General features: G+C 36.6%; 1 protein-coding gene across 1 annotated transcript; it reads left to right on the top strand.

Moving 5' to 3' along the window:
- Window positions 1-33,912: 33,912 nt before the first annotated feature.
- On the top strand, window positions 33,913-142,101 carry NDUFS4 (NADH:ubiquinone oxidoreductase subunit S4). The gene is made up of 5 exons (XM_082750587.1): window positions 33,913-34,103; window positions 73,891-73,969; window positions 105,786-105,958; window positions 120,969-121,042; window positions 141,882-142,101. The coding sequence occupies exons 1-5, from the start codon at window positions 34,006-34,008 to the stop codon at window positions 141,983-141,985; spliced, it is 528 nt and encodes a 175-aa protein (XP_082606713.1). The 5' UTR covers window positions 33,913-34,005; the 3' UTR covers window positions 141,986-142,101.
- Window positions 142,102-144,179: the final 2,078 nt, after the last annotated feature.

Here is a 144,179-nt window from a genome sequence, read left to right as displayed (position 1 = left end):
ATAAATAAAATCTTAAAGAAAAAAAAAATAACCGTAGCTGTGTCTATATAGATACACATGGTAAAATTATACCTATCCATTTTAAAAATCCAGAGGACAGAAAAAAACAAGTAAGAAAACTACCCAAGATACCAATGCTTAATGATAACTGCTACTAACAATTTTGTGACTATCTTTCCAGACATTATGAGTCCAGATTAGTATGTTTAGTAATCAATTCTAAATAAATGGAATTATTCTATATGTGTGTCTTTTTCATAGAATCTTGTGGGTATATTTTCACATAATTGATATAGAAACATATTAATTTTAATGGTCACAGAATATTCCACTATAGAATTGTACCCTAATTTTCTTGTCCAATTCCATATTAATGGATCGGGAAGAGGCTAAACACACACACACACACACACAATCAGAAATGGGCATTCTAATAGTTACATCACTTTGCACTTGTACAATTACCCCCTGGACTAGACTCTAGAAGCAAGATTGGTGGGTCAAAGGTGATGTACATTTTTTATGTTTTGATAAATTGCGTCAATTTGCCTTAAAGGAGAAATGTATTGATGTATATATTCACAGGGAATTAGAGGGTATGTTGTCCTTCCCTTCCTACAATAATAACAGGTCAGTCATTTCAATGTTTTAAAATTTTATAGATGTGGGAATTATATTTACAATTGTTTTTAATTACATTGTTTTTGTTAAGAAAGTTCAGTGTGTTTTCTCTCTTTTTCAAAGATTTTATTTATTGCGGCACCTGGGTGGCTCAGTGGGTTAAGCCTCTGCCTTCGGCTCAGGTCATGGTCTCAGGGTCCTGGGATAGAGCCCCGCATCGGGCTCTCTGCCCAGCAGGGAGCCTGCTTCCTCCTCTCTCTCTGCCTGCCTCTCTGCCTACTTGTGATCTCTGTCAAATAAAAATAAATAAATCTTTAAAAAAAAAGATTTTATTTATTTATTTGATAGAGAGATCACAAGTAGGCAGAGAGGCAGGCAGAGAGAAACAGAAAGCAGGCTCCCCGCTGAGCAGAGAGCCCAATGCAGGGCTCAATCCCAGGACCCTGAGTTCATGACCTGAGCCGAAGGCAGAAGGCCAACCCACTGAGCCACCCAGGCGCCCCTGTATTTTCATTTTTATTTACCAATTGTGTTTTTACTTTTTCTTTTTTTAAAAGATTTATTTATTTATGTGTGAGAGAGAGTGTGTGTGTACACAGAGGGTGGGGTTGGGAGGGCCAGAGTAAGAGGGAGAAAGAGACTTAAGCAGACTTCCTGCTAAGCACAGAGCCTGATTTGGGCTAGATATCATGACCCTGAGATTATGACCTGAGCTGAAATCAAGAGTTGGGTGCTCAACCGACTGAGCCACCCATGTGCCCCACCAGTTGTGTTTTTTCTTGTACCACTGGCTTGTTAAAACCTATCACTGATTTTTTAAATTGTTATTTTTTAATAGAGTTATTCATTTGTACATTATGACTATTAATCTTTTGATGAGTTGTGAATTTTTCCTATTTTTAAATTCATCTTTCAGCTTTTTTATAGTATTCTTTACCATTATGTTGTTTTAAAATTTAATACGTTTCTAGTTTCTTTGATAATATCTGAATAATGTAATATAAATATGGACAACTGGGGCACCCGGGTGGCTCAGTGGGTAAAGTCTCTGCCTTCAGCTCAGGTCATGATCTCAGGGTCCTGGGATCGAGCCCCGTATCAGGCTCTCTGCTCGATGGGGAGCCTGCTTCTCCCTCTCTTCTCTCTGCCTGCCTCTCTGCCTACTTGTGATCCTTCTCTCTCTCTCTGTGTCAAATAAATAAATAAAATCTTTAAAAAAAAATGGACGCTTATATTTTCTTCTTTTTCTTTTTTTTTTTTTTTCCTTTCACCTCTCATCTTCTTCTTCAATTTCTTTTCCATTTAAATCATTGATCTATCTTTAGGTTTATAGGGAAGTAAAAGTAAGAATTTAACTGATCATTTTTTTTTTTTAAATAGACTCCACACCCAATGTGGAGCCCAACGTGGGGTCAGAACTCACGACCCTGAGATCAAGACCCAAGCTGAGATCAAGGGTCAGATGCTTAACCAACTGAGCCACCCAGGTGGCCCTGAGTTATCTTTTCCAAATCACTAGCCAATTGGTAAAGTATCATTTGGTAAATAATCCATCTTTTGTTTTACTGATTTGAATACATTTTTACTGTATAATAAATACATGTATATATACTTTGTCCTATTTCTAGACTCACCAGCTTCTTCTATAAACGTGTTTGTAAGCCAATAACACACTTTTTTTATTGGTAGCTTTATGTTACATTTTAATATAGGGCACATTATAATCCTCCAGATTCACCCTTCCCCGCCCTGATCTGTTCCAAGGAAACTGATCTGTTGGGAACCACAACACAGATTCCTTTGCTCTCTGGCTTCTGGTTGGGAGTGGCCCAGAAACAGATGGAAAGGATTAAGGAGCAGTAGGTCTAAGTATTTATTCTCCTGGCTCCCTACTTGTGGGTCTTATGATCTACATTGCCTATCCTATCAAAAGTTTCTGTCCCAAAACCCAGCCTCTCCACACAGCTTTCTCAGTCTCTGAGTTCTAGTAATTTTTTCTTCTTTTCCCCACCTTAGTTGTGGGATGGCTAGTAATTACCAGTCTTGGGGCGCTGCACTTCATCTTCCTGTTTCCCTTATACGTTGCCCAAATCTTTATAAATAGTCCCTTCATTACCTTGTCCTCTCAATGTTCCAACTCCAGTGGGTTATCTTTCCACCATTGATAGAAGTGATGGTTGTGAATACTCCCATCTATCTAGTCCTTGTGGAAATTGGAACGCATCTAGTGCTTCACAGTTAACCATCATATAACACAGCTACAATGTACCCTCTAAGTTTTTCTTGAACTTGCAGTCTATCACCTCTGCCTTCCTTCTCAGCAGATGGTCTCACCCACTCCAGCATCTGCAAACATTCCTGCACATCCTTCCTTTCTTCCCTTCTCTCATGATGGAAGAGTGGTTTCTCCTTCTGCCTCAGCTGAATCCATCCCACTATGCTCAGGATTCCAACCTTTCACTTTTCTCAGGAATCTTGGCCAATCTCCCTTTTCTTTCCACTCACTCCAAGTTATCAGATTGAAATGGGTCATGCCTGTCCCATCTTAATAAGAAGTCCTTATTGGTTTGAGTCCCCTTCCAGTTTCTATACCCCCCCTTCACTATTAAAGGTCTTGAACTCTACTGCGCATTTACTCTTCAGCTACCTCTATTTCCTTTAATTTCATGGAAATTTTTGTGAGATCACATGTCAAAGGTGGACAGAGGAAAGGGTGCAAGAGGTTTATTTAGGAACCAGTGCCTATGTACTGTGAAAGGGGGAGGAAGCCAGTTATGAGTATGGAAAGCATTCAGACTATGATGCGGATCTAAAAGGTTCTCAGTCAATTCAACAGGAAGCTTTAGGGCAAAAATTGCTCCTTAAAAAAGCCCTGTGCTCGGGGCACCTGGGTGGCTCAGTAGGTTAAAGCCTCTACCTTCGGCTCAGGTCATGATCTTAGGGATCCTGGGATCAAGCCCCGCATTGGGCTCTCTGCTCAGCAGGGAGTCTGCTTCTCCCTCTCTCTCTGCCTGCCTCTCTGCCTACTTGTGATCTCTGTTAAATAAATAAATAAAATCTTAAAAAAAAAAAACAAAACCCCTGTGCTAGCAAAGGAAATAATCAACAAAACCAAGAGACAACCGACAGAATGGGAGAAGATATTTGCAAATGACATATAAGATAAAGGACTAGTATCCAAAATCTATAAAGAACTTATCAAACTCAACATCCAAAGAACAAAGAATCCAATCAAGAAATGGGCAGAAGAAATGAACAAACATTTCTTCAAAGAAGACATCTAAATGGCCAACGGTCACATGATAAAGTGTTCAAAATCACTCACCATCAGGGAAATATAAATCAAAACCACAGGGAAATACCACTTCACACCAGTCAGAAAGGCTAAAATTAACCAGTCAGGAAATGACAGGTGTTTGCAATGATGCCAAGAAAGTAGAACCCTCCTACACCCATTAGTGAGAAGGCAAGCTGGTACAGCCACTCTGGAAAACAGCATGGAGGTTCCTCAAAAAGTTGAAAATAGAGCTACCCTATGACTCAGCAATTGCACTACGGGGTATTTACCCTAAAGATACAAACGTAGTGATCCAAAAGGGCCTATGCACCCAAATGTTTATAGCAGCAATGACCACAATAGCCAAACTATGGAAAGAGCCTATATGTCCATCAACAAATGAATGGTTAAAGAAGAGGTGTTATATATACACAATGGTATACTATGCAGTCATCAGAAAATAAAATTTTGCCATTTGCAAAAACATTGATGGAACTAGAGGGTATTATGTTAAGTGAAATAAGTCAGTCAGAGAAAGACAATTAATCATATGATCTCACTGAGGAAACAAAACAGGATCATAGGGGAAGGGAGGCAGAAATGAAACAAGACTAAACCAGAGAGAGAGATAAACCATATGAGACTCTTAATTTCTGGAAACAGAGGGTTGCTGGAGGGGATGGGGATGGGATGGTTGGGGTGGCTGGTGATGGACATTGGGAAGGGTATGTGTTATGGTGAGTGCTGTGAATTGTGTAAGACTGATGAATCACAGACCTGTACCCCTGAAACAAATAATACATTATATATTAATTAAAAAAAAAAAAAAAGCCCTGTGCTAGGCAGAAAGGCCCTGACTTACTTGATGGTCTTGTCACGCTCCATCATTGCCTATAGGCTGTCCAGGAAGGGCTTGGTCTCAGCCTAAAAGCTGGGGCAGATTCTGAAGGTGCTCTAAGCTGGCCTCTTGCCAGCTTAATGCTGTTGATCACTCTGGCCTCAAAAACCACTCTTCCGGGCGCCTTCGTAGCTCAGTGTGTTAAGCCTCTGTCTTGGACTCAGGTCATGATCTCAGGGTCCTGTAATAGAGCCCCATATCGGGCTCTCTGCTCAGCAGGGAGCCTGCTTCCCTCCCCCGTCCCCCGCCTACCTGTGATCTCTCTCTCTCTGTCAAATAAATAAATAAAATCTTAAAAAAACAAGCAAACAAACAAACAAAAACCACCCTTCTCCGATATGTTTCTGTTACTCTTTCAGCTTCTTAAGATTCTCTTTCTCTGAATATCCCTTTTATGTTGTTCCTCAGGGCTCTGTCCCAGGCTTAGTTTGTTGCATACCCTGAACACTCTAAAAAAGTCTCATACCTGTGGATAGCTTCAAAATGTTGATGATCTACAGATGTATGGCTTTAGCCAAGATCTCTGTCCTGAGCCCTAGCCCCAGAGCCAGCAGCCTCCTAGACATGTTTACATGTATGTCTCACATGCACCTTAAGCCATTCTAACTGAACTCATTACTTTCCCTCCAAACCTGCTTCTCCCCATCCACATTTTCTATCACAGTAAATGGCACAGTCATTCACCCAGTTGTTCATTATCCTCATCTCCTCCCGCTTCACAGTCTTATATAATCAATCACTAGGGCTTGCCTTTTTAAACATCAGCCGTTTCCCCAGTCTGTTCTCTTTATCCTCACTCTCCTGTCTTTTTAAAACCATGGTGTTTTTCTCTCCTAAATTACTGGAGCAGCCTCCAAACTGGTTCCTCTCTTTTCTGTTTTATGTTCAGCTTCATCCAGCCTTATTATTCATCAAATAAATAGAATTTAAAATAGCCATGTGTGGGGTACCTGAATAGTTCAGTTGGGTAGAGCATGAGACTATTGGTCTTCCGGTCATGAGTTTGAGCCCCATGCTGTGTGTAGAGATTACTTAAACATTTTTTTAATAAAAAAAATTTTAAATAATTGTAATAATAAAACAAAAAATTTAAAAATAAAATAACCATGTCTTTGGTGAGGGAAATGAAGATGAAAGCAACACTGAAATATGTCGTTTCAAATTTGTTTTATTTAAAAAAATTTTTTAAAGATTTTATTTATTTATTTGACAGAAAGAAACACAGTGAAAGAGGGAATACAAGCAGGGGAAGTGGGAGAGGGAGAAGTATGCTTCCCGCCCAGCAGAGAACCCAATGCGGGGCTCGATCCTAGAATCCTGGGATCATGACCTGAGCTGAAGGCAGATGCTTAATGACTGAGCCCCCCAGGCACCCCAATATGATTTTTTAAAAAGACTTTATTTATTTATTTGAGAGAGAAAGAGAGAACACAATTGGGGGCTTGTGGGGGAGAGAACACAATCGGAGGGCAAACGGAGAGGGAGAAGAAGGCAGGGAGCCCAACCCAAGGCTCAATCCCAGGACTCTGGGATCATGACCTGAGCCCAAGGCAGACACTTAACAGACTAAGCCACCCAGGTGACCCCAAAATATGATTTTTATTTGTTGTATTCATTTCCTGTGACTACTATAAAGAATAGAAACTACTATAAAGAATAGAAAACAATAGAAATATATTCTCTTACAATTCTGTAGTCCAGAAGTTCAAAATCAAGGTGTTGGCAAAGCCACATTCCCTGAGAGCTTCAGGGAAAATCTGTTCCTTCTATCTTCCATCCTTGGAGACTGCTGGTGCAGCGTCCATGGTTTTGTGTCCCCATCATTCCAATCTCTGTTTCCTTCTTTGCATTGTCTTCTCCTCTTTGTGTCTGCCTCAAAACGTCCTCTGCCTGTCCCTTATAAAAATACACATGGGGCGCCTAGGTGACTCAGTTGTTAAGCATCTGCCTTTGGCTGAGGTCATGTTCTCAGGATCCTGGGATGGGTTAGGCTCCCTGCTCAGTGGGGAGTCTGCTTGTCCCTCTCCCTCTGTCCCTCCTCCGAACACCATATATACACTCACTCTCAAATTCTCTATCTCTCAAATAAATAAATAAAATCTTTAAAACACAAACAAACAAACAAACAAACAAAATACACATGCTTGCACCTAAGGCCTACCTGGAGAATCCAGGATAAATCCTCTTCTCAAAATCTTTAATTTAATCCTGTCTTTTGCCACATAAGTCAATATTCACAGAGTCCAGGTATTAGAATATAGATTTATGTTTTGGGGGGACCACCATTCAACCCACTATACTTACAAAATTAGCTTTAGTGAGAATGAATATTTAATGTAGAAGTGACCCAAGAGAACAGGAGGCACACTCATACACATCTGGTGAAACTATCAATTGTTACAAATCTGTTCAGAACAATGTGATAGGACTTAAGACCACTAAAAATATTCATTCTGTGGGTGCCTGGCTGACTCAGGCAGTGAAGCATGTGGCTTTTGATCTTGGGGTTGTTAGTTTGATCCCCACATTGAGTGAAAAGGTTATTAAAAAATAAAATCTTTAGGGCGCCTGGGTGGCTCAGTGGGTTAAGCCGCTGCCTTCGGCTCAGGTCATGATCTCAGGGTCCTGGGATCGAGTCCCACATCGGGCTCTCTGCTCAGCAGGGAGCCAACTTCCTCATCTCTCTCTGCCTGCCTCTCTGCCTACTTGTGATCTCTCTCTGTCAGATAAATAAATAAAATCTTTTTAAAAAAAATAAAATCTTTAAAAAAATTCTTCTCTTATCTAGTAATCTCTCATCTAGGAATCCGTCTTAGAAAAAATATTTAAATATGGATAAACAGAAGAGTCACATATATGCATAAAAATGTATATGCATATGGAGAAAAGGAAAAAATGCATCAAAATGCCTATCATGATTATCTCTGGATGATAGTATTATGGACATAGTTATTCCTACTTATCTATGTCCTTAAAATATTTTATGTAAGCATGCATTAGTTTAATAGTCATTTAAGTTTATTTTCGAGTTTAATCCTAGGAAATGTAGATTGGAGTTTGAGTCACAATGAAGAAATACATGACCAGCCATAGAAGATTTGTGAATTACTTTCTAAAATATTTCAAATCCTATTTGTCTATATTTCCACAACTAAAGCAAGACAGAATAAAAACATAGACTCTGGAAATCAAACTTGGGATTTTTGAGTAATCCCCTGTTTAATGTGCTGAGGTTAATCTATCTCTGGAGAAAATTAAAAATAGGAGAGAAATAAGTAAAGCTGGTATGCTCTGCTAGGACACCCTGTTATGAGTCTAAAGCAGACTCCAGGAGTCACCTTGTTCATTTTATTACCTAAAGGCAAGCAGTTGCACTCTAGAGAAATATAAAAGTCTCTTAAAAAAAGAGAAAGGTATTCTAGAAAGAGAAATCCAATATCTCCATTGGGCTTCCAAGTTCTTAAATATATCAATTATATTTGACAATGTTCTGCAGGTTAAGTAACTGGAGGAGAGATGTGAGTCTATGAATTTTCTTTTGGGAACAATTAAAGAAACAAAGGAGAGACTGTTCCTTTGACTCTATGTTAAATCTAGCTACATACAGCATGAAATTACTTTATGATTCCATTTATAACAGACTCCTGTATGAACTCTGATGTAAGATCAAGATATCAGGAACAAAATAATTATTAAGCAAAAGGCTATCTCTATGTAAAATAGGGTGAAAAAAATAAAATTTCCTCTACAATAAATTTTTTTAATGTGCCAAATCCAGCCACGAGTAATGTGTTCAACCCGTATCATCAACTAAAGAAATTGCTTCGTTCAATAAGACAAATGTCTTTTTCATTATGAAATGTTGTCACATATAATTAGATATAACCTGAGGGCACCAATTAACCTTAAAATACAGTTACAGAGAGCTTGTTTAGCATGTGCTTATTTAGTAATTATTAACTTCATCCTTTCAATGCATTACTCAATAAAATCACCAAGAAGCAAATATCTTGCAGATTCTGTCTCAGGAAGCCTTAGAAGAAATGATGGCTTCCCCATTCACTACACACAAAACATCTTAAGGATTAAGACAATTGTAGTCAAAGGACTCCCTCTTCCATTATGTACAAAGATCCTCAAAGCCTTTAACCTCAAGAGATTATGCAGAAAATGTGCATACAGTTTCCCCAGAGGAAATTCAGTTTGGGTGACTAACTCCATGAGAAGATGAAGCACAAAGAAAGGGACAAGAATAACCAAGGAAGACAATGCTGAAGTTGTGCATTTTTTTCTGAGAATTAAGATCCAGTTAGGTGGACTCACCCTCAAGACAGTGGTTACAGTTCAGAAACTCATCCATCAAAGGAAATAACTGTGTTGTAAGTAGAGAGCTTACGTAGGCTTGATTTGCAAATAACCTATTATTTGATGGATTGGTAAAGATATTTGTTTTCTTTTCATAACCCGTAGAGAGGGTAATTTTAAATACTTAAAAATAAATATGGCAAAAATAAGTACATACATATGTCAAGCCTACATACATATTGCAAACATACATTCATATACGAATATATAAACTCATAAATATGTACAAGGACTGTCTCTTGCATTCTTCAGTCAAAAAATCATGAAATGAAAAAAAAATCATAAAATGACAGAACTATTTATTTTTGGAATAAACTCGAGAAAGCTTCAGTCTCAAAAGATTGGTGTAGGGATTAGAAATTAAGAAAGGCCATAACAACAAGAGTTAAGTAAATAGTCTAGCACTGCATAAAGAAATAGTAGACAACTATTAAAAATGATTAAAATCATCTGATGATTAAAAATGATTAGATGAGGATATGGACATAGTTGTTGTCTGTGACATACTTTTTATAACAAAAAAATCAAGTACTAGAACAGCATGTATGGTACATCTCTATTTATGTAAACTTGTGTGTGTGTGTGTGTGTGTGTGTGTGTGTGTGTGTGTGTGTGTGTGTAGAAAGATATCTCTGTCATACAATGAGTGAGCTTTGAATAAACATTTTGTTCAATGGACAACATTAATCTCAGGTTGATAAAACCTGGGGTGAATTTTAGTTCCTTCTTTTTCTTTCTGGATGTTGTTGGGTTTTTTTCCTAAATTAACAAGTACACTTAGAAGTATGAAAACTTTTTTATTTTTTAAAAGGAAAAACAATAAAAACAATATTACTTCCCTCTGTGTCACTCAGTAATGCAATACCCTTGAAACACCATTCATCCCTCAGTTTGGATTTCAATAGAATTCATTCTGCTATTCCAGGTCTTCTCTTGTTCAAAAGTCCCGGCTTCAGAGCCCTGGGTTTTTTTCAGACATAGAAGAATTTGGATAAGGGAAACTCATTGAAGATAATGGTATATACAGAAAACTACTATTTAGCCAGGGATGGGGAAAAAAAAAAAAAAAAAGGATGGCACCTTTCTGAGTGTTAATTCAGTGTTTCTCACACTTTTCTGCTTAAGCACCCTAACTGCAGAAGGAAGAACCTGGCGGTTCTCTCACAGTCTTAAAGTTTCTTTGACGTCTTATGTTTGAAATAAAACATTATGAGTTTTGAATTGTAATCCATCATTTATCTATAATTTTAATGTCAAATGAGGTTTCAGTGTATTTATCCTAGAGTAAAATTGGTACTCCAAGAAGAGACTGGCCACATTTTCCTTTTGGGTCAAGTGCCGCGTGGGTTGAGGGGTGAGGTAAATCATCCCAGCAGAAAAGAAAGTTAGTACTGAAAGCACAGTACTCAGAATGGGTGTCACTGAGAACAGTTTCTCTTGTGAAATGAAGCTCTTAACTTTGCCCAGGGTGCCTGGGCACCTGACGGAAATCACAGAACAAGAAAGGGAAACACAGGATAAAATGTCACAGAATGCATTCGATCAGAATTTTTAAAATGTTCATTTTACCAGTTCTCTTGTACATCCAAGTTCTAAAAAGAAAGTATTTTAAAAGGTCAATTATAGACTGGTAAGGTCAGCAAAACATAGTTACTAAGAACTCATTTCAGCATATCAAAAAAATCAAGGATAAAGCTGAAATAAATTTTTTATCCCCAAAGACTGTGTATCTCGTAATCTAATGGATATTTTGACAATATTTTTCCTTTATTACAAATATTTTGTAAAATTTTAAATGTTTACAGATGCTTACTAGAAAATGTGTAAGCCCCAGTTTTCATAAATATCACAATATCAACTTTAATTTTAAAATAAGGTGTTTTTTTCCTTCTCTTACAGGACAACAAAATAAAATTTACGACATGTATCTATCTTCCTGGATAATGTTATCCCTTAAAATATACATTTTTTCCCCTCCCTTAAGAACACTGCTCTTACAGTCTTTGAAATTAAGAAAAGAAAAACTTTAAATAAAACATTTTGATAATTTCAGATCTATTCATGACTTTTATCACTCTTTTTGTTTAGAAAAGAAAACTATAATGACCCAGTATACCTCAACATGAGGGGAGCATGGAGTAATAAAGATACCAATTGGGGAACATTAAATTAAAACCATGTGGAACTTGGCAAGAGGATCAGAACAACCAAATTGCAATTTTAAAATTAATCTTTTAAAAACTTGTGGGAACTGAGCAATGTAGAAAAATAAATTCTATATTGCCATAAACCAGTTACTGTTAAAAAACTCTAAAATATCTTTTTGTGAGAGGATGTAGCTGGAGCTGAGGATCTTGGGGAAGGTTTTCCGTGCTAAACGACACTTTAAAAGGCTTCTTTTTCTTTTTCAACTATTCATTTCTTGGGTTCAATGAAATGTGTTGGATCACAAAGAATGATCTTGTTTTATTTTTCTTTTCCCCAAAAAACATAGTTATAAAATCAAAATTATAGAAAAAAATTAATCTACTTCCAGCAAAAAGGGACTTTTTTTTTTAAAAAAAGGGACGTTTTAAAAAGAACTACAAGTAGTGTTTCACACTGAAAAGCAACTCAATGTAGTAAATTACTGTATCTGAATATCCTATTTTTGCATCACATTTAAATTGTTGGAGCCTGCAAAAGTAAATGCCAGTGTTTGATTCAAAGAGATATTTATCACATTCTCTAAACCGATGGGAAGAATACACAGACACAATAGGGATTACAACTCTCTTTGATGAAGTCTCCCTGATTTGAACCTGTTTTTTCCTCTTTCAAGGAACAAGAGATAATCTCCCTGAAATAAATATTTCCCCCTTTGAAAAATGATTCAGACACAAGATAATTGGACAAAATAAGGTACTAAATACAGAAAGTGGAAAATGATAAATAAATATAAACAGATGAAACACTAGATTATATCTCTGCGCTCTATTTTTAAAAGAAAAAAGGTAATGAGCAGACACCACTTGTAATTTAGGAGCTGAAGTCTTCTTTTGACAACCCACGGATCAATTAAATCCTCTTCAAATTAGTTTTGATGTGTTAATGTGTGAGTTCCCCACCTCCCCAAGTTTCCATGGACCAATACTGAGTTTTTATGCTGGCTTTCCACTGAATTGTTTCTAGTGTTTTGTTGCATGTTAACAGAAGGTCATTTAAAGTTGCATAAATACAGAGAAAAATAACTCTAAAGCAGATTATTTCCCACTTTGCTTTATTTTTTCACACCAATTTTCTGTTTTCTCTTAGCTATGGAAAGGTAGAAAACACTTGAATCTTGATCACTTTTCCTTAGACAGTTGTAATCTTTAGCAATATTTAAATTATCAAACTGTAGCAGGTAGACATACCCCAATTTTCATAACCTGCTCAAAAACACCTAGATTCTCAAAATTGTTAACCTTAACCCATTACAGATACTTAACTCTAACAAGGAGTGGCTAGCAGGTAAAGAAAGAATATTTTAAATTTATGACTGGGTAATTCTTTTCACATATGATGGAATCCAAAACAATACCTCAGTTTCATCTGACAGGGAATTACTGTCACGTTTGCCTCTCCAATGCTTCCTGTTGGGGGTGAGTGGTCTATTCTTCAGCATGACAAAGTCTGATTTCTGAATGGCTGGTAGTGTCAAAGGGCCATTAGTATGCTAAGCCTTTTAGTGGCAAGGGATAGCTCCATCCTGCTTTCCTCAATTGTTGCAATTGAGCCACGTGACTAACTGATGATTTCAAGGCAAGCTTTGGAATCTTGATGTCTTCCAGAAATTAATATTCCTTCTGGTAATATAATCTATTGACTCTTGCTCAATTCTTTAATGCTGAAAAGAGGTACAGTCTTAGTGAAACTCCCGAGCAATGAGAAAAAAGAAGGCTCAGCAAACAAAGTTGCTAGCTTCTCTCATGATTAGGTTTTAAGAATTTAAAAGGACAAGCCTAATCTGTTAGGAAAAAACTCTGGACAGCTTTTATCATGTTACTCAAATTCTACATAGAACAGTGACAATCACACTTTGAAAACAAGTTTTCAAAACTGAATTAGCTATAAAAATGTTTATAGTAATTTTTTTTTGGTATGGTGAACTCTTCATTATCCAGAACTGATTTCTTTTGCATATCTTGAATATATTCTTTTTGTGCATATTAACTGCCAGCACCCACAGTATGGTAGAATAAGCATAAAACGATCCTTTGAAAGTTAAAGGAAGTGGGCTAGATGATTTCTGATCCTACAATGATTAGTTGTTTTTTTTTATTGCATCTTATTTTTATTTTTCATTTAGCCTGCAAACCAATAGGGAAGTCTATTGGAATAGAATATTTAGATTCAAAGAAGACTCGAAAGGTGATGTACTTTAGATTAGTCTGCCAATGTTACCAAAGGAAGAACTGCTGAGGGGTGACAAAATTATGAAACAGATCAGTTGCTCAGCCTTACAGGGATTTGGGGAGAGGGCTCCTCTAAGACTACCAGTCACATACATATTCAAATATAGAGAGAAAATACCTATTAAAGTTCATGCATAATGCTTTTTAGATCACTGACATTTATATTATCCACAAATTTGCCTTTATTCTTAGTGAGGGAATAACTGAAAACTGAGTATAACTTGTTACTTCTGTGACCTTAGTGTAGCACAGATTGGCTGGCTTCTCAGAAAATTTGTTTTTTCTTCATTTTTCCCCCCCTGGGCACAAAACTAGATCATACAACCTTTCCTGCCTTCCTTGCAGTTAGGTATAATTATGTGACTGAGTTTCAGCTAATAGAATGTATTCAGCTAATAAGATGTGCTTAATTGCCAGGGCTGGCCCCTAAAAGTCTCCTGCATATGATCTTTTATGCTATTTCACCTGACTCAGAACATGGTGACTTTGAAAACTTACCATAAAAAGAGTAGAGGCACAAGACAGAATTAGCTTAGAGGAGAACTGCCCACCCCCATCCTCAATCAAGAACACTTATTTTAGGCTTTTTGTGAGTGAGAGATAAATTTTGCTTATTTTTGAGCTATTGAATATTTCTTATTGGAAGTGGAGTACTGTCAAAAATAACAATTGAGAATATGTGACATTGGCTTAGCAGTTGAGCATCAAGCAATGAGGAAACTGGTATCAGAGGCTAGAAACAGAGAATCATGTTATTTACAAGTAAAACACAGGGCAAAACTGGCTCCACCAATAGCTTGAAAGAAGACCATTTAAACTGAAATTGTAGCACTGGTAGAAGTGACTGGTAAAGTAATAGTGACTACCTTCAGTACGCTATCCCAAGAAACCAATGTGTTCAAGAAAGAATCACCATCTGCAAAAAGTCAGAAATCACCATCTGTAAAAGTCAGCTGCTTCTAAACTCTATGGAAAAGGAAAAAAAAACTGAAGGAAAAAAAGAAAAGGTTCTGAGCAACAAAACAACTGTTATGTTCTAAGTTTGTTCAGGATAGTCATGGTTTATACATGTTGTTTCTGCCTAAATATTAGCAGGGTTACTATAGTGTTACTTCTGAGGCAAAAATCAGATTATAGGTATGGCCTTCCGACTCAAAGTCCAGGTGCCCTGAAGGTAATTGGCTAGTTAAAAGAAAATATAATGACATAACATAATATATTATCTATTGCTGTGTCACAAACAACCTCCAATGTAATAGATAAAACACAACCATTTATCTGCTAACAATTTGTGTGACTGGGAAATAGCTCAGGGGGGACAGCTCATCCCTGCTCCACAAGAAATTAGTGAGGGTCACTCAGTAGCTGCATTTAATTGGAAGACCATTTACTAGAAGAGGCAAGGAAGCAAAAAATAAATGAGGCTTGAGAGTTATGCCTACGAAGGACCTTTAGGTGTGGTGATCCACACATGAAACATACTGAAAAGCACATGAAACAGAAAGGTACCATGATTTTGAAGGAACACAATTATATTAACACAATTATAAGCCCAAACTTGCACATCAGGAGAAAGCAGTTAAAAACCGAGCAGCTCCCAAGAAGGGAGCAGCTCCCAAGAAGGGCACAGGGCAGTTACATGTATGGAACATACTGGACAATGAAGTACCACCCAGCGGGCAGGGTCTAGAAACCAGAGAACAATGGACAAGGGACTTTCTACTAGAGAGAAGAATCAAGGTCTAATCAAGGTAAAGACCTTCATGATATCTGCTCAACAAAACTTCAAAATTGCCAAGAGTATTGATAGCTGTGCATCTCGAATCCTTTCCCTGCCCCTATTCGACGATTATGGTTTGCATGTATACATTGATGGCAGTGGGGGACATAAAGCTTGTCTTTTTGGATCATGTTGGTAGGCTACAAGTTAGTATGTCAATATCAACTTCCTCTGGATTCAGTCTCTGCATGAAATTTTGTTTTGTTTCATTTTGTTTCCTTGGAAGGGGAATGGGTGTCTTCTTCTTCTTCTTTTTTTTTTTTTAATTTTTTTTTTAATGATTTATTTATTGGACAGAGAGAGATCACAAGTAGGGAGAGAGGCAGGTGGGGGGCGGGGAGGAAGCAGGCTCCCTGCTGAGCAGAGAGCCTGATGCTGGGCTTGATCTCAGGACCCTGACCTGAGATCATGACCTGAGTTGAAGGCAGAGGCTTAACCCACTGAGCCAACCAGGCGCCCTGAATGGGTGTCCTCTATATGCAAGATGAAAAGAGAAAAGAGATACCTAGTAATCTTCTGAATAGACCACATTGGAGACTATTATGTGTTAACCAAAATGTATTTCCTTTTCCTTCAGAGCACATAGATACACTATTTTTCCAAGAATTCCTCTTGCAGTTAAGTATCATGATATGACTAAATTATGGCCAGTGGCATGTGGATAGAAGCAATGTATGCCACTTCCAAGTCTGATCAATTAAGAACTTTCCACATCATCTGCCTGTTATCTTTTCTCATCTGTTTACTGAGCACAAAGTTCTCCAAGTAGGGTATAGCCTGGGTCCCTTACTGGGCCTGACTGGGAATACCTTATTTTAGTGACATGTGAGAAATATATTCTTATTTTGCTAAGCCACTGAGAATTTAGAGTTTATTTGTTAAAGCCATTTGCATCATTTCAATTAATACAAGGAAATTAAATGTACCAGGGAAATGTTATCAGATGACAAGTAACTATAACAAGTAATAGGGGCAGTCTTGTTTGTGATCAACAAACCCAATTGTGTTCATCACCAAGAAACATTTATGAGTTTAGGAGAAAAATAAAACCCGTATCTCTTGGGCAAAAGTTGGGATATCTACCTGGGTCATGATTTCCTTTAGAATTTGGTTTTCTGGGGCTGCCTGGGTGGCTCAGTGGGTTAAAGCCTCTGCCTTCTGCTCAGGTCATGATCCCGGTGTCCTGGGATCGAGGACAGCATCAGACTCTCTGCTCCACAGGGAGCTTGCTTCCCCCCTCCCTCTCTGCCCACCTCTCTGCCTACTTGTGATCTCTGTCTGTCAAAAAAATAAATAAAATCTTAAAAAAAAAATTAGTTTTCTGAAGATGGGTATAGGCAGTCACATGTACTCCTGCCACCTAGTACAGTTGTTTGACTAGTGGAGCTCTAACTGAAGATGGGTCAATCTGATTTCTCTTCTACAGTAAGTTAGTACTGGAAAACTAAGTAGAAACTGAGCATAACTGAGTTATTTTAATAGTGAGATCCTAGAATGAATTCTATAAATTTCTGCTCATTAATGAGTAAAATACATGATATCCAAGATTTATTTAAAAATATTCCAGAAAAAAAAAAGTTCAGAAGGACATATGCACATATGGGTTTTAATTTTTTTTATGAGAATAAGGGGCACCTGGGTGGTTCAGTCAGTTAAGTTAGACACTTAAGGTCCTGATCTCAGTGTAGTGCGATTGAGCCCTGTGTGGTCTCCACACTCAGCAGAGAGTTTGTCTGAGATTCTTTCTCTTCTTGTTTCTCCTGGGGCTCTCCCACCCCAGCTGCTTGTGTGCTTTCTCTCTCTAAAACAAATAAAGGGGCCCTTAGGTGGCTCAGTTGGTTAAGTGTCTGCCTTTGGCTCTGGTCATGATCTCAGGGTCCTGGGATCAAGTCCTGCATCGGGTTGGGATCGAGTCCCACACTGGGCTCCCTATTCAGCAAGGAGCCTGCCTCTCCCTCTCCCACTTCTGCTTGTGTTCCCTCTCTCGCTGTGTCTCTCTCTGTCAAATAAATAAATACACTCTTTTAAAAAATAAAAATAAATAAATAAATAAATAAATAAATCTTTAAAAACATAGAATTATAGGGGCGCCTGGGTGGCTCAGTCCACTAAGCATTTGCCTTTGGTTCATGTCATGATCTCAGGGTCCTGAGATCAAGCCCTGTGTTGGGCCCCATGCTCAGTGAGGAGCCTGTTTCTCCCTCGCCCTCTGCCCCTACACGTGTTGTGCTCTCTCTCAAATAAATAAATGAAATTTTTATAAAAAATAAATTATGAGAATGGCATAACAAATCCTTGAATACCTTTAACCAGTTTCAGTAATTACCAATATTTTTCTACTCTATGTTCTATGTGTGTGTACACACACACACACATGCACACACAGAAACTTTTTAAAAAGCTATAGCTCTCTTATACAGTTAAAAATTTAGATTGTGGGGTATGATGGACTGGGCTTCATATTTTATTCTTGTCAATTTCTAGTGGTCTACATCATGAAAAAGTTATAGTATCCTCTGTAAAGTACAATATTCTCATATGCAACACAAAGAAAATGTTAGTACTTACACTGTAGGGGTGATTAAAGATTCAGTGAAAACGGTAAAGCACTTAGCACATTATCCACCACATAGTAGGTATATATGATTTACTTCTTTATTTTTAATAGTGGTGTAGTAGAAACTTGTGTAAGCAAGTGCTGCAAAGGAAAATCTGATGGAGGAATACCCCTGGTGGGGTGGGGGCAGGGAGGACATTAAAAGAAAGAAGCAACTGTCAAGCTGAGTCTTGAAGTTTCAGTTGGACTTTTCTAAAAGGATAAGATAGTGTAAAAGGTAGCCAAGAGAAAAAAGTCCTAGAATTTTGGATATATGCAAATATATCATGAACATTTGTAATTTTTTGGCAGCCTGGCATGTGAATCTCCTTTGTATGTTTGGAAATTACCACTTAATGAATATTGATGAGAGGTGTAGATCCCCTCTTATCAGGCAACCTGAAAATAACATGTACCTTTTCCTAGTCCACATGTGCATACCCGGACTCAGGTGTTTGGATGCATTTGCCTTGGATTTTGGGTAGGGAGCCACTGATCTTGAGGGCCATGGCAGCAGAGAACCTATTTTTAGACACAGGTGGCAGTAGTGACAGCAGTGATACCCAGTTTTCATGGACAGAGTGGTCATGGTTCCAGCAGTGGAGTCTTGTGTCCATGACACACAAAGCAGCTATGGATCTGTATTTAACACAGCAAGTTTCTGCGGCATGCTTTAGCTTTGGTCCTGCTTTCTTTCTAGCTTCCCACTTTTTTTTTTTTTTTTTAAGATTTTATTTATTTATTTGACAGAGAGAAATCACAAATAGGCAGAGAGGCAGGCAGAGAGAGAGAGGAAGAAGCAAGCTTCCCGCTCAGCAGAGAGCCCTGTGCAGGAATCCATCCCAGGACCTTGGGATCATGACCTGAGCCGAAGGCAGAGGCTTTAACCCACTGAGCCACCCAGGTGCCCCTCTAGCTTTCCACTTATTGCCACTTTTTAACTGAGCTCAGTTCTTAAGACTTCCTACGATTCTATTTGCTACTCAATATGTTTTCATTTCAAACTTCGCTTCTACACTCACAATAGATTTTTGTTGCTTACAACTAGGAATTCTGACAGATAAGAAAATGGATCAGGGTAAGGGGTACTGATAGTATGTGATAGATATGGGGCTTGGGATCTTAAAATTTTAGATAGGGTGGTAGGCTGAACTTTTGCCAGCTTCTCTTAGATCCCTTCCCTGGCTTCCCTGCCCTGCCATTTCATAAAAAACAACATCTTCTAGATTCTCTTGACTTCCGGTCTTTAGATAGTTTCAGTTAATGGAAGACAGTGGCGGACTGGAGGGCAAGTTGTGGTATTTATCTGCCCCCTCTCCAGCTTGGGGCGATCTCTGGCACTTCTATTTGATTCTACTTCCATTCTGATCTGACTGCTTTTCCTTTCCTGGTCCCAGCTCCTGCTCCATGTCCCTTGCTCAACTCAGTGGTTTCAGATCCCACTGGATTGCCCCAGTTTTGGAGCTCTGGTAACGCCACTTACTTCCTGCATGGCTTAGCCCCAGGGGTGATGGCAACTCCTGCTGACTCAGATGTCTGAGTCGCCTCATGTTCTCTCCCTTGTTTGGCTCTTCGTTAGTTCCATCACCTGTGTAAACAATTCCCTGAATTACATTTCTTCTGTTTGGAATAGTTGTTTCTGTTTTCCTGGCAGGACATTGACGGATATGTATGTCAGGAGAAACCTTCATTGAAAAGGGGACATTTGATGGGCGCCTGGGTGGCTCAGTGGGTTAGGCCGCTGCCTTCGGCTCGGGTCGTGATCTCAGGGTCCTGGGATCGAGTCCCACATCGGGCTCTCTGCTCGGCGGGGAGCCTGCTTCCTCCTCTCTCTCTCTGCCTGCCTCTCTGCCTACTTGTGATCTCTCTCTGTCAAATGAATAAATAAAATCTTTAAAAAAAGGGGGGGGGACATTTGATCAAAACCTATGAGAGGACAGAGTTAGCCATGGTGAAATCTGGGGAGAAGTGTATTCCAGGCAGAGGGAACAATCAATGCAAAGGCCCTAAGGTGAGAAAATGCCTGGCATGCTGAAGAAAACAGAGTGAGGAAGGAAAGAAGAGCAGATAAGGTAAAGAGGTAATAGAGCCAGATCATCTCTAATGTGAGGACTCAATGGAGGGCTCTGAGCAAAGGGGTGACGTAATTGCTTTACATTTTAAAAGGGTCATTGTGGCAGCTGTGTGTTGAATATAGCATGGGGGACAAAGATAAAAGAAGGGAGACACATTAAACAATGCTAGCAGCATTCTAGGCAAGAGGTGATGGTAGCTTGGACCTGTGAGCTAACAATAGAGGTTATGAGAAATGGTCATACTATAGTTACACTTTGAACATAGAGCCAAAGGAATTTATTGGAGTGAGAGAAAAAGAGAGGAGTTAAGGAAGACTCCAGTGATATTGAGAATATCTAACTAGGGAAATACAAAAGGGCCAAAAGTCTTTAAGCATGGTACCAAGGAGTTACTTGCGTGAATTCCTCTAATATTTGCACAATTTTTCTCCTTTATGTTCATCTGGATATCTTTCAGTGCTAATGGCTGAAAGTCATTAAAGCAGTTTCTGGTAGTTGTTTTTAAATCTTTAATTGACTGTTTTAAGCCTTACGTTCAGGGACTTTGTGACCACTGTGTAGTATGGAATCATTTTTTCAAAAACATCCCAACATGTTTCAGAACTAGCATTCCTAAGAAAGAGGAGGGAGTCTAAAGTTTTTAGCTTGAACAGCTGAAATGAAAAAATTAAGACAGAGAAGGCTATGGGCTGAACCGATTTTTAAGAGACCAAGAATTTGGTTTTGGAATGTTAAGTTTGTGATATCTGTTAAATATCCAAGTGAGGAAATTAAGTAAATATGTGGAAATACAAACCTTTAATTCATGAGAAAACACTGAACTAGAGATAAAGGTCTAGGAGCTGATTGTAAATAGATGACATTTTAAAGCCATGAAACTGAATGAGGTTGTTACTGTTGATGAAAAGAAGACCAAAGGTTGAGTCCTGGGATACTCCACCGTTAATAAGCTTAGGAAAGGAGGAACCAGCACTGGAATTTGAGAAGGAGGAGGACAGCATGGTGACCTGAAAACCAAAAGAAACAAGTGTATTAAGGACTGAGTAATCAATTGCGTCAAATGATAAGTCAAATAACATAAAGTCTGAGATTTGACCATTGGCTTTAGCAACACGGAGAACATTAATGACCTTGGAAGAGTAGTTTTGGTGGAGCCGTGGAGAGAAAGCATGCCCGTGTGGGTTGAAGAGAGAATGGGAAAATTAGAGACAGTATATCCTAGACTTCTCTTTAGAATATGATTGATGCAAAGAAATAGGGCAGTAGTTGGTGAGATAAGTTGAATTAAGATACATTTTATTTTTTGAAATGGGAGAAATGAAGGCACTGGGGTGGCTCGATTGTGAAATGTCTGCCTTTAGCTCAGGCCATGATCCCAGGGTCCTCAGATTGAGCCCAGTATTGGGCTCCCTGTGTTTCTTTCTGTCAAACAAATAAATAAAATCTTAAAAAAAAAAAAGGAGAAACGGACGTGCCTGGCTGGCACAGTCAGAAGAGGCCCACGTTGGGTGTAAGGATTACCAAATAAATAAATAAACTTTTAAAAAGAATAAAATAAAATAAAATAAAATGGGAGAAGCGACAGCATGCTTATAAACTGAGGAGAATGTTTCAAGAAGTGACGAAATGTTTATGGTATAAAAAAGAAGGGGCAGAATTACTGGTGAGAGGGTAGATGGTTCTGGATGGGATGGAACGTGGTGCATACAAGGAAGGATTTGCTTTAAATAAGGGCATGAATAGTTCACGTGTGGTAGCTGGGAAAAGACAGAGTATGTAAGTGCAGCTGCTGGTAAGTGATATGGTGGTGGGTGTCCAAAGAAGTGTTCTTCTAATTAACTCAATTTTCTCAGTGAAGTAAGAAGGTCATCAGAAAGAAATGAGGCTAGAGACACCTAGCTAGCTCAGTTGGCAGAGCATGCGACTCTTGATCTTGGGGTCATGAGTTCAAAAATCATGTTGGGCATAGTGATTATGAAAAAAAAAAAATTGCCGCACCTGGTAGTTCAGTCTGTCGAACAACCAACTCTTTTTATTTTTTTATTTTTTATTTTTTATAAACATATATTTTTATCCCCAGGGGTACAGGTCTGTGAATCACCAGGTTTACACACTTCACAGCACTCACCAAAGCACATACCCTCCCCAATGTCCATAACCCCACCCCCCTTCTCCCAACCCCCCTGCCCCCAGCAACCCTCAGTTTGTTTTGTGAGATTAAGAGTCACTTATGGTTTGTCTCCCTCCCAATCCCATCTTCTTTCATTGATTCTTCTCCTACCCACTTAAGCCCCCATGTTGCATCACCACTTCCTCATATCAGGGAGATCATATGATAGTTGTCTTTCTCCACTTGACTTATTTCGCTAAGCATGATACGCTCTAGTTCCATCCATGTTGTCGCAAATGGCAAGATTTCATTTCTTTGGATGGCTGCATAGTATTCCATTATGTATATATACCACATCTTCTTTATCCATTCATCTGTTGATGGACATCTAGGTTCTTTCCATAGTTTGGCTATTGTGGACATTGCTGCTATAAACATTCGGGTGCACATGCCCCTTCGGATCACTACGTTTGTATCTTTAGGGTAAATACCCGGTAGTGCAATTGCTGGGTCATAGGGCATTTCTATTTTCAACATTTTGAGGAACCTCCATGCTGTTTTCCAGAGTGGTTGCACCAGCTTGCATTCCTACCAACAGTTTAGGAGGGTTCCCCTTTCTCCGCATCCTCGCCAGCATCTGTCATTTCCTGACCTGTTGATTTTAGCCATTCTGACTGGTGTGAGGTGGTATCTCATTGTGGTTTTGATTTGTATTTCCCTGATGCCGAGTGATATGGAGCACTTTTTCATGTGTCTGTGGGCCATCTGGATGTCTTCTTTGCAGAAATGTCTTGAACAACCAACTCTTGATTTCGGCTCAGGTCATGAGCTCAGGGTCATGAGATTGAGCCCCACATGGGGTTCTGTGCTCAGGGCAGAGTCTGCTTGGAATTCTCCCTCTCCTTCTCCCTCTCCCTCTGCTTTTCCCCTCCCCAATGAATAAATAAGTTAAAAAAAAAAAAAAGAAATAGGGGCATGTGGGTTGCTCAGTCAGTTAAGCATCTGCCTTTGGCTCGGGTTATGATCCCAGGGTCCTGGGATCAAACCCCACATCAAGTTCCCTGCTCATTCGGAAGTCTGCTTCTCCCTCTGACTCTCTCCATTTGTGCTCTCTCTCTCTGTCAAATAAATAAAATTTTTTTAATCAAAAAAGAAAAAGCAAATTTAAAAAGTGAGGATAGAAGAAGAGGTAATAGACATTTGAGGAGAGAGAAGGTGTGAAAGAATAATTTAATAAAATGAGAAAATGAATGAGGTTGGGGTGCCTGGGTGGCTCAGTGGGTTAAAGCCTCTGCTTTCGGCTCAGGTCATGATCCCAGGGTTCTGGGATGGAGCCTCGCATCGGGGTCTCTGCTCCGGGGGAGCCTGTTTCCTTCTGTCTCTCCCTGCCTGCCTCTCTTGCCTACTTGTAATCTCTGTTTGTCAAATAAATAAATAAAATCGTTAAAAAAAAAAAAAAGAAAATGAATGAGGTTAAGAATGTATGAATGTAGAATATAGGAAAGTTAATATGATTGTCAAATAGTCTTACAGGCCAATCTGAGGTTTGTGGTCGAGTGAGTATTAGTAAGGTTTGGATCTTTTCCCCAGTCATGGTCAGCTGCATGATGCAGATCCAGAACAGACAGAGAGTTGGACTTAACTTAGGTGTCAGTTTTGCTGAGTCCAAAAAACCAAGAGAGGGGCAAGGAAGTTGTGAGTGTAACTAAGAAAATGATCATGATAATTGGCCAGGGAATTTAATCTGGAAAAGAGGGGGAGAGTCCTCATTAAGGGAGTAAAGAGTCTTCAATAAATGGTGGTAGAATCAATGGACTGGCAGTTCTTATGGAATTAAAGGATGATTGGAGTATCCAGGCTCTTTCTACTTCATTCTTTGCTCATCATAGAGATCTTGACTTTAGGATCTGAATCTTCATATTTATAGCTAGGTAGCAGGATGATAGAAAAAGAGAAATGGAAAGGAAAGAAATTGCAACTGCTGTCTATGTTTAAAGGAGGTTTCCTAAAAGTTGTCACATGATACTTTTCTCTTACATTTCATTGGCCAAAACTTGTTACATGGCTATTCCAAGTAATACAGAGGATGAAAATTAAAGTCTTTATTCTAGTATGAAGAACAAAGGAGAGAAAATATATTGGATTAGGCAAATACTATATTTCTTTGCTTCTAAAATGTGCATTCCCCACCCTTTGCCTCTCTGAAATCAGTATATATAATATAGTTAGTGGTGTGTCATGGCTTACTTGCTGCATTTTTCCGTAGTTAATAGTACAGAAAATAATGATGCACTTTACAGTTTATAACATCATATATTGGAAGAAAGATGGTGGTATTTGGTTCAGCTAGACAACACTGGATGGGAGGAACAGATATGCTTTGGGTAAGAGAAAGGGAAAGAGTATAAATAGTTTGGTTTTCTACATGTTAAGTTTCAGAATGACCTATAAGCAGTTGAAAATTAAGGTTTGGAACTCTAGATTGTGATGAGGCATGTGATTGAGTGGGAAAATTCCTTGAGTTCTTAAGAATTTTGATTGTCTGTACCCTTTGTTTTTTTCCAAAAGTAATTTCAAGTGGCAGTTCTTCACTCTAGGTAGAAATTATTTTATTTGTTGCCAAAGCCTCAGCAGCCCTGCCAGAGATCATGATAATTTTCTAAGATGAAAAGGTATTAATTCAAGGCTTTCAATTAAATTAGCACTGAAAAATTAGATATGATTTAAAATATTAGTTTGTAGCCAATAAGTGATGGTGGAATTTTTTCATCTCTGTAGTGATTGCATGTGAAACTTCTGATAGAAATGTCTGGTTTTAATTTATTTTCTTCTGGATGCTTTATTGAAGACCCATGTGCAAGGGGAAAAAATTAAAACCAGACAACTTCAGATCCACTGTAAATTTCGCATGCCATCAGAAAGTCAAAACTAAATGTTTCTTTTGGCCACCGTGCTTGAAATGCAAGCAAAAAGTAAAATTGATTCACATTTTAATACTCCTATTTGAAATAATAAAATGGTATTTAGACCTAGGCATCTATCCTATCCTAGTGGTTGAATCTATAGTTTCCATGACATTGTAAAATAAATAAATAAATGCACAGAGAAAATTATTTCTGTTTCATTTCAGGCCTATATCCTGTATTTGAAATGTGAGAAATAAGGAAATGAAAGTGGTTATTAAACTTTTTTTTTTTTAAATGCAACTCTAGTGAAAGGTAGATTTATGGTTTTAGGTCTCCTGCCAGCAACACTGGGCCTCTACCCCCCCAACATCCCAACCTGGTCTTCAGGAATGACATTTGGTCAAAGATGAAATATTAGACGCCAATAAGATTTGTGAGAGAGCAACCACAATAAAAATAATTTGTATAAGCTTTATCTAAGCCAAAATAACGAAAAGAAAAGGCATTGGCCCATTTTCCACATTTTTACAGTTCCAATTAGTTTCATTTATTCACTCATTCATGTACTCACTAATTCATTCATTCTGTACCTTTGTCGTGGCCTATTATGTGTCAGGGCCTCAGCTAGGTACAGAGGAAATGATCAGCAGAAATGGATATGATCCCTGTGCACAGAGAAATCACATTCTGGAGAAAGTGACGATTACATTGCATTAAAGCTGTAGCATGGGAGGTGCTCCAAAGGAAAAAGATGTCGTGCTCAGTGGACCTCCAAAAAGAGGAGTTGATGTGGTCAGGAAATTCAGAGAAATAGTCCTTTTGTAAGAGGATCAATAAAGAAATTTTTGGCTGCAGGATATCTAACAGATGGAGGCTTAAACAGTTCAAGGCACTAATTTCTTATAACAAGAAGGAGGAGTTATTTTTTAAAAATTAATTTATTTATTTTCAGCATAACAGTATTCATTATTTTTTTCACCACACCCAGTGCTCCATGCAATCCGTGCCCTCTATAAAACCCGCCACCTAGTAGCCCAACCTCCCACCCCCCCCACCACCACTTCAAACCCCTCAGATTGTTTTTCAGAGTCTACAGTCTCTCATGATTCACCTCCCCTTCCAATTTACCCCAACTCCCTTAGGAGAAGGTATTTTGATCAGGGTTGATTCAGAAGCTCAATAATGCCATTAAAACCCTAGGCTCTTTCTGTCTCTCTGCTATTCCGTCCTTTCTCAAGTAGGTTCTGATGATTGTTCCCTCATGCTGAGAGGATGCCACAGTTCTATGCTTTATATCCTTATACAGTTGCATCCAAAGGCAGGAAAGAAGGCATTTCTCTTTGTGTATCTCCTTTTTTCAGAAGCTTTTTTTTCCCCAGAAGATATTTCAGATCCCCTTGGCCTTGGTGTGGAAAGAGTTCACGGGAAATCAACTACATTCTTTAGTCTCCGTAGTAGAAGTCAGGCTCTGTCAGAAAGAATGAGGAAGGTGGGGGATGCCTGGGTGGCTCTGTCGGTTAAGGGGCTGCCTTCCGCTCAGGTCATGATCTCAGGGTCGTGGGATCGAGTCCCACATCGGGCTCCTTGCTCCGCAGGGAGCCTGCTTTTCCCACTGCCTGCCTGTACTCTCTCTATCTCTCTGACAAATAAATAAATAAAATCTTAAAAAAAAAAAAAAAAAGAATGAGGAAGGTGGGACGGCTACAGGATACTTACAGATTCTGCCACAGAGAGTGACTTGCTAGCTATGATCTGAACAAGGAGGATGTCTAGAGAAGAGGTGAGGAAGAGCATTTCAACAGGCAACTGTTTACAAAAGGCTCTGAAGAGGGACAGAAAGACAGTCAGTGGTCTAGAGAGGAAGGTGGGGGACAAACCATGTGGAGCCTGTCAGGTCGGGAGAAGAAATTTTATTCTGAGGGCAATGGTAAGCCATTGGAGGGATTCACACAGGTGACATGATCATGTGTTCATTTCCAGGGGGCAGTGTGAATTGGAGACCAGAATAAATGTGGTAACCTGGTAGGAACCCAGTGCAAATCTCCAGGTAGAAATAAGATTAAAAAAAAAATTGTACAGTTTACGAATTTTTGTAAGTTAAATAAAAATTACTTCATTTGGTCAATATTGATTGTAGAACTAGAACAATTGTTCCTGGAAGCATTTCTGTGAAAACAAAAGTTTATATCAATAGTTGAAGGGAGATTTGGCCTTATTTACTGGAGGATTTTTTTCCCCTTATAATTTATATTTATCGAAGAAAGGTCATAAAGTACTAAAACTTACAAAAGTGCTAAGGATGAAAAATAAAGCAAGGAAGATGTGTAGGGGCTAGGGTCAAATTTTTAGGTAAAGTTGTCAGGAAGGACTTGACTGAGAAGGTAACATGTGAGCAAAGACCTAATGGAGGTAAGAGAGACACAGACAGACAGAGGGAGAAACAGAGACAGAGATAGAGGAATATTCCAGCAACAGGGAAAAGCAAGAACAAACTTTGAGATATGAGTGGGCCTGGCGTGTTCTGGGAATATCAAAGTGTCCAGTGAGTCTAGAATGCAGTGAGTAAAGCCACAGTCGTAGGAAGTGAGATCACAGACTCTTGATCTCGGGATTGTGAATCCAAGCCCTGAGTTGGCATAGAGCTTACATTTGTTTGTTTCTTTGTTTATATCTTATTTACTTATTTGACAGAGACAGACAGACAGAGAGCAAAACAAGCAGGGGGAGCAGCAGAGGGAGAAGCAGGATCCTCGCTGAGCAGAGAGTCTGATGCTGAACTCCATTCCAAAACACTGGATTATGACCTGCTTAACCGACTCAGCCACCCAGGCTTCCCTAGACCTTACACCTTTTTTTTTTTTAAGGATTTCATTTATTCATTTGAGAGACAGAGCGATCGTTTCTCGGCCTTTTGGCTAAGATCAAGTAAGAGACAGAGAGAGAGAGAAAGAACATGAGCAGGGGAGAGAGACGGAGATAGAGAGAGAAGCAGACTCCCCACTGTGCTGGGAACCTAATACGGGGCTCCATCCCAGGACCCCAGGATCACAACCTGAGCTGAAGGCAGATGCCTAACCATCTGAGCCACCCAGGTGCCCCTAGAGATTACTTTTTCTTTTTAAAAAACTTTTGTTTATTTATTTATTTATTTTTCAAGCCATAGAAGTTCATGAAGATACAGAAAAAGCTCTCCAGAGTGAGAGTGGTTCAGACAGGGTTGCCAGTGGGGGCCTTCAGGGTTAGTCTTCTGTAGAAAGCTATCCAGGGAACTTCAATCCTTTTAACGTTTATATTGATACCACCATTGAGCAAGGACTGGTGAAAACACCTTCAGTATCTTATTTCTTTTTTAGAGTCTGGTTATTCTTCTTCGTTGGTCACAGGTGATGATCATAAAAGACACCAACCCCCATGCCTAGGACAGGGTGGTCCAGATTATTCCCTTATCTCTAGTTTCCCCACACCTCCACATTTTTGGGATTTCTGTGAGCCTGATCCCATACCCCTCTATCTATCTCCCCCCACCTGTCCCTTCCTCATTCCTCCTCCTGGAATAGTAAACCCTAACTGATGTTAGGGAATGGGACGATGAGCCCTCTGCCTGCTTCCTGTGAAATGGGGCGGAGGGCTGTGCGGTAGAATCTATCCAGGAGTTGGTCCAGAGGCTTGTGGTATGGCTCCAGGGGGGTCATGGTGGGCAGCAAATGGCACATCCATCGGCATATGCGAAAGAATGAACATAAAACAAGTGTTAGGTCCAAAAGTATGATCACATCCCTTAGATAGGATTCCCAATTACCAATTTTGTTAAATGGATCAGTGGATATCTAGAGCTTATTTAAAAATGAATAAACAAACAAACAAATAAATAAGGGGAATCATGACTTAAAAAATAAAGGGTCTCCTCCAAGGTTACCATATAATTCAGCAATTCCACCTCTGCGTATGTATCTGAAGTAAATGAAATCATTATCTTTGAAAGATATCTGTACTCTCACATTCATTGCAGGATAATTTCCTCATAGCCAAGACAGGAGAACAACCTAAGTGTTCATTGACAGATGAATAGATCAAGAAAATGTGATATATATGTATATACATATACATATACATATACATATACATATACATATACATATATATATATGAATATTATTCAGACACTAAAAAGTTGGAAATTGTGCCACTTGTTACAAAACAGATAAAAATGGAGGGCATTTTGCTAAATGAAATGAGTCAGAGAAGGACAAATGCCTTCTTAATTTATATGTGGAATCTAAAAAACTGAATTCATAGAAACAGAACAGATAAATGGTTTCCAGGGGCGAGGTGGGGTATTGGAGGTGGGTAGATGTTGGGGGAGGGATGGGTAAAGGTAGTCAAAGGATACAAACTTCCAATTATAGTATAAGTAAGTTCTGGGGAACTAATTGCTAAGCATGGTAACTCCCATTAACAATACTGCTTCATCCTATACTTGAAAGTTACTGAGAGTACATCTTAAAAATTCTCGCTCATTTCCCAGTCAGGGAATGTAAGAAAAAAATGCTCACCGCACATACATACTCAGAAAGGTAACCATGTGAGGTGATAGACGTGTTAACTAACCTTATTGTGCTACTCATTTTGCAATATATGCATCTATCAAATCATCATGTTTTACACCTTGAAATTACAAAATGTTATATGTCAGTTATATCTCAAGAGAGCTGGAGAAAAAAGAAAGTACTCCAAGAATATTAAGAATATCCAAGTCTAGGGGCACCTGGGTGGCTCAGTGGATTAAGCTGCTGCCTTCGGCTCAGGTCATGATCTCAGGGTCCTGGGATCGAGCCCCGCATCGGGCTCTCTGCTCAGCAGGGAGCCTGCTTCCCCCTCTGTCTCTGCCTGCCTCTCTGCCTACTTGTGATCTCTCTCTCTGTCAAATAAAATAAATAAAATCTTTAAAAAAAAAAAAAAAGAATATCCAAGTCTAGAATATTAGTAGTATGGAAGCAATTTTTAGGAGCACCTGTAATGACTCTCACAAGCAGTGTTCCCCAGAATATCATTTAGGAAATGAAATTATAGATAGTGAATTAAACAAAAAATACTCAATGAATTAAAATCATGAGGAGTCAGATAAATTTAGATAGTGAATATTAATTAGTAGTAAAACAAGGGCCTAAATTGCCATTTGTTGGGGCAGCTGGGTGACTCAGTTGGTTAAGCATCTGCCTTTCAGCCAGGGATCCTAGGATCAAGCCCCAGGTTGGGCTCCCTACTCAGTGGGGGGTCTGCTTCTCCCTTGCCCTCTGTTCCTCTCCCTGCTTGTGCGAGTGCTCTCTCTTTCTCAAATAAACAGTAAAATATTTCTTTAAAAATGCTGTTTTGTTTAGGGGTGATGAGCTGCTGAGTAAGATTTTGGTCACCATACATAATATGCAAGCAAAAAGTAAAGTCAGTTTTAATACTCCTACTGAAATATTGAACTGGTATTTAGACCTAGACATTTTATTAAATTTAGTGGTGGAGTCTACAGTTAGGTGACATTGTAAAAAATTAAGTAAATAAATGCACATGACAAGTTATTTCTATTCCACTCTTAGGCCTATATCCTCTATCTGAGGTCAGCAAGGACTTCGGCTATGGACAGCTGAGGGAACCCAGCAGAAGGTCAAGAGACCCAGAGATTCTACAGGTGTTTATTATTAGCAATCTGATTTGGGATCAAAGGCTGTGTAGAAAGGCAAACAGACCAGTGAAGTCTTTCCTCTGGATTCCAAATTCACAAAAGGAAGGGACTGGAAAAGGTGGTAGGTAGAGGGGTTGGGTTTTGGTCAATGGGACCAGGAAAAAGGCTCCAGTAAGCTGACCTGATGAACACTGGGACAGACCATAAGTTAGTCCTTAAAAAAGAAAACACCAAGGGCCCCAGGGTGGCTCAGTTGGTTAAGCATCTGCTTTTGGCTCAGGTCATAATCTTGGGGTCCTGCATCGGGTTCTCCACTGGTGGGGAGCCTGCCTCTCTCTGTGCATCCTGCTTGTGCTCTCTCTCACTCTCTCTCTCTCTCTCTCTGAAATAAATAAAATCTTAAAAAAAAAAAAAAGAAAGAAAACACCTTTATTAAAATTTAACCCAACAGAAATACCACCCTAGGGCTTAAATTCTCTCTGAAATAGAGAACCCAGAAATAGTATGGCCAAATTGATTTTTTGATAAAGGTACAAAAGCAATTCTATGGAAGAAAGTCTTTTTAAATAGAGTGCTAGAGCAACTGGACATCCACAGGTAAAAAATTGAATCTTGACCTAAACCTCTCACCTTATTAACCAAATAAGTGACTCAAAAAAGATCCTAGATTTAACTGTGAAAGGGAAAACTAAAAAACCTTTAGAAGAAAACATAGAGGGGCGCCTGGGTGGCTCAGTTGTTGTGTATCTGTATTCAGCTGGGGTCATGATCCTCTGGGTCCTGGGATTGAGCCCCACCCACATTGGGCTCCCTGCTTGGCTGAGAAGCCTACTTCTCCTTCAACCACTCCCCCTGCTTGTATTTCCTCTCTTGTTATGTCTCTCTGTCAAATAAATAAATAAAATCTTTTAAAACAATTTTAAAAAAAGAAGAAAAATTGGTGAAAATGTTTAAGACATAGGATTGGTGAATATATATAATATATTGGTGAAAACATTGGTGAAAAGTATAATCGATGAGCTTAAAAATGACCAATCTAGAATTCATCAAAATTTAATACATTTTCTAAGCAACAGACCCTATTAAGAGGATAAAACGACAAGCTACAGACAGGAGAAAATATTTGCAAACCGCGTATCTGATAAAGGACTCATATCTGGAATATATAAAGACCCAAAATGTAACACTAAAAACTAATGCAATTTGAAAATAAGCAAAAGACATGAGATATTTACTGCAAAGACTATACAGAGGGCAAATAAACACACGAAAAGATATTTAATATTATTAGCCATTAGGGGAATTAAATTAAGGCCATGATGAGATATTACAACACACCTATTATTAATGTTGATTGAGCTAAAATAAAAAATAGTGAAATAGCCACTGCTGGTGAGGATAAGGAGAAACTGTATCTCATATATTGCTGGTAGGAATGTAAAAAGGTACAGCTACTTTGAAAAATAGTAAGCATTTTCTTTAAAAAAAACAAACATACATGTATCACATGACCTAGCATTGGGTTTTCGAACACAATCCCAGAGAAATGAAATTTTATGTTTACACACACACACACACACAAAAACACCAGCATTCATAGCAGTTTTGTTTGTAATAGCCCCAAATGGGAAACCACCAAAATGTTTTGCAATGGGTGAATGGTTAAACAAATAGGTATGTCCGTACGTGTATCTTACTGGCTTTGCTCTTCTGGAGGATCCTAATACACCAGGAATGCTATTCAGCAATAAAAAGGAATGCACTGTTGATACACGCATTAACTCGAGTGGTTCTCAAGGGCATTATACTGAGTTTAAGAAGCCAACCTCAAGAAGTCATACACTGCATGAGTCTTTTATGTAACATTCTTGAAATGTCAAAATTACAAGAATGGAAACAGTACTGTTAAACCTTGAACAAAATGGGTTTGAACTATGTGAGTCCACATGTACTGGCATACTTTATTCATTTTTCAATAAATATAGTACATGTATTTTTTTTTAAGATTGTATTTATTTAAGTGACAGACAGCCAGAGAGAGAACACAAGCAGGGGAAGTGTGAGAGGGAGAAGCAGGCTTCCCGCTGAGAAGGGAGCCCCAAGTCTGGACGGTGGGAGAGGGGGACTCCATCCTAGGACCCCAAGATCAAGTTCTAAGCCAAGCCAAAGGCAGACGTCCAATGATGGAGCCACTTTTTTTTCTTTAACAAACCTTTTTTTTTTTTTTAAGGAAATTCTACACCAGAGGTAGGCCTAGAACTCACAAGTTTTTTGTTCTGTTTTGTATTAAAATTTTATTTATTTGAAAGAGAGAGCACACAGGTGTGAGTGCCAGTGGGTGGGGCCAGAGGCAGAGGCAGAGGCAGAGGGAGTAGACTCCCCTCTGAGCTGGAAGTCCAAAGTGGGGCTTAACCCCGGGACTCTAAGATCCAGACCTGAGTTTAAGGCAGGTGCTTAACAGGCTGAACCACCCAGGCACCTCAACTACCTTTTTATTTTAGATAAATCACAGCTTATCATTGTTTTTAAGGTCAGTAGCCCACAATACAAAGATGTTTCCAACACTGGTCTCAGAAGATAATTTTTGTTTTATATTTATGAAGCAATAATAATATTTTTGGTGTTTAGAACACAATTGCAGGTTCAGGATTGACTGGGAAGATAAGGATATCAAATATTGTGTTCCATTAGTTTTTTCTTTGAAATCCACATGTCAAAAAAAAATAACCTTTTCCAGGCCATGTGTCCGAACTGGAAAATATGATCCTTACAACTAGAGAACATCAAACTGAATACAGTCCTTCCTGAGGGCTTACATACTGAATCTGGCAACACTTTGGAAAAGTACTACTTTAGGTTCTCAAGAATCCAGAGAGCCCTCTGGCTCTTTCAGTGGGGTCAGCCCTAAAAATGCTCAGTCCTTTGAAAAAATTATGAGTTGCAGGTGTTTAAATTTTCCAGGTTGTTTGGGGCGGGGGAGGGGGGGGGACGTGTCTTCATTAAATAACTAGTCCTAACAACAAACAAGGATTACAATTTGTGGAGGTGATGTTTACACTTAATGCACTGCTGCATTGCTGCATTCATTTTCCTTCTTATCTGTCAGTGAAACCTTTCACCTCTTTTCTAAATTCCAGTATTTAACAAAACGACAAACACAAGTGAAGTAAACAAAAACCCACTCTATTACATTGTGGTTACAGAACCTTGAGAACGAAGGAAGTTTGTCCCTTCCGGAGATCCGTCCAGGCGTTTGCCTGCAGCAAGATGGCGGCGGTCTCAATGTCAGAGGCGCTGAGGCAAATGTTGTGGGGGAAAAGGGCAGTGGCTGTAGCTGCCATTTCCGTTTCCAGGGTTCCTAGCAGGTAACAGGATTGTCAGGCTTCTTTTTCAAGCTTCTGGGGTCTCTCCACTTTTGCGGGGGGTCTCTGCTGGCTGGGTCCCGGAGAAGGCCTCGGGGAAAGCGTTCTCTGCTGACCCCTTCCTCTGGAAAGGGCAGGCGGATTTGGGACTAGCTGCGATTCAGGGGCGCTGGCCAGGCGAGTGGGGGCGTGAATGCGGGGATGGGGGAGGAGGACGCATGATTTCTTGGAAGGTTTTGGACTGTTGCTGTGAGAGAGGGTCCGTGGGGGTAGGGTTGTCTCGGGGTCTGCGAGCCGAGCTTTAGCCGCCAGAGAAGGGGAGGAGTCTGATTTTCCTCTCCACTTTCCGCACTTATCCATTTTTTCACCTGTTTGCCCATCACGCCTCCCTGTTGGAAGGTTAGATCCCTCTCTCCCTTAACACGGTTTTAAGTGGTGTTAGTGGGTTTCTGTACAGAAAGATTGTTCATCAGACTGCTTGGTTGAAATTCATTGTTACTGAGCATATCACTGTTAGTAATACTGGAAGGTAATTTTTTAAAGGCTGGTGGTAATGTCGGCAAGTTTCCTGTCCAGAATTTTATTAAAGCTTCATAATATTTCAGAGGTTTTTTGCTATTATTGTTCTGCTTTGAAGCGTTTTTGTGATAGTGATATTTTTTTTCCGGCTGCATTAATTGTCGATTTCCCTGTTTTTTCGAATTTTCCTGACTTTATGTTGCTAACACAACAACACACACACTAGTATTTTTATTTGCGAAGAATTAGGTTTTATCGCTATTTTCGCTGCTTATTAGAAATCAGGGCATATATTGAATATTTTTATGCATGCTCTGGAGATTACTCTAAGAGCTTAGAATAACATGGAAAGACTGTATGGACAGATGGGGATGGTTAAAAAATTGGCTTAGTCAAATGCTACTTAATTTAGTGTTATATTAAAATATAAAGGGAATGCAGAGAGTTAGATCTAGAGTTAATTGGAAAGGATTTTTAGAGGTAGATTTTATTAAGTTTTAAATAGTGGGTGTTGGGGGCGTGGGGAGAAGAAGAGGATGTTGTGGGTAGGTTCAATGGCTTATGAAAAGCTTTGAAGGCGGTAGTGGATATATACATGATATTTGGTCCTTGGAAAATAAGGATGCTAAGATTAGGGAATGGTAAACAAGTTTGTGGTTAACTTTTATGTATGGGGAACTTGAAGAATGGAAAGTGCTTCTCTAAAATGCCTCACCGATTGACTTCCACTGTAAGAGAGGTGATCTAGTTTAGTTCTTGTTCTCTTAGACATTATGGAGATTAATTTTGCATTCCCAAGTAATGTATTCATAGTAGCCTTAGAACTCAAATTTGAAGGATCCACTGGTGCATGACTAATTAAGACATGACTGTATATTTAAGCTTAAGTCACAGCCATTTTGTCAGCTATTGTTGTAGTTGAAGTAAGATACTGGATTTTGGAAACTGATGATAATTAGTACTACTTATAAAGATTTAAAGAGTTTCGGCTTGCAAATGTGTTAGAAGAGATTTGAAAATAAAATATTACATCATATATGGTAACCTCTGTTTCACACTTTAAAAAACTTTGCTAAGGAAAACAAATTTTTAACACAAGCCAAATAACACATTTGTCTTTTTAAAAAAGATTTTATTTTTTAATTTTTAAAAACATTAATTTATTTCAGAGAGGGGAGGGGCAGAATGAGAAGGAGGAAGAGTCTCAGCTTGGAGCCTATTTCAGGGCTCAGTTCCACGACCCTGCGATCATGACTGGGATCATGACCTGAGCTGAAACCGAGAGTCAGATTTTTAACCAAGTGTGCCACCTGGGCACTCCTAAAGATTTTATTTTTAAGTAACCTCTACTCCCAGTAAGGTGCTTGAACTCAAAATCCTGAGATCAAGAGTCGCATGCCCTACTGACTAAGCCAGCCACGTGTCCTTGTTTATTTGCTTTCTGTAACACTTTTTTTTTTTAAGATTTTATTTATTTATTTGACAGAGATCACAAGTAGGCAGAGAGGCAGGCAGACAGAGATGGGGAAGCAGGCTCCCTGCTGAGCAGAGAGCCCGATGTGGGGCTCGATCCCAGGACCCCCCGAGATCATGACTGAGCCGAAGGCAGAGAGGCCTTAACCCACTGAGCCACTCAGGCGCCCCTGTAACACTTTTTTTTTTTTAACCCAGAGAGTTTATGGTCATTTCTCCCTTGAGGCAAATTTATAACCCTTCATTTTTACATATTATTGGCTTTTCATTGTTAAGTTTTCTCTTTCCAATATGATTCGGAGATAATGAGGGTCTGAAAAGTTTGTGGGTGGAAAGACAACTAATAAACTGGATAATTTAAATCTAAAATTCTTTTTATTGTAATGCTTCTAAAACATTTACAAATAATGTAACATTTCAGATCACTTGAATAAAATGAGGGAGAGTAGAATCAGGCAGTTGGTAAGAAGGGGAGTAATGAACAAATACTGAAGAAAGATGAGTAGAAGGAAAGACGAAGTTACGTTAGCCTGTATCAAATTAACTATAGTACATCTGTAAGAAACAAAAGCAAACCAAAAAACCCAATAACATACATAAGGGTGAAAAATGATTTAAAACAGTATAGATGATTCAGTTGATCTAGTTAATGAGCTCATGCTCTAGAATGTCATAGTTTCCACATACTTCTCATTTCCCTGGATTGAGTGAGGAGGGGAAACCTGAGTCAGTGGCATACATTTATTCTTACTTTCCTGGACTTACCTATGGAATTGTCCAGGGTAAATTTAACTACTTAGGATTTTAATTTAAAAGCCAGGTAAAGGGGTACCTAGATGGCTCAGTGGGTTAAAAGCTAGGTAACATGGTACACTGTTTCAAAATAGCAATACTTTGGACTCTGTGCTTGATACAGTGGTTTTTGTTTTCTTTAACCTGTTCATGTATACTTACCTAGCCTTGTTTCATTATTTCTCATTAAAAAAAAATTATTTTATTTATTTATTTGTCAGAGTGGGAGCTGCAGGCAGAGGGGGAGGGAGCAATAGGCTCCTCACTGAGCAGAGAGCCTGCCCTGGGGCTCCACCCCAGGACCCTGGGATCATGACATGAGCCGAAGGCAGAGGCCTTAACCCACCGAGCCACCCAGGCGCCCCTTTGGGAGGCTTCTTTTGTGCTCCTATCTCTGGCTTTTGTGCTGCCCTATTTTCTTTTTCAGCATTGGAGAAGCCAGTATGAAATTATGAGGTTCTCCAGGACCCTCTTTTGAGTAAGATGTGCTAAAGATGACAGTCCCAAGGTTGACAAGAGTTCTGTGTATGTTACACCTTGCTGTGAAATTGTCTTAGCCCATTTTGAGAAACGTCTAGGACATATAAACCAGTTGATGGCTTCATTTCAGATAAGCTGGATAAATTTCTCTCTGAAGTGCAGCTACTTTCGCTTTCTTTGAAACATGTCAAAGCCAAGTTCAGTGAACTTGAAGTATCTCTAAAGTGTCTTTTTTTTTCTTTTCTTTTCTTTTTTTTTAAGTAGGCTCCATGCCCAGTGCTGAGTCCAAGGTGGGGCTTGAACTCAGGACCGTGAGATTAAGACCTGAGCTGAGATTGAGTCGGAAGCTTAACTGACTGAGCCACAAAGGCTCCACTAAAATGTCTTCTAATAGATTTCATTGTTTTGCTTATTTTCCTCATTAAGAAATACCTTTAATTGGTCTATTTTCTTCAGTAGTGGACATCTTTGTTGAATTCTTAGAATTAAATATTTTAATACATTCATCACAGTGTCTGGTACATAGTAAATCTTACCTAAATAAACTCTACTTTTATTTTTGGTTTGAATATCTGACCATGTTTCTTTTCTTTAATCTTGTGATATTGTGGTAATTGCTGTTATTGTTTAAAATACTTGCCTCTGTTCCATGTGCAGGATTATACATCACTGCCTCCTTAGCCAAGTGATTTGTTTGGGCCAATGTAATGTTACTGGCAATAATACACCATGTCAGGCAAAAGCTATAGGACCTGTCCTATGTTTTACCATGTCTCTTTTCCCTCTGCCTATGAGGTAGACATTTTAGGTGGGATATTTTTCTTTTAGCTTAGGTTCTGGAATGAAGAGCACATGGAGCAAAGATAGAAGCTGGTTCTTAACAGATTGTGTAAAATATAAAGTCACTAAGAAATAAATCTTTGTTGTATGTTACAAAGATATTTAGATTGGTAGTTGCCTCAGCATAACAACCTATACTGATCCTTTCGTTACACATGTACATGTACACACACTTGTAAATGAGTAATTTTTAGTACATGGACTGATAATCAGTAGTGAGGCCACTGGCTTTTGTAGTGCTGGAAAATTTTTTTGACTGCAAAAAGTTTTTTGTATTTTTGTATACTTCATGACACCCATGTAATAGCACACACATAATAGGTAAATGTTTATCACATAGATGAGTAAATACATATTTAGAGATGTGTGATTGTGAGGAAAAACAGGAAGCCATGGGTACTATTTCTATTAGTAGCCTTGTCAATGAAAGCCAAGGAAGCTACATAAATGTGAATATAACTACCTAATATATAACTAACCTACATAACCTATAACTAACCTATAACCTATAACTAACCTACATAAATGTGAATATAAAATATCTACAGGACATACTTTTTTTTAATTACTTGAGGTGGTCTTAGGTTAGGATATTAACCTAAAACTGTGTTATGCTTCTGGATTGAAGTTGTCTTACAGATTTTTTTTGAACTCATAAATTTCCTTGACAAATGTCCTGATTCTTATATTCAAATTTTTAAAAAGAGGTGGAAATGAATTTACTTGGGAAAGGGTATTCATGGAATATGATAATTTTTTTGGAATAATAGTAACTAAATGTGATTGTTAGATTTGTGTTCTGCAAACCACTTTACATGAAGTTTTTAAAAAGTTCATTAATTTTATGTTTGGCTTAATGGAGAAAGAAGGAGCAATTTGATTCCTTTCTAATTAATACATGTTTTCTTGGTATGGGATGAATAAAGAATAAAGCAATTTCAAATGGAGATGCTTCTAAAGTAAATCCCTTGGTGAAAGTTGAGAATCATTTTTATGGTATTTGTTCTGAGCACAAATTACTAATAGCTGACATTTATTCCTCACTCTGTATTAGTCACTGTGCCACTACTTCACCTGCATTATATTCTGTATTTTTCACAGTAATCCTGTGAACTTAGGTGTTCTTGTTTTTCTCATTTTTCAGACATACAGATGAGAAAACAGATTTTAAAATTTACATTGCTAGGAAATAATCCGGTTTAGCAGTCTAAAGGAATGTCTTGACTTTAGTAGTGAGAAATACAGGTGTGATAATAGAAAATTAAAACCTTGGTGTCTTCTGTTTTTATTTTAGCAAAATATCTTTGAGAAACTATCTGATGCTCTTTACTTTCACTCTACTGTTCCTTTTGTACAGTGAGAGTCTCCAGTTGAGAAATTAGGTTTTTTTGTTTTATTTTTTTGTAGTAAGGATTTTGTTCTCTTAAGTTTGGTAATGATTTTTGGTGAGAAACTTTTTATATGTGACTTGATTATTATACTTTCTTACCCTCTTATAAAAAACTCATGAGATACATGTATTAAACAAGGTAAACTGAACCTGTTTCTCTTTTTTTCTTATTACAGTGATCATGAGAAAAAAGATATTGTATTCTTATTCCTTTAAAAACTATCAAGTGTTTGCTATACTTTCTGAATTCTTTTGTCTGCTTTCTAATAGTGTTTTTGTGTCCTCCTTTGACTGATTCACTTCTCTTTAGCAGTTTCACTATCCTTTTTCATTTATCATAAGTTTGAATACCAAGCAAGTAAAACTGTTAGGATTTTGTGTAAAACAAAGTAGGCTTAATGAAGCTCTAATGATGGCTGAAATTTATTTTGTTGTGATTAAAACCTTGAGCTCTGGGGCGCCTGGGTGGCTCAGTGGTTTAAAGCCTCTGCCTTCCGCTCAGGTCATGATCCCAGGGTTCGACCTGATCCCAGGGTTCTGGGATCGAGCCCCCACATCGGGCTCTCTGCTCAGCGGGGAGCCTGCTTTGTCCTCTCTCCCTCTCTCTGCCTGCCTCTCTGCCTGCTTATGATCTCTATCTGTCAAATAAATAAATAAATAAATAAATAAATAAATAAATAATTTTGAAAAAAATCTTAAAAAAACAAACAAACTTTGAGCTTTCTTAAGATTGACAGATCATTACATATAATACATGCGCTCTTATTATAACTTTTTTTTTTAGTTTACAGTATCCAAAGACCCTCATGGAACCTTACTGTACCTGAATTATGATGGAGTGACTAGATCCTTCATAATGACTTTCATCTAAATATTTGGATACTTAGCAAACTATTTAAGTCTTGTCTTTTAAATAGTGGCAGGAGAGCAATTTAGAATTCCTGTTTTAGATTTCCTTTCTGTTGTCTTATTTTGATAAGGTGAATACAACCTTAGGTTCTTTAGAACTAGCTAGTTGTCAAATGTGACTTTTTTTTTTTTTGCCTTTACTCATTAGACTTAATTTTTTCTTTTATGGGATCTTGCTCTAGTTTAGTGCTTTTTAAACCCTTGCTGTGCCTCAGAATCACCTGTTGTGTGCATAAAAAATTGAGATGCCTTGGCTCCAGTATATAGTAGTTCAATAAATTTAGGTTGAGGTTTAGCTCCGTGGTGATTCTGATGGGAAGCTAGGGCTGAAAATTATTGTTTGTGTTTTAAAATAGTTTCTATGCTATATATCTTGAAAGACTTTCGAAATGCATTTTTCCTTGAGGGAAAGGTTGGAGATTTCCAGAAACAAACAAAAATTCTCCCATTTTTGCATATTCCCTAATCTAAAGTTTTATGCTTTTTACCCATGCACTGTATGGAGGCTTTTTCTTGGGAGAAATATTTCTTTGAGGCAGAGCAGGCATTTTGATAATTTTGGAGAAAGCAGGCCATGTTACTGGCTCTCTAGAGACTCTTGTTCTTCCTTTTGGAAGGTCTCAGGTTTAATACAGCACAGCTGTTGAACTCTGCCCTTCTAAGTTTTAAGAAGAAAGTGTTTTATCCTTTAAAATGGAAATGCCTTTTTTAGGGAGGTGGTCTTTGGCTAGATACAGTTCTATAAGAAAGTTGCATGCTTTTCTGGAGTTCTTTTGTTTCAGTGTTTTCTTAGAATTGTTTCAGATATTGAGAGCACAGTCTCTGAGAGTAAAGATCTGGCTGCTTTTGTAATATGTTTTGCTATATCCTTAACAAAGCTAGATGAAGAGTTTATTTCTTTGTGTTTTCTAGGACTTGAAAATATGTTCTTTCCTTTATTCAGCCACTCCATACATAAGGAAATGGTCCTTGAATAGGGTTTACTAGACAAAAGATCCTGTTCTAGATGACTGTTCAGCAAGCCATATGCTTCTCCTAAAAATGTCAGTCTGTCTTGATGAGCTTTAAAGTGAATGCAGATGTTTTGGCTCTTTTGAGGACTACCACTTTTTGTGTGGAAAGAACACTTCTTTTTCAGGAGATTTCTTCACTATACTTATAGAAATTTGCATGAAATTGATATTTATAACTTCTGTCTTTTAAGCCTAATGAAATTATATTTCATTAGGCATTAGTAATTTGAGTTTAATTTTAATATCCTTAGAATAAATCAGATTTGGGGAAATAAAATAGGCCTCAATATGGCTTTTGTTAAGATTTTGTATTTATTTAGTCTTTTTCAAAATTTGTAACTCAAAGTGCTATATAGTGTTTACCTTTATGCAGTGAAAGGTGATATTTTGACAGGATAAGTTGCCTTTTTAGATGTTCAGTGCCTTCTGCTTTAATAGGTTAACTGTAGAAGTTACAGTCCATAGATTCATACAGTGTTTGAGTTGGGAGAAAACTGTAGGATCATCCTGCCTGACCTTTTGTTTAATGCAAGAATTTCTAGAATTTCCTGCTTCTTGATTGTCTAAGAATTGAAGAATAAATGCCGAATTTTGGGAAGCCCTAAAAAACCCTTTGTACTTTTGGATTCGTTGGTAAATGATAATTCCCTCTAATACTACACAGAAAAATTCTAACCCCATGCATATGTCAGCCTTTTGGATAATTGAAAACCTTTGTCATTACTCATTCTTGCCTGTAAGTCTATGCTCCAGGCTCTTTCTGACAAATAAATAAAATCTTTTAAAAAAGAAATAAAATTTTATCTTTAAAATTTTAAAGAAAAGGGGCACCTATGAGGCTCAGTCAGTTGAATGTCTGCTTTTAGTATGAATTATGGGTTCAGGGTCCTGGAACCAAGCCCCATATTGGGCTCCCTGCTTAGCGGGGGACCTGCTTCTCCTTCTCTTTCTGCTGCTGTCGCTGCTTGTGCTCTCTAGCTCTATCAAATAAATTAATAAAATCTTAAAATAAAATAAAATTATAAAGAAAAATTCACTTTTTCCTTTTGAAATTTTTTAGTTTTTAGAATTTAGTACATGTATAGATTTGTGTGAAGTTACCACAATAATCAGGGTACAGAATACCAAAAGACTTCATCACCCCAAAAAACTCCCTCCTGTTATGCCTCTCAGCTCTTATAATCTCTGGCAGTAAGTTATCTCTTCTTTTTTTAAAAGATTATTTATTTATTTACTTATTTGAAAGTAGAAAGAGCAGGAGCGGAGGGGGGGGGGGGAGAGAAGCAGACTCACAGCTGATCAAGGAGCTTGATGCAGGACTCCGTCCCAGGACCTTGGGATCATGACCTGAGCTGAAGGCAGATGCTTAACAGACTGAGCCACCCAGGCGCCCCATAGTTATCTCCATAGTTTTGTAATTTTGAGACTGTAATATAAATGGAACCATAATACAGTCTTGAGAAGATTGGTTTCATTCACTCAGCATAATGAGATTCATGGAAGTTGTTGTGTTTATCAGTAGTCTATTATTTTTATTGCTAAGTAGTACATATTTTATTGTGTGGATGTACCCCACAGTTTATCCATTGACCCCTTGAAGGGCATTTGGATCATTTCTGGGTTTTGACAGTTACAGATAGAGCCACTATAAACATTTGTGTACTGAAGTTTATGTGAACATGATTTCATTTCTCTAGAGTTAGCTACTCAGGAGGGAGATTCCTGGGTCATTGGTAACATGTTTAACTTTATAATGTACTGCTAAAACATTTTTTAGAGTCGTTGTACCATTTTGCTTTTCCACCAGGGATGTATGAAAGTTTCGTTGCTCTGCATCCTCATTGGCATTATATTGTCAGTATTTTTAATTTAGCCATTTTATTTCTTTTTAAGATTTTTACTTACTTATTTGACAGAGAGAAAGATCACAAGTAGGCACAGAGGCAGGCAGAGAGAAAGGGAGAAGTAGGCTCCCCGCTGAGCAGAGAGCCTGATGCAGGGATTGATCCTAGGACCCTTACTGAGATCATTACCTGAGTGGAAGCAGAGACTTACCCCACTGAGCCACTCAGGCGCCCCTAATTTAGCCATTTACATATTTAATTTATACATATACATACATTTATATATTTATACATATAATTTATACATTTATACATTAGGTGTATGATAACTTCGTTCTGGTTTTTACTTTTTTATTTCATTTTTTAAAAAGATTTTATTTGAGAGAGGAAAATAAAAAAGAGAGAAAGCATAAGCTGGGAGGGGGCAGCAGAGGGACAAGCAGACTTCCCACTGAATGTGGAACCCTCCATGGGCTTGATCCCAGGATCCTTAGATCATGAACTGAGCCAAAGTCAGATGCTTAACTGACTGAGCCACTGAGCTGTCCTTTCATTGTGGTTTTTAAATAATAACTTTATTGAAAAATAATGTAGGTCATAAAATTCACTCAAAATTTGATGGGTTTAGTATATTTACAGAGTTGTACAACGATTCATTGTTAGTTTAGAACATTTTTATGGCCCCAAAAAGAAAGTCTGTGCCCACGCACTATTAATTCCTGTTTCTCCCTTTCCCCAGCCTTAGGTAGCCATTAATATACTTTCTGTCTCTGTAGATTTGTCAGCTCTGGACATTTCATACAAATGGAATCATGTGATCTTTTGTGATGGGCTTTGTTTACTTAGCATAATGTTTTCAAGGTTTGTCCAAGTTGTAGCATGTATCAGTACTTTATTCCTTTTTATTGATATAATAATATTCTGTTGTATGGACATACCACATTTTATTTTTTCATTCTTGATGGACATTGGGGTTGCTTTCACTTTACGAATAATGACCTATGAAACATATACAAGTTTTTGTGTAGACATGTTTTTATTCTCTTGGGGATATACAGAAGAATTAAATGTGCTGGATAATGTTATAGCTCTGGTCTTTGGAGTAACTGCCAGACTCTTTCCAAAGTGGTTGTATCATTTTGTATTCCTACTAGCAGTAAATGAGGGTTCCAGTGTCTTCACAACCTTGCTAACACTTGTTACTGTTTTATTATAACCATCCTAGTTGAGTGTGAAATGGTATCCAGTGGTTTTGATTTGTATTTCTGTAATAGGTAACTTATTGTTGTTTATATCTATTTCCCTGATGGCTAATGATGTTGAATATTAGGGAATATTTGTTTATATCTTCTGCTCATTTTTAATTGGGCTGTTTTCCTTTTTATTATTAAAGATTTATTTATTTTAGAGAATTCATGCATGCTACAGAGAGGGATAGAGGGAGAGGGAAACTCTGTGCTGAGCCCTGCGTTGGGCTAGATCCCAGGACCCCTGGCCCTAGATCATAACCCGAGTGGAAACCAAGAGTCAAATGCCCAATTGACTGCACCACTGATGTGCCCCAGACTGTTTGTTTTCTTATTGTTAAGCTCTGAGAGTTCCTAAAATATTCTGAATATAAGCCTTTTGACAGGTATGTGATTTGTAAATATTTTCCCCCATTCGGTAGCTTTTCTTTTCATTCTTTTTTTTTTTTTTAAGATTCTATTTATTTATTTGACAGACAGAGATCACAAGTAGGCAGAGAGGCAGGCAGATAGAGGAAAGCAGGTTCCCTGCTGAGCAGAGAGCCGGATATGGGGCTTGATCCTATGACCTGAGCATAAAGCAGAGGCTTTAATCCACTGAGCCACCCAGCACCCCTCTTTTCATTCTTTTAATGGTATCTTATAGAGTAAAAGTATTAATTTTGATAAAGTATCCTTTACTAGTTTTTTTTTCTTTTATGACCTGTACTTTGGTTATCCTAAGAACTCTGCCTAACCCTGTCAATGAACTCTCTTGCTCAGCTGTAGACTCCCAACAGCTGAATTTCTCACTGCACTTTCTTGAGGTACTGACGGAGAAATTTTGCAAAGACCTAAGCATTTCAACCATCAGACCAAAAAGACTGGATAGCAACAGAATGGCTAAAAAACTATACCCTACCCATTCCATCTCTATGTTGGGTAACAACCCCTGGTCATGAAGATTTATTTGTATTTTCAAAGTTTTGAAGTAATGTTTTATGTTCAGATCTATGATCCATTTTGAGTGAATTTTTATATAAAGTGTGAGGTTTAATTTGAGGTTAATTTTTTTGCATATGAATGTGTACTTGTTCAACACCATTTATTGTAAAGACTGCCTTTTTTTTTTTTTTTTAAAGGTTTTAAATAATCTCTAATCCAACATGGAGCTTGAATTTACAGCCCCAAGATCAAGAGTTGAATGCTTTACTGACTGAGCCAGGCAGGCACCCTAAAGATCATCCTTTTTACTTTGAATTGCTTTTGCACCTGTATCAATAATCATTTGGTTATATTTGTCTGTGTCTGTTTCTGTATTCTCCATTCTGTTCCATTGATCTAAATACCTTTGGCAGTACCACAAAGTCTTGATTACTATAGCTTTGTAGTAAATGTGTGTTATAATTGAGTGATTATGATTTTTCCAATTTCATTTTTTTTCAAAAAATTTTAGGTATTCTAGTTTCTTTGCCTTTTCCTTCTAAATTTTAGAATCAACTTATTAATATCTATAGAAATCCAGTTGAGATTTTGATTGGTTGCTTTATATTTATAGATTAATTTGATGAGAATTGTCCTTCTTACTATGTTGAGTCTCCCAGTCTGTAAACATGGTGTGTTTCATTTATTGATTGTCTTCATCAAAAAAATTTTTTTTAATTTTAGTTTTGAATGTTCAGATCCTACAGCTGTTTTGTTAGATCCATGTCTAAGCATCTCAGTTTGGGGGAGCTATGGTAGATATCATTATATTTATTTATTTATTGCATTGTTTTTACATTTTCAGTTTTTAATACTACATTGCTGTATGCAGAAATAGGAGATTCTAGGGCACCTGGCTGGCTCAGTGGGTAGAGTATGCAACTATGGATCTTGAGGTTATGATTTCAAGCCCCACATTGAGCATAGAGCTTACTTAAAAAAAAAAAAAAAAAAAAAAAAAAAAAAAAGGACTGATTTTGTGTAATGACTTTGTATCCCATAACCCTGCTAAATTTATTTGTCCTATAAGTATTTCGTAGAGTCTATGGAATTTTTTAAAGTAGGTAATCATGTGGTCTGTGAATAAGAACGATTTATTTCTTCTGTTGCAGTCTCTGTGCTGTTTCTTTTTATCTTCCCAGAAGATGTTAACTAAGAGTAGTAAAAGTAGATGTTCTTGCTATTTATCAATCTTAGGGGAAAACATTCAGTTTTTCACCATTAAGTATAATGTTAGCTTCATTTTTTTAAAATGCCTTTTATCAGATTAAGGAATTCCTAGTTTGCTAATAGTTTTTATCATGAATGGATGTTCTGTTTACCTCATGGCTTTTTTGCATCAATTGACATATTTCTGTGGTTTTCTTCTTTAGATAGTTAATATTGTGCATTATATTGCTTGATTTTCAAATACTGAAATAGCCTTGCATTCTCAGGATAAAACTCCTGTGGGTCCTGTTGTTGATACTTTGTTGAGGATTTTTGCCTTATGTTAATGGAGGATATTGGCCTGTAGTTAGTTTGTTTGCTTGCTTACTTGCTTTCTTGAACTGTTTAGATTTGGTATCAGGGTAATGCTGGACTCCTAAAATGAACTAGGAAGTATTTCCCCATCTTCTTTTTTCTTTTGAATTGCTTTGGTTTCATGCCATAATTCTGATACGTTGTATTTTATTTTATTTAGTTTAAAGTATTTTCTTATTTCCCTTGAGACTTCCTCTGATGCGTGAATTATTTCAAGATTTTTGTTTGATTTCCGAGTATTTGGAGATCTTCGTCTCATTTTTCTGTTAACTAATTTCTAGTTTATTTGCATTAGATTCTGAAAACCCAGTTCCCTGGGTTTCCCTTTTCAGTTTCCATTCAGAAAATGTGGCTCTTGTTACTCTGTTCTGTAGTCAGGGGCTAAAGAGAGACAGAAAAAACCAAACCAAACCAAACTAAACAAACAAAAAAACCAGTGTATGTTGGTCCTGCCTTCTTAGAGAAATGGGGAAGAAGGTTTCCTTCCCTCAGATGTTGGTTCTTGCAGGTTTCCATGTGGCCATGAGATTGCCTTTGGCTTGTGCATGCAGTGCATGAGAGAATGGGAAAAAGAAGAAAAACATGGGCAATTTCCACACTTGTTCATTTCCATTAGTTGTCTTTCTAGCTCCTTGGGTCAGAATGATTCTTTTGGAGAAGTGTTCACTCCTGGATTTCCACCTGCATTAAGTTCATTAATTGCTGCATTAAGGGATACTGGAGGGAAAATATGATAAACTTATTTTGGTTGATACTTCACATTCTGGTGATATTCCCTGATCTGCCTGCTGTTTGCTTTTTAGTCTTCAGAAAGCTGTTCTATGTATTCTGTCCTGAGTTCTATGTATTCTGCTAGTCAGTGAGAGAGACAGAGTAGAGTGTGCTTACTACACCTTACCAGGACCAGACATTTTAGGATAATTTTTTAAAAAGCTAAATTCTAATATTTCTTGTATTTTAGCACATCTGAATAGATTTAAAAGATGTAAAAATGATTCAAAAAATTTCTTCATATAGATTCTAAACCACCGATTCTCAACTTTTGTAGAAGGAAGGGATGAATTAACATACCAGAATCTTAGAAATGAGACAGAGAAAGGGGTTCAAAGTACGAGTGCCCTTGGTTGAAAACCATAATATTTAATAAATAATAAAAGATGGAAGTTTGTTGACCATATAAATATACAAAGATATACATTAAGTCACTGACTTAGATCACCAACCAATAAATCTTAACTTGTTTAGAGGATACGGTAGTCAGATTTATTTTGAGTAACTGATGAAAATTTTAGTAACTTTAATATGTACTCATATATAAAATCAGAGTTCTGTTTTTAAGGAATTCATGGATCCCATGTTTTGTAGCCCTTCTGTAGAGAGTGTTAGATCTTACAAGATGTTTTGTTTATACCAGCTCTTGTGTTAGACCTTTCTCAGTTACAGGTGACAGAAACCTAGAAACTCAAATGACCAGCTTATGCAAGATGAGGGAATTGGTTTATATTACCAAGCAATGGAAAGGGCAAGGGTACAGCTAACTCATCTCAGGGACCAGAGCTAGACAGCTACCAGGCTCTTTCTAATTTATCTCTGTCATTCTTTGAGTGACAGCTACTACTTCAGATTGTTTTTTTCCTATGTGGCAGTTATCATAGCTGATGAAGGTTTTTTTGGGCTTATAGCTCATATCTTTATCACCAGGGAGAGACTAAAAAGCCTTTTCTTTGGTACCAAGTTTTAAAAATCTTGGAGAGAGGCACCTGACCGGCTCATTTGGTTAATGGTCTACCTTCAGCTCACGTCAGCTCACGTCATGATCCCAGAACCCTGGGATCAGAGCCCCAGGTTGTGTCTGGCTTCCTGCTCAGTGGAAAATCTGCTTCTCTGTCTCCCTCTGCCCCTCCCACTCATGCCTTCTCTCTTAAATAAATCGATAAAATTTTTAAAAATAAAAAAATAAAAATCTTGGAGAATTAAATAGACCAAGGGTTTACTATAATAATGATGTTATTGTTTGTAATTCTACTTATATGTATATATAAGAACTATTGTATATACATATATAAGAACTCTGGCAATTAGCTGTAATGAAAGCTAGGTCTCCTGAACAAAAATTAAGAATAGGAGTATTTTTTTTTTAAAGATTTTATTTACTTATTTAACAGAGAGAGAGAGATCACAAGTAGGAAGAGCAGCAGGCAGAGAGAGGGGTAAGCAGGCTCTCTGCTGAGCAGAGAGCCCAATTTGGGGTTCAATCCCAGGACTCTGGGATAATGACCTGAGCCGAAGGCAGAGGCTTTAACGCACTGAGTCACCCAGGCACCCCAAGAATGGGAGTATTTTATATTGAGATATCTTTAGGAATCTTTCAGGAACAAATAATTTGTGTATATATTGTGTAGGCTGACTTCTTACCTTTTTTCTTTTTTTAAAAAATGATTTTATTTATGTGAGAGAGAGCGAGTGACTACAGGAGCAGGGGAAGGTGTAGAAGGAGAAGCAGACTCCCTGCTAAATGTAGAGCATGACACAGGGCTCAATCCCTGGATCCTGGGATCTGAGCTGAAGTCAGACACTTAACCGATTGACCTACCTAGGTGCCCCTTTTTACCTTTTTTCTTAATGAACCTTGGGATTTTGTCTGCTAAAGTTTATTCACTCATTCAGCAAATATTTCTATATTTTTTCTACTTGCAAAAGACTGCATTTCTATAGGCTTTTACTTAGAACATCTGCCTTGATATTTTCTTGGAACATTTGCTTTGAGGATAGAAGTGTAGGATAGAAGTATTCAAGCAAAGGCTAGATGATCATTTCTTGGGTCTTGTAGATGGGCTTTGTCTTAGATTGGCATTTCTTATAGTAGAGCCTGAGTCGGGGATATGTGTGTAGGTGATTTATTTGAGTTGATAGGAACTAGTGTGAGGAGTTTGGAGTTTGGGAGATAGACAAGGAAGAAAAAAGCGTGATACTGAAATTGTTGCGGTAAGCAAAAGAGGCTCAGTTCCCCCTGGAACCTCCTGAGAAACATACAGAAATGCTTCTCGGTATTGTCCATTTGAAAGATGGAAATCTCGAACATTTATCCACTGGTTTTCATTTACCTGTGATCGGAAGGTATTAACTCTTCCGTACTTTGAGCTATACTTCTGCTCCTGAAGACCTGAGGTTTATGGGTTCACTCGACATGAAATGTTGGTAGATAACCTGAGTCTGAGTTTCTGTAGCTGTGGCAAATGACTGATAGGGCCAAGCATTTGTGACATGAGCACCAAAGGTGTTTGTTATAGGTTTCCTTATAACTCAAGGGTCTCTATAACCGATTTTTGGGCAGAGGGTGCTAATAGTAAGAATTCTAGTACCTATTATTTATTGAGCACTTAAGCACTGAGGTAATTGCTTTATGTGTTATTTCATATTGTGAAAATGAATGATCCCATTTTAGGTGATCTGTTGACAATTGTAGTTTATTCCTAGACTTGTAAATAATTCATATTTATTAGAATTTTCTTTATTCACCAGTACTCTGAAGGACATGACAAAGAATTGGGAAACTGAGGTCTTACAACTCAACTAAATAATGATAGAAGTTCTTTAGGAAAGAGATGGTTTCTTCTGTAAAATACCATGTTTAAGGAATTCATGATGGCAGAATACTGCTGAACTATGTGCTAGATTTCCTTTTGAATTTGAGAATATCAACAGATAAGGCTAGTGACTGGTGACTTACATGATCTCATACTCTGGGTTGAGCATATATTTTCACTGATACTGCCTTAATGATTCAAAGATAGTTAAAATTATTTTTTCCTATAGCTGCATTTAAGCTCTTGCTCCTGTCCCATTGTCATCTTTGACTGTTAATATGGTGGTTGCTTTGTCTTCTATCTTACTAATGTGTTTCAGTTACCACTTTAATGCATAGTTGGTTCTGGAATGGATATAACTTGGATCTGAAGTTATTTTACAAATTCAGTTTCCTCTTCCCTTGAGACTTAAAGTATAGTTATTCTGTTGCTGATGAAGTTCATGGTTTAAGTACATCTTAGTTACTGCTTGTAGGTGACCTCTCATTAGGGCTCAAGTTTTTATTTTGGTCTCAAATTTACCTTTTGACTTCCAAGTTCAGACTGTTAATTTGGCCAGTCTGCTTAATAAACTCTTGCTAGTGTCCTTGACCCAAACTACAGGAAAAACTGCTTTCCAAATACAGATGTATTAACTCCTGATATTAGCCATGCTGCCAGGCTATATTCTTAGCCTCATACTTGAACTATTCTACTTTACTTCATTTACCAGTCCAGACAAACATTTCAGTCCAACATGGCAGTTAGGAGTACATGTTCTGCCTATGCCACTTTCTAGCTCTTTGCCTACCTACCTTGTGCCTGTTTTCCGTTTTATAAAATGGACATCATAATCACTTTTATAAAGTATATGAAGTCCTTAGGGCAGTGCCTGGTGTATGCTGAGTGCCTGCTAAATTGTAACAATAACGTTATTATTATTCTTTTCTTCTGTGGCTTTTTTCTTCCCTTTCTGTTCCTTCCTTCCTCACCATTCTTTTTTTCCTTTCACAAGTCTTGCCTGGATTTTAGTTCTTCTTCCTGGATTATGAGAGCAAACTGGATTTTGTTTATTTACAGTATTTTATTCATGAGTATATAAAAGAATTATCTGCACCTGGCTTTTTCCAGATTGTGACCTCCCATGCACTCTTCAGCTCAATGCAGTCTATTTTTGGCATTCACCATTCCACTGAAATAGCTTTCATCAAGGTCGACAATGACCCTGTTGCTAAATTAATAAGCTCATCTCAGTCCTTATCTTATGTGACTGTTGCAATCCAAAAAGATGACTTTCTGATTATTGAAAGATTCTTCCTTTGTCTTATACTTTGGCTTTCCTCCTTCTCAGTTACCTTTGAATGTCCCATCATCTTTTGCCCATTCCTTGAGCCTTTAGCATTTCTCATTTGATTTAATAGATCTTTATACTTTTAAAAATAATTTATATTATATAATATTTTATCTGCACTTGACTATATCTAACATATATACGTTAGGAAATATAATGACACAATGAATTCATGTGATCCCATCATCCAGTTTTAAGAACTAGAGAATTACTAATACCTTAATTCTTTGTACACTCTGTGGTAGGCTGAACAGTTGTTCCTTCTTCCCAACTATATCTATCTCCTAACTCTCAGAACCTGTGAAATGTTACATTAGATGGCAAAAGGGAGGAAGATTACCAGTCTAGGGGCACCTGGGTGGCTCAGTGGGTTAAGCCTCTGCCTTCGGTTCAGGTCATGATCCCAGGGTCCTGGGATGGAGCCCCGCATCGGGCTCTCTGCTCAGCAAGGAGCATGCTTCCTCCCTCTCTCTCTGCCTGCTTCTCTGCCTACTTGTGATCTCTGTCTGTCGAATAAATAAATAAAATCTTAAAAAAAAAGATTATCAGTCTACAGTTTGACTAGATTTGTATAAATTTTATAGTGCTTGCTATTTTATTTTTAAAGGCATGAAGGCCTATAAAATGATTAGTTGAATAATAAGCAGCCTATTTTCTTTATTAAACTACTATGCAGTTTTATGTGTGTATATATGTGTGTGTCTTTGTATTATGTAGCCTTTTGTGCTCTTGTGCATATGTATTTTGTTGTGGTTATGAAATGATGAAAGTCCAGATCATATTTTATACTTTTGGTTGTTTTAGATTCTTTTTTAAATTTTTTTTTATTTAAAAAATTTTTTTAAAAAGATTTTATTTATTGGACAGAGCAGGAGAGAGCATAAGCAGGGGTAGTGGCAGAGGGAGAGGGAGAAGCAGGCTTTCTATGCAGGGCTCCATCCTAGGATCCTGGGATCATGACTTGAGCCTAAGGCAGATGCTTAACAGACTGAGCCACCCAGCTGTCCTTATTTGAATTTAAACAAATTAATAGGTCTGTTAACTTTACACAAACATGCATTACTTAAAAAATAACACTGTATTCAAAGTGGTACTGCCTTGGTTAAACCTGTACAGAATATTTCCAGTTTTTCCTTTATTAATAACTCATCTTTAGTTACAGTAATTTATTACTAAATCTTTACTTGATTTGTGTCTGAGTTCAAAAAATGACTGCTCTAAAACAGGATACAGGTAACAAATATCTATAGCTTTTAATCTGAAAATTTTTTGTAGTTCAACCGTGTCTTAGAGTTGGTGTGAATCTTTTTAGAGTTAATCTAATAAAAACTTAAAACTTTATTTATTTGATAGCAGACGTGCAAGTGAGGGGGAGAGGGAGGAGCAGAGGACAAGGGACAAGCAGATTCTGTACTGAGTGGGTAGCCCAGTGTGAGGCTGGATCTAACTATCCAGAGATCACTACCTGAACCAAAATCAAGAATCAAGACACTCAACTGACTCAGCCACCCAGGTGCCCTCAAAACTTAAAACTTCTAAATGGAATTGTTAATTTAACAAATTTAGTTTCTCAAAAATAATAGATTGTTAATAATGTTACTTGGAATAGATCAGGAACTGTGCTAAGTGCTTATTATCATTTATACCTGATTTTAATATTCTCAGTAGCTCTGGGAGGTGATCCCTTAGCTCACTAAGGGTAGGTAACAACTTCTGATGATAAGAATTGTTAAAGGACAGAAAGTCAGTGAATTAAATTTTAAAGATCTAATTGGCTTTAGTAATTGATTCATGAATTAGACAACATGCTATTTAGCAAGTAGAAAGATGCTCCAGAGGTTACAGAGTGGGAAAGGTTTTTAAGAGCAGGATAAGGAGGTTATGAACAGAAAAAGGGTTCTTTTGGTAAGGTCACCTTTTGGGCAGGGAAGGGGGTGTCTAATTAGGTTGATTATCTCATCTTTCTTTGGGGGATGGAGAAAGGCCCGTATTACCTCATTGGTGCTGACCAGTAAATTCCAAACTGACTGTTTAAAACCACATTTCTCGGGGAAGTTGAAGCTACAGTTAGTTGGATATTAAGCCCCAGTTTGGTGACTTGGCTCAGCATAAGTGACTATATTTTGGGCCTCTGGGTGTGTGTGTGTGTGTGTGTGTGCGCGCGCGCGCGCACGCTATAGCAGAATGGTGTGTTGTCAGGTAGCAGGGTCCTGCATGAAGAGGTTTGTCACAGGCCCTATGATGAGAGACTTGGTTTACTAGATACGAACAGTAGCATTAGTCTGATAGCAAGAATGGTTATGTCAGACAACAGTGTATTCTCTTTTTAAAAAGATTTTATTAGAGAGGGAGGGAGAGACAGAGAGGGAAAGGGTGAGCAAGCATGAGCAGGGGGAGGGGCAGAGGGACAAGCAGGGCTGTGGGCTCCATGGCAGGACCCTTAGATCACGACCTGAGCAGAAGTCAGATCCTTAACCAACTGAGCCATGTATGTGTCCAAACAGTATAGTCTTTGAAGTGGGAGATCCTAGGTCTATATGACCTTGAGTGTTTTAAAAGTGTAGGCTGCTGAGCTTGCTAAATTGTTAAGCTTTCTTCAGTGGTGCCCATATGGTTTTCCTTGCAATCATAGATTTCAAATATCATTCATTTTATCAAGGCTACATATATATATTTTAAGATTTTATTTATTTGTCAAAGAGAGCACAAGCAGAAGGAGCAGCAGGGAGAGGGGGGAGCAGCAGGCAGAGACTTGATACCAGAACCCTGGGATCATGACCTGGGCGGAAGGCAAACACTCAACTGACTGAGCCACCCAGGCATCCAAAGAAAAATAATTTCAGTCCTGCTTTACACCATTCAAGAAAATATATTTTTTAAAAGATTTTATTTATTTATTTGACAGAGACACAGCTAGAGAGAGAACAGAAGTAGGGGGAGTGGGAGAGAGAGAAGCAGGCCCCCTGCAGAGCAGGGAACCCGATGTGGGGCTTAATCCCAGGACCCCCAGGGATCATGACCTGAGATGAAGGCAGATGCCCAACAACTGAGCTACCCAGGCACCCAAGAAAATCTTTTGATATACATTTTGATAGTGATATTTGGAATTCATGTCTATAAGTGATGTGGAAACAAAGCAAAAGAAAATTTCTTTACTACTTACAGCACACTGATGAGTCCTTGAAACAGAGTAACCTTTCTCTAGAAACTCAGCTGTCTTGATGTTAATACTTTGCTAAGGGTAAGAGGCAATCTTACCCTGACTCCCCAGAATCCTTTAAGTCTTCTTTAACATATAAACATTCCTTTGGAACTGTTTTTTATCTCTCTTCTGCAAGTTTTAGTTTGGTAACCATCCTCTAAGCGTATGGCCCACTGAGACTTCTGAAGGGTCTCATGACTGAGTTTTTCTGATCAGTAATAAATGACCCTTTCCTAACAATAGCTAGCCCACTCAAGGTACTAGAAACCTTGCTTCTAAAATTCCTTAGACTTAAGCTATCCCTGACCTCCTCCCAACTTCAAAGTATATAATTGGCCAATCTCTATGATCCCAGTACAGTTCTTTCTGCCCAGAGATCCTGTCCTCATGCTACTGAGAATATTAAAAAACACCTTTTGAGGTGCCTCACTTGGGCTCAGGTCATGATGTCATGTCGGGGTCCTGGAGTCAAGGCCTGCATCTGCTCTGGGCTCAGCAGAAAGTCTTGTCCCTCTGCCCCTCCCCCTACTTGTACTCTCTCTCTTTCTCTCTCTCAAATATATAAAATCTTAAAACAAAACACCTTTTTGCACTAGAGATGTCTGAAGAATTCTTTGTGGGCCGTCAGCTCCAAATCCTGCCGCTTCAGACAACATACATAAGTAGCCATTTCTGGAGAGCACAATTAACCATCCATGGATATAGATTAAAGTGAACTTGTAGGTATTAGATGGTGCTATTAATACTGAAGATTTATTTTTCCTTACTTCAGCAGCTGGACTAGCTAACATTTATTGAGTCTTGACCAAGTGCCAAGCACTTACTAAAAGCTTTATATACATTGTCTCATTTAATCTCACAGTAACCACATGCAGTGAGTAAAAATATGGTCTACATTACTTTTTAATGTAATATTTTGAAGAGATAATGCAGTTATAGACTTCTGTATAAAGTAAATTGTAAGAGTCTTTTTCATACCTGTTTCTGATTTCTTTTGCTCCTTTATCACTGCTTTCCCACTCCCCAATAAATCATTGTTACTAGTTTCTTATGCTTGGAGTTTGTGCATATTCAAGCAAATACATTTTTACTCCTTTCCATTTTTCTGTAAATAAAGCATACTAATAATATTTTTCATTCTTTCAGTTTTTCAACTTTTTTTTTTTTTTAAGTAATCTGTACCCAACATGGGACTTGAGCCTACAACTCTGAGATCTAAAGTTGAATGCTCTACTGAGTCAGCCAGGTGCCTCAATTTTTCAACTTTTTATTATAATCTTGACATGTATAAAAAAAAGGTAGACTACAGTGAATGTATAAGCCCACCACCTACATTTACCATTGTTAAGATTTTGGTGTTTTTTTGCTCATTTTGCTTTTGTGTAACATGTATATGGGTAAGCAAAGTGTGTGTGTGTGTGTAAATATATATATAAACATTTATATATTTTAATGATATATTATTTATCATTTATTATATTATATTAATGAAAATATATATAATTTGATGATATATAATATATTATATATAAATTATATAAATTTATATATTTAATGAGATATAAAATATATTTAATGATTATATTTAATGAAATGGAATTATTATTAAATGTATTTAATGTATGTATATATATTTATATTCCATCCCTGAATACTTCATATTTTAAGTAAATTACCACTAGTCAATGATGGATTTTAAGCAAAGGAGTGGAATGATTGGGCGTAATTACTTGGTGAAGTGGAAGATGCCTTTAAGAATAATAAGACTAGAGTCAGGGAGACCAATTAAGTGATTGTTGTGTTAGTTGAGGTAGGAGGGAATAAGGATAGAATCAGTGGATTTGGTATTGCTTTGTATTTAATTGGACAGAAAAAGCTGTTTACATTTTTAGAGAAACTCTGGAAAAGATGTGTTTGTTCATCTTTTGTAGGGTTCCTTTTCCTATCTTGCCCCTAAATGAGCTGGTAGTGTTGTTACTAGAGGGAGAGAAGTGAACATTTCTTTGTACAGCAGGCACTCCATGCCAATTACTTAACATGCTATTTAATTCTGCCAGTCATTCTGTGAGGTATTATTATCCTTATTTTTGCAGATGAGGAAATTGAAGTGCAGAGTTGTGAAGTAATTTGTTCAAGATCATATTGCTCTTAAGTGGTAGATCTGGAATTTTAACATGGGTCTGACTGATTCTGAAGTCACTACGTGACCGTTTCTCAAATTGTTTCATGAAGTTTAAAAAAAAGTTAGAGTTTTTTTCCTTCTGAATGTATTTGTAATTATTCCTAATCATGTAATCATCAGCCTTTAAGAAATTGTGTGCCCAAGAGTGCCAAGTTTGCTAAGGGACAGATACTTCATCTTTGAATTGAAGAGTAAGCAGTACTTATCAACTAGCTTTCTCTGTGATGGAGTATTGCTAGATGATGAATATGAATCTGTTCAGTTTTCAGGTCTTGTAATTTCAGGTTAGATTTATTGTATATTATCATATAAATATATATTTATGATAGATCATAATTCCAGTGGTTTTATGGCAGTTAGAAGTTTTAAACTAAAAGATTCCTAAACTGAAGGAAATAAGCAACAATTTAGAATACTTCAAAGTGAAGATAAATGAGGATAAAATACATAGCTTCCCCTCTCCCCCCAGTTAGTTAAGCTGTCCCAAGACGAAACAGTAGTATTAAAGCTGGTATGAAGCAAATCATCTCATAGTTCATACCTGTAAGCTTTGGAGCTATAAGAACCTAATCATGTTGCCCTTAAAGACAAAAAAAAAAGTGACATCTTGATTCACTTGAAAATGGTACACTCTTAATATGTAATACTCCCGATCTCAGTCAATGTGAAACAGACATTATACAATTTAAATTCTCATATGGCATTCCCTAGAGAAGTACATGAGTAGAGAATTGTATCAGTCAAGATACTAAACCCCAAAATATCTGTGGCTTAAACTAACAAAGATTCATTTCTTGTTCTTGTTTCATGTCCCTAATTGGACAGCCAGAAGCTGTTCCTCCACCATTTGTCCTCACTTGGGAAGTGAGACTAACCCCTGTTGGTTTCTCTGACAGGGGAAAAGAGGCATTGATGCACTGACTTTTTTAAGGCTACTAGATAGTGTCACTTCTTTTTCTTTCATTGGCTGAAATAAGTCATATGCCCACACCAAACTTCAGAGATAGCAGTGAAGTGTAATCTTACCATATGCTTGGAATGAGAGCTAAATTACTGGGCACAACTATAATGATTAACACATAAGCCTTATGAGGATTATAGAGAATTTTTTTTTTTAAGTTTTTATTTAATTGTCAGAGAGACAGTACTCACGTGTGAGTGCAATAGCTCGGGGAATAGCAGGCAAAGGTCTGAGCAGCAAGCCTGATGCAGGGCTTGATCCCAGGACCTTGGGATCATGACCTAAGCTGAAGCCAGACACTTAACCATCTGAGCCACCCAAGCATCCTGAACATAGATTATTTTGTGTGGTTGATCAATAAATTAAGACCCCCCCCCCCCACTTTTTAAAGATAGTACCTATGAAGTAATACTAATGTGATGAATTAAGGATCTTGATGCTAAAAGGTAAACAAGGTAGATAACTGAAAATGTCTAGTAGTTATTTATTTGACCAGTTTGTTTATCTGTGCTTGCTTTACATTGTGTTCTATTCTTTATAACTTCATAAGTATATTAAGAAGTTTTGCTTTTAACCACTATTAATGACATACAAAGTGTAACTACTGTGTAAAACATGTTGAAAAATGGTGCTAAAGCAACAGTCTGAAAAATCACTAAAGTGGTAATTTGTATTAAGTGTGTTAGTAAAGTTTCACTTATTTTGTGTTACAGACATGGACTAGAGATTTTTTTTGAAAAATATGCTACCTGAGGCAGTAGAGAGAGTGATATATTAAAGTTCAGCAGCTTCAATTTGACCTTCTAGAAATTTGTGAAGAGATGAGTTATAGATAGACTTCTGCATACATCCATGAAGAAGCTTTTTCTAGGCAAAGTTGTATATCTTTGGCTTTGACAGACTTGTATGTGTATTCCTCCTTATTAGAGGTTGTAAACAGGATCAACAGTTTCTTTACAAGGCATACTCTTTTTTAAAGATTGTAAAATACACATAATGCAAAATTTACCATTTTTAAACATTTTTAAGTGTACTTCAGGGACATTAAGTACATTCATATTGTTGTGCAACCATCACCACCATACATCTCCAGATTTGTTTTTTTATCTTCTAAAACTGAAACTATCTACTCATTAAACAAAAACTCTCTATTCTCCTCTCTCCGTAGTCCCTGGCAACCACCGTTGTACTTTTGTTTTTATGAATTTCACTACTCTAGGTACTTCATACGAGTGGAATCATACACTGTCTTTTTGTGACTGACTTATATCACCTATTACTTCTTCAAGGTTCATCTGTGTTCTAGTGTGTGTCAGAATTTTCCTTCCTTTTTAAGACTGAATAATACTTTGTTGTGTATGTATGTATATGTATGTGTATATATATATATGTATATATATAGTGTATGTATATATATGTATACATATATATATACACACTAAGTTATTTTTAATCCATCCATCTTGTGGGTTTCTTCCCCCTTTTGGTTACTGTGAATAAATTATAAAAATTAGAGAACAAATAATCTAGTCAGGTCCCTGCTCTCATTTCTTCAGGATATGTATATGGAAGTAGACTTGCTGGATAATATGGTAATTATTAATTTTTTAATGAATTGCCATACTATTTTCCATAGTATCTGTACCATTTTACATTTATCACCAGCAGTTCCATTTTCTTCACACTGTGCTAGCACTTGTTCCCTTCCCTTTGCTCCCTCCCTTCCTTCCTCATTCTAATGAGTATCTAATGAGTTGTGCCTTTTGTTTTTGATTTGCATCACCCTGATAACTAGTGTTGTGTTGAACAACTGTTCATGGGTTTATTGTCCATTCATATATCTCCCTTTGAGAAATGTCTGTTCAAGTACTCTGCTCATTTTTGAATTGGGTTGTTATTTTGTTGTTGAATTTTGGTGGTTCTCTATATATTCTGGATATCCCTTTTCAGACTATGTAGTTTTCAAATACATTTTTTTTTTTAAAGATTTTATTTATTTATTTGACAGGCAGGCAGAGATCACAAGTAGGCAGAGAGGCAGGTAGGGGGATGGGGGAAGCAGGCTCCCCGCTGAGCAGAGCACCCAGTGCGGGGCTCTATTCCAGGACCCCGGGATTATGACCTGAGACAAAGTCAGAGGCTTTAACCCATGGAGCCACCCAGACACCCCTTTAGATACATTCTTTAGCCAATTTCTTTTTCTCACTGAATTATATTCCATTGCATGGCTCTACCACAGTTTATCAGTTCACCTATAAAAGGACATTTTGGTTGTTTCCAGTTTTTGGCAGTTATGAATAATGCTGTGATAAATATTCTTGTACAGATTTTTGTGTGAATATAAAGCTTTTAATTCAGTTGAGTAAATACCTAGTAGCACAATTGCTGGATCGTATGTTAAGACCTTGTTTAGTTTTAAGAAACTGCCAAACTGTGTTCCAAACTGGCTGTACCATTTGTGCTTCCATGAACATGAGTCAGACTCCTTGTAGCTCAACATGCTTGTCAGTATTTGGTGGTTTTTTTAAAATTTTATTTTATTTTATTTTAGCCATTCTACTAAGTGTGTAGTGGCATCTCATTGTTTGAGTTTTTAATTTCCTGATGAAATATGCTGTGAAACACCTTTTCATATGCGTATTTGCCATCTGCTTATCATCTTTGGTGAGGTGTCTGTTCAGATCTTTTGCCCATTTTTTAACTGGGTTGTGTTCTTGTTGAGTAGGAAGAGTTCTTTATATGTTGTAGATACAAGTTCTTCATCAGATAATGCATTTTGCAAATATCTTCTTCCAGTCTGTGCTTGTCTTTCCACGGTCTTTAAGTACCATCCACAGAGCAGAAGCTTTTAATTTTCATGAAGTCCAACTAATACATTTTTTCCTTTGTGGATTTTGCTTTTGGTGCTGTATCTCAAAACTCAGAAGCAAACCGAGGTACCTGGAGTTTTATGCTCTTTTCTAGAAGCTTGATAGTTTTGCTTCTTACATTTAGGTTTATGATCCATTTTGAGTAAATTTTTGTGAAAGGTGTAAGGGCGGTGTATAAATTCATTTTTTTGCATGTGGATATATTCCAGTTCCACTTAATGAAAAGATTATCTTTTCTCTATTAGACTGCCGTTGCTTCTATCTCAAAGACAGATCGGTTGACTTTCTTTGAGTAGTCTTTTTCTGGGCTCGTGGATATGTTCTGTTGATCTACTTGTTTATTCTTCTGCCAATGCCACACTATTTGGTTACTGATATATGTAGTGAGACTGAAATCAGTGTTTAATCCTCTGATTTTGTTACGTGTTGGATCTGCAGATCAAGTTCGGAAGTATTGACATCTTTCTAAGATTGAGTCTTCCTACCAACGAACACAGAATGTACCTTGATTTATTTAGAGATTTTGTGCTTTCATCAGTTTTCTAGTCTTGTTTCATATAGATCTTATATGTATTTTGCTACATTTACATCCATGTATTTATTTATTTTTTGATGGTAATGCAAATGGTATCATATTTTTAATATCACATTCCAGTTAGTCATGCTGGTGATATAAGAAAGCAATTGGTTTTTTATGTTAATATATCTCAGAAATTGCTCTTATAATTACTTTATAGTTCTAGGTTGTTTTTTGCTAATTACTTGGGATTTTTCTTTATAGATGTTGTTGTCCTCTGTAAACTAGGACAGTGTTTCTTCTTTTGTAACATACTTCCATATCATTTGGAATATCCTGCCTTTATCCAGTCTTAGGAGTAGTTACTCATCATTAAGTATGTTAGTTGAAGATTTCATGCATATGTTCTTTATCAGTTTTGGAAGTTCCCCTCTATTCCTAGTTTGCTGAAGAGGTTTTAGTATGAATGGTTTTGGATCTTGTCAAATGCCTTTTATGTGACAATGTGAACATGTTTTTGTTTGTTTGTTTTTGTTTTTAGCTTGTTGATGTATTGGATTATATTAATTGATTTTTAAATATTGATCCAGCCTTGCATACCTGGAATAGATCCCATTTGGTCATATTGTATAAATCTTTTTATTTTGTTGAGGATTTTTCATCTATGTTTGTAAGAGATAATGGTCTGTAGTTCTTTCGGTTTTTTGTTTGTTTTTGTTTTTTGTGGGTTTTTTTGGTGTTGGTAGTTAAGATAATGCTGGTTTCATTAAATAGGTTAAGACACATTTCCTTCTGGGGGGATGTCTGGGTGGCTCAGTCGGTTAAGTTGCTGCCTTTGGCTGAGGTCATGATCCCAGGGTCCTGGGATCGAGTCCCGCATTGGGCTCTCTGCTCAGCAGGGAGCCTGCTTCCTCCTCTCTCTCTGCCTGCCTCTTTGCCTATTTGTGATCTCTCTCTGTCAAATAAATAAATAAAATCTTTTTTTTTTTTTTTTAAAAAGACATTTCCCTTCTGGAAGAGATTGTAGAGAATTAGTATCATTTCTTAAATGTTTGGCAGAACCAGACTGTCTGGGCCTGATGCTTGTTTGCTGCTGCTTCTTTTTTTTTTTTTTTGTAAGGTCATGAATTACTTATTCAATATCTTTAATAGCTGTGGGCCTATTCGGATTATTTCTTCTTCTTCTTTTTAAGGTTTTATTTAGTTATTTGACAGACAGAGATCACAAGTAGGCAAAGAGATAGAGAGAGAGAGGGAAGCAGGTTCCCCGCTGAGCAGAGAGCCCGATGTGGGGCATCCCAGGACCCTGGGATCATGACCTGAGCCGAAGGCAGAGGCTTAACCCACTGAGCCACCCAGGCGCCCCAGATTATTTCTTCTTGTATGAGTTTTGGTTGTTTGTGTTTTTCAAACAATTAGTTTAATTCCTCAAAGTTACCACATTTGTGAGCACAGAGGTATTTATAATATTTTTTATTATCCTTTTAATGACTATGGTATGAATAGTGATGACACTCCTTTTGTTTTTTTGGTTTTTTTGTAAAGATTTTATTTATTTATCAGAGAGAGAGAGGGGGAGAGAGCGAGCACAGGCAGACAGAATGGCAGGCAGAGGCAGAGGGAGAAGCAGGCTCCTTGCCGAGTAAGGAGCCCGATGTGGGACTTGATCCCAGGATGCTGGGATCATGACCCGAGCCGAAGGCAGCTGCTTAACCAACTGAGCCACCCAGGCGTCCCGACACTCCTTTTGTTTTTGAAATTGGTAATTTTTGTCTTGTGTTTTTTTTTCTTGGTTAGTCTGGCCAGAGATTTATCACTTCCTCTGATCTTTTCAAAGAGCAGGTTATAGTTTTGTTGATTTTTTTTACCAATTTCCTGTTTACAGTTTCATTGATTTCTGCTGTAACTTTTATTATTTTTTTCTTCTGCTTGCCTTAGGTTTATATTGTACTTTTCTATAGTTTCCTTTGGTAGAACCTTGGATTATTGAATTTAGACTTTTTCTTTTCTAATCTATGTATTAATGCTAAGTTTCTAAACTGCAATTGTTGCATCCAGCAGATTTTGAAAAGCTGTATTTTCATTTTCATTTAGTTCAGAATATTTTAAAATTGCTTTGAGGCTTCATTTGACTCAGTTTCTTTAGAAGTATGTTGTTTAATCTCCAAAGAGTTGGGAATTTTCCAGTTTTCTGTTACTGGTTTCTAGTTTAATTCCACTATTGACTAAAAGCATACATTCTATGATTTCTGTTCTTTTATTTATTTATTTATTTAACAATTTTTAAAAGGAATTTATTTATTTATTTGAGACAGAGAGATACAGAGAGAGAGAGAGAGCATGAACAGGGGGAGAGGCAGATGGAGAGGGAGAAGCAGACACCCCACTGAGCCAGGAGCCAGATGTGGGATCATGACCTGAGCCCAAGGCAGACGCTTAACTATCTGAGCCACCCAGTTGCCCCTATTTATGTACTTTTTAAAATATTTTTATTTATTTGTCAGAGAGAGAGAGAGAGAGTGCGCGCACAAGCAGAGGGAGAAAGAGGCTCCTTGCTGAGCAAGGAACCTGAAGTGCGGTACTAGATCCCAGAATCCCTGGGATCATGACCTAAGCCAAAGGCAGACACTTAACCATCTGAGCCACCCAGGTGCCCTGATTTCTGTTCTTTTAAATTTGTTAAGGTGTGTTTTATGGCTCAGAATGTGACCTCTTTTTATTTCAACTGTATCTTTACTGATGTTCCTTTGGCTGACTATGTACAGATTACTTGAAAATAATTTTTTTTTTTTTAAAGAAGAGTGTTAGTCTCCCAACTATAATAATGAATTTGCCTTTCTTCTTGTAGCTCTTTTGATTTTTGCCCCACATATTTTGACCTTCTTTTGTTGGGCATTTATACCTTAAGGGTTGTTAATGTCTTCTTCGAGAATTGGCCCCTTTCTCAGGATGTAAATACCCCTTTTTATTCCTGGTAATTTTTTTAAAGTAATCTCTACACCCACCGTGGGGTTCAAATTCATGACCCTGACCAAGATCAAGAGTCATTTTCTCTATCGAGTTAACCAGCCAGGTGCCTCTAATCTTAATAATTTTCCTTGTGAAATTTAGTTTTTCTGAGATTAATATTATTATTACAGTAAGATTTGATTACTGTTTTCATGTTTTATCATTCTCCATCTCTTCACCTTAATTCTGTTTGTATCTCTGTATTTAAAATGGGTTTCTCTTAGGCAACATACAGTTCAGTTTTTGCTTTTTAAATCCATTCTGACATACATTCTCTTTCAGTTGGTGTATAGTTGGTATTATTATGTACCGTGTATATATATCCTCTGCTCTCTTTCTCCCTTTTTTAGGTGATTTTTGCCTTGTTTTCTGAGAGTCTTTTATATATTCTAGATATTAGTGTTTTAACCACTATGTGGATTGTACTTATCATATCTGATATTTCCTTTAGTTTGTAGTACCCTTTGTTGTTCAGAAGTTATTTTGCTTTCACAGTTTGTGGGTATTGTGCTTTGTGTCTTGGTTGAGAAAACTTTTCCATACAAATGTTATTTTAAAAAACCCTTTTATTTTAGTAATTTATACACAACACAACGTGTGTGTGTGTGTGTGTGTGTGTGTGTGTGTGTGTGTATCCATCTGGAGCTCTTTGGTAGATGGTATAACTATTTTATAACCGGATTTAAACATTTTTCTTCCATGAAAGGCTAGCCAGCCGTTTCTGTATTACTTATTAAATAGTCCATCCTTTCACCACTAATGTGAAATTGTACTTTTATTATATAATAGATTTACAAATCTACATTATCTGTTTTGGCACTATGATCTGTACTGTTTCTTATCTGTGTGTCTGTGTCTGTATTAATACATTTTTTAATTATTGTAGCATATTAGTTGGAAAGGTAGATCCTGCTTTCTAGTTCTTTTTCAAAATATTCTTGGTTATTTTTGTGAATTTTTTTCTTCCCAATGATAATTAACTAATTTACATTAGTAATTGACATTTTTACAGTAAATTTTCTTCCAGTTATTTATAAGACATTCTAAAGTACAGCAACTCAGTTCCTGCCCTTAAGGCATTCCAAACCAGTAGTTATTTTTTCTTGGCCAGTATACTCAATGATTTGACCTTTGTAAATGTGAACTTTTCCTATAGTCATTGTGTTTTGTAATATAATTGCTATCATCAGTATGACATCTGTTTTCTTATTCCCTTTTTTTTCACCTCAGTTCTGTTTATTTTGATAACCTGTTATTACAAACATGGGTAGATTAGTTTCTCCTTTCCTTTACATTTTCCGTCATGCCCTCCAATTTCTTCATTATCACCCTCCAAAACATTGCCCACATTCTCCTTTTACTCCTCAGTTTCATTCCAAAGTCTGTTATGTAAGCATAATTATCCCTCTTATGCCTCTTGCACAAATCTTTCCTTCATCTATTGGATGACACTCAAAGGATTAGTTTTAAGTTTTTGGCTTGAGTTGTGTGCAGAGACACAACTGCTATTAGTCCATGCTACAAGTTCCTCCTGGCTCAGAAGAATGGGGAAAAGGATATCTACGAACAGGAGTCCTATAGGTAAAGATTAGAAATTTTGTGATAAATCTGAATTAGAATCAGGGAACTTGTTTGTGAATAGATTATAAGTTATTGTTATTTCTGCTGAACTTAACCAGAGTATTTTGTAACATCCTTTCCTTTCACTCCCTATATTTTCACAGAATATTAAAATGGTTCCTTGGAGGCACTGGGTGGCTCAGTCAGTTAAGCGTCTGCCTTTAGCTTGGGTCTTGATCGCAGTACCCTGGGATTGAGCTCCCACATTGGGCTCCTTGCTCAGCGGGGAGACTGCTTCTCCCTTTCCCTCTGCCTGCTACTTTCCCTGCTTGTGCTCTCTCTCTCTCTCTCTCTCTATGTCAAATAAATAAATAAAATCTTTAAAAATAAGTAAATAAAATGGTCCCTTGACCCCCTTATCTTTATTTTTTCCATTAACAATTACTTCTTTCTTGCGTCTCTCTAGTGAGTACAGTATTATGACAGTTTAAGTTTTCTCTGTTGATTTAAGATCTTGAAAAGCTTCAAGATCATTAACTTGAAAGTGATTGACCCAAATGCCAGCATATTTTAAGGCTGAGATAATTATTATGATATGGAAAATGTGCATATGTTTTTATTTTAATATTTCAGTTAGAACTCTTAGTAATATTTTCTTGTGGTTTAACACTTCTCTGTGGAACTAAACACTTTCTGATTTAATGGGAATTTGGATTATAATTCAATGTCCAATAAATTGACAACAGATATAATTGGTTTTAATCAAATGGTTGAGGATTAATTGATTCCTTAATAATTTCTATAGGATTAGGAATTTTACTTTGTAAGTTGATCCATTCATTTCTGGTTTTTTGAAGTTAGTGGTTCAATTTGAATGTTTATAAAATCATCTTCAGTTATTTGTAGGGATGTTTTTATTATCTATAGTTGGACACAGGCTACCCCAATATTCAGTTCCTTAAAACCATAGTAGTCATTTGTTTTGCTCACAGATCTGCATTTTGGGCAGTGTTTAGCAGGGAAGTTTGTCTCTGCTCCATGTAATGTCTGCTGGGATGGCTGGACTTGGGCTGGAGGATCATTCACATGCCTGGCAAAGCAATATTAGTTACTGATTTCTCCTCATTTGGGTCTCTCTGTGGGGCACCTTGAATTTCCTCACAACTTGGTAGTTGGATTCCAAGAGTGAATATCCAAAGAAGCAATGTTCTATGTGACAGGAAATGGAAATTGCTAGTGTTTTAAGGCCTGAGCCTGGAAATACAAATAGCCTCAGTTCTGTATTATATTGACCAGGCAGTCAGAGCGCTCAGATTCTAGGAATAGGGGACCTGCAACTCTTGATAGGAGGGATGAGTGCCAGAAAAATTTGGAGCCGTGTTTCAAGCTGTTTCAAGTGATATGGGAATTTTATTCTCCTTAGTTGATAAAGTTAGTTTGCTTCAAAGGGAGAATAGTGTTAGTACTTTGAATCAGTACTATTTATTCTTATTCAGACACTGTTTTCCATTGAAAATGGTTTCTTTTTATCTTTTCACCATTAAGACTTTTTGAAGAGTGTATTTTGAAGTAATAAAAACAGTATTTGCAAATGTAAATGAGGAAAATTATAAAATGCCAATCAAAGAAGTCAGAGATCCTATTATATATAGACTGGAAGACTCAGTATTGTTAAGATGCCAGTTCTCCCCAACTTAATTAGTAGATTCAACACAGTCTCAATCAGAACCTCAGCAAGCTCCCTTTGTGGTATCAAGAAACTGATTCTAAGCTTATATAGAAAGGTAAAAGACTCCAAATACTCAATGTAATAGTGGAGAAGAATAACAAAGTCAGAGCAATGGTACTGACTTTACTTCGCAGCTAAGGTAATCAAGACAGTGTAGAATTGGTTAAGAACAGATAAATAGATCAACAGAACATAACCAAGAGCCCAGAAATAGACTACTCAGATAAAGTCAACCGATCTATCTTTGAGATAGAAGCAACGGCAGTCTAATAGAGAAAAGATAATCTTTTCATTAAGTGGAACTGGAATATATCCACATGCAAAAAAATGAATTTATACACCGCCCTTACACCTTTCACAAAAATTTACTCAAAATGGATCATAAACCTAAATGTAAGAAGCAAAACTATCAAGCTTCTAGAAAAGAGCATAAAACTCCAGGTACCTCGGTTTGCTTCTGAGTTTTGAGATACAGCACCAAAAGCAAAATCCACAAAGGAAAAAATGTATTAGTTGGACTTCATGAAAATTAAAAGCTTCTGCTCTGTGGATGGTACTTAAAGACCGTGGAAAGACAAGCACAGACTGGAAGAAGATATTTGCAAAATGCATTATCTGATGAAGAACTTGTATCTACAACATATAAAGAACTCTTCCTACTCAACAAGAACACAGCCTAGTTAAAAAATGGGCAAAAGATCTGAACAGACATCTCACCAAAGATGATATGCAGATGGCAAATAAGCATATGAAAAGGTGTTTCACAGCATATTTCATCAGGAAATTAAAAACTCAAACAATGAGATGCCACTACACACTTAGTGGAATGGCTAAAATCCAAAAAACCAACAACACCAAATAGAAGCATGTGGAGCTGCAAGGAGTATGACTCATGCTTTCATGGGAACACAAATGGTACAGCCAGTTTGGAACACAATTTGGCGGTTTCTTAAATCTAAACATGGTATTAACATACAATCCAGTAATTGTGCTATTAGGTAGTTATCAAAATGAGTTGCAAACTTACGTCCCCACAGAAACGTGCACATGAATGTCATTACCAGAAAAAACCTTAATGTTGATAAACAGATGAATGGATAAACAAATGTGGTATATATATTTTTCAAAGTTTTATTGCCTTAGGGTTTTAAAGAAAAAAGATTATGAGTTACTATTACATAGCATTTCCAAAAGGAATTGTTAAAGTGGAACTATACTTTATTCCAGTTATTAGAATCACAGAGTCTCATCACTAAAAGAAACTTGAGAGCAACAAGTCCTCATTTTGCAAATTTACAAAGAAGGAAATTGAGGTACAGAAAGGTTAAGTGATTTGCTCGTAGAAATAGTAGGTACTAAAACCAGAGTTAGAAATAAGACCTCTTGAGGTGACTGGGTGGCTCAGTTGTTAGGCATCTGCCTTTGGCTTGGGTCATGATCCCAGAGTCCTGGGATCGAGCCCCCATGTCCAGCTCTTTGCTCGGCAGGAGGCCTGCTTCTCCCTCTCCCACTCCCCCTGCGTGTGTTGTTCCCTCTTTGGCTGTGTCTCTCTCTGTCAAATAACAAATAAAATCTTTAAAAAAAATAAAATAAAAAAAGATCTCTTATTTTCTATTTCCAGGATATCTCATTTTCTTATGGGAAACTTGTACCAAAAAACTAAATATAATAAATAGCTTGCTCAGTAATAATTACAGCCCTCATAGTTTATTCTTTGGGCTCAAAATTTAAGTTGACTCTTAAGAAACCTGGAAATGTGAAAAGGCCAATTAAGACAACAGGTAGGTAGACAGAAAGGCAAGTTCATGAGGCAAATAAAATTTCTAATTTCTCAAAAATAGGTACCAAATAGCAAAGTTAAAATTACAACCTATTTACTAGTGATTATATATTGATCATTCCTACACATATACTTTTTAAGTGTTGTGATACATTGCCCAATAACATAAGATTATTTATATTTTGGCAGTTTTTGCCTTTGGCTCTTTGGAATTTGTGCTATTAGGACCATGGGTTTACAAATACCTATTTGAGTCCCTGTGCTCTCTGTTGACCCAAGGACCCGATGTGGGGCCCGATCCCAGGACCCTGGGATCATGACCCAGGCGGAAGGCAGCTGCTTATCTGTCTGAACCACCCAGGCACCCTGAGTCCCTGTTTTCAATTCTTTGGGGTATATATTGAGAAGTGAAATTGCTGAATCGTGGTAATTCTGTGTTTAATTTTCTTAGGAACTGCCATACTGCTTTCCATAGCGACGGCATGATTTTCATTCCCATCAGCAATGTACTGTGTTCTGGTTCTTTATATCCCACCAACACTTATTTTTTTTTGAAAACCATCCAAATAGGTATGAAGTGGTATCTTATTGTGGTTTTGATTTATATTTCCCTAATGATTAGTAATATTGAGCATCTCTTGCTACTGGCTAATTATATATAGATCTTTGGACAAATGTCATTCAAGTCCTTTTCCATCCTTTTCCCAGGTTTGTTTTTTTTTTTTTTTTCCCCAAAGATTTTATTTATTTATTTACAGACAGAGATCACAAGTAGGCAGAGAGGCAGGCAGGGAGAGAGGGGGAAGCAGGCTCCCTGCAGAGCAGAGAGCCCAATGTGGGGCTCCATCCCAGGACCCTGGGATCATGACATGAGCTGGAGGCAGAGGCTTTAACCCACTGAGCCACCCAGGTGCCCTCTAGGTTTTATTTCTTGTTTAATGTTTTTCTACTCTTATTAAAAAACGCTTTATTTACTGCTGCCAATTTACTGATGTAACATTGTTTAAAGGCTAATCAGCAAATAGATATTTGCTATATAATTTACATTTAATCTAAAATTAACTGTAGCTTATATTTTATAGGTCTAATTAATTAAATTTACTATGTTTGTAATTGACTCTAGATCTCTGTTGCTACCTTAACTATTTTTAATTGGAGGAAAGTTTTTCCCTTCATCTGATTTTTGATTTAAAAAAAAATACATTGCTGTTTTGGGATGCTTGGGTGGCTTAGTCAGGGCTTGGGTCATGATCGCAGGGTCCTGCGATTGGGTCCTGCCTCTGGCTCCTTGCCTAGCAGCAAGCCCAATGCTGGGCTCTATCCCAGGACCCTGGTATCATGACCTGAGCCGAAGGCAGATGCCCAATGACTGAGCCACCCAGGTGCCCCTTTAAAGTTTTGTCTTACAAAATGTTTTAATTGTGATTTTTAATTCTTTCTGGTAGGATTGTTTTACTTAACATCTTTTGCCACTTTTTTATTATTCTTTTATATACAGTCTGATAAAAATACGAGATTTTTTTGTCTGTGTATTTGTTTATAAAAGTTATGTTTCCAGAAAGTGATGTATAGCATCATTCTTATGGTTAGTTGGAGATAAATCTAAAAATTTTAAAAATACATCCTTATATATGCTTAAAAAAATTTAAGTTATGACTAGTATACAGTAAGATTTTATTACACAGTTTAAGAGAAATTTGTTTAAATAAAAATCACTGTGTAATCTGAAGTTATACAGTTCATGGATTATAGAGTTTTAATCTGTGTAGAATAATTTGCAGTTTTGATCTAGCACTTCTCTTCATTAGAGGAACTCTGCAGCTTCATTTTCTTGAAATGTAGCTATGTTTTTAAATATTTCCAGTATTTCAAATTTTCCTGAGTTCTCTTATCATTGCCTAATTTTTTTCTTATATGGATTTGGTTAAGAGTATTCAGAATGTTCTTATTGTCATGTTATTGGTCTTAATGATTTCCATAGTAAATAGATTTTTAAAAGAGCTAATGATACTCCTTTAATACAACAGCCAACACATGTATTTTAACTATTTGTGTAAATAATTTAAAATAATTTCCATGTAGATGTATTTTGTGTATATGTATTTCTTAGAAGGGTATTCAAAGTAATAAGGATTTAGGGGCGCCTGGGTGGCTCAGTTGTTAAGTGTCTGTCTTTGGCTCAGGTCATGATCCTAGGATCCTGGGAGTGAGCCCTGTGTCTGGCCCCTACTCAGGGGGAAGCCTTCTTCTCCCTCTCCTACTCCCCTTGCTTGTGTTCCCTTTCTCTCTTTGTCACTCTCTTTCTCTGTGTCAAATAAATAAAATCTTACAAGTAATAAGGCATTACATTAATTTTGGGAAATAACTTATAGATTTTTTTCAAAATACATATTCATAAAACAAAAAAGTCTTTGTGTTATCGTTATCTTTAAATTACACTATTGGTACGTAGATTTTCTATAAAGCTGTGTACACCATAGCTGTTGAAAGTTGAACTTTTACATGAAATTTTTGCATTAGAACTTGGGGCACCTGGGTGACTCACTTGGTTAAGTGTCTGCCTTTGGCTCAGGTCCTGATCCTAGGGTCCTGGGATTGGTCTCCTTCTGCCCTTTCCCCTAGCTTGTGCTTGCTTTCTCTTTCTCTAATATAAATAAATAAAATCTTTAAAAGAAATAAAGAAGAAAGAACTTAATACTGTATATTCTGTTGGTTTTGAAATTTGAGTTATGATTGTAAGGACTCATGACATGACATGACATGACTCATGATTGAGTCATGATAAGCTAACTTTCAAAAGAGAAATCTACATAAGATGGCTTAATATTTTGGAAAATGTAAAATGTTAAATTTAATGATCAGCGACAGTACAGTATTGGTTAGTATAGACTGCAATGTATATATGAAGTAAAAAAAAACCCCAAAAACCTGTTCTCTTTAAGTGATTTCTTTGGGATGAGGGTCAGATGATGCTAATATAAAGGAGCTAGCTTTGGTGCCCATTTTATTTCTGACTTAATATTTCTGTTTTAACTGTTTAGACTTTCTTCAGTTCTGTGAATGAGATACAGGACTAAACTAATAACATTAGTTAAGATGATCATAGAGGGTACCTGGGTGGCTCAGTCATTAAGTGTCTGCATTGGGCTCAGGTCATGATTTCAGGGTGCTGGAATCGAATTCTGCCTCAGGCTCCCTGCAGAGTACTCCTACTCCTGCTCCCACTCCTACTCCCCCTGCTTATGTTCCCTCTCTTTCTCTATCAAATAAATAAATAAAAATATTTAAAAAAAATAAAATGATGATAGAAATAATTTCTATTTAAACTACTTTTGTTTTGAAATTAGAGTGAATTTTGAGCTTGTGTGAAATTAAGAGTGTTAAGTGAAATTAGTGTTTCAAAATTAGAAACTTTGTTAACATTATATAATTTTTTTTTTAAAGATTTTATGTATTTATTTGACAGAGAGAGATCACAAGTAGATGGAGAGGTAAGCAGAGAGAGAGGGAAGCAGGCTCCCTGCTGAGCAGAAAGCCCGATGTGGGACTCGATCCCAGGACCCTGAGATCATGACCTGAGCCGAAGGCAGCGGCTTAACCCACTGAGCCACCCAGGCGCCCCAACATTATATAATTTAGTTCTATGATATTTACTTTCAGCCATGAAGTATATGATTGAGATTTTACTTTTTCTTTCTGATGTGGTCATTTAGGAATCAGCATTCTAGAAGGATTGATATAGCTTTGCATTTTTCATCATAATGGTGACAAACCAGCTACTGTACACTGACAGAGTTTGGTACTTGTCACTGACGGCTTTTCTGTGACAGAGAGCCTATAGACTGACATAAAGTGCAGCCTGTTGTGAACTCTTAAGTGAGTCTGCCAAAAACTCAGCAGACAGAACTAATTGGGGAGAAAAAGGATTTCTGTGCCCTCTTCTCTTTCTTTCTATTCTTTTTTGTTTTATAAGACAGATATTGTTAAAGTAGCTCATTTGTGTAAGATTTGTCTGCCTCTCTTTTCTCATTGCACGGATCATTTTTTAACTTACAGTCTTGCCCTGCAGGTCATTAAGCACTTCCACATGGAGGCTGGCACAAGACCAAGCTCGAGACAGGCAACTCATAACAGTTGATGAAAAATTGGTAAGAATTTTCTATTATTACTTTGCTATGATTCTGCCTTCAGGGTTCTTTTTGTACAGTATCTTTTCAGAATGGTGTTTTGCGTTCTTCCAAGAGAGTGATTTGAATTTAAATTTCTAGATTGTTTATAAATTTTAACAGAAAATAGTCATCACAAAAAGATAATTTGTGCTAAGCATTATACACAAATATTAAGTCATATGCAGATATTAACAGATTAAAATTGCAAAAACCTTCATTTTTGTGGCGTTTATAAGTAGCAATCAGAACATTTTAAATTAATGTATATGAATTGAACATGAATATGAATATAAATATAAATGAATATGTGTGTTCTTTATTTTCTCACTATACTGCTGTTTAATTAAGTTGTAAGACACTTACCAGGTAGTATCTAAACTTAAGTATATTCGGTTTTTATGAAACTAATTATTGTTGTTGTTACTGTATGTGTATATGTGTATGTACACACACATTACATTTCTGCATTATGTATGAGAGATTACAACTAGCAACAAATAAATAGTTTTCTGTTAATTAGCAGATATAATTATGGTACCATAACTTAAAAATTTTTTCTATGTGTGATGTTACTTTAGATGCAACTTATTATTTATGCTTATATTGTAAAATAGCATAAATTTTGTAATATCTAAGACTTGTAAAAATATGTAATAGTGTAAGGGTGCTTCCATTTTTTATCTGGTTTATCATCAAATGTATGGGTGTGTTTCTTAAATACTCTTCATTCATTTATACATTCTTTTATCTCTCAATTTTGACTGTAAGCATAGTTTAAATAATAGGTCACACTTAAAGATAAAAACACTGTTTATACCACTAAAGATATAAACAGATATATAAATAGATAAGTAAACAGACAGACAATGGATAGGTAGTTTGGAAAACTCTGATCTTATGCTTAAGGCTGGTTAGTTTTATCTTTAAACTGCCTCTTAGTTCTGCTTGCTGACATTGCTGTCATCCTAGTTTAGGCTGCTACCATCATCTTTCACCTGGATTGCTGCAGTAGTTTTTAAATTGATCTTTATAGATACTTTAATCTTCCTTTAATTCATTTTCCAAAGGATAGACAGGATAGTCATTTAAATGCTGGTTTTATCACTTCTTGTGTAAGAACTATAGGTTTTCTTACTGACCTAAAAGTAAACTTTAAAATCCCTGCATGGTTTTCAAGGTCTTACATGATTAAAGTCCTGCCTTCTTTCCTAGGTTTATCTTGTACCGCTGTGTTTTATATACTGTGCTCCAGCCACACCAAACCTGGAACTTGCTGTTGCTTTCCCTGCTTCAGGGCATTCACATTCCAGTTTATTCTGCCGAGATGCTTTTCACCAATCCCCTAGTTCTTATCCAGGGACCTTCTACCTGCTCTTCAAGTATTAATCAAACACCACTTGCTTAGTCAAGTATAAAAGAAGTGAGATGGTATGTGTGTAAAAGGAGGATGATTTACACATGCCATATGTTCATTAATTAATGAGGGTACTATTCCAATTTTTCCAGTGACCATTTTTAAAAAGAGGTTGGCTTCTTGTTTTAATATTGTGGGGTTCACTCTTCATAAGATTTTCAAGTTCTATAGAGTTTATTAGTAATGGTTCTAAGTTCTCTTCTTTCTAGTTTGAAGAATAAGTGAGGTAGCAGACTGTTGCTCTAAACAAGATGCTGTGAGTCTTACCAGAGAGGTAAACAGACTGCTTTGAGTTTTGTTTTTCTCTTATTAAATCAGTTGCATACTTTCAATGAATTTTGTTGCCCTGTATAGATTTTTCCCAGCTTTGTTACGTCTTACTTTTTTTTTTTTTAAAGATTTTATTTATTTTATTTGACAGAGAGAGAGATCACAAGTAAGCAGAGAGGCAGGCAGAGACAGGGGGAAGCAGGCTCCCTGCTGAGCAGAGGGCCTGATGCGGGGCTCGATCCCAGGACACTGAGATCATGACCTGAGCCGAAGGCAGTGGCTTAATTCACTGAGCCACTCAGGCATCCCTGTTATGTCTTTCTTGAAGTGTATTAGTCAAAATGTCTATTCCAGCTGAAATCAATTCAAGTCTTACTTATAAATTATTCATAGTTACTGAAGTAATATTTAAACAGATAACTGAAACCCATAGGTAATTTTCAAACATGAGTTTTAGCCATTCTTTCAGGTTTATATTAAAATGCAAATATTAAATAGTCAAATAGGTAACATAATGTTGATAGGGGTTTCAGGTCTTCTTGTTCCCACACACTACCTACTGAATGAAAGGTTGAGTTGATAGCATAAAGACAAGACAATTGGTTGAAGATATTTGCAGAAATATTAAGTAATTGGAGTTGATTATATTTGCATTTTGAACAAGAATTATTCCAAAAATATGTAGTAGCCCCCCTCATCCTTATCCACAGCGGATGCATTCTAAGACCTCCAGTGGATGTCTGAAGGCACAGATAGTACCAAACTCTGTATATGCTATGTTTTATCTATACGTACATACCTATGATAAAGTTTAATTTATAAATTAGGCACAGTAAGAGATTAACAACAACAATAATAGAATAATTATAACAGTATACTCTAATAAAAGTTATGTGAATGTGGTCTCTCAGAATTTCTTACTGGACTGTACTCACCCTTCTCGTGATGCTGTGAGATAATAGAATGCCTCCATGATAAGATGAAGTCAGGTGGATGATGTAGGCATTGTGACATAGTGTTAGGCTATTATTGACCTTCAGATAGCTATGTTAGAAGGAGAATCATTAGCTTCCAGACCGTGGTTGACCGTGGGTAACTGAAACTGCAGAAAGTGAAACCGTGGATGGGGACTGAGATTTGGAAAGATAATTTAACCTTCTGTTCTTTTTTATTAGACTGAACACCTGGCTCTCAAACTTCTGTTTAAAAATTTCCAGTTAACTCGTTCTCATTTCTTTTGAGGCTACTCTTTATATTACTTACCAGCCATAATTATTAGAAAGCTATTTCTTACTGAGAAAAAAAAGTCTTTTCAACAAATGAAGATGGAACAATTGTATATCCAAATGCAAGACAAAACAAAACCCTTCATCCATACTTTGTACCATATGCAAAAATTAACTCAAAGTTCTAAATGTAAACTCATAGTTGTAAATGTAAAACTAAGAAGTATAAAACTGGTAGAAGAGAATGTAGTATAGACTCTTTGTAATTTTGGGTTAGACATTTATTTTACTATTTTTTTCCCAAGATTTTATTTATTTATTTTAGAGAGAGAGAGAGAATGGAGTGAGTGAGTGAGAGTACAAGCTGGGGGAGGGACAGAGAGAGAGGAAATAGCAGACTCCCCACTAAGCAGGGAGCCCAACGTGGGGCTCGATTCCAGAAACCTGGGATCATATCCTGAGATGAAGGCTGCTTAATTAACTGAGCCATCCAGGTGCCCCCTAGACGTATATTTTATAGATACAAACCAAAGTACAATCCATTTTTTAAAAAACTATAAAGTTGGGGGGTGCCTGGGTGGCTCAGCTGGTTAACCGTCTGACTCTTGATCTCAGCTCAGGTCTTGATATCAGGGTCATGAGTTCAAGACCCACATTGGGCTCCATGCTTGGTGTGGAGCCTACTTTAAAAAAAAAAAAAATTATAAAGTTGGTTTTCCTTATAGTCAGAAATTTCTACTCTTTGAGATTGTTAAGAATATGAAAAGACAAGGCACAGGTTAGGAGAAAATATTTACAAAACACTTATCTGATAAAGGAGTTGTATCCAGAAAGTCAGCAACATTTAAAACTAAATAATATGATTTTAACTCAAATAAAAATGAGCACTTTACTCAGGAAATATTCAGATGGCAAATGAGCATATGAAAAGATGCTCAACATCATTAGTGATTATGGAAATGAATATTAAAATTACATTGAGATACCACTACACATATATCTGAATAGCTTAAAAAAAAACTGACCCTACCAAGTGCTAGCAAGGATGCAGACCCACTGAAACTCTCATACAGTGCTGGTGGGAATGCAAAATGACAGCCATTTTGGAATGGAGTGTGTAGTTTATTATAGAGTTAAATGTATCCTTGCCATATGACCTAGCAGTCTTCACTTCTCAGTATTTACTCAAGTGAAAGGAAGTGAAATGAAATCTTATGTTCACACAAAATCCTGCATGTGCATGTTTTTAACAGCTTTATTCATAATTCCAATAAGTGGAAACACCCCAACTATACTTCAGTACCCCATATAATAAACTTTTACTCAGCAATTAATAACAAATCTGGATGAATCTCCAGTGCATATATTAAGTAAAAGAAACCAGACTCACAGGCTGCCTACTGTGTGATTCCATTTATTTGGCATTCTAGAGCTGGCAAAACTCTAGGAACAGAAAATTGACCCCTGTTGTTAAGGTCAGATGTACGAAGCAGAATATTCAAAAAAGGGCATTAGGTAATTTGGTGGGGGTGATGTAACTCTTCTGTATCTTGATTATGTGTTCTTTTTTCAGAGCCTTATTTGGTTTTTGTTTGTTTGTTTGTTTTATTTTATTTTATTTATTTACTTGAGGCTCCTGGGTGGCTCAGTCATTAGGTGCCTGCCTTCAACTCAGGTTATGATCCCAGGGTTCTGGGATCTAGCCCCGTGTTGGGCTCTCTGTTCCGCAGGGAGCCTGCTACTCTTCTCTTACTCCCCTTGCTTTTTTTCCCTCTCTCACTGTGTCTCTCTCTGTCAAATAGATAAATAAAATCCTTAAAAAATTATTTTTCTTTATTTACTTGAGAGAGGAGAGAGAGCACAGGAGGAGGAGAAGCAGTTCCCTGCTGAGCAGGGAGCCCAATATGAGTCTTATCCCTAGGACCCTGGGAGCATGACCTGAGCCTAACGCAGACCCTTAACCAACTGAGCCACCCAGGTGCCCTGCTAATCTGCTTCCTTTATAACTAATACCATTGACTCAAGGTTTGCCCTTTTATGTAGGGCATGCCATTTTTTCCCTACATGACAGCCTTCTGTATATTTGAAAACAGCTCTTTGGTCATTCTAACTCAGGGGTTCTCAAAGATTAGTCTGGGCAGGGGCGCCTGGGTGGCTCAGTGGGTTAAGCTTCTGCTTTTGGCTCAGGTCATGATCTCAGAGTCTGGATCAAGGCCAGCATCGGGCTCTCTGCTCGGCAGGGAGTCTGCTTCCCCTTCTCTCTCTCTGCCTGCTCCTGCCTACTTGTGATCTCTCTCTCTCTCTGTCGAATAAATAAAATCTTAAAAAAAAAAAAAAAAAAAGAATGGTCTGGGCAGGGTGGAGGTGGAGAGTGGCCCAAGACCCTCATAAGAGTCCATAAATCAAACTATTTTAAAATTATATAAAGATGTGTTGCCATTGACATTTAAGGTACACAAACAATTTTGGCACATCTGTGCTGCTAGTCATTTTACTCTTCACTTTCTTGCATTCGTGATTTTTAAAAACCCAATTTCACTTAATGTCCTTCATGAATCAGCAAAATATACTAATTTTAAAAATTTCAGTGCTGCGTCACCAGCTTTTTATGTCCCATGTAACAAAAGAGAAGTCATATACATAAAACACTTTTGCTGCATACTAAAGTACCACAGTTGTCTCAAGGAAAGCACCTGTGTGATTGAATTGCTCTTGGAAACTGAACTTAGTCACATTTTTCATGGAACACCTTTTAAGTGAAAAAACAGTAACAGATGACAGACAAATGATGGTTATTCAATTTTCAGCACATGGCAGACATTTTCTCAAAAACTAACTTCAAGAAGTATTGCTAGTAGTAAACTGCAAGCTTTCAAGTGAAAAAATTTTTGTAGGTCTTTATTCTAGCACTTAATCTGATTGAGCTTGATATCTTTCTTAATACCTAAAGACTGTTTTAATAGGGTTGGTGGTGGTATTAATGACTGTGATTTTTTAAAATATTGTGTAATGAAATATGCTGACAATTGGAAAATGTGCATACCTCTATGAAATAGTCTTTTCCATACGACCAGTGTGTGGGTAAAAGTTTGGGTAAAAGTTTCATTTAAAGTGCAAGAAAGAACAATGAATTTAATGTAACTGGGAATGAAAATATTAAGGCTACTAAAATACTGCTCCCTTGGGGCGCCTGGGTGGCTCAGTGGGTTAAAGACTCTGCGTACAGCTCAGGTCATGATCCTGGGCTCCTGGGATCAAGCCCGGCATCAGGCTCTCTGCTCAGTGGGTAGCCTGCTTCCTCCTCGCTCTGTCTCTTTCTGCCTCTCTGCCTACTTGTGATCTGTCAAAAAAAAAAAAAAAAAGAAGCCTCTGCCTTCAACTCAGGTCATGATCCCAGGGTTTTGGGATTGAGCCCCGCATCAGGCTCTCTGCTCAGCAGGGACCCTGCTTCCCTTCCTCTCTCTCTGCCTACTTTTGATCTCTATCAAATAAATAAATAAAATCTTTTAAAAAAGTAAAATAAAAATAAAATATTGCTCCCTTTTCTAATTACATATCTGAGGATGGATTTGCTTCATTTATTGAAACCAAGACAACTTAGCCCAACAGTTTGAATTCAGAAACATGTTAGAATTCATCTTTTATTAAGCTAGATATTAGAGATTTTCAAAAATGCAAATCATTGCTACTCTTAGTTTTTGAAAATATAGTTATTTTTTATTATAATGTTATTTATGTAGATATATAATCAGTTTAAGTATATATTTACATTTTTCTCCATTTTAATTTCTTATGGTAAATATCTGTAGAATATTTCATATAAATAAAACCTCATTGGGGGTCTCAGTAATTTTTTTTAAGCTATATAAAGAAGTCCTGAGGCCAAAGTGTTTGATAATCATTATCCTAAGTCTTCTCTTTTCTGGGTTAAACATCCTCAGGGCTTTGATTCATTACACTTGAGTTCTAATTAATTCATCATCTTGATTATTTTCCAGTTTGACTGAATCCCTTTTAAATGTTGTTGCCAGGATTTCTTATGATACTCCAGACGTATGGTGCAGGGTATGGCAGGGATTATTGCCTCTGTTCCTTTTAATCTCAGCAGTTCTAGTAAAACAGCTTAAAATTTACGTTCTCATACTGCTTTCTTAGTGTGGATTTCAGGGAGAGCTAAAACCTCGGATCCTTTCTTATTTGTACTGTTACCAAGTCCTGTTTCAGTTCTTTCATCTTAAATATATGCTGTTTTTATTTTTAACTGTTATTCTTAGATTAGCTCAAACAGCATGTTAATCAAAAGAAACTTAATTTTTTTCTTTTTTCTTTTATTTTTTTTCTCTCACATCTGACAGGCCAAATTTAATAAAAACGTTTTATTCTGGGCATCAGTTGTATATTGACAACATATTTTCTGGTTTCTTCTTAAGACATAGAATGTAGAAGGGGTAAATATACCTGGCATTTTCTTTTTTTTTTTTTTTTTTTTTTAAGATTTTATCTATCTATTTGACAGAGATCACAAATAGGCAGAGAGGCAGGCAGAGAGGGAGGGAGGAAGCAGGCTCCCTGCTGAGCAGAGAGCCCTATGTGGGGCTCGATCACCTGGGATCATGACCCGAACCAAAGGCAGGGGCTTTAACCCACTGAGCCACCCAGGCGCCCCTGCCTTGCATTTTCTAATGTAAAGAGTAAGTTCCCTAATTTTAGAACTGTATTCAGTGTTGACATACTAGAAAACAAATCTTCAGAGATTAACATTGTATTTCCTGGATTACTGTTAATAATACTTTTTTTTTTTGTCAGCGCACATGGTAAATTTCTAAATGGTCAGTCTTTTTTTTTTTTTTTTTAAGATCTTATTTATTTGACAGAAGGAGAGAGATCACAAGTAGGCAAAGAGGCAGGCAGAGGGAGAAGGGGAAGCAGGCTACCTGCTGAGCAGAGAGGTCCATGCAGGGCTTGATCCCAGGACCCTGAGACCATGACTAAAGGCAGACCATGACTTAACCCACTGAGCCACCCAGGTGCCCTTCTAATTGGTCAGTTTTAAGAATGTGTTCTCTTGTGCATAAGCTCTCTTTTTCACTTACTAATAAATGAACTAGTAAAATTTTAAATACCAAAAGGAGTAGATGACAGCGTTTTAAAATAATCTTGTCCATTTATGTAGAAGCACAGTTTAAAAAAAAAAAAAAAGCTTTTTGTGGTTTGCACCATTATTATTTCCAAGTATGAGATACTCCCTAAAAATAATAAGTAAAGCTTACAAATGATTTTTTGGCCCTTAGTTTTTGTTGTAGGAGTTGTTGTGCCATGGAGGTTGGGTGAAAATTGTTTTTGCATCTGTGCTTTATTAAGAGAGTAACTTTTCTTCTTTTATGCCACCTTCCTTCATCTCCTTTCAGTGTATTTGTTGAAAACCCAAGTTCCATGAAATGTTGTCTTTCTGTATTCACTTGGACTAGAAAAATAGGTTAAATTTTCAGTACTCTTTAAAGATTTTTTGTAGATGTTCCCCCATAGAACAACCAAAACATACATTAAATGACCATAGGTACATTTTCGATTTGTTTTGTTTGTTTTTCATCATTTTTATTACCTCTTTAAAATAACACTCCTGTTTGTCACAGTTATATATTAACTATACAAAAAGTAGAAAAATACCCTTATAATATATAAGAATTATTTCAGTTTATTAATAAAAAATGTAAAATGAGCTTTAATAACTTGAACATTAGTATATCCTGTAAAATTATGTTGGCTGCCATATTTTCTTCATTTTTCATTTATTTATTCAGTAAACATTTATTGGGCACTTGTGTGTGCTAGGCATATATGTAAATTTGAATGGCTTGTTTTCGTTTAGGTGCTTAGTTACTTTATTTAAAACCTATTACGTAACACCTGCTTTAAATCTTACAAAAAAGTATTATGGTTATCCATGCATCCTCAACACAAATGCATATGAAAAAGGAAACTTTATTGAGCAGTTTATAATACAGCTCAGGTTGATTGAGTGGGAGGTATGAGTATTGTTTCTAAGCTTTTTCTTGAGAAATTGCAGTATACACTGTTAATGTAAGATCCTAATACATATTTTGGACATTTTAAGTAGTCTGTATTTATATCTTTAAAAATAAGGTGTGCATGTAAAATAGAGTCAGTGTTCTGAATGTTACCAATTTGTTATTTGCCGGTTTCTTCCAAAGAGCGTAGTAGTAACACAGCAGTTAAAGCTTTGTTTCTTGCTGATAATTTGCTGTATATAATTGCTGTTTGATTAAATACATGGTATTAGTAGCCTAGTCAGTCCATCCAGTTGGATGATAGTATTGCTGTTTTAGAATGTCTGTTTAGAATGTCTGTTTTAGAATGTCTGTGAGCAGCAAAAGTTATTTAATAGAATTTTTTTGTCACTTTAACAGGTTTTAAAATTTTTTCAATACTTGAACTTGCTCTAAGAATTGTGAAAATGAATAATGTTTGCAAGCCTTCAGAAAATGAAACAATCATGTTTGCTACACAAGTATTTGTTTTATGTTGTTTTTGCTTCCTAACATATTAAAAGTTTATAGGTGAAAACTTTCATAAGTCTGCAAACTTGAAATAAAAAGCAGTCATTAAGAAGTGACCAGCACGAAAAGATAAACCTCAGTTAAAGGCTTAGATTTGCTTTGACTGCTTGCTTTTTTGGTGGGGGTGGGGGTCAGTTTTCTTTTGGTGAGATTACTTCTGGTGCATGGCAGCGCTATCTCTGCTAGATTATTGGAAGGACTAGTGTCTGCAATTGGGGTTATACAGCCTTCCAGCATCTCAAGTGTCTGTTTTGTCTGGACTTTCCTCACGCAGCATTCTTGTGCAAAAATTTCAAGGCTTTAGTCTGGAGCACTGGGTCAAAGGATATGTCTCTTTGAAGGGTAGACAGGAGTTTTTATGTTTTATTCACTAAGTAGTATTTCATTTTACATCAAAGAATAGCAGTCTTTGAGAACCTTCCATGGTGGCAGTTTAGCATTTGGGGTTTTTTTCTTTAAGACTTTCGTTAAATATGGAATAATGTTTCTTCGTGTTTTTCAGTCTACAGATGCTTATTTATAATCTTGTATTTAGATGAGACTATTAAAATAAAGAGAGAAAAAGCATTGACTAAATGTAAATGTTAGTTTGCAAGATAGTTTTATGTTTTAAAAACAACTATAGTTTTTTTTTTTTTTTTTTTTTTACAATGTACTTCTCTCTGGTTTTATACTACCCATTAGTTACTGAAAAAATTGTTGAATAGCCTTTAAAATTGTAGCAATACTATTGATTAAAATTCTAAAGAAGTAATGACTGATGATTTTGGAAGTGTAAATTTTATAGTGAAATGGCCATTTCTTTAATTAGCCTTTTTTTCAGGCACTATTGTATGTGTGTGTGTTTGTCTGTGTGTGTGTGTGTGTGTGTGTGTGTGAGAGAGAGAGAGAGAGAGAGAAAGAGAGAGGGAGAGATGGAGAGAGACAGAGGAGGGAGACGGAAGAGATTCAGATTTTGGAAAATATCAAAAACTAGGAAGTAATGAAAAATGTAAAGATTTGGTATGGCTTAGAAGTAAATGTTCTTCCTACATATTTGGGATAGACTAATCAGTAAATGTATTTTTACCAATAATATTAATCACATAAGTGATTGCTTATATGTTTAGGTTATTAAATTAATGTTTATATTGCATGACACATATACGTAAGCATATGGACTAATACTAAAATAGCTTATTTTTATGTTTATAGATGAAACATGCTCTTAATTTTCCTAAATAGAGTAAATTAATCTTTTGAAATAGAAGTATTTCTACTCTCATTAATAGCATATTAAATTTAAAACAACTTCAATTAACTCTTACATTTAATATTGATTAGAACAAGTCAGATAATATTTTGTATAATTATTTTAAATAAAATTATGTTAAGTACATAACTTCATTGTCTGAAACACACTCCCAATTAAGTTACTTTCACATATTTTCAAGTTATATAAAACTTGTATTTATTAAGTACTTACAGATGAAATAGATGTTAATAGTATTTTTTATATGTGGCCAGGAACCATTTAATTTAAAATAGAGAATGGTCTTTCTATATTAAAATTGTTTAAGGAACAAAAGATCTTTCCTCTACAGTATTCAGCCATCTCTATTATCTGTGATTCTTCAGCAATTAAAGCAGATTTATTTTCCTCTTTGTTCCTACTTGGAATACTTGAACAATGCTGGAGAATTGAACTGACTGGACTGTTTTATCTTTCAAAAGATTTAAAGTTCTATGTACCAATTAGCAAAATACAGTAAAGGTTTAAACTGTTAATAGCCACAACATCTTTAATGCATAGATCTGTAGTATGCTAGGGCTGTATAACAGTTCTCCATTGTATGTCTCTTTTAAGGAGGGTAACTGTGTCAGTTCTTTTCTTGCTTTACTACCTGCTGTGTATGGAAATTGTGTGTAGTACTTGACACTTGCTTTCACAAATTTAAAATTCTTGCATGTATTATGTAGGAGCTTTGGTTCTCAATAAAATAGAATTGATAATATTTTACTTGTTTGGATTTTGATTAAGATTCTTTGGTCATATTTTAGAGATTATACAATTTATATATGAAAATACATTATCTGTTTTTCTTCAATGAATTCAAGGTACATAAGCTATATGTTACCTCCTTGGAAATTGCTTGTCTAATTTTATTCATTTGAATATAATTGAAAGGAATTATCAGTATTTTATCAGAATATGTAGATGTAGATAATATTTTGTACTGTGTTTGAATATAGGTGGCTTTTTTTATGGTTGCTTTTTATTAGTAGAAAGAGTATTTTGTTTTTAGAGTTGCTGCTTTTTTAATTGTCTGGCTTACCCAGATAATTTAAAAATTCAAAAATTCATCCAAATATCTGCTTCAAACTTGTTAAAGCCTGATGTTCATCATATTATAGTAAGTTCTTAAAGAATGCAGAGGTGAAAGGGAGTGAAGAAAATGGGAGTAATATATTTTGGTGGTAGTTACTTTTTTCTCTTTATTGCATGTATCTTGGGGAATAGTATTAGAGCAAAGGAAAGAAGAGTGCAAACGTTAGACTTTGAGACTAGCAAATGATTCTGTTTCTGTATTTAGGCTTTTTAATTTTATATGACTTAGTCTGTGCTGATTCTAACTCCTTGAAATACCACTTGCAAGTTTGCAGATATCATTCATGTTATACAAGATGAGAAAGTTTAAAAAAGGGTAGTGATATGGAACCCTTACTGTATGCAGTGTACTGTCTTCACAAAACTCCGCTTCTTCATAAGGCTTACTTTTCAAGAGTGTATGAATAGGCTTTTTGTTCCATTCCTGTTTCATGTTTAATACTTCTTTCAGCTTTGAGTATATTGCATATTAGTAATTGTGTGGGTTTTTAAAATTTTAATGCTTCCACTAAAATAGGTTTAAAAAAATGATCTTGGCTTTCTCTAAGCAACACATAGGACATATGTTCAGTTGAGAACGCTAATCTAATTTCAAGAACTGAGGATCTGATTAGTGTACAGATTTGCATCTATTACAGTGATTGCTAAGCATATATCGTTATAATTAAAATCTGTCAATTAAAAAGATTTTTAGACTTAATTGAGTAGTTTGAGATTTAACATCCAAGAAATTAAAATGAGGTTCCTTGTTTAATAAGCGTCATGATGTATTAAACTTTCAAATATGGCCGATGGGGCCTGTTTTCTTTTTATTTATTTATTTATGGGTTTTTTGTTTTGTTTTGTTTTGTTTTTAAGAGAGGGAAGCAGGGGGAGGGACAAAGGGAGAGGGGAAAAAGAGAATCTTAAGTAGGCTACACCTCAAGCACAGAGCCCCAGGTGGCGCTCAATCTCACAACCCTGAGATCATGACTTGAGCCAAAAATCAGGAGTCGAGCACTTAACCAGCTGAGCCACGCAGGCACCTCTAGGGATTGGAATTTTCAACTATGACAATTAGTAGTAGTTTGTCAAGATCCTGCAAGGGATTTTTTTTTTTTTACTTGTCTCTTATTTATAGCATAAAATCTTACTGTACTTTTTCATATGTTTATTCCATTTTTTAAACATATATGTATGTTTGTGTGTATATATTTGTGTGTGTGTGTGTGTGTGTGTGTGTGTGGCACCATTATTGAGCACCTATATATATTATTTGAGCATTTGGCTATAAATATGGAATAACATTGTTGCCCTTAAAGCTTATATTCTCATGTGTAAGCATATGCCAACTTTCTAAATAATAAATACTTCCATAGGTTAATGAATGTTATAGAAAAAAACAAGGTGAGGCACCTGGGTGGCTCAGTGGGTTAAAGCCTCTGCCTTCGGCTCAGGTCATGATCCCAGGGTGTTGGGATCGAGCCCCACATCGGACTCTCTGCTCAGCAGGGAGCCTGCTTCCTCCTCTCTCTCTGTCCTCCTCTCTGCCTACTTGTGATCTCTGTCTGTCAAATAAATAAATAAGATCTTTAAAAAAAAAGAAAGAAAGAAAAAAACAAGGTGTTGGGATAGAAAGTAACTGGGGGTGTTGGGTAGAATAGGAATTTTTTATAGGGTAATCAAACAAGCCACTTTGAGAAGGTGTAATATTTGAATCGAGATCTGAGTGATGAGAAAGAGTTAGCTATGTGAGAATCCAATAGAACGTACCAGGCAGAGGAAGAAGTCCGTGCTCCAAAGTGTAAACCAGCTGGTCGTAGTCAAGAGAAGGAAAGCTGTGACATAATGAGAAGGGGGAGATTAAACAAAATGAGGTCAGATAGGTAGGCAGGGATTGGATCAAGTACAATTTTTTGGTTGGTGGTAAAAAGTTTGAATTTTTGTCTTAATTATAAAGGGAAGCCATATTAGGGTTTTAAGTAGGAAAGTGATTTGATTTGATTTGATTTGATTTACTAATCAAAACTTGAGAATTACTTAGCTATTAATGGTTAAAGATCACTTCAAAGAAGCTCAAAGGAATTGGTTCGTTTGTTGCCATTTTTACTCATTGCTATGCCTCTTTTTGCCATTCATGAAATAATTTTTATAGTTTTCATAAAGTTTTCTACATAAAATTTTCTACAAGTGATTGAATTATTAACAGACATTTACAAAAGGATCCTGGTTTTGTCTTGGCATTTTAGATTTTTTTACATATGGTATAACAATTCAGTGATTCTTCCTGTTAGAGAATCTTCTGAATTTGAAATGTTTTTTGTTAAAGATCATATTGGGACCTGAAATAATAAATTTATCTCCTCTAATTCTCCACTTTCTCTGGCCCTCTCACATCTCCCTCCCCATAAATGGGGGAAAAAACTGGAGGTCTGTCATCACTGTGAAGGAAGATAAATTAACTGAGCTGCTGTCCACCAAGTAGGTGCTGACAAGGCCCCAAATACATTTAAGTTTCTGTACCTTGCTTCAGCTGGTGGTGTGGGCCCGTGATGATGGTTGTTTGTCTTCATCTTAACTTTGACTCTACTTCTCTCTGTCTATCTGCCATTCCTTTCTCCGTCTTTCTTTCTGCTTTTTGAGATTTGTCTCTCTTTCCTGTGTTTGTATAGCCATTTCCCTCTGTCTTTGTGACTCTCTGTTCATTTTTGCTGACTCTGAAGCTGGCAGTCATCTCTCTGACTGCTTGTGTTTCCTCTTCACCCCTGACAATTTCCCCTTTCAGCAACTGGCTATAAAGAAATATGGCTTTGGACATTATCATTCTTCTCCTTTTTCCACTCTCTTCTATTCTTATTTTTCTTCCCTTCCTCTTCTTTCTTCCCATTTGTTACTTTTGTCCTTTTTCTTCTTACTTCTTCTTTCTTCTTTAAATCAGACCTAGAGAGGAGAGACAGAGGTGACCCTACCCTCTACTAGCTTTTTTTCTCTTGTTACCTTATTTCCCACTTTGAGAACGTATAGAACTTTTGAAGATATTTACTAACTGGAAAAAGAAACAGCATGATTTGTACATTATATTATTTGGAATTTTAACCCTAGTGAGAGACTTTCCAGTCTGCTGGAAAGACTGTGGACTGATTTACAGATGTAACATTAGATCTTTAAATCCCTTCTTTTAACTGTAAGACATTGAACAGATTATCTAACTTCTTTGTCCTCATCTTATAAAATTAAAACACCTTTTCAGATTTGTTTTGGAAGTTAATTGAGAGTATCTGCATTAAACCAGAGGAGATATAATATCCTATTTATTTAATCATTCAGTAAAAGCTCTTTTCCTCCCTTTTCCCCCACCATGTGGAGTTGTTTTTGTGAAGAGAAAAGCAAACTAGAATTACGATTGTTATCTGTAACTGAATCTGAAGTAATTGAGATACTCTGAGTCACATTTCTACTCAGACATCTAGTGCTAGGGGATCTTGGAGCAAAATATTAACCTTGGTTATAATGGCATTGGGTTAATATATCAGTTGTGTTCATTTGTGTATGTATGTTTGTGTATTTAATAATTTTTGTTACATAACCTGCCTTTTTCTAACAGCCTATGGCATTTTACTAAATCATCTTTGATATTACTGTCTTATTACATAGTTTCTAACAATTAGTTGTGTGGATATGTTATTACATAATTATCATTTCAATGAGAAATTTCTTTAGTCATTTAAAACCTATTTTTTTATTTAATTATCATACTTTTATTGAATGTTTCTTACCTGCTTGGGCACACATTCTGGACAGTGATGTATGAAACAAGTACAGTGTGGGTCAGCTTAATTTTATCATGGAAATTCCTGCAGTTGTTTAAATGCCATTGGGGAAAATATTTAATGCTTCAGAAAATATGCACATTATATTAAGTGAAAGAGCAGGTTATCATGTAGTATCTATAGTTGGATCTTGTTTTTATATTAAAAAAAAATAAATATATATAAAGAAAGGCATGCATAGAACAAAGCCTGGAAAGATAGTCACCAAAATGTTGTGAGTGCTGTAAGTTGTTTTTGTTTTTGTTTTTATAATTTTTAATTTTTTTATGAACATATAATGTATTTTAGCACCAGGTTTACAGACTTCACAGCACTCACCATAGCACATACCCTCCCCAATGTCTATAACCACCCTCTCCCTACCCCCCCTCCCCTGCCAGCAACCCTCAGTTTGTTTTGTGAGATTAAGAGTCTCTTACGGTTTGTCTCCCTCCTGATCCCATCTTGTTTCATCATTTATTCTTTTCCTAGCCCCCAAACCTCCCATGTTGCATCTCCACTTCCTCATATCAGGGAGATCATATGATAGTTGTTTTTCTCTGATTGACTTATTTTGCTAAGCATAATACCTTCTAGTTCCATCCACATCGTCGCAAATGGCAAGATTTCATTTCTTGTGATGACTGCATAGTATTCCACTGTATATATATACCACATCTTCTTTATCCATTCATCTGTTGATGAACATCTAGGTTCTTTCTATAGTTTGGCTATTGTGGACATTGCTGCTATAAACATTCAGGTGCACGTACCCCTTAGGATCACTATGTTTGTATCTTTAGGGTAAATACCCAGTAGTGCGATTGCTGGGTCATGGGGTAGCTCTATTTTCAGCTTTTTGAGGAACCTCCATGCTGTTTTCCAGAGTGGTTGCACCAGCTTGCATTCCCACCAACAGTGTAGGAGGGCTCCCCTTTCTCCACATCCTCACCAGCATCTGTAATTTCCTGACTTGTTAATTTTAGCCATTCTGACTGTATATAACCTATTTTTTTATGGGAATTTTAAACTGTATTACTCCAATGAGGTTTCTGAGGCCTTACTCATTTTATTATACATTATATTCAGTCATTAAGCTGCATGTAACTTAAAAAGTTTACTGATTTTAACAGTAAAATATGCATATTGTAGAAATATTAATCTGGAAATGTAAAAGTAAAAGGAAATTAAAATCCTCTTTAATTTCAGTCTTGGTGATATTATTCCATTTTTATATGAATATTTAATCACACCGACATCCAACATATTTATATATAACAAAAATAATGCTTTATAGTTTGATATCCTATCTTTTTTTCTTTTTATATGCTTTATATTGTGAATATCTTTAAAATTATTCAAAGGCATAATTGCAAATGGATATATAGCCTCCCGTTTTATGGCTATACCATACTAACAATTATTGCTACACTTCCCATTATTTCAAAATTTTCATAATTATATGCAATGCTAGAATGAACAATTATACCTAAGTCTAGTCTTCGATAACATCTTTATTTTAGGATTGATTCTTTGAGTGGGATTACTAAATCGGAGGGATTAGTATTAATATTACAAATATTTTTTGGTACCTGTAATTGATACAGAATACTCCAAAGGTTTGTCATTTATTTGGTGAACTACATTATTACTGATTTCTAATTTAACTTTGTTGTAGTCAAAAACACACTCTGAATTCAGTTTTGAAATTTCTCAAGACTTTATTTTTATGCCTCATAATGTGGCCTACCTTGATGAATGTTCCATATATGCTTGGAAAGAATGAATGTGCATTTTCTAGTTTTGGGGTTTGGTATTTTATAAATTTCAGTTGAGTTGGGTTTCTTTTTTTTTTTTTTTTAAGGTTTTATTTATTTATTTGACAGAGAGCATAAGCAGGCAGAGTGGCAAGCAGAGGGAGAGGAAGAGTCAGACTCCTGCTGAGCAAGGGAGCCCAATATGGGGCTCAGTCCCAGGCCTGTGGGATCATGACCCAAGCTAAAGGCAGCCACTTAACTGACTGAACCACCCAGGCACCCCTTCATTTGAGTTTAAAATTGGGCTAATAGTGTTCAAATTTTCTTCATCCTTCCTAATTTGTCCAAATCTTCTGTCAGTTACTGAGAATAGTGTTAACATTTCAGTCTATAATTTATGTTTATGTTGGTCACTTTTTTGCTTCTCTTATCTTAAAGGTCTACTATTAGATCCGTAAACATGGAAGAGTGTTATGTGTGTTTGATGAATTGATGTTTTTATCCGTTATGTAATGTCCCTCTTTTCTTGGTGCTAATCCTTATTCTGGAGGCTGCTTTGATGATATTAATAACACCACTCCTGTTTTCTTAGTTTTGCATGATATAAAATATGCATCATATTTTACTCCTTTACTTTTAACCTAATATTTGTGAGCTTATATTTAAAGTTTGTCTCTTGCACATGTTGGGATGACTGGGTGGCTCAGTTGGTTAAGCGTCTGCCTTGGACTTAGGTCATGATCTTGGGAGTCCTGGACTGAACCCTTCATGGGGCTCCCTGCTCAGCAGGAGTCTGCTTCTTCCTCTACTCCTCCCCACCGTGGGTGCTCTCTCTCAAATAAATAAATAAAATCTTTAAAAGTAAATAAAGTGTGTCACTTGCATATGTATACATTTGGCTCTTGCTTTTATTTTATCTAGCTTGACAATATTTGGCTTTTGATTCTCATGTGATTTCTCTTTTCTTTCTCTTTTTTGGGGGAAGGGACAACTTCACCCATTTTTTTTCACTCCAGTCCCCATCTCTGACAATCACCAGTGACAAATTTATTTCATTTTTTCCTATTGGGATGTCTTTTTCATCTTTTTCTTGCCTAATTGCTCTGGCTAGGACTTCCAGTACTATGTTGAACAGAAGTGAAAAGAGTGGGCGTACTTGTCTTGTTTCTGATCTTAAAGGAAAAGCTTTCAGCTTTCCACCATTGAGTATGATGTTAGCTGTGGGCTTGTTAATGGCTTTTATTATGTTGAGATACATTCCTTCCATACGCACTTGTTGAGAGTTTTTTAATGCTTTTTTTGCATCTGTTGAGTTGACCATGTAACTTTATGCTTCATTTTGTTAATGTAGTGTATTTCTGTCAATGTGTAATCTCTGCCTTTTAATTCCTATCTGCTATCCCCTCCCCTTCCTTTTTGCCTTCATATTTTAGATTGAATACATTTTTAGAAACCTATTTTATCTCTTTTATCAGTGTTTTTTTCTGGTGGTTCCTTTAGGGATTACAGTGTGCATTATTAAGTTTTTACATTCTGCATGAACTAGTAGTATATCACTTACATGTAACATAACCTTGAAACACTGCTTTGTGTTTAGTCCATTGTATTAATGTTAACATACATCTTATTTCCAAATATGTTACAGGCCTCATTGTAAATTATTAATATTGCTTTACATAATCAATTATCTTTAAAGAAACTAAGCAAAAAGGAGAAAAATCTTCTATATTAGCCCACTAATTTACCATTTTTGGTATTCTTTGTTCCTCCATATTTCTTCTGGTGTCTCTTTCAGTCTGAAGAACTTCATTTTAACACTTCCTATAGTGCAGCTCTGTTGGGACAGAATCTCTCAGCTCTGTATGTAGAAATGACTTATTTTGCCTCTGCTTTTGAAAGACCTTGCTCAAGCTGCCATAACAAAATACCATAGACTCAGTGGTATATTTAACAGAAATTTATTTTCTGATAGTAACAAATTTATTTTCTCACAGGCTAGAGGTTTAAGATCCAAATGCCAGGATGGTTGGTTTCTGATTAGGTCAATTTCCAAAGCTTGTAGATGGCTGCCTTTTCACCTTGTCCTCACAACATGGCAGAGAGGGTTGGGGGGAGAGAGAGAAAAAGAGAATGAGAGTGAATGTGAGCATGTGGGTGGGCGTGAGCAAACAAGTGCTCAGGTTTCTCTTTTTATATAGGTACTAATCTCATTATAAGGACTGACATCATAACTCATCTAACCCAGATTACTTCCCAAAGGCTCATCATGTCTCCAAATACCATCATATTTGGGCTTAAGCCTTTAATACATAATTTATGGGGCAAGGGGACACTGATTATTAGAGACATTCTGTCCATAACAACCTTCTCATTGGATATAGGTTGAAGGTTTTTATTTTTCTAGGTTGAAGGTTTTTATTTTAACATTTTAAAGATGCCATTCTATTTTCTTTCTTTTTTTTTTTTTTTTTAAATTGTGGTAAATATATCTAACATTTTAGCCATTTTTAAGTATACAATTCAGTGGCCTTAAGGTCATTTAAAATGTTATGCAGTCGGGGTGCCTGGGTGGCTCAGTGGGTTAGGCCTCTGCCTTCAATTCATGTCATGATCTCAGGGTTCTGGGATTGAGCCCTGCATCGGGCTCTCTGCTCAGCAGGGAACCTGCTTCCCCCTCTCTGCCTGCCTCTATTTCTATTTGTGATCTCCCTCTCTCTCTGTCAAAAAAAAAAAAAAAAAAAAAAAGTTGTACAGCCATCACCAGTATCTATTACCAGAACTTTTTCATGATCCCAAACAGAAACTCTGAACCCATTAAATAATAACTCTCCTTGACACACTTCCCCATGTCTCTGGTAACCTTTATTGTACTCTCTGTCTCTATATCATTGGCTCCTTTTACAAATAGAATCACAATTACAAATAAATAAAATCTTCAAAAAAAAAGATACAAGGTATCTTTTATCTTTTCAAAGATAAAGGGGAGAAAGATCTGTGGGGAGCGGGAGAGGGATGCTGGGTCTCATAATCTGGAAGGTACCCGAAGTCCCCTTTGTGCTTTGGTGTTCTCCCTTCACTGTTAGTAAACTTCGAAGTAAACTTGTCTTGGTACTCTCGTTGAAAATCAGTTGACCGTATATGCAACTTTTTATTTTGAAGCTGTCTGTTCTCTTTCATTGCCTTGTATCTGCTCTTATACCAGTACCACACTATTTCAAATACTATAGCTTTGTAATAGGATTTTTTTTTTTTAAAGATTTTATTTGACAGAGACAGTGAGTGAGAGAGGGAAAAGAAGGCCTCCCGAGGAGCAGGGAGCCCATTATGGGGCTGGATCCTAGGACCCTAGAATCATGACCCATGCCGAAGGCAGATGCTTAACGGCTGAGCCACCCAGGTACACCTGTAATAAGTTTTGAAATCAAAATGTTTTCATCCTCAACTTGTTCTTTTATTTCAAAGTTGTTTTGAAGCAGAAATTCCATATGAATTTGGTGATGAATTTTTCTGTTTCTGCAGAAAACATCACTGAGATTTTGATAAGAGTTTGCGTTGGATCTGTAGATTGATTTGGGTAATGCTGTCATCTTAATAAGACTTCCAATCCATGAATATGACATGTCTTCCCATTTATTTTTGTCTTCTTTAATTTCTTTAAGCAGTTTTTTGTAGTTTTCTATGTACATGTCTTTCACCTTCTTGGTTAAGTTTATTCCCAGGTATTTTATTCTTTTTGATACTATTGTAAATGCAATTGTTTTCTTAATTTTCTTCTCATATTGTTTATTGGTAGCATTTAGAAACGCAACTAGGCTTTGTGTATATTTTCTTAATTCTGCCACTTTGCTGAACTTATATGTTAGCTGTAACAGGTTTTGTGGGTGTATATGGAATAGAATCTGTGAACAAATAATTTTACTTCATTTCTAATTTGGATACCTTTTATCTTTTTTTTTTTTTTTTTGAAGATTTTATTTATTTATTTGACAGAGAGAGAGATTACAAGTAGGCAGAGAGGCAGGCAGAGACAGAGCGGCGGGGGTGGGTGGGTGGGTGAAGCCGGCTCCCTGCTGAGCAGAGAGAGCCTGATGTGGGGCTCCATCAAAGGACCCTGAGATCATGACCTGAGTTGAAGACAGAGGCTTAACCCACTGAGCCACCCAGGCCCTGGATACCTTTTATCTTGCCTGATTGCTCCTCTTCAGAACTCTGCTTCATAAATATTTGTTTCCTCACCAGCCCTAAACTCTGATTACCTTCTCTGCTTAGAGACTACTGTGTTCTGCTTGGGCTTCACAGTGGTCTACAGTGTGCTTCCAGGCATAGAACTGAGACAGTTAAGGACGACATCATGAATTCTTCTTTTAGGGATTACAGTATGATTCTGCCTACTATCCAGTTGTCCAGTATCTGAAAATAGTTGCTTAAAATAACTTTCCCAGTTTTGTATGGGAAGAGCAAGTCTGATAACAATTACTCCATCATGGATGGTGGGGAAAGTCCACATACTTATATTGTGACAATTCTTTTACAATAATGGCTTTGTTAATGAATCTTTACCTTTGTTTTAACCTACCTTTAAAAATTTGTTCAGCTACTGATTCTCTCAGTTCTTTCTATAAAACATAATTACTGACACCCCAACACACTAATGGCTTAGTTTAGGTTTCATTTTAGTATACCACAAGACTCTCTCAGTAATTGAGTCATATGCTTACCAAGACCTGAGTTGTGTTTGTTTCCACAAGTTTCTATGCCAGTCTTACTTGAAATTGTAATTATATAATTTAATTGAATACTATGATCTGATTGCTATATAGGGAACAAAGAATACTTTGGAAAGAATGGTGAATTTCTAATAAACAATTTCTGTCAAATTAGGTGGAGGTGAAACAATTATAAAAGATTGCCATGTGAAAGAAAATCACAAAATTCTAAACAGATTTTGGACCCAAAGTGTTTCACAAATATCTTTAAATTCTAACTTTACATTTAAGAAACCAAAACTATAAATTGTAGGTGACATTTTCTCGGTGGCTTGTGGAAGAAATGACACTTCAAATTTAATCACAAGACCTGTGCTCAAAGAAAAAGTACTGGCCCTATTATCAAAAGAATGTACATGTATGCTTTTTGAGTTGCAATACAATGTTTAAGGGTGAATGTATATGTAGGCACACACATACATATGTGCATGTATGTATTTACTTATGTAGGAGTCTCTTTTTTTTTTTTAAGATTTTATTTATTTATTTGATAGAGATCACAAGTAGACAGAGAGGCAGGCAGAGAGAGAGGAGGAGGAAGCAGGTTCCCTGCTGAGCAGAGAGCCCGATGTGGGGCTCAATCCCAAGACCCTGAGGTCATGATCTGAGCCGAAGGCAGAGGCTTAACCCTCTGAGCCACCCAGGCACACCTATGTAGGAGTCTCTTATCGTCACTAATATTGTCAGTTGACTATCATTTCCTAAGTCAAAAAGGAGACTTCTGTTGGGTCCTTTCACTTTTATCTTCCACTAAATTAACAAGGAATTGTCTTATACAGTTTATGTGCCTCCTCACAATCTAGTTTGACTTTCATATTGTTGCCTCTTGAATATTGCTTTATTAAACCAGAAGTATTTAGCTTTGAATCCATTATTTTCTATTACTTCCAGCTTCCTTTCCAGATTTAATTAGTTTCATTTATTGCTTAAACCATCTCTTGATTTTAAGAAGTTCATCTATCTTCTTTTCCTTTTCCTTGATATTTTGTGCTGTGGCTTTTGTAATAATTCTTAATGTATATTGTGTGTATATCAGCCTTTTAATTTGTTACCAGGGTATGAGAAGCACTATTTGATTAACAAATCAGATCTTTACAAACTGTAATGCATTATGTGAGTTCCAAGTGTATAGTGGCTACACTTTCTTGTCCTTTTATTTCAGTTTCTTAAAAAGTTTCTACATGCCTGATATAGCTGCATTTCTTAGTGATTTAAAAATACAAAATCTTCTGGAGCATTGGATTAAAAAATAAAGTCTTTTTAATAATCAAAAAGATCATTTTATTATAAGTTTCTTCTTGTCAATTAAAAAAAATATTAGCTTACTAACCTTCAGAAAGCTTCAGTGAAGCATATTGGTCTTCACTGAGGCAGTATTGATCATTTATTTGTAAAGCATGATATTTTTAGTAACTTTCAGTTGTTTCAAAGTTAGTAGAGAACAAAGATTGCTTCAGGTGTTTCCTTATAAAAGTGATTGATATGTTCCAATGGATTTTCCTGATTTAAGGGAGAGAAGTTTATTTCCACATTAAATTTTTAAAAAATTGTAGCATTTTTAAAAAGAGATTTTTATTTATTTATTTGACAGAGAGACACAGTGAGACAGGGAACCCAAGCAGGGAAATTAGGAGAGGGAGAAGCAGGCCTCCCGCTGAGCAGGAAGCCCCATTGGGGGCGGAGGGGGGGGGGGCTCTATCCCAGCACCCTGAGATCATGACTTGAGCCGAGGCAGATGCTTAATTACTGAGCCACCCAGGCACCTCTAAAAGTGTAGCATTTTGAAAAAAATTTTAGTATTCTGCCATAAAATAGCAGCTTAGTAGACTTGATTTGCCTATGCCATATGTCAAATTTTGTACTACAGAATAGAACTATGTACAATACAAATCTGAAAATATTTGCAATCCTTATACTATCATGTTGAGGAAGAATTTATTCTGCCCTTCAGGGTCCTTCTAGATGAACTAAGAATCAAGTTGATGTAAGACAGATTAACAGGAGAAAACCAAATTTAATAGGGTACACATGGGAATTCACATGACATGGAGTTCCAAAGACAGTTGAGCAATATGATGCTTTTATGAGCTAAGGAGAGGGTAGGAAGTCTGAGGATACAAAGGGGAGAAAGACCATTAGCAGTAAACTAAGAAGAGATGTTTTATAAAAGCCCCCAAAGTTCCCTCATTTTATAGGTAAGTTTCTTAGGTGAAGAGGAATCTGTTAATAGCTCTCTTTCTGGTATAAGTAGGCAGTTAAGGGGGAGGTAAAGAGCTTTTCCTAAATCTGCTGAGTTTTGATGGCTTTTAATTCAAAATAATGTTCATGCCAAATTGGCTCATCTTGAGGTCGCTTGCTGTTGGTCCCTACAATTAGAAAGAGATTGTATGTTTGTATGAGTTATATTTGGGGCAGTTAATTAGATTTTGGGCAAGTGTTACCTTCTTATTCTGGTTTCTTCTGCTAGCTGCTCTTACAAAGTAACATAATATCATTTGGGTTAATTTTGAGGAAATTTTGTTAATTTTTTGGTATGTTTTTATGACTCAAGACACCAAACTCATCCTCTCCTTTATAGTTTTCTGTGAAAAGACACTAAATAAATTTAAGCTGATTAATATATACACAGGTTTATATATGATTGTATAATATTTAATATATAAATAATATATTATATATTTATGTGTGTACATATATAATAATATATACAGTAATAAATATATATTATATATTAATATATACACAGAAATACAGTTTCTGTGCCTTAAGAGAATAAGTGGAAGTTGGCCTGCCTTGTTGGTGGCAATATAAAATTTGGCCACAGTTTTGGAAAGCAATTTGATAACATTTCAGGGAGCATGAAAATTCTTACAACCTTCACTTCATTAATTCTATCCTCAGTGACGATTAAAGGAATTAATTTACTGGGGTTTTCATTGCAGTATACTTGAAAGGCAGAAATAATGAAACAATTTGATTTTTCAGTAATAAGGAATCGTTGCAGATTGATTTATCATAGCCACGAACTTAGGAAATAAATGGGCGAGTCCCTGTGCACTGCATCGCCAACTGCTCTGTCCCAGGGATTCCTGAGGGGGTTGGACAAATCAGAAGCCTAGCTTCTGGCTGTGTTTGCCAACACTATTACTGAAAAAAATCATTTGCAAGAGAAGCCCATAACTTAAGAGACAAGGTTTTGGAAAAGAGAAAGGGAGAAATTTAATTCAGGTGCCTGTAGCCTTTGGAAGTGGCAGGCTCAAGCCTTAACAGCCTACCTCTCAGCTGGCAAAATGGATATCTAGAGTTTTATAGGAGGAGTTTGGTGGTGGGGTTCCAGACAAGAAAGCAAGCAGAGAGTGTCTGGTCATGGGTAGCAGTCAGTATGTGTTTAGCCCATGATCCTATATGGGTTGGGGATGGGATGTGTGGGGTGTGCTCTTCTAGGTATTCCCATTGCTAATCTGGGGTTTTCTCGTCCGGTGGTTGGAATGTTCCAGTCATTACAAAATATCTTTGTCAACACCTAAAGAAAATGCAGTAAGAAATAAGCACAGTAAGTTTTAGTTAGAAAATGAGTTAAGTGGTCTTGTCTATTTCTGGTTAACTGTTGATGTCTATAGTTCAGCAAGAGGGCTGACTGACAAAATTGGCTAAGACATTGTGACGTATCAACTTAATAGATTTTTAATAAGGTCATGAAAACAAATATGAACTCTGGGTAACTACATGTTTAAAAAGGTAGTGATATGATAACCAGCGCAAAATATTATAACTATGTAAAATGGATATGTATATAGATAATTGTTGGTAGGTAAAACAGTTAAGAAAACAGTTGCTAATAAGTATGTGGATATATTTTAATAACTTTCTCTTTAATATTGTTACATTGTTCACCAGTATCAGTGAAATCATAGGTATCCTGAAGGAGTCATCTTCTGTGTCCCTCTTTGGTCAGGTATTTTCTGATACCTTTTTACCTTTAAAACCTGATTTAATCCTTCCAAACAGTGCTGTGACATAGGCTTTGTGATACAGTTTTTAAAGTAGGAAATTGACATACAGAGAGCTTAAACAGCTTGTTAGTACTGCACAGGTAGCAGACAGTGCCTGAGATTCCTCCAGATTCAGATAAATCTCGTCCAGATTTATCTGAATTATACTTCCTTGCTCTTAACCGGTATTGTATTTCACAGTATGATTATTTAGTTATTTCTCCCACACATCACCCGCATCATGGGTTCACAAATTATAAACTTAGCAGGAATAAAAATTTTGTCTTTATATGCTCTGCATCCCCTGGCGTAATTAACTTGGCATAGTAGGATCTTTGATTTGGAGTTGAAACAAATAAGCGTAAATTATATCTTATTCTTTCAGTTTCATGAATGTCATAGGCTTCCCCGTGTGTTTTCATACTTAATAAAGCCAATTTAACATATATTTTACTCAGTGTTTTTGATGTATAAAATAAATGGGACATTCAGCTCTATAAAAAGTATATTTTTCTCTCCAGACTTGAAGCAACTTACTGACTCTAATTATAAAACCCTTTGTTGTATTTTGATTAGTAACTCAGTTTTCAAGGAAGATAGGAGATTTTCTGTGTCTTAACACCAGTTTTATATTATTCACCCTGTCCTTTTTAAAAAGTTCAATATTAATTTTCATGAAAATAGAGATGATGTTTGTACTGTTTTGAGCATTGTGTCCAGTAAGTAATACATACTAGGTGCTGAAAAATGGTGTTGAATAAATGAGATACATTCTTTTTATTGTGTAAGATAAACATTTTACATACGTTAGTCATCATTTTACCTCATTAAGTTGATTATATAGATGGTGAATTAAGAAAAAAAATGGTGAATTAAGAAAAGTTCATTAATTTGTCCACAGTTGTGGGTTGGGATTCTTCTAACCTAATTTGACTTACTTAGCCCGTTTCTTTTAACCATTGCTCCTGCTCAGAAGAATCTAGGAGTAATGAAAATAGTTTGAGATTGAGAAACTTCTCTAATTCTTAGTTTTTTACTTGTTTTATGTTTTGCAGTCATTTGCATGTTGCTATTTGTATCTAAACATTTTATTTAAAACTTAACTTTTGGTTTCCTGATAGCCTTGCCTACTATGCAAAGTGTAATATTACATTCCAACACTGGTTTCATCACCTGGTTGGATTCCCACATCAATGTAGTTTTGCAGTTTTTATTTGTATCTGAATTTTTACGGCCCCTGACTTTTTAGAAGTGCTTAAAGTTCTTCCCTGATAAGTAAATACATTTGGTTATTCTGTCCACTCTATTTTTCAAATTGTAAAATTTATTTTGTAAAATGTCCTTCATTATTTGTGAGACCATTTAATGAGTTTTCTTGTACTAAGTATCTGTAGGGTACTTGAAAAGAAGTTTTTATTACAGATCTAAAATTATTTTCTTTTTAAAATCTTTCGTGGTTGAAGTAGAATATAAATGCAATCTTCAAATTTAGACCCGTTTTAGCCCTGGAATAAATTTAAATACATAATTGGTAACTAAAAGCTTGCAGTAGAAGTTCCTGTAACAGTATTTGTACTTAATATTCCAGTATGTTCTGCCTTAAAACTTTTCAACATTGATCCATACATGCAATTTAGTGAACTTATTACCAAAAAGCCTGGTTAAAATTTTGGCTCTTCTGGATGTACTGGGAGATCTATCAAAAATTCCCCCAAAGTGGTGAAAACCTTTTTCGTTTATTTCTCTTTATGACAAGTGTAAACTATTAAGGTTAAGTGGGTGGGGCAACTGGAAGTAATTACTAAGGCCAGTGGCATTTTTGTGGTTTAATAAAGGCAGAAGCTAATTATTCAGTTTTTATTTAAGTGAAATGGTGCCAAAAAGGAGGTTCCTGCAGAGCAGCTGCACTCCTTCAGTGTTACCCTAATTTACCAAAGACACAACTGTCACAAACAAAACTTTTAAACTTGATATATAGCCACAAAAGTAAGGAGGCTTTTGTTTGGAGTGCATGCAGAAGAACTCCTTTATACAAATCAACCGGCAGATGACGGACAATGATGAAAATTTGATTCTTTGAAGTCATAATAGTCATTGAAATGTGTGAAATTCTGGTATTGAAAAGAGAGCGACCAGCAAGACTCTAAATCCTGGGTGGTTGCAAGAAGCTTGCTGGGAGGTTTTTCTGCATTTTGACACCAACTTCCCATTGCTTGTTCCCTGCTTCCTTTGTTTAAAAAAAAAAAAAAAAAAAGTTGAATTCACACAACATAAATGGGGACAGTTGATAACCGAATCATACAGTTTTTATATGGAAAACTAATATTTTATCATGGAAATTGGTATTTGAAAGAATAAAGTTGATTTTCATGTGCTGGCATATACTTTATTAATGATTTTTAAAATTCCTCCTCCATTTAACTAGACTTCTGAACTAGAAAGTCAGATGTAAGCTCTTCCAGAATTTAAAATTGTGGAAGAGATGGGTGCTGAAAGAGTGGAACCTCAGAATTATGATATTCATCCTTTCAGTAGCAAATACCTGAATGCCCTTCAGTCTGCAAATCATTAATTATTGTTTCTTAAAATTGCATTATTGTACCTAAGATTGTGTTTGTGAAACTTAAGATAGTGGTATTCTTTAATATTTGGAATATAGGTTTTATGTTTGGCTCATCTATTTAAAAGTAAAAGTTTTAAAATTCAGAAATTAGTGTGGATTATCTGAAGGGTAACTTGATTTATTAGAATTTATAGGTAATTATTAGCTAGTGAGTCTTGAGTTTCTTCAGGTACAAACTTCAAGACTTGTTACTCATCCAATGTGATTTAGCTTTTTTGTAGTCATAGAAAATTATGAATTGTTATTTATAAATATTTTACCAATAAAATGAGAAATCTATAAAAGGCAGTATTGACATCTTCAGAGCATTTGTATCTTTTATAAGTGGGTTTTTTAAAAAACCACAGGTGATCTGTATTGCAATACCAACATAGAATCTAGAGATAATGTCTTTGGTTCAATATTGTTTAGTTTGCAGATGTTTTATTTATTGATTTTGAGGGAGAACAAAGAATTCAAAACACAAGTAAAGATTTCAACATAGTGCTTCATAGTTCTTTTCAAGTATTACATTGTTTTAATGGAATCTTGGAGTGGGAGCTTTTAGCCCATTGAAATGTGGCTTAAAGGACAGGTTCTTCTGTCACTAGCTGAAGCTGTGTGGATGAAATGATAACAATAGTGTCGTAATGCATTTTAAAAGTGTGAGAAATCAGTTTGTCTAGACTAAGAGTGTGCCTACAGGGACTAGGAATTTTAGAGCTTCTGTGCCCTTTAGGTGTCAAGTATGTGAGAGATGCCAAGCCTTTTCATCCTCAGTCTTTGGCAGCAGCTCAACTCCGCTGCAGTACCTTACATGTCTTCTGCAGGCAAAAACAGGGATTCTGTGTCAGGACAACTTAGGCTTCAAAATTCAGGAACTTATTTGTGCCAGTGCCAACTTTAAATTGGGGAATGATATCAATTAAAAAAAAAATGCCATACTTTGAGAAGCCATGGAAGCCCTGATAGTTCAAAATAAAAAGAGCTTAGCAACATTTTATAGCCACTAAGAGAGGTTTTCTGTCCTTTTTAAAAAGAAAAAGAAAGAAAGAAAGAAAGAAAAAAAAATTATCCTTTTCTAGGTTAATAGTACAAATCAAGAAATGCTATTTCCTTTTTAAAAAGTTTTTTTTTAAATCATTTTGGCATTTATTTATCAAAATATAGGAGGTTATAAAGAAAAAGTAAATGTTTCCTATAATCTCATCTTCCTGAACTAGTGTTGAGTTTTAATACATTTCCTTTCCTGTAAGTCTTAAAGAGGAGCTAATTTATAGCTGTAGTTTTTATGAACTGAGCATGGAGGGTTTGCTGTGGAATTTGGAAAAGATGCCTTACCCTGTAATTTTGTAACACACTTACATTGTTTGTTTATAAGCCACTTCAGCTCTAGCAGAGAAAATATGACTTTAATATAAAGATATATAATATTAAAAAATAAGTTTATATGATGGGTTTTTGAGGATTTCCCAGGAGTCTCTTTCAGCTCTTGAGTAGAGAAATATGCTTCAGAAAGTCATCAAATATCATCATACCTGAAATTTCTTTGAAATTGAACTTGACAATTAAAACTTATCAGTTAAAATTTATATTCATACATTTAAAAATTAGGAACCAGTTGTACTTTTTGCTTTTATTTTATCCTGTATGTAAAGAAACTTTAAAAATGTAGGTGCATACTGGAAATGCATATTTGTATAAATACTTGTATGGATTGTTTTGGTTGTTTCTCCAAACAGACAAGCTGTGACAAAGTAACCACACCTAATTAATTATTGGTACAAGTAGAAAGGTATTGTGTTAAGCAGAAGATTGATTGGAAGCCAGTTAAAATAACTTAAACAATTTTGTAAAATCTGTGAGTAGGAAGACTAGTGCAGTCAGAAATACATTTAGTATTTTCCCAATACGTACCGCAGCACCAAGTGTTAACACTAATTATTTGGTCCATAGCATCGTTTAGAATGGAACTATAAATAAACATTCGGCTTCTTTAGCAGATATATTACAATGAAATTGAAATTCACAAAATTTCCTGGTTTTCGCAAATTTGGTATCATTTTCATGTTAACTCTTATTTTTAACCAGTTATTTAAAATTTACTTTAGTAAATGAATCATGATGTTATAATGATCTTACTTTGATTACCATTGGTATCAAAATGGTAATCAAATAATCAAATAATGGTATTACTACCATTACTGAATGGAGACTTAAACTCTGAATTAACTTCACTCTTTTGTTTCCTAATTTTTACTATATTTGATAAATAGGTCTAATCTGAGGCATCAAAATTATGTGCATTTATCAGTTGAGCATTTGTTACTGGGTAAAAATTATTTTTAAAAAAGTCAAGAAAGTTACCATTGTTTTCATTTCACATTTCTGCAAAAATGTTGTAACTTTTTGGTTTACTTTTTCAAAATAGATCTGAAAAAGAAATTCATTGGAATTGAGTTTGAAAATGAAATTGAAATGAAATTTTCTTTTCCTTAGATTTCACCAAAGGGAGATAAAATGCTAATTAAAGTTGTTAATTGATTTTGTTTACCAAAAGGCTAAGGCCTTCCTTAAAGAAAATGCCTTGTTGTAAGCAGTTTGACACTGAAATCACTGGTAATAGATTTTTTTTCTATTTAAAAATTACTGATTTTTAAAATGTCCTTACTTTTAATATCCATTCACATTTTTTTTCTCTCCTTACTAGTTACACCAGCTCATGTAATAAGAGTCTACTGATGACAGGCTCTTCTACCAGCAGACTCTTTAGAAATTGCCAATGCTTTGTTGGACAGAAGGGCCTAAATTTTTTTCATGAACCCTTTCCCCCTGTACCCTAACACTTCTCCCAATATACCTTTTCCATATATCAAAATAGCAAATTATAGGGTAAAACAGTAGAGTAGTGAAGTCAGAAAGCCAAAAACCCTAGTTTATAAATCTGAACAGAATTGCATGGGTATACAAAGCAGTAAAAGTACATCAGAGTGCATATGGGCTGTTGGAAATGTGTTTGCTTGTTTTTCTGTAGGATATTACCACTTTAACTGGTGTTCCAGAAGAACACATCAAAACTAGAAAAGTCAGGATCTTTGTTCCTGCTCGCAATAACATGCAGTCTGGAGTAAATAACACAAAGAAATGGAAGATGGAGTTTGATACCAGGGAGCGATGGGAAAATCCTTTGATGGGTTGGGCATCAACGTGAGTACTTTGATTTAATTTGAATATTGTTTTCTGCTCTTTCTAGATTTTCCTTGTAAATATATTGAAGTGTAAATTTTTTCTTATATAGTATACTTTTTGAGGCCATATGTGTAGGTATCATGTTCAATGATAGACAGTGTATTACATTTACATATATATACATATATATATATATATGTATATATATATATATATTTAGTATTCATGTTAAGTGGGGCCCAGCACAATAAATCCTAGAAACAGTCTTTTCAGAGTACTGTTTATTGAATGAAATGGCTGACAGTGTGAGCACTGTTAGCATGGCCCCAGATGATGTATATTAGTTTTAGATACAATGTGTGAATAGTGTTAATAATTTAATGACACTTTTATTTATTTTTTCATCTTTGTTTTTAAGGAGAAGAGTTTAGAAATTAGCTATTTTGAGGGAAACTTGTAAGTTCCTGTGATCTTGTGATTAACAAATTTACAGTGCATTGGAATAAAGTGGTTATAAATTCTGTGGCACCAATGAAATAAGTCAGTGACCTAAATCTCTGTGGTGGAATAAAACTCAAATGTTAAATAGCAGAACTACCTCTAGCTGAATTAAAGTTGTTCTTACTAGAGGAAATAGCCAGATAAGCTAGAAAATGATCAGTCTTGTTGAGACTCCTTGAACACTTTATATCCAGTCTGTAGTTGAAAGTGGTTATCTGTTTAAATTATGTCTAATGGTAGAAAAGCATGATATTTAACATCTTATCTAAGTACCTGGGAGAGTTTCTGTTAAAAATGTCTGCCATGCTGCAATTTAAATAGAACTGTAGGGGCTCCTGGGTGGCTTAGTTGGTTCAGGCCCAGCCTTCTGCTCAGGTCATAGTCCCAGGGTACTGGGATTGAGCCCCGTGTTAGGCTTCCTGCTCAGCAGAGAGTCTGCTTCTCCCTTTCCCTCTCCCCCAACATGTGCTTGCTTGCTTGTGCTCTCTCTCTCAAATAAATGAAAATCTTTTAAAAAATAGATTTTTTTTTTTAGATTTTATTTATTTATTTGACAGAGATAGAGATCACAAGTAGGCAGGGAGGCAGGCAGAGAGAGGAGGAAGCAGGCTCTCCACAGAGCAGAGAGCCTGACGTGGGGCTCGATCCCAGGATCCTGGGACCGTGACCTGAGCTGAAGGCAGAGGCTTTAACCCACTGACCCACCCAGGCGCCCCCAAAATAGAATTATTTTAGTAGAACTCTAGTTTAGTAGAATGATAATTTAGTAGAATTATATTTTATTTGGCAAAATAATATACAGGCAGAATTTTTAGGTGTCCATACTCAGTGTTTGAAGTGTCATGATTACTCTCTGTCTCTCTCTCTCTTTTTTAAGTTTTATTTATTTGAGAGAGTGAGAGAGCACAGCAGAGGGAGAGGGAGAAGCATACTCCCTGCTGAGCAGGGAGCCCAATGAAGGGAAGGGCTCAATTCCAGGATCTAGGATCATGATCTGAACTGAAAGCAAACCCTTAACAGACTGAGCCACCCAGGCACCCCTGAAATGTCATAATTACTTTTTCAGTCACATGAGATTTTAATGTTTTCTTCTATATATGCAAGACTCAACAATTGTACTATTTATTGATGGCATTTGCATAGTTTTGTTAATAAATCTAACAATCAAATTGGCTTTATTTAGTGATTTATGAATCAAGTAGGATCACATCTAGCTAATAGAAAGGAGCTCTAAAGAACTATGCAGGGACGCCTGGATGGCTCAGTTGGTTAAGCAGCTGCCTTCGGCTCAGGTCATGATCCCAGCATCCTGGGATCGAGTCCCACATCGGGCTCCTTGCTCCGCAGGGAGCCTGCTTCTCCCTCTGACTCTGCCTTCCACTCTGTCTGCCTGTGCTTGCTCTCGCTCGCTCTCTCTCTGACAAATAAATAAATAAAATCTTTAAAAAAAAAAAAAGAACTATGCAAAATGAAGATTTGGATTTTTTGTTTGTTTTTAATTTTATTTTTAAGTCGTCTCTACACCCACCATGGCACTTGAACTCACAATCCTGGGATCAAAAGTCAGTCACATTCTCTACTAACAGAGCCAGCCATGCACCCCCAAAATAGAAGACTTTTATTGGCAGAAGGGATAGAGACAAGGAAAGCACAGATCACCTCATCTTTCTTGGGGACAGAAGGGGTCTGTTAGGTGGATTACCTCATTGTTGCTGACTAGGAAATTCTAGGATTGACTAGTTTAAGATTACATTTCTGGAAGAGCTTGACACTACAGTTAGGTTACATATGAAGTCTTGCATTGTTGATGTGAGGCTTAGCACAAGTGACTCCATTTGGGACCTTTTTTTTTTTTTTTAAACAATCCCTCCTCTCCCCTACTCCTCCCCCCCCCCCGCCCCACCCCAGTTAGAATTAGACTCCTAGCTTAACTGAGAGATACGATTAAAATTTAAGGCATTAGCATTACTCCCAGCTACCACTTTGAAATACTCACAGCTTTTATTGATCCTTTGTGTGGTGTATATATAGGTCTTGATCCCTTTGACAGACCCCGACTTCAGGTTTGTAATTTTTAAGTTGGTCATTCTTTTTGTTCCTTTTTGATGTTTCAGTCTTAGGGAGAACATTTGCTTCAGTGGGTAGAGGCTACAGCATGCATTTATTTAAAGCCTTGAAGAATATGGCATGCCAGGGAGGCTACTATGATTATAATAAGCTAGATAATTCCCAGCATTTCGATTGGATTTTCAGACCATGGTCTCCAGGACCCAAACCAATCAAAATTCATTAAGTTCAAGACTCCATGGAAGGAATCACCTTTTTACACCAAGTGGCTTTCTCAGTGATCTTATGTAACTAAGTTTCAACTTCCTCAGAAGTGGTAATCCATAACAGGTGGTGTTGACCAGGGAAGTAGAGTCCTGCCAAAGGAAGTGAATCCTGAATGCCTCCCAGTAATTCCCATCTTAATCTGTGGCTCCAGACTGGAAAGGTGACAGCCATGGAAGCCAGTAATATTTTAATTGTAGAGCACACAGGCACTTTTATTCTGCTTACCCTTGCCTGTGTCCCTTTCTTTATATAGAGCCTGGATGCAAAGTTCTTCAAGTTTTGAGGTTTTCAACAAAAGACATGGAAATGAACCAAGGGGTCTCTAGTATATAGATCAGAGTTTTTGATGACAAAAAAGAGAGGGTTTCACATAAGAGACTCTTAGTCTCACAAAAGAAACTGAGGGTTGCCTGGGGGAGGGGGGAGGGAGAAGGTGGTTGGTTTATGGACATTGGGGAGGGTATGTGCTATGGTGAGTGCTGTGAAGTGTGTAAGCCTGATGATTCACAGACCTGTACCCCTGGGGCAAATAATACATTATATGTTAATTAAAAGAAAAAAAGAGAAAGGGTTTTGGCTCAAGTATAACATCTTGATTTGGTGTCTTGGGAGGAAATAGCATACATCAGTGTCACCTTCTTCTCTACTTCAATTTGTTTTGAAGGTTTCCAATGTTTTTAATGGGAGTAGATGTTAAGCAAAGCCATTTTAAGCTGTGAAATACATGGCTGAGGTTCTAGTCCTTGGAGTTTGTCTGCCATTTAGTGGTGAGGAGAAAATGGGAGAACCCCTTCCAAGGAGAGTCAAGGGTTATCTTTGGACTTAGTGATTCCAAGGATGGGAGAAAATTAAAAATATTACTTTGGAAAGTTGTAGCCAGGTATTTGAGGAAACTAGAAAAATTCAGGATCTAGTCCAGTTTACAGGCATATAACAAAACCTCAAAAATAGTTTAGGACAAGATCTAACATTTAAAAGATGCACACATTATCTTACTCTCTACAATGAACTCAACTTTTTTTTTTTTAACCAAAGATAATCACAATAAAACTAATATATTAACAGTAAACTTGGCCTGATTGTTTGTATAAAGTGATTGACCATTTAATTTTTTTTTTTAAAGATTTTATTTATTTATTTGACAGAGGGAGATCACAAGTAGGCAGAGAGGCAGGCAGAGAGAGAGAGAGAGGAGGAAGCAGGCTCCCCGCTGAGCAGAGAGCCCGATGCGGGACTCGATCCCAGGACCCTGAGATCATGACCTGAGCCAAAGGCAGCGGCTTAACCCACTGAGCCACCCAGGCGCCCGACCATTTAATTTTTTTTGAAGACTGCTTTGTGGGAACTTTTCATAAGGAATCTTTGAACTCTCAAAAGCTTCTAATGGATTTGCCATCAGATTTTATTTCCAGAACCATTTCAGTCAAAGCCTTGGTGACATAGCCAATATTTCCAATTGTGTCTCGTTATAAGGAGAATATATTTTTATTTAAGCTGTGTAATTAATTAACTATATTACTATGAAAATAATACACATGGGGTGCCTGGGTTGGCTCAGTTGGTAAAGCAGCCGTCTCATGATCTCAGCTCAGGTCTTGATGTCAGGGTCGTTTGTTCAAGTCCTGCTTTGGGCTGCACATTGGTCATGGAGCCTACTTAAAAACAAAAATACTCAAGAATTTCATCTTTATTTACAAAGATATACTTTACCAAACTGTGGTAAGTCATAAATAGTTTAAGGTAAAAAGTTTTACAAAATCTGGAAATAAAAAATATTAAAGAGCCAGCAATATTTCAAATAAGAAATGATAAAAAATAAGTTGTCCTCATTCATTCCCGTTATTAATTCTTTGGTTTTTTTAAGTAAGCCCTTTGCCCAACACGGAGCTTGACTCACTGCTGTGAGAGCCACATATGCCCTACCCACCATGTTATTAATTTTTTTTTTAAAGATTTTATTTATTTATTTGACAGAGAGATCACAAGTAGGCAGAGAGACAGGCAGAGAGAGAGAGGAGGAAGCAGGCTCCCTGCCGAGCAGAGAACCCGATGCGGGACTCAATCCCAGGACCCTGAGATCATGACCCGAGCCGAAGGCAGCGGCTTAACCCACTGAGCCACCCAGGCGCCCCATGTTATTAATTTTTGAATATGGTTTTTATCTAATAGTTCTGGAAATTCCTGCCCAGTTCAGTTTTATGATTTTAGTTATCAGAAACTTATACTTGTCAGGGCATCTGGCTGACTCAGTAGAACATATAACTCTTGATCTTGGGGTTGTAAGTTTGAGCCCACAATGGGTATAGAGATTACTTTAAAAAAAGAATCTTAAAAAAAGAAACCTATACTTCTCAAAATCCTTTCCATGAATCTCCTTGAAAATGTAGCACTTTTGCAGGAACGTTTAAGCATCAGAGTAAAACAACATCTCTCAATGACAAGACTTAAAAATGTCTGTGGTTAAGGATCTGACAAGAGTCCCTTATAATGGAATTGACAAGGAAATTTGGTTATTTTTGTGTTACACAATATTTTAAGATAATAAGTAGAATTATGAGTGATAACATTATACCAGGATATCAGATTTCTAAGAATTTCATATAATTTTTAGAACACTTAAAATCCGTACCTGTATAAATACAACATAAAGAAGGCTTAATATTTTGGCTATGCTTCTCCTGTCATTTAACATACCAAATAAGCCTAATCAGTTTAACATCTCTCTTTTTATAAGGAGAGAATACAGATCTCTTCCAGTTTCCCAGGGACCCCTAGGAAATCCTCAGTTTAGCTCAAGGTAAAAAATACTTCATTTGGAGTTTAATTTGTGGGAAGTTGATTAAAAATATCATAGATTAAAAAACACTCCATCAGGGGCGCCTGGGTGGCTCAGTAGGTTAAAGCCTCTGCCTTCAGCTCAGGTCATGATCCCAGGGTCCTAGGATCAAGCCCCACATCAGGCTCTCTGCTCGGCGGGGAGCCTGCTTCCTCCTCTCTCTGCTTGCCTGTCTGCCTACTTGCGATCTCCATATGTCAAATAAATAAAGTCTTTAAAAAAATAAACAAAAAACACTCCATCAAGTAGGATCATAGATTACTGTGTTTGAAACAATAGTTACCCCATTAACCATAAATTAAAGACTTGGGGGCAAATACAAAAAGTTAAATCATTATAAAATAATAACCTTAGTTGTTCTAATAGGGAAAATTCAGTGTTCTTAAGTAATAAAAGACCTGATAAAAACAACATGAAACATATGAAATTATTTTGAGATTATAAAATCTTTGTTTCCTAGGCAGATTACTTTAAAAGGTAAAGGAAGAAGAATTTTTTAGTCTCTTATCAAAAGCAAACCAGTAGTCCAAGAAAACGTTGTCCTTTTCACAGAGAAAAAAACCCACATTCTAATTTAGCACTAGTTTGTTTATTTAATTTATTCAGAGAGTGCATGTGAGTAGGGGAGGGGCAGAGGCAGAGAGAATATCTTTTTTTTTTTTTTAAGATTTTATTTATATATTTGACAGAGAAAAAGAGCGCGTGCGCACAAGCAGGCAGAGTAGCAGGCAGAGGGAGAGGGGGAAGCAGGCTCCCTGCCCAGCAAGGAACCAGATGTGGGACTCAATCCTAGGACCCTGGCTTCGTGACCTGAGCCAAAGGCAGCCACTTAACAGACTGAGCCACCCAGGTATCCTGGAGAGAAAATCTTAAGTAGGCTTCACACTCAGCGTGGAGCCTGATGCAGGGCAACATCTCATGATTCTGAGATCATGACCTGTGCCGAAATCAAGAATCAGATGCTTAAGGGACTGAGGCACCTAGGTGCCCCTATGCTAGCTTACCATAAAACACCTTCACCTATATTCATTCTAATCTTAGCCAGTCTTGACCATGCCTAATGTACCTGTCCAAAGATTCCTTTTCCTCAAACTTTAGTGGCTCTAATTACATATATTAGAATTTTTAACCCTAGAAACCTTAAAATAAAGTAGGCTCTGTGCCCAAAGTGGGGCTTAAACTCAATACCCTGAGATCAAAAGCTGCATGCTCTACCAATTGACAAGTGCCCCTAAAATACTTAATTTTTTTTTTGAAGATTTTATATATTTATTTGAGAGTAAGAAAGCACAAGAACGGGGAGGGTCAGAGGGAGAAGCAGACTTGCCGGGAGCCTGATGTGGAACTCGATCCTTGGATTCTGGGATTGTGACCTGAGCTGAAGGCAGTGTCTTAACCAACTGAGCCACCCAGATGCCCTAAAAATCTTAATTATTAATGAAAATAAAGAAATAAATGGTTATGAAATTTTTTTTCTTTAGCACTCTGTGAATTGGCAGACTCATAAATACTTTTTATTATTTCTGGAAATGCATGTTGTCCTGTAGTAAATTTCTTGGACACAAAACATGTTTGTTAATAGATCCAAATACTTAGAGTTCCTCTGTAAAAGGAAGTCAAAGTAATCGGAATACAGATAAACCTGTATTCAGTAATTAACATTTCAGTTTTTCCTACTTGTAAATGATCTATGTATTTAATGATCCTCCATCACTTAATTTAACACAACTTTAAGGTTTCAGGTTAACAAAAAGATTTGGGGAAACGATTTTAAAAATTCATCAAAGAACTTTTATCCTGCTTTCATCTATTTAATTCACTTGTTCTTGAGACACCTGGTTGGCTCATTTAATTAAGCATCCAACTATTGGTTTTGGCTCCATTCATGATCCTAGGATCATGAGATTGAGCCCCAAGTAGGGCTTCACAGTCAGTGAGGAGTATGCTTGGTATTTTGTCTCTCCTTCTGCCCCTCCCCACTCTCATGCACGTGCGTGCTCTAAAATAAATGTTTAATTCACTCATTCTCAATAATTACATTTAGATAACTTATGAAAATTCATCATATTGTCACTTTTCTTGCTGACAAGTTCTATAACAGAGATAATGTGAACATATTTGACTACTAAGTCCAAGTAGAATAAAAGTTTATGTCTGCATTATATTCACTATTGATAACTTTAAAGACCTATTTTAATTAAACCAACAAACTTAAATTAGCTTTGATGCTGAATATGCATTAATATGAAAAGCATTGGGTTAATTTCTCTTTATATCTGAGAAATTTAGGGATACCTTAATTCAAAAAATGCTTAATTTTCTTTAAACCAATTTAAGAGAGCTCTTTTACAAATTAATTTTACCAATACCATCTAGATTTTTTAAAAATCTGTAACATATATTTAGACACATGTAGACATACAGACAGATGTAATGGAGAACTTACAACTTCTATGTTAAAATTACTGCCATGAATCAGGTACAGTAAATACACAACTCATTAAGTATAAAAGAAGTTGGATCTAAGTTCTTTTTCTAGTAGCTAGAATAAGTTAAGTTTACCTGCTCAGTTGGCTAAATATTTTTTACTAATATTTCTGGAGGAAACACCTACTTCACTTGAGCTGATGTTGACAGATTTGCTTAGGACCTTTGGAGGATACTTTTTTCTGGTGTCCCAGTTGATTACAAATGAAACACCAACCCTTGGGCCATTGTTTTGATGGTGAGCCCCTAGGAAGGTGTGGTGTGGGGGATCCAGATGCCTGGCCTTGGAGCTATTATAGCTGTAAGGCCAGTAGTTTGGCAGACCTTTGTTTGTGGTGGTGTTCCCCAGTTCTTTGAAAATGCTCATCTGTTAACCACAAGTTCAGTCAGTTGTCTCCCATCATGTTTTCTGCTTATTTATCGATCCACTAATCTCAGGAAATAATCCATTTACAAATAGGGCAGCTAGAGCAAATTGGGTGATCTCGTTTATTATATGGAGCCCCGGAATGCTGTAGGAAGGAACCTTCCAAGTGGGCTTAAAGTCTGCGGCAGATTCATCTTTGAATAATTTACCAACTAATGTGAATGGGTCAGATTCTGGGAATGGCTTTTAAAGATCAGTTGGCTGTTCTGTCCACCTTTTCTAGTCCACAAAGCGATCAGGTTAAAGGTTAAGGATCCTGGATACCGTCCTTGAAGTTAGACGGTCCTGCATTTTGGATACAGTTGTGGGCTTCACCAAGTCCCACCAGCATATGCACAAACTGACGATATCTGGCAGCCTGGGGGGCATAGGCCCTCAAAATGACCTTAATAAATTCTTCAGAAAACTTTGGGGATCCTCCTTGGGTTTAGGAAATTCTTTAACTATGGTTTTTAGTTTGGTCTTTGACCAGGGAGTGAGTCACCCGGCAGCCTCAGGTGAATTTATCATAAAAGGTAACCTTTTAATAGTCTCATCAGAGTGGAATGGCTGTTCAGATATAGGATGTGGAATACTCAGGTCGAGGAAGATTGGGGGGAGCAATAGAAATCATGTCAGTTTTACTTTTTTTAAGTACCTCTTGTATCTTTAATTTTTCATTAGCAAAAAATGAAGCAATTTGATACGTTTTGTAAGCTTCTGAAAACCATTTAAAACACATATCCCATTCTAAGTTTGTTCACTTCAGGAACCCCTGTTTTCAAGTGGATTTCTTAAATGAATGATCTCATCTAATTGGAATGTTTGCCATAATGGCCATTGTAATTCCAGGTTGTCTCTAATAAAATTTTGACATTTTTCTAGATATTTAAAGCTTCTGAGACTATAGTTCTTAGACAAAATATGCAGGTGTGCCAAAAGGTGGCATGCCTAACTTTTTAGAATTTAAGGATCTCCCTCTGTTTTTTTTTTTTTTTTTTTTTTTTTGCCTCCTCCCCTGCCCTCCTCCGCGCAAGCTGAGCCTTTGGGTCTCAGAGCCAAACTAATACCTGAAAGGGATGTGCTGCTGCATTGGGGATTTTGTGGTATTTTGCAGTATACCTCATTGCCCAGAAATTTTCTTGAGGTTGGCAGTGATACAGTGTCAATCTAATCCATTCTGCAACCAACTTATACTAACCTGGGAATCTTTGAGTTTGGTGGTGAATATTCTAGAATTTTGAATTCTTAACGTGTTCCCACTGATTCTTGGAGCTTTTTGGCTTCCAGCATCCCTACTAGCATTAACCTTTACACAACACAAGACAAACAGACACATATACCTTAACATATTGGCAGTAACCAAGAGATGCTAACTGTGTCCTGGCCATGAGATAGCCCTTTGTGTACCACCAGTATTTTTCATCATGGAACCTTGGACTGGGGAAAGGATTGAACTAGCAAATACCAACAAACGGGGTCTGGAGGCTCCATATCAGTGGGAAACTGCAGCTGCCACTAACAGTTCCCATATGGCTCTTGGGACAGAATCAAGGACTAGGGGTTTTCACCAGTTAAACCGGAATTCCAGAATTGTGATGTTATCTATCAGCAGCTCCCAGCATGGGACTGACTAGTAAGTCAGTTAGCTTGAGATTGATAGAGAGTGGAGCTGAGAATCAAGAAGAACTTACCCATGGCTCTTGGAAATGGTGAAAAAGACCAAGAACTCAAGGGTTTGTGGGTCCCATACACCTGTCACTCATTGTCTCTGAATGCCATCAGAAAGTTACTTCAGATCCCACTGCTGCCATTAAATTGGTTAAAAAACAAAATTCAGCTGAGTAAATTTAAAGAACAAATTGGTTTTATTCAATGATTCATGAATCCGGCAGCATTCCATCTAGCAAATAGAAAAGCTTCTAAATGGTGTGTGAAATGAAAGACAGGAAGAAGGGGGCAAGGACAAGGAAAGAGCTGATTATCTCACCTCTCTGGTATTCCAGATTAATTCTTTTAAGATTACATTCCTGAGAGAAATTGAAATTGCAGTTATGTTAAAGTGAAGTCTTGATTTGCTGATGTGGGGCCAAGTACAAGTGACTCCATTTTGGCTCTGTTGTCTTTTTGTAACAGTTTTCAGTTGGGGTTATGCATATTACTAAAATGAAGATTCTTGTACATATCTTCTGGTGAACATATGGCTTCATATTAATATGCTAATTAATCGTGATCCAGCTAATTTCTATTAAGAAGTTTAATTCTGAAAAAAAAAGGAAAAGAAAAAAGTTATTCCGTTACTTTTCTATCCTTATGCCTATCCACTTAATGACACTGGTAATGTGATGAGTTTTGCTCTAGAAGATAGTTAATTTTGAATAGATTACCTTGAGTTTGCGGAGGATTTACTTTATGCTTTGTTAGGTTGGGTCTCTTTCAGTTTTACTCTGGTCTTAGTCCTAAAACATAGTGTTAAAAAAAATAACAAGGCATGGGGGCACCTGGGTGGCTCAGTTGGTTGAGTGTCTCACTCTTGGTATCATCTCAGGTCTTGATCTCAGGGTCATGAGTTCAAGCTCCAGGTTAGGCTCTATGCTGGGCGTGGAGCCTACTTAACATAAAAATAATAAAAAGGCATGGCCCTTTTTAGGTTTCAGTGGAAAGCACAAGGCCCTTACCAAGTCCTTCTATCTCCGTGGAACTTCAAACTCAGTCTCCCCTATAGCAAGGAAACAGCTGCTGAAATCTCTGCTTAGTTCTTTCAGCCTTCTCAGCTATTGTTTTAGCACCTTAGACATTTGTGTGCAGTTCAGATGTTCCCTCCTCTGCAGATTCCTCCTTTTCACTGTTTCCTCCCCTAACTTTCTAGCTGCTCTGGCAATCCTAAACTCCTGTCTCCAGTTTGCTTGTGCTGGTAAGACTTTCTGCTTGAGTTCTTGATGGTCCTAATGTCTGGACCAGAGCATACCTTTAGAGGAAAAACTATCAACTGGATCTAATCCTCTGTGGCTCCCTCCTTTCAAAAGTTGAATCTTCTCCATTTTCATTCCTGCTTTTGGCCACTCTGTTCCCTTCATACAGTTGGGCTTTTTTATTGTCTGTGGTTTATTATGTAATTGTTGGGCAAATAAGTCTGATTTAATGGTAGGTAAATCTGCCGTTACCCAAATTGGAACCCCAGTAATTAGGAATTGAGCAAATGAAGTTTAAAAATATAAGTAAAGATTGAAAAGAGTTTATTTATACTTAGAGGAGGGTAGGATATAAATGATTCATGGAAAAGATTCATAGTAAACCATGAGAGATATTTGGGATGGACTTCTGTATGCTGAGGTAGTGGCCTCTCTCTGTATTCCTAGTGGAAGGAACAGACTGAGCTGGTGGGAACTTACAGGCTACATTTAGAGAATCACTTAGCTATCTGTTTGACTAGTTGGTTACCTCCAAGGGGAATAATTTAAAAAACTGGAAACTGTGTTCTGATCATATTGTAGAAGTGCTTGAATGCTAAAGTGTAAGAGATTTAGAAATTCTTTTGGTAGACACTGGGAACTATTTTAAGTTTTACTTATTTTTTTAAAGGTTTTATTTATTTGACAGAGAGACAGCAAGAGAGGGAATACAAACAGGGGGAGTAGGAAAAGGAGAAGCAATCGTCCTGCTGAGCAGGGAGCCCGATGGGGGCTTAATCCCAGGACCCTTGGATCAGGACCCAAGCCGAAGAAGGCAGCTGCCTCATGACTGAGCCACCCAGGCACCCCTCTTTTTTTTTTTTTTTTTTAAGATTTTATTTTATTTATTTATTTGACAAACAGAGATCACAAGTAGGCAGAAAGGCAGGCAGAGGGAGAGGGGAAAGCAGGTTCCCCGCTGAGCAGAGAGCCCAATGCGGGGCTCCATCCCGGGACCCTGAGATCATGACCTGAACCAAAGGCAGAGGCTTTAACCAACTGAGCCACCCAGGTGCCGCCTCCTTTTAAGTTTTAAAGTTGGACAATGGGTTTGAGAGTCGAACTTTAGGAAAGTTAATCCGACAACATGTTGAAGGGTAGATTGGAGTTGAGGAGGAGGAAAGATTAGTTAGGAATGTATAGCACTTTGGGTAAGGATAAGAAAGGGTGAAAGCTACTTGTGGCAATATACTTAGAAAAGAACTTCAAAATATAGGAGATGGAGAATAGGAATAGAAATGGAATGGCTGGAAAAATGCTGGCTTATTGATGCAGGTTGTTACTGTTCAACCTATGTAATTTTTCCTAAATAAAGTGAGAAAAATAAAAGCTATACCACCTTTGCAGATTATAGAGCTCTTGGCTCCTGAGTTTTTCCTACAGTTTTCTGTTTTGCTTCCTGTTCTCAACTAAGCTAACATAAATGTCAGCACTAATCATTTTATAGGATCAGGGGCTCCTAGGTGGCACAGTTAAGCATCTGACTTGGTTTCAGCTCAGGTCCTGATCTCAGGGTTGTGGGATCCAGCCCACCGTCCTGCTCAGTGCTCAGTGGGGAGGGAGTCTGCTGGAAATTCTCCCTCTCCCTCTGACCCTTCTGCTCATTCCCTCTCTCTAAAATAAATATATATATATATATAAAAATTAACTGGGGGTACCTGAGTGGCTCAGTTGGTTAAGTGTCTGCCTTCAGCTCAGGTCATGATCCCAGTATCCTGGGATCCAGCCCTGCTTCAGGCTCCTTGCTCAGCAGGGCGCTTGCTTCTCCCTCTCTCTGCTGTTCTCCCTGCTTGTGCTGTCAAATAAATAATCTTTTTAAAACGTTAAAAATAGGGGCACCTGGGTGACTCAGTGGATTAAGCTGCTGCCTTCAGCTCAGGTCATGATCTCAGAGTCCTGAGATCGAGCCCCACATCGGGCTCTCTGCTCAGCGGGGAGCCTGCTTCCCCTTGCCCCCTCTGCCTACTTGTGATCTCTCTCTCTGTAAAATAAATAAATAAAATCTTTTCTAAAAATTAAAAATAAAAATTACTGGATATTTATGTTGACATTTCTGTTCTCAGTATAGTTTATCTAAACTATCAACTGGGAAATCAGATTTGCTTCAAAAAGGAGGGATCAGTATAAAATTGTGTTATTCGTACTAATACAGCTAACTGATGAGAAGCTCTTTTTCTTTCAGGGTTGGGGAGGGGGTATGTTAAGAATACATATCATTATAGGGATCTCATAGGAGCCCCAGAACAGTAACCATTGTAGAGGACTAGAACTTAAGCAGCAATAATTTGTGGATCTTCATTTCAGTGAGGGTTACTTCTTGTATATTCTCTCCCTGTGTATCTAGTGTCTTTTCATTATCCATATTACATCCTAAATGTTTACTTTCTTACTTCCACATTTTTTTTTAAAGATTTTATTTATTTATTTGACAAACAGAGATCACAAGTAGGCAAAGAGGCAGGCAGAGAGAGAGGGAAGCAGGCTCCACGCTGAGCAGAGAGCCCAATGTGGGGCTTGATCCCAGGACCCTGGGATCATGACCTGAGCAAAAGGCAGAGGCCTTAACCCACTGAGCCACCCAGGCACTCCCTACTTCTACATTTCTAAATGATGTTTCATAGAATGTTGTATTCACCTTTGAGAGATTAATAATAAACATTTGTAGCAGTGTTCTACCTTTTTTCTTTCTTTTTTTTTTTTTTTAAGATTTTTATTTATTTGACAGAGGAAGACACAGCAAGAGAGGGAACACAAGCAGGGGGAGTGGGAGAGGGGGAAGCTGACTTCCAGCTGAGCAGGGAGCCTGAGGTGGGGCTCCATCCCAGGACCCTGGGATCATGACCTGAGCCGAAGGCAGACACTTAACGACCGAGCTACCCAGGAGCCCCAGTGTTGTACCTTTTTATAAATGTACTAATAAAAGTGATATTTCTGAAATTATGTGATATTTTATATATTTTTTTAAGGTTCTGTGTAGACTTATAAACATTATCACTAACACTAGGTTGAAAAACTCAGATGTTGATTCTTGGAGCTTTATTTTTTCATGGGGCCATATGCTTAATTATTGTCTGTAATGATGGAAGGTTCATTTAGAGGTTATTGCCATCTGTTTTTTGAGATAATGATGATTCCAGTTGCACTCACCAGTAGATTTCTTGATATTGAATTTATAAGGTCAATTTGAGAATTCCTTTGGGATTTTTAAATTCAATTAAATCTTTTTGTTTTTTTGAAGAGTTCAATAAATGATTTTATTAAGGACTAAAAATTGCTGAATGTCTTTATAGTTACAAATTTTTTAATTTGACAGTACAGGTTAGAAAATCTCAGTTTAACACAGGGAAATATATTTTAAAAGTTAACATTTTAAAATAAGGTAATTCATTAGTATTATACTTCTCTGATACTATAGTAAGTATTTATTTTCTAACATTTTACTTTACTTAAATAAGCCTTTTTTCCCTGCTAAAGCTTAATGTTAAATCCTGGAAAAAAAATTATTTCTTACAGGGCTGATCCCTTGTCCAACATGGTTCTAACCTTCAGTACTAAAGAAGACGCAGCTGCTTTTGCAGAAAAAAATGGTATGTTTGGTCTGTTTTTGTTTTGCTTTGACAAGTGCAATCAAGATATGATTTTATGTTCTTGACCTTAATCAGAACCAGGCAGGAATATAGAATTTGAGTTGAAAGACATCTTGTAGTATGTTTAATCTAGTGGTTTTTAGATTTTTTTATACACATCAAAACACCTCTCCCCTCCAAAAACTAAAATGGAATAACCACATAACATGTAAAAGCCAATGCTCTAATTAGGAAGAGAGGCAGGGAGTAAAACTAATTCATCTCCTACCTTGATCATGGCTTGCTCTGCAAAATCACTGATACTTAGTTTTTAAACTCTAGGTGAATGTCTCATAAAGCAGCCTATTCCAGTTTTGAGAACTCCTTTTATTCTTACTTTGATCCAAAATCTCAAATCTATAACTCTATCTCGTAGCTCTTTAATTATTTGGAAAATAGTTATCATTACCTTATTCTTTAATTTTCCTTAAAATTCCTTAAAGTACCTTAAAATTTCATGTAAGCCTAAATGTCTGTGGGTCACTTTTCTATATATGGTGAGTATAACACCAAGCATAATCTCACTTTACAATTAAATTAATGCAGCCTAAGAGGGTATTAGTTTTTGAGATAGCCACCTAAAACTATTATTTATATTGATACTACTATCAACAAAAAAATGCAGATTTTTTTTCTCCATTATCTATTAAGCCATGCAACATGGTAGTGAAGAGAGGTTTTGGAGTCAGTCCAGTTTGAATTCTGATCCTTATGCCACTTAGACTGTATATGATTTTGGATTAATTTCATGATGAACTTAATGTTTTCTCATTGTTGAAATCATGATACTTTACTCATAGTCTATCTAATCTAGTACCTGATACACAAAAGATACTTTAAACTATTGGTTCTGACCCTTAACTCTCTACATCTGCTATTTCTGCTGTTTCTTTCTCTTGGATTTGCTAGCACTACTGTGTATTTGTACCTAATGCATTCTTCTTTTCTAAATGGTCAGTTGAATTTGAATCTGAGTTATCTATTTGAATGAGATAATGTCTACTTAAATATATTTTTACTTTTAAGACAATAAATGTAAAAGGTTATTACTGTTATCTAACATATTTGACTTATAAATGTGAAAGCACTATAAAGCTTATTATCTAAGATATTTGCTTTTTGTTTTCTTATAGATTACCATTATCTCCATTTTTTTTTCTTAAGATTTTATTTATCAGATAGAGATCACAAGTAGGCAGAGAGGCAGGTGGGTGTGGGGGGAGGGGAGCAGGCTCCCTGCCTAGCCCGATGCTGGGCTCGATCCCAGAACGCTGGGATCATGACCTGAGCCCAAGGCAGAAGCTTTAACCCACTGAGCCACCCAGGCACCCCAGGTATTTGCTTTTTAAATATTTTACCCTTAGTATTATATACCTTATGATTAAGAGTGTGAGGCCCAAGTGCCTGGGCTTGGATCCTTGTTGGTCTCTTACTATTTGTATATCTTCGTATTTCTGTTTTCTCCTGTGTACAGTGGCATTGTTATGAGGATTGAATTAGTTAATAGAAGTGTTTAGAACATAAGAACATAGTTAAGTTTAATTGTATATAAGTTTATCCTATTCTTTTTAGACTTTTTAAAATCTGAAAAAAATTTATAAGTAAAGCTTATTAAAACATGTTCTTGGCAGTTTCAAAATTTCTTAATTACAGAATTATTTTCAGAGTGGTCATAGTCTTTAAAATATTATTTTGATTTAAATTACTATTTAATCAAACTGTAATATAGCTTATCAAAAACAGTTCTATAAATGTTTTCCATCTTTGCAGCCTACCATATTTTGTGTCTGACACCTTTAAAATTATTCATTTGAGGTTTGCAATGTGAGTTTAATAACAGGAAATCTAATTAAATTGTTAAATCTCTGGTTAATGTCTAAGTGGTCACCAGGACTGCATGACTACAGTTGCCATGTGAATTGCAGGTGTGAACTAGCCACTGCTGCTGTTGAAATCACATACTTTCACTCCAATTTCTGCCTCCCTGGGAAAGAAAATTGAAGAACATTATCAAAGTCAGTAGTGTAACTTGCAAAAGCTTTGTAGATAGTATCTTATAATACTATAGTGGATCAGGAATTTTAACCTACAAGCTAGTAGGAACCATATCCATCTTAGTCACTGCCTTGTCCCCTGCACCTAGCATAATACCTACATAATGGACATGGGTTATCTGGTAAAATTACTGACTTTCTAAAATACATTCTCTACTTGGAAATTTGAAGCCAGTCTCATCTCCTGGGAGAATTCTCCCTGATTATTCCATCCTTAAATTCACTATAATACTTGTGATCTGCCTCATTTATCTAAACATTCAGCATTGTATATTATATGTAAAAAGACTTTATATATAAAGTACAGTTTCTCTAGTATTGAGGCAGCAGGTCTAAGCAAATCATTGAAATGATGCAGAATCATTGGGGTGAGGGATCTTTTCCAACTACCCACATCTCTTGGGTAGGTGGATAGTGGAAGGAATATTCAGGTTTCCCTCTCCCCTCATACCTAATAACATTTTGTGAGCTAATGCTGTTGAAGGTTGGGTGAACCAATGTTCTGATTAGTGAAAGCATTAGAAAGAAATGGTTTAGAACTTGTTACTAACATATAACAACTTGGATTCAGAGACTAGTAACTAGGACTCTCATTCCATAACTGTCTGGTTTATCAGAGATCTTGAGCAAGTCATGTTTCACTAAACAATCTTTGATAAACATGTCCTTCCTCTTTGAAATGAGAAATTGGATTGGATAATACTCAAAAACTATAGACTTAAGGATATTAAGCTCATGGGCCAACTCATACAGTTTTATTTCTTTACTTTCTAGCCCAATAACTTACTCATTATATGCTCTAGAGGGAAAATTTGTTTTTGTGATATTGTTGATTCTGTGTTGATAATAAACAAAAAAATCTGGCAAAAGTTTTCCATTTAGGAATATTAAATATTTGCCTTTCAGTAGTGTCAAGAAACAGGTTAGGGAAAATCTGCCTTAAAAAAAAAAAAGATAGTTTATATACTCAGGGACTGTTCTGAAAATGAGCAACCTACACCTTTCATCCCCTTTCTTTGGTTTCCTGTTTTCCTTACTTCTAAACAGTTTTGAGAATCAGTACAATGAAGAATAAGATTTTCAGATTCATTTGCTTCCTAGAAATTTTTAATGCCTTCTAATTATATTTTGGTCTCAGGTAATGAGTATCATCATCACAAAGTTCCACCATTCTTAAGACTAAGGCTTGAGTTTTCCACTCTGCTAAGTGCTTTTCATTTGTCCCATTTAATCCTCACTGCAACTCTGTGAAACAGGAACAATTATCAACCCATTTTGTAGATCAAAGAAACTGAGGTTTTAGAGACATTAATTAACAAGGTCATTATACTTGTAGCTGAATGAACAAGTTTTATTTGAACACAGTTGTATTCTTTCATTTATGTATTGTCTATAACTGTTCTTTAGCTGCAATAGTAAAATTAAATAATTGTAATAGAGACCATAAAAGCCCCCAAAATCTAAAAATATTTTCTATTTGGCCATTTACAGAATTTATTTACTAATTTATGGTCTAAACCATTATATAGAAATACACATATACACAGTCTTAAAAATCAAGACCCTTCTGTGACATTTTTCTAAATGCAAAATAGTATTTTTTTTTTTTTAACATCTTGAAGGCCTGTGCTTAAGGATAGATGTCTCAAAATTCAGAGTTCTTCACACGGGCACCTGGCTGGCTCATTTGGTAGAGCATGCAACTCTTGATCTTGGGGTTGTGAATTCAAGCCCCATGTTGAATGTGGAGATTACTTAAAATCTAAAGAGGGGTGCCTGGGTAGCTCAGTTGGTTAAGCCACTGCCTTCAGCTCAGGTCATGATCCTATCCCGGAGTCCTGGGATGGATGAGTCATTAGGCTCCCCGCTCCGACCCTCTACCCTCTCGTGCTGTTTCTCTCTCTCTCTTTCTCAAATAAATAAATAAAATCTTTTTTAAAAAGCTAAACAACAACAAAAAGCATAGTGCTTCACAATATAAACACATCACTAGGTCAGTGAGAAGCACGGACCTAGCTTTATGTGTCCCAACTCTTTGTCCTGCCTTATCCCCAGGCTTGTTGCATATTTTCTTCCATCTACAATTTTACTCATGCTGTTGTTCCTTTTCATCCTTAGTTCTGCCAAGAACTACAACCTACCCCTTACAATAATACAGTTTAAACATTAACTCTTTCCTGCTCCCTTTTCTTATTCCCCTTTCGACCTCCATCTCCCAGCCTTTACTGGATGTGCTTTCTCTTTTAATTTACACAGTAATTTTTTCCTTTCTTATAGCTTTAACAGTACAGTTTTGTACTTTTTGTATTGCATTCTGTCAGACACTATTGTTGCTGGCACTGGGGTCTAGGCTGTGGGGATCAGTAGTTAAATAAGGCATGTCCCTGTAGTCAAACTAATATTTTATTCCTCCTACTAGATTATAAGCACCTACATGGAAAAAAAAAAACACCCAGCCCCACTCATCTTTTAATATACTTAATAAATATTTGGTGAGTTTGAACTGTACCTGTAGTGATGTTATAAATTATTTTCCAAATCATGTTTTAAACTTTTTAAAAATCACTTTAAATTAATTTGGCTAATTGTTCTTTCAGAAGAACTGTTACTTCCCTGTAACTCGAAATCTGGAGAAAGAAAATTTATAGAATGATTAGCAATTTCTTCTATTTTAGTGTTAGTAAAATATAACCATATATAATATGGAGCTTGAGTTTATTAACAGAGAAACTTAAGAAGATTATTCCATAATGTTAGAGCTGTTTCCCAAGATGTAAGTTACTTGTTATAAACTTTTTTTTAAGGATACAGAGGCCTGGAAATTAATAAAACAAGACTAAGCTCAATCACGTAGTTCTTAACTGATAAGACCCAAGTTCCTAGATTCTAAATTCAGTATTTTTTATATGATACTGTGCTGCTAGTAGATCTTAAAAATCGATCGTTATGATGTAGGAAATGGTTGGGGTTTGGAGCTATAGCCGAGAAAAGAACTCTTGAGATGTCTTTGGTATAAAAAAGTGGTTTTATTAAAGCATGGGGACAGGACTCTTGGGCAGAAAAAGCTGCACTTTGGTTATGATGGGTGACTGATTATATAGTTTCAAGTTGGGAGGGGGTTAGGGACAGCATAGGCCCCTAAGGAATTTTGGAAACAAGGTTTCCAGGATCCTGAGGGGGCTGCTATTGTTAGGAAAAGGTCATTTATTACTGTACGGTAATAACTCAGTCCTGAGATACTTCCGATGTATTTCCATGGGCCATATGCTTGAAAGGTGATTGCTGAGTATCTTGGAGGTTAGAGATAAAGTTTTCAAAGGAGTTTTTTTTAAAATGTTAAGACTTACAGGATTGGGGGTTGGGATAAGATTGCCATTTGCCTGTAGGGAAGTGTCAACATTGAGGCAGCTAAGCTCCTTAAGGAAGGTCACTCCTGCCTGTTTCAAGGACTTGTCAGTGGGCTGTAGGCAGTAAGGAAATTCCAAGTTTTTTCTTTTGCCTTTGTTTCCCACATGATTTAGGTCAGCACTATCCAGTATGGTACCCACATCTGACTATATAGCACTTGAAATGTGTCTGGTTCAAGTTGATATGTGCTATAGTGTAAATATACACTATTTCAAAGACTAGGTATAAAAATTATCTAAAGTTTCTGTATTGATTACATATCCTAGGAAATTTAAAATTATATTGGGGCACCTGGCTGGTTCAGTTATAAGTGTGTACAGCTCTTGATCTTGGGATCATGAGTTTGAGCACCAAGTTGGGTGTAGAGATTACTTATATAAATAAATAAACTTTAAAATAAATTTAAAGTTATTTTGAAGTTGTATGTAATTCACATTATTTTTCTATCTATATAGTTCTGATCTATATAGTTCTTAGCAATGCACAGAATATACATTCTACACATATTCTAAAGATTTCACTAATATTCTATAATGAATGTAAGAAATAGGAAAACTTTATCCAACTTTGAAAACCTCACATTTTATATATATGTGTGTGTGTGTGTGTGTGTGTATTTTTTTTTAAGATTTTATTTGTTTATTTGACAGAGATCACAAGCAAGCAGAGAGGCCTGCAGAGCCAGGGGGTGAGGGGGCAGGCTCCCTGCTGAGCAGAGGGTCCATGGGGCTCAATTCCAGGACCCCTGGGACCATGACCCCAGCCGAGCCGAAGGCAGGGGCTTAACCCACTGAGCCACCCAGGCGCCCCTACATTTTATATTTTTAAGAAATATCGTTCTGTTCTTTATTCATACCCCGTATGAATCCAGGATAAGTGGAAACTCTTATGTTACATGTAATATAATAATGAAATAAAATAGCTAAAAGAGACCTAAATTATACCACAAGATCCCATTAATCACCCATTTTTCATTTCTTAACCATAAAAGGTATTGTGCAGGTTCATCTTTTTATATAAGAATTTTATGTAAGAATATATAATTTCTGAGACTAAAAGAAGTTCTCTTCCTCCTGCTATTAATAACTCCTGTAACTACCCTCCCTGCTTCTGTTTTGGTTAGGTCTCTCTTCTCACAGGATGTCACTACAGAGGACTGATTCTGTGAAACTAGGGAGTGGGAAAGAAGAAAAGATTGAATGGCCTCCCTGTGGCTTTTCCCCCTGCTCCCTACCTTCCACTCCCCCAAATCTTACTTCTCAACCTTCCCCAACATACACACTAAGTAAAGAAGATATAAATACCCTGTGTCTTTTGGCTTTAACCCCAGGGCCTCATCCTGAAGGTCTCTCTTTGAGCCTGGCAAATATTCCAGAGGAACTCTTCAAAGATAACCTTTCTTTGTAAAAGGAGAAAAGAGTATCTGGGGTTTCCTCTGAAATGTAGATGAACCTCACTTTAGTTCTTTGTGTACTGAAAAGACCCACCTTTCTCACCCATTGTGGCTTTTGTCTTTCCTAGTGTTTCATGATAGGGTTGAGGGCGGGGAGGAGAAGTTGCATCAACAGAAAAAGGAGGAGTAAGGTAGTTGTGGAAAAATGTCGATGGTTGAAGGCTAGGATCTACTACCATTTACATGCTAATGAAAACCAGAAATGGCCTTTTCCCCGTTTGATCTGATTTGAAACTTTGTGACTTTCCTTTGGTAGGTCATTTTACCCCCTGTGTTTTTCTCATTGTTGTTAGCTGTAAAAACTCTTTGAAATTCTCAAAATAGAGGAGGGTTTCTTTCAGGAGTAGGGGGATGGATAGAGGATAAACTGTGAAACTGCATTCTGTCCATAGTGGGTCTCTTGGGGAGGAAAACCTGCCTCTGAAGTCCTAGAAGGTAGAAGCAGTGGAGGAAGCAGACAGGTCGAGCCCTGGATTCAGGAAAATAAGGAGGTAATTGGAGCTGCAGGATTTAGAATTATTCCAGAAGTAGACCCATCAGCAAAGTCTGGATTTCCACCTACCTTAAACCTTCTAATGAGGGTCTCAACCTCACATTCACTCATCTGTTAGAAGACACCTTTGTTTCAAAAGCTAAGAATCAGGATTCCTACAGATAAAAAATTTGTGTTAAAGGATTTATTTTATTCATGTGATAAAAAGGAACTAGGTAGATGTTATAACCAGTTCAAAGTAAAAGTCAAAACAGCACAAATACACGTGGAAAAAAGGAATGCAAATGGAGCAGATGGAGGTTTTGTGGGGGAGGGGCAGCTAATTAAATCAATACCAGTAGGACACAGGACATAATTTGCATATCTATCAGTCATACAACTTAAAAAGAAATAAAATAGCTGAAAGACAAGGGATTAAGCTGAAATCCGATAACCTGGAATTGAAAAGGCATACTATATAGATAATGCAATTTTCTACTGATTTCTACTCTTCTCCTTTTTGTGATTTAAAAAATCTCAAACATTATTTATGATCACAAAATTGTGGGCAATATTTGGCCTGAGTATGTATTTAGGTATAGCAAGAATGAATAATTTGCAACTGTAGGAGAAGATAAATAATTTTCCCTTTAACTTTATAGGTCTTGGCTGAGACCCCTCTAACTCTTATAACTAAAAGATTAACAAAGAAAAACAAACCGAAGTTTAATAACGTGTATATCTCCTATATACCCGGGGAAACTGGTAACTCCGAAATGGCCCTTTCCACCACATTAAGTACCATCTCTAGCCGAAGACGGAAGATTTGGGGAGTGGGCACTGGGGAGAACCTTGGGAGGTTATAGGGCAAAGAACCATAAACAAGGATATAAATGTTATGCAGATTTTAATTCCAAGGCTTCTCCATTGGTGAATTTCCAGAATTTTAGTCGTCCTCCACTTCCTAGTACTGAGTGGGAGATACCTTTACAAATGGAGATTTCCCTTATAAATGTAAATGTCCCTCAAAAAAGGGCAATTTCTTCATTTTCGGAGATTTCCCTATATTTACTGTTGTTGTTTTTTGTTTTTGTTTTTCTTTAACTAACCAGCTCAAAATCCTTATGCCAAAAAGGCATTTTTGGGGGCAGAAGTCCTGCTGTTCTTTACCACATAAGCTCTCTTAAGTTTGCTTTGCTGAAATTTTTCATAAGGACTCTCGGATTTCTTCATGTATGTCTTCATGACCAATTACTTGCCACCAGACTTGTTCTGTGATGCCTACTAGTTTGGGCAAATTTTTCCTCCCTTTTCAAGGTCCCTAAAATATCCTAAGATCCTCTAAAAAGGTTCCTTCCCACCTTAGGGAACTTTTGTAATTTGTTATCCTGGAGCCATGTCACTTTCCTGGAAGGATTTTGTCTACCTTTGTTCCTTAAAAGTGACTGGTCGTCTCTGATTAAATAAGTACATTGTCAAATATGTCAATCTAGGTATGGCCTTTGTTGCATAACCACAGAAGAAGGACATATTGAACATGTACAAATACCTATATTGCCATGGATATAAGAATATTCAACAAGAGTTCCTGAATTCTGTAGTGGTCATGCAGGGAGACTTATACCATTTACAAATGATACACAGTTTAGTTTACAAAACAGTTGTCTACTAAATTGTAGACAAGGGAAAGGACTTCCTTAAATGCCAAAAAAATTGAATATTGAAACAATATCAGAAGTACTCCGAACAGAAACTACATTCAGCCTTCATCAGTGCATTTAGTCTTATATAATTAATTCTTGTTTCCCTGGATCATAAATTTATTTGCAGCTCAGGTAGAGTTCTGGAAATCCTGACTCAGTTCATTGGTATGTCCTATCATTATTTATGCCATCAAAAGCCTGTACCCAGGAATACCTAACAGTCCTCTCCATGGAGCTCTGGAGGTGTCTTCCTTTGTTGAAGACAAAGTACTGTGGCCTGCAACTGATTTCGGGAGTTTTCAGGGTAGCATCAGAGTAAAAAAAAAAAAATCTATCCCTAAGTGATTAAAGGTTTAAGTTGGCTGTAATGAACATTACTGGTAAATTTCAGAAATGAAATGTAAACATTCATAAAAAGAATGATGCAACTTAAAGTCATTCCAAAAATGTTATATACAGAATATCTGTAATCAGTATTAAAGCCTGGTTTCAAAGAAGACCATAAATGTCCATCTAACTTATAAAAATGGATGAATATTTACAGAGAAATAATAATAGTCCTGATATGTAATATACCCTGAATGTGACAAAACACATAGTAAGCATATACCAGAAATAGGTCAAGAAGATCAAGTAAAGAGATTCAGTAAGTCTGGGGAAGGTCCTAAACATTTGTATATTAATAAAACTCCATTGATAAGTGATATGGACTCCAATTTACATGTACTGGCCTAGAATATACAAGATCCAAACTACAGAAGATGCAACCAAGTTGATGTTTTTAAAGATAACTGAAATTATGTCTGATAACCTGTAATACAGAGCAGTACCAGGGCTCTGATAAATAAAACATGGACAGTGAGGGCAGTGAGAATCTATACTTAGCACATAGCATAAATTTCTGGAATATTTATATTAATAACATTTTACTCATACAGATTTAACCTCAAGAGGGCTAAGTATCTCTTCTGACTTGATAACTCTTACAGTTATAACTCATTAGAACTGTGTCAAACTAATTATTTTTGAGATCTCTCTTTCCATGAGGTTAAAAGAATACATCCTTGTGATAGTCCAGAGGCCTTCTGAGGAACCTTGAAAATAGTTTTAGGTACAAAGGTAATCTGAATTGTTCATTTTACATTTAGGCTATTCTGGGGAGGCATAAATTTTAAAAATGTCAGTAGATTTGCACACTTAGGATAGGAATAGGATCGTGGGTGTGAGACAAACAGTACTTGACTGCTCATTTCAAAGGGATGATAAAACTTACAAACATAAAAGGTAACATGACTGTAAAGATCCTGAGCTCTTATGGAAGTCATTAAAGACTTCATCATCATAAGGTTAGGAAGTCATAAGGAAGTCTTCATATAAGGTTATTCTGGTAAGCCACAGAAACTTGGAAATCTAGGCAGATTAGACAAAAAGAATAACCCTTCATGTTGTAGGTAGAGGCAGTAAATAGTGAACTAAAGAAATAAGCCCACCCATACTGAGCAAGCTTTGCTAAGATTTTAATACCTTTCATAGCTATTCATACTTTTTAGACATACTGTAAGGGAAATAAAATATATAACTTTCAGTATCCATTCAGGTTTTTGTCCTTCACCATTCTCTTTCTCATTTTGAATATTTACTTTAGGACCTAACTGTGGGGTGACCCAACCCAATAGGGTGGCAGCTGCAGTGTGGGAGGTGTAAGAATTCACCCAAGGCAGAGCAAATGGTGGGCAAGATAGCAAAGACTGGGACAAAGGGGTGGTGAGGGACCACAGCTACTGAACAGGGTGAGGGAGTGTGGAATTTTCCCTTTTTCGGTAATATTTGGAACTGTGCTGGGTTGTAATTGGTCAGTTAGGGCTTATGGCTGTTTCCAGGTGTGGTCTGTTCGTGAGCCTATTTGTATTCAGCTTGGTGGTTCACTGCCGGCCCCTTTGCCTTGATCAAGTTTCCGTTGTTCCAAGTTGGTTGCCTGAAAGAGACCTCTATGCTAACTATTCTCTTTTTCCGTTGGTAAACAGAAACACATCTCATTACCTTGCGTACAAAGTTCTACCTCACTACCTCTATTGCTCCTAGGAGAATTTCATATTTATTAAATCTTTTAACCAAAGTTAACTCTGATTTCATAGAGAAAACCGATCATTGCAAACTGTTACACACTAATATTTAAGTAAACTAGCAAAACTTCTACAACCACATGCACTCTTTATAAACTTCTCCAAGTGGCAAAAATGAATACGTCCATTAAACCCAAAGATACAACCTCTCTATACCAAATAAAAAAAAAGAAGCAAAAATATATAAACTTAAATTTTGCTTAGTAATCAGTAGGATCTAATAAATATCCATTAATATCATCTAAGGTTGTAAATTAACCCAAAGTCTTGGAAATTAATTTTCAAAGTGACATACTACAAAACTTAGTTACTATTAAAATTACCAGGATGAAGAATCATTTTGGATAAATACAAATTTATATTTTTTAGGAGTATAAACATTAAACAAAAATAATGCTAGCTTATTTGATCAGTAAACTTACTAAGTTTAGAAAGAAAGATAGATCTGTGCTTGGTATATTTAATAATAAACTAGAGAAAATATAGCTGATTTTATTAAATCAAAATGATTAAATTTGTCTTGTTTGCCAGAGATCACCTATATTTTTAAAAGATTTACGTATTTTTTTATTTGAGTGAAATAGAGTGTGTGCACATGTGCAATGGCAGAAGAGCAGAGGGGTGGTGCTGAGCACAGATCCTGACGCAGGGCTCAGTCCCACAACCCTGAGATTGCCGCCTGAGGTGAAACCAAGAGTAGGGTGCTCAACCGACTGATCCACCCAAGCACCCCATATGTTACCTGTATCTATATCTATATATATTTTTGAAGTTTTTGTTTATTCATTTACATAACCTATGTACTCCATGCGGGGCTTGAACTCACAACCCTGAGACTGAAAGTTGCAAGCTCTTCTAAGTCGGCCAAGTGCCCAAGATTTACCTGTTTTTTGTTATTTGAATTTGAATTCTTAAATGTTCCTTAGGTCTTTAATTCCTTATAATGCTTTTTTTTTTTTCTTTTTTTTTTTTTGAGTACATGAGTCCCAGCAGGTGAGGGAGTGGGGGTGGGTAGAAGGAGAGCTAGAGAATCTCCAGCAGACTTCCCACTGAGCCTGGAACCCACTGGAGCTCAGTCTTAGGACCCTGAGCTGAAATCATGACCTGAGCTGGAATTAAGAATTGGATACCTAACTGACTGAGCCACCCAGGCACCCCAAGAATACCTTTTTAAAATCTAGCACATTAAGACTATTTAGAAGTTGAATTTCCTTGTTTTCTAAGAATTTTAGGAATTCTTATATAAGCACTTATTTTTTCTAGAAGCCAATCAAAACAGAGCCTCTTTAAGAGATTTTACTATCTAATTCATTAATGACATGTAGAGGTAGGAAAACATAACCCATACATATATAATGAGAAGTAAAGACACTTATGAATTAACAGACATGTAGACAGACCAGCATCACACAGTTTATAACTTCAGTTCTAAAATTTCAGTCATGGGTTAACAGTTAACACAGAATTATGAAGTTCACTGGTGTATACTAAAGAGCTGTTCTCCTCTCATTGAGTACAAATTTTTCATTTGTTTAAGGTCAAATAGACTGCAAAGACCAAAAGACTAGATTTTTCTGTCTTTTCATCCTATTTAGAGAATAGATCTCTAAAACCAATTCCCAAACTTAATAGAGAGCAAAGTTAAAAGTAGAAAAACAGGGAGTCAGCAAAATTCTCTTGTATTTGCCTCTTGGGGCCAAGAAAAGACATACCTGAGCTTAAAATAAGGTGCACCACTTTTGGTGAAGAAGTTTGCCAGGCTTTGGTTGGTGAATCTGTTAGATGTGTCAGTGGGACTTCCAAAATTGTGAAAAGAGTATTTTCTGGAAAAGATAAAATCATATATATAGATATAGATTAATACATTTTTAAGAATTTAGTTTACTAGGGCACCTGGGGTGGCTCAGTGGGTTAAAGCCTCTGCCTTCAACTCAGGTCATGATCCCGGGGTCCTGGGATCAAGCCCCGCATCGGGCTCTCTGCTCAGCCTGCTTCCCCCTCTCTCTCTGCCTGCCTCTTTTCCTACTTGTGATCTCTGTCTGTCAAATAAATAAACAAAATCTTAAAAAAAAAAAAAAAAAAAAAGAATTTAGTTTACTCATGAAATGAGGAAACCAAGCAGATGTTATAACCAGTTCAAAGGAAAAGTCAGTAAGGCACAAATTTATATAGAGTAAAAGAGGGTTGAGATGAATTACAAATGGAGATAAAACTGGTTTTTCCAGAGGAGGTTGGGAAGAGTCACCAGGCAGGACAGAGTTTATGCATCTGTTACAGTTGGTTTTTATTATTCATAGTATTTATGATCTCTAAGGTCACCAAAAACACTAGAGAGTACCGAAATATTCCTCCTAAGAAATATACAAAGTTAGATTCTTTTGAGACTCTGATCACAAAATTTTATCAATACATACATAACCTTTTAAAAATGTGATTCTAGGGGCATCTGGGTGGCTCAGTGGGTTAAGCCTCTGCCTTCAGCTCAAGTCATGATCTCAGGGTCCTGGGATCGAGCCCCGCATCGAGCTCTCTGCTCAGCAGGGAGCCTGCTTCCCCCCTCTCTCTCTGCCTGCCTCCCTGCCTACTTGTGATCTCTGTCAAATAAATAAATAAAAATTAAAAATGTGATTGTGTTCAAATGTTTAAAAACACCTTATTGGGCGCCTGGGTGGCTCAGTGGGTTAAGCCGCTGCCTTCGGCTCAGGTCATGATCTCAGGGTCCTGGGATCGAGTCCCACTCCGGCTCTCTGCTCAGCAGGGGGCCTGCTTCCCTTTCTCTCTCCCTACTTGTGATCTCTGTCTGTCAAATAAATAAATAAAATCTTTAAAAAATAAATAAATAAAAACACCTTATTTAATATGCATTATTGATTCATGAACATTGAACTCATAGCCAGCAGCACCATAACTTAAGCCTGAATGAAGCTTATCTAACATGTGTGTGTATATATATATATACACACACATTTTATATATATATATATATATATATATATATACACACACACACACACATCTGAGCTTTCTTGCCCTTAGGAACACTAGTAAGTGCTAGAACACTACATCTGTGGGGCCATTTTAAACGGAAAATTCATCAACAAGAAGCACAAAAATGCCACTGTAAATAGACCACGAAAAGTACTCTTGTTTACAGTATGAGATTTGAAACAAGGCACAGAGCATTACCTTGCTTGACCTCATCTGGGACCACGTATGTACACTGAGTGACTCAAATTTTCATTGCTCTGTGTGTGTCGCTAATGACCATGGAAGCATTGTGAATATTGATTTGAGGGTTACAAGTAAATTTTAGTGAACAAATTCACAAATTACGAGGACTGTTTGAACCTATATTTTACAGGGTTTTGAAATAAAGACCATGATCAGAGAGCTGAGATCTGGTGTGCTGTAGAACTGCATAGTTTTCTGATGAAGCCCCAGCTTTTTTCTTCATCATTCCCTCTTCTTAGTCCCCAGTCCAAGGTACTAGTTGTCTTTGTGGCCAGGGAAATGTTTAGTTTGACTCTTGAGCTGCTGAGCTGAGACTCCTGAGAGACAGAGATAGACATGTTGGGTGGGGAGAGGTATTTAGATTCCCAGTTGGAGGTTTGAAATAATTTATCTCATGGAGATCATGTTATACATGGTGGTTTAGTGTATTCCTAGTGTATTGTGGGTTAAGTGGGGTTTAGAAATCCCTATGCACGGACCACACCCAAACCAATTACATCAAAATCTCTGAGAATGATTTTTGGACATTTACCACTGTTGTATAGTCTGTTTCTCTAGAAAAAAAAAATGTGTTCTCAATTTCTAATGACTGATTTTCACATGTACTTTTGGAACACAAACCAGTTTATTTTGTGGCAAATTCTGAATAATGTGGTTCCAATTACTGCTTTGGAAATAAAAAAATATTGTATAGCAACTATATTATTTGAAGAGATAAAATTTAAGGGGGCCATTGACTATTACATCAAAGTTTGGATTTTTTTGAGGTGTTGCAGCTGTGGCAGGTGTGGGGTGTTACTAATCTAATAAATATTTCAGGTGCCTCACATTTTCACCTTATTTGCTTGTTTAAATAATTTTATATAATTTTCATGGAAAGAACTGCTTTGCCAATGTGTCCCAGCCCATTATTTCTCCATAATATTTTCTAAAAGAAGATCTAAGATACTTTCAAATTAATCTGAACTCCTCCCATGCCAAATATTAGGTACTTGGGAATTTTAAAGTAGAGGGACTTCTAAAATGAAATTCGTCAAAGACTGTCATAGCTCCCCAGCCCCCTTTAAATTATACTTCAAAAGTTTACGCTTTGCTTTTACCTAGGCATAATATAGGTACATGGCCTGGTGAAAAACCCTTGAAACCCTCCAAGTATCCACATACCTCGCTTTGGCTTCCCAAAGTCTTTTCTATTCTGATCCTGTGCCTCTATTAGCAGTGACTGCCAGTTATGTCAGTGTGTGCCAAATTTGCAGTACTTCTCGCTTTATATACAGATGGACAGTAGGAAAAACCATTAAACTATTCACTTCTGAACTAATGTCAGGGTTTGAGATTAGATTATTACAGGAGAAAGACATTTTATAGGACTTGAACCAAGGTTACTAGAGGTAACATTTCACAAGCAATAAAACCACTGATGACCATTTCTCTCTTTTTGCATTACTGAACCATAAATAAAATGGTTCTGTAAATAAAAGTGAATGGAATTAATTTTCTGTCTCATACATAGAATTCACAAGTTAATTGTCATGGTCTGGTTTTGTTCACAAGCCTTTTGTGGATGTTTTTTGGTCTTTGATTTTTGGGTTTTGAGCTTTGGGCTTTTTGGGGCACATTTGAAAGATTACACCAAACATTCGTATCCTAGGAAGTAGACTATCTCAACCACAGTCTGGAGACCAACAAAATAAATGGGCATCTTTCCAAAAAAGAAATTGAGCAAGAGATATTATAGGTCACATTTTAAGTTTACCACAGTATTTGCCAGAGGTACTTCTCTGATACTAGGGCTTAAAGATCAAAATATCTTTGTGAAAGCATTCCAGTGTGTGTAACAGCAAAGGGAGTCAGCTTCTCATCATTTAGGTGCTGGTGGTTGGATTTGTGGTTAATCCGTGCCATATGGCTGCTCTCCTCAGTGGGAAGTGACAGCAGCCCTAGGAGCTTACTCCATCCCTGGGGCAGCTGCTGTGGACTCAGTTGCTTTGATCTTCTTCTGTTACACAGCTGGGAAGAGTGAAGGCTGGTTTTCAGTGTCCTAATAGAACAGTGTATCAGGACCACTGCCATAGACTACACCTTGATTTTGTAAAGCATTCTTCAGAGAATGCAAGTGTTTTCACTCCATGATCTCTTTCAGAAACTTAAGTTTGAGGGTTTTTTAAAAAAAGTTAGTGTTGAAAAGAAAATTCGTACACAAACTTAACATTTCACAAATAAAATTCCATTCTTAAATTTTTACATTCTATTTCTTGCAAGTTACATTAGATTCTTTCTTTTTAAGAACAACTTTCCCTAAGCACAATTCATGTAACTTATCCATTAAGTACGCATGTTTAATGTCCTTTTAAGTGTTGTTCTTCTTATGGTTATTTTCTCTTTTTAGCTAACGCTCATTGCTTGCTCCAGTAGCCTTTATATTGCCACAGTACTACAGAAAAATAACTTGGGAAAGATTGTGGTATGAAGAATCGTTAATCCATGCATTGTAAGGTAAACACTTTAGAGAAGGATGCTTAGAAACATGGTCAGATTCTTAATCGAGTTCCCAGTCAAAAGAGCAAATGTTCATCCTAGCATCAGTCTCACATAGTAGAAAAGTTTTCTCAGCCATGGAGAGAAAATCCAAAAGAAGATTTATGTAGACTCTGAGTTGAGTTTCAGTATCTTGTGATTTCTCATTAGACTTCCTCATATCCTTTTCCTTTTACTTAGAATTAGCATATTGTCACTTGTGCGGCTTTGGGAACAAAGTTGTTTCCCACGGAAAAATGTGAGGAAAAGAGATTTTTTTCCCCCCTATACATCCTTACAATCATGGGTGGCTGTGGTAGAGCAGTAATATAGAAATGGATACTCTTAGCAAGTGCTGGTTTCTTCCTTGTGTGTTTTTGTTTTCCCAAGGTGCCTTGCCCATCCACATTCCAGTCCTTATAATGATACTTCTATTTATTGTTGTTATCACCATCAATAGAACTATAATCTGGCTCATGATTCCCAAGAGCCAGGTCACTCCTTTGTTACCAGGAGAAAACCCAAACCAGTTGTTCTTTTATGTGTACAAAATCCCAGTCTTCTCACATTGCAGTGACCCTGACAGCATTTTGAGACTCCCATCAACAAAACATAATAGAGCTATGTCTACATTCTGACATAAATTTTTTTTTCTCCCTGGTGACTGAAAAACTGATTATCGACATAAATGAGACAGTGATTATCAGTATGTGTTCGTGTATAATACCAATTCCTAAATATGTCCAAATACTTTCTCATTTCTTCTTCAGTTCCTCTGATACTGTCTTTCATTGGACTGGAGAGTGTGTGTTGGGAAGGAAGCAGGAGTAGAGAGGGAACTTAGCTTCTCTGACCCATCACTTGGCAAGAAGAGTTCCTGGAGGCGTGGGATAACTTGCCAGCAATCATTGTAACTAGACAAAGAACCTACTACACTAGAAACCTTTCCTTTCTCCACAAGTGGGGTGGGGGTGGATGGACATATGGCAGACATAGACTTACTTTCCAGGCTTTCTTGGAACAGTCTTTTCAATACATTTATAAAAACAAAGGTTGAGGGGAGTTACAAAATCACAAAGATTGAAAGAAGTTGGGTGAAATAGATAAAAACTGCAGTTACAAAATGCTTTTAAAGAAATGTAGTTTTATTTATGAGGTGGTTAGGTAGATAGCTTTAAAGTCAACCTCAGTTAAAAACCCTGACTTTGCCACTCCACCATGTGGCTTTAGGCTGCTTATTTATCTTCTCTGTGCTTTATTTTTCCTAAATAATTAAATATAAAATTGGGGTATATATAATGCCTACTTCATAAGCCAAGCAACCTATGATCTCAGTTTTAAAATTCTATAAAAATACATGTAAAGCACTTAGCAGAGGACTTAGAACATCCACATAGCTCACTCTGATCTCCTTCAGATCTTCAGGCAAATGTGACCTTCTCAAGAAGCAAGGTCTTCCCTGTGTGCCCTTTCTAAAATGTTTTTATTTAGTTCTCATTAGCATAAAATATGTATTTAATCATAGGTATTACTGTATTAGCACCTAATATACCATGCATTTACTTACCAGTTTCTCTTCTGCTAACCAGAAGAAATTTGGGATTTATTCTCTGCTATATCTCTGGTTTCTCAACAGTCCTTCACACAGAATATGTAATCAATAATATTTATTAAATGAATAGTAAATGCTTAGTAAATATTGCTATACCTCCTTTATTGAATTATTTTTTATAATTAACAGCATCATTTGCTGGTTAATGTAGGAAGTGCTTGAGAAGTTTATAATGTTAAAAATACCATGTTCAGTTCACGGTATTAATTTGCTTACCAAAATTCCTTTCTGTGGTTAATTCAAAACTACTGTGTTTCAGTGTGATGGCAGTTTTATTTACATTAATGCTTCACTTCATATAGAAGATGTGTTACTAGACAGTTACAAATCAGATTTGAGACAGAAAGAATATCTTACTTATGCTGTAAACCACAAGACACACAGTATTAATTAAGGCAAAGGCTCCAGAATCAGATTCTTTGTTTAAATCCTGAGTCTGGTCCTTTCCTAGGTGAGTGAGCTTGTGCTAGTCACCTAATCAGTGTGCCTCAGTTTTCTCAGTTACTTAAAGGAAATATTAATTCATATACAAATTTTAGAAAAGTACGTTTTTCATGGAACTCAATAAATGATTGTTAAGTGTCAGGTGTTTTCTAAGCAATTCACATAAACAAGTTTGTTTAACCCTCCTGACAACTTATGAAATAGGTACCATTCTTAGGCCAGTTAGTAACGTACAAGTTCAGATCCTCTTAAAGTAAGACATAGCTTTCTGGGTTTTTTTCTGTTTTAATGGATTAGAAAGTACTCAAAACTTTACTCTGTGAAAGTAAGGTTATGTTTAAGCAAGTAAATTGAATCAATATTTTTGCTCCTGGATTCTGATGTTTTGTTTGTATTTTTAAACGATTTGTTTCATTTGCTTTCCTGCTTCTCAGTTTCCTTATAGCACATGAACTTTCTTTGAAGATGGGAGTTCTAGCAATGGAATTATTAATTATTTCCTCTTTTGGGCACTAAAATAAGCAGTAGTAGCAGTATACTTTGATGACTTGATTTCTACGGGCTTCACTTTTGTGGCAAAATTACATTCTGAGGGGCTACTGAAACATAAGCTTTTGTGGCAGCAAATATTATACCCACCAAGAGGCACTAGAACTCATAACAACTCACAAGATCAAAAAGTTTACTTAATGAGACATATAATAGTTCAGACATTTTATACATGACTGCATGATTCAGCAGCCATGGATCAAATGTTTCAAGATTAATTATTTGAAGAAAGTTCTCAGAATGATAAATTACAGGGATAGAAAATGAATCCTATGAAGAAAAGTGAAAGTTATAGAGGTTGCTTGGACTAGGAACAGAGCAATGACTTAATTAGATCTTCAAGAAGGAGGATGTTCAAGGGTTGTTCTCCATACCTTGAACTGAGGAACTGGACTTAAAGCAGAAGAGATGGCCATGAATAAATCCAATTTTCAAAATTACAAAACACTGAGAAGGGCTTTGGAGATAAGATACAAAGACTCTCAGAAGCAGACAGTTCCCGCCGCCACTAGTTCTCATCCCTCTATGCATAAAAATCTCCTAGATCAGTTAGTTAAAGTACAGATTCCCAAGCTCCTGCCAGAAATTAGCAGTTAAACTTCAGTCAGACCAAAGAATCTGCACTGATATCTACTACTTTCATGGGATTCTAAATAGATAGCCCTTTAAGCAAATGCTGAAAAGGTTTTTTAATTTAATCAGTGGCCTGTCAAAGCCCAGAGAGCTGAACCAAATAATCTTTAGGTCTACTCCCACTCTGTCATTTATACAGGTAACTGTGTACATAGATACGTTCACATGAACATGTATGCTTTTCTGTATTGCTTTGAGTGAGATCCAAATTGATGTGAAGGCATGAGCTTTTAGGAAATAGGTTATACTGCTCAGTGTTCCCACTGCAGTTATTAAAAACAACACATATTAAACCACATAGAGAAATAGAAAAATTTACATGAATATGTAACCATCAGTAATTGAATAAGGAATATTGAGCAAGGAGAAGTCACATCACGGGTTATACTTTGGAGATCAGTAAATCATCTTCAGGCAATATTTTGGGCTGCCTTGTCACAAAGGATTATAAGGGAAAATATTACTAAGTATTTATATTTCAGATGTGCTGACATGTACTCCTCATGATAAATGAACATTAAATTTATGACAGCTTCTGCTTGCTCTGCTCTTGAGGTATCCTCTTTAATTCTGTTTCTGTGGGTTTGTTTTTGTTTTCTAGGGTGGAGCTATGACATTGAAGAGAGGAAGGTTCCAAAACCCAAGTCCAAGTCTTATGGTGCAAATTTTTCTTGGAACAAAAGAACAAGAGTATCCACAAAATAGGTTGGCACTGACTATATCTCTGTGCTTGACTGTGAATAAAGTCAGCTGTGCAGTATTTATAGTCTATGTATAATACATCTCTTAATCTCCTAATAAATTTGACCTTTAACCACAAATCTACACTTTGTGATGCCTGTTTTAAATGTTTTTTGATGTCTCAAAGTGAACATATTTCAATTTCCTGTTTACAGAGATTTGAGGTGATCATACCTCTAGGAAATATCAGTACTTAAAATTTATTAAAAGGAATGCTTGAAATCAGCTGCAACATTGAAGTTTTATACTTGGTTTATAGCCATTCTCAAGTTAATAGTTTTTATGAATTACCAGCCATCATTATTATAATGCTGTCTTAGAATTTCTGTTTTATCTGAGGTTAGAGAAATTCAAGATTACAATGCAATCTAATAAACCCAAATCTCTTTATTATTGAGGTTTTCTTAATTTTACGGGGGTTGCAGAGGAAGAGGGAGAGAGAGAATCTTATGCAAGCTTCACAAGCAGCCCAACTTGGGGCTTGATCTCACAACCCGGAGATCATGACCTGCGCTGAAATCAAGAGTCAGACACTTAACTGATTGAGTCACCCAGCGCCTCTGAGGTTCTCTAATTAGAACCTTATATTCTCTGAGTTGGAGTCTGAATCTGAATGAATTGTGTTCCGTACTAAACTGCCCAGGAATTCACATTTATGATTATGTATATGGTTCAAATGAAGATTTTATATTCTTATGAATTGAAAGACTCCAAGAAAATAATCGGTTCGTTATTAGAGATTTTTTTACAGTCACTGTTGTTTTTGTAACATAGACATAGGTACATGTTCTTGTTAGGTCTTAATCACTTAGGACATCCAGTATGAGTTATCAAGCATATATTCCTGTCAGCCTCTTCAGTAATCATTCTGTATGCTAATCTTCATCATAATTCTGTTAGGTAGGCACTATTATCCCCCCATTTTGCAGAGGCATAAATCAAGGCTTAATAGGGCTAAATAACCTCAAAATCACACAAATCCCAAGTGTCAAAGCTGGTACTTGAACCCATATCTGTCTTCACATCCCATACTTTTAATTACTTTAGTTATAGAAAGATAGGATTAATGGCAGATGATTTCTCTAAATTGCTAATAAATTCTTTGTTACAAAAGTTATATACTAATTATGTACTTTCTCAATTATATTTCATAAAAATTCTAAAAGCACATTGACGTAGTGCAACAAAGAAAACACATCAGAGTATAAATTTGTATAATACAGTTTTGAAGAGCAAGCTCTTCTCAAAAGTATTAACTATGTATTCCATTTAATTCTAAAAATCCTCATCCTGACAAATAGATCATAGATATACACAGAGTTGAATGTAAAAAGATATTACAGAAGGGTTTCTAATAGCTGATAAGTTGAAACATTTAAATGTTTATTAAAGGAGGAATGGAGTTAAATGTTACATAGCCATTAAAGAGAACAGGAAGTAACTATGAACGGTTTGGAACAGTGTTCAATATATACTGCTAAGTAGAAAAATACAGGAATAGTAGATAACATCTGGGGGTGAGGTGTGGCAACAGGTGCTTAATACATATGTGCACCTAGAATATTTTGGGCAAGATACGTAAGAAACTAGTAAGATGATTTTACCACTGATTGTGGGGGGAGGAGAGTCTTGGATCTTTTCATTTTTATTTTTAAAAATTGTATTTATTTATTTGACAGAGAGCCCAAGCAGGGGAGTCACAGGGAGCCTGATGCAGGGCTTGATCCCAGGACTTCCTGGGATGCTCAACCACCTTAGCTACCCAGGCACACCTTTCAACTTTTTTTTTTAAGATTTTATTTATTTGAGAGCGTGAGGGGACCGAGGTGGGGAAGGGGGCTGGAAAGGGGGAGGGGCAGAGGGAGAGGAAGAAGTGGACTCTCCACTGAGCAGGGAGTCTGACCCAGGCCTTGATGGCAGGACCCTAAGATCAGGACCTGAGTGGGAAGCAGGCACTTCAACAACTAAGCCACCCAGGCACCCTGGGTCTTTCAACTTTTAATACAGTGTTTGAATATATTACTATAAGGGTATATTATCTGTGTGATCGAATATATATAACTACAAAATCTATACACAATTTATATCTTACTTGAAAATTACATACTACATTTTAAATTACTACTTTATTAGAATTTTATTTCAAATAAACTGCAAA

Source organism: Mustela nivalis (genome assembly GCF_964662115.1).
Source record: "Mustela nivalis genome assembly, contig: HAP1_SCAFFOLD_1330, whole genome shotgun sequence".
Taxonomy (NCBI): Eukaryota; Metazoa; Chordata; class Mammalia; order Carnivora; family Mustelidae; genus Mustela; species Mustela nivalis.
The sequence above is the reverse complement of the archived record's forward strand: the minus strand, read 5'-3'. Positions and strand labels throughout refer to the sequence as shown.

What these genes read in the sequence shown, in the direction of transcription:
- NDUFS4 (XM_082750587.1), top strand. Translation starts at nt 34,006, where the DNA reads ATGGCGGCGGTCTCAATGTCAGAGGCGCTGAGGCAAATGTTGTGGGGG. An exon ending in TAACAGTTGATGAAAAATTG is followed by an intron (nt 73,970 to 105,785) that starts GTAAGAATTTTC and finishes GTTTTTCTGTAG; the next exon opens with GATATTACCACTTTAACTGG. An exon ending in TGCTTTTGCAGAAAAAAATG is followed by an intron (nt 121,043 to 141,881) that starts GTATGTTTGGTC and finishes TTTGTTTTCTAG; the next exon opens with GGTGGAGCTATGACATTGAA.